We start from the raw sequence: 116,631 nt of genomic DNA on the forward strand, positions 1-116,631 counted from the left end.
GAAACACCAATCCTGATCAAGGGCTCCCCCCCTGTTCTCTAAGTGCCCACTACCCAGAAAGATACATTATCTATTTGCCAGGTTCTCTGCATCGATGAGATTCTTAACCCACGAAAGCTATCATCTCTTTCGTAACATTTTACTTGAGGGGGCACAAATAATACACTTTTATACTCTTAATGAATAAATTAACCGTAAACTAAGTTACTAAGGAGCCGTATTGTAAAGTGTTACCTCAAGAGTAACTGTGTGACAACGTTCAGCTTCTGACATCCTGCGTCCTGGAGATCACTGGGAAGCCCAAGGCTGCATGCCAGCTGCTGCCCGGCGCCATGACGCCTTACAGTGTGGTTCTACAGTTAACGTGGTACTAACTCAGTTACTACTCAAGTGCAAACCTCGAACAAATATAGTTTGTGGTTAATTAATACATTAAGTAAGAGTTAGTTCATGATTAGCAGCATGATATACTATTTGTTGTTTCAGTCTCTTCTACAGACTCCTTACTGTTAATACATTTAGACTAGTCTCATCTTTTGCCATTTCCTCCTTAATCTACGGTGTGAATTTGTCACTCTGAGCGTCCACAGGACGCTGGGGGAGTATTGTAGATCAGGGCTAACCAACTCACGGTCCTCAAGGGCCGAACCCTGCTGGTTTTCCAGCCTTCCTTCACCTGTGAGCCAGGTGTGAAGCCTCTGACCAATCAGAATCAGTAATTATTAAACTAACTATCCGGGAGAACTGAAAACAAGGCCTGGACTTGGAATCAAGGGCCTGAATTGAATAGCCCTGGTGTAGATGTTAGTGTCAATTCCCGCCCAACCCCTCCAGTAACAGCAGAGCTGATGCCTGCATAACTTCACGGACTTAACCAAGCCTTAAGTATTTGTAACTCAGCTGGAGGCTGAGACCCCCCCCACCTCGACCTCTTATTGGCTTCTGCCAAGTATCTGCAGGAAGAAGCCAATCAAGGTAAAGAAGTCCATTCCTGGAGCAATCCAAGCTGGTCCGAAACCAGGTGCCTCTCAGAATGCCATGCGTGATGATGACAGACAGGGTGAAGAAGGTATGGTCCGATGGGCACTTCCTGTTTGCTTGAGTGATGAAGTGGTTTATTGTGCCTGACGAAGACGGATGGAAGATTTAAACTTGCGGTCTGGGAACAAATTGATGATTTGTATACCAATACATCTAGGTATGGGTTAATAAGCCTGTTAGTCAAGGCGATTACACTCCAGTGGCCACCCTGTCCTCACAAAACCCAACGAGAGGCATAAATTGTGCATTTTCCCCGTACAGCCTTGCGCAGAGAACCCAGGACACCAAGGCGATCGCATATCTTTCATGAACGGAAGCGAGAGCCTGAAGGGAGATGTTTTGACGGCACTCCTGGGAATGAGCCGATTTGCAGCATGTGCCGACTTGTAAATGGATCAATCTCACAGGGATAATAATAAAATAAATGCATCTGATTTGTGGAGCTGTTTATTCTTGGTCCTCCATCCCCGTAGGGGGCGACAAATTACACTCGGAGCTCATCTGTAAATGGTTGCATTTTCCTATATAATTAAAATGTGAAATCAGAAAAGGCACTTTAAACTCATCAGTGGGCTGAAAGGTAGCAGACAACAAGAAGAAAAACTTTACAGCACGAATGAACTGAACCCACACATGAATATACACACCGTGATGCATGTGTGCATTGACACGGGTGCAATATTAGCAAAGAAGACACGTTTACTGAATGCTACTGGCGCATTACGCACTATGCAGCCTGTCCAGCTGTCAAGCCACATGCCTGATTATGATTTTTATGCTTTCATAGGCTGCACTGTGTCTATCATGTCCAAATCTCCGACGCCCCCAATGTGGAGAGGAATCAGACCGTCAAAAGTCCGTCACAGTCCCGTGCCTTCGGCTCCGATGGGTGGTAAGTTTCCTCACGAGGACGTTTAAGCAGCACCGATGGACCGTCTCGCCTGTCAGACCGCCTCTTCCTCATGGGGGCTGCTCATTCACGCCAGCTGGCCATCCCCATTTTCGGGGAAAAAAAATAGCCTGGCCTGTAAATGTGAAGAACATCAAGACAGCCTTGAGACGACAAGGCTGAGAGTGGGAATTAAACGATGTTTCATCAGCGATGGGTTGGACCACGGCTTTAGTCCACTGGGTCGAGACAGGAGACATGGCAGGCACAGTGACTGTGGGCATGAACTCGGATTTCAGCTCGGTTGCATGGTGGAATGATCTTTGGGAACCCGGTGCTTCTCCACACTTTGAAATGACAGGCAGTCCAGCAGCAAGGTAAGCCCAGCCTCAGGAGCCACGTAGGGGGGGGGGGGGGTGACTCTGGCCACCCTTCCATTGAGCCATGCTACACTAACCTCTTTTTTCTGTGGGGAAAAAACCCACAAATGACAAAGAACAGCAATCTTGGGAACTAGGAGGACAGAGAGACAGACATGTAGCCCCCAATATTTAATCTGGAGTCATTAATCCCACCCAATAAATAGACCTTTGAATCTAAATTATTAAGATGTATCCCCCCCCAATATCAAGCTCCCTCCTACTCCGTTGCTTACCCCCCCAAAGCCAATGCTTTTACTAATGAAATATTAATGATTAAATGTATGTTCTGTATCTATAAATCATTTGTCTGGTCCTGCTGCTGTAGCCCTACAGCAAGGCCCACCCACACAATACGCCACACAGCACAAGAGCATTTTTATGATCAACTGCACGAACAACCCAGTAATGAATGTGACAATGAATATACTGTTGTTAATATTTAATTGCGGATCCTAAACAACCACGTATAATATAGTTTCTGTACATTACTGCTGACATTAACTTGACCAGAAGTTTTAGCCGAACGCTTTATTCTGGTAGGAAGTGAGTAAAAGCAAAACAACTTCCTCCAGAATTTCGTTCTACTATGACAGGTTTGATATATGTGTAAATTCGAGGTCCTCGCTCCCCTCACACACAGAAAAGTGCTTCGTGCTCCGGCCCGGAACAGCACTGCCCTCGTGCCAGAGGCCGCTGTTTCAGGAGGCCGTTAGCATTAAAGCACGCATTTATAAAGAGCCATTGTGCCATTTCTGTTGCGGATACCTAAAATAGGGAAAGTGGTTAGAGGTACTGCTTTGTTTGCTGTGCCGCCAGCAAACCGCTGGGGTCCGCTGCCCCATGGACAGGCTGAGATGCTGATCAAAAACAGTGAGCAGCGGCAAGACAAAACCCATCAACATGTGTTTTTTATGACAGGTCTTGTCCCCCATAGGATAGAAAACCACAGTTTAACATGCTTTTGTAGCATATTTCCTACTTCCCAACAGCCTGTTGTATCACCCTAAGGCCCCAAATTAGGGTTAGGATTAGCAAACCTAGGCTATGTTTAGGATTAGATAAAGTATGGCATTTTCAGGTATCAAAACGTGTTTTTATGACAGTTCTGCTCCCCCATAGGATAGGAAACCACAGTTTAGCATGCTTTAGTAGCATATTTCCTACTTTTCAACAGCCTGATGTATCACTTCAAGGTCCCAATTTAGGATTAGGGTTAGCAAACTGAGGCTAGGGGTAAGGGTTAGAAAAAGTATGGCATTTTCAGGTATCAGGCATTAGAAGCAGCATATAGCCAGCATCCATTAGCATAGCAGTGTTGGCTAAAGTTTTCCTAAAGTTTGCTGTTCGACTGAAAGAGCCCGAGGGAGGAGGGATCCGGGACAGGGATCGATGTGGCAGTGAAATACTGTACGGAGAGGACTATCGGGTCCCTTTGTGCCACAGTGAGGCTGACACTGGGGCCAGACAGCAAATCTTTACCTGAATTAATACCACAGGGCAAAGGGGTTTCTGATCACGGGTCAAAATCCCCCAGAGCTTGGGCAATTGGAATCACAGCCGGAGAGATTGATCAGGCCGTTAAAAATGAATTACATAGGAGACGTATCCATTTACAAATGAGCTCCAAATGTAATTTGTCGCCTCCTACAGGGAAGGAGGACCAAGAATAAATGACTCCACAGATCAGATTCAGTTTTGCCTCGTTTCCACCAATGCAGTGCCAATGCTGGTGCAGAACTTTTTCCCGATCCGGAACTGGTTCTGCACATTTCTACTGCAAAAAACAGGGCCTAGGCCAGACAAAAATGACTCCAGTACAGCACCACAGAAAAGCGGGATGGGCTATCGGGTCCAAATCTTCCACATACCCAGAAAATTCAATCCATAACCCATATAGTTTAGGCTAATATCACTGGCGCGTGCAGTGAAACAGCTAGCCAGCTTATTCGCGGAATTACGTTACATCTGTTTTTTATTCAGTGAAAAACGAAAGATCAATCAGCTGGCCAGATTTAATAATAAAAGTATAAATATATCACAGGTTGAGTAAAGAAAATACCATGGAGTGCGAGTGGCAAATAGATCATGAGGCGGACAGCAAGGTTCAGTCATTAGCAGACTCTTTTATTGCGCGACCCTTAAAAGGACAGCAGTAAAACAGTGAGCAAGAATTAACTAATAGACACAGATGGGAGCCTTTAGAGAGACGAAAGTGGATACAGGCAATAGAGACAGAGAGCAAGGAGTCATACTCTAAAAAACCTTATTTTCAGCTTATAAAAACTTAAAATTCAAAAAGAAGCATGAACCAGCCCAACACCAGAACCAGAACCAGCCCCGGCTCCCTGTCGGTGGAAACAAGGCATTTAATGCCAGAGTCCAGATACTGGCACTTGGAGGATGTTTGTGCTTTGGTACGAGAAGTGGCAGTAACTTTTGGTACGAGAAGTGGCAGTGACTTTTGGTACGAGAAGTGGCAGTGACTTTTGGTACGAGAAGTGGCAGTGACTTTTGGTACGAGAAGTGGCAGTGACTTTTGGTACGAGAAGTGGCAGTTGCTGAAGAATCTGGATGAACTGCCTACAAGCAGCAGGAACAGATGGCCGACTGGCTAAATTTACAAAAGGAAGGTTGGTCTCACACCACAATTTAAATGCAAACTCGGGAGTGACTGTCTGGGGTGTTAAACGGCCATCTCATCCCTCATTAACCAAATGCTGTGATTGACGGTCGACTTCAATGTATCATTGTCAAAAATTTTCCAGGCCCCATAGCCTCATTTTAAACCTTCATTTTTAAATTTTGAGTTAAATAATAGGAGATATAGCAGACATAGCAGAATATGAAGTTGAATGGATGTATTAAAGTTACAAGCATCACGCACCTCATATTTTCCCAGAAATGTCTGGTTAGTGTGACCTGTGCCCATTGAATTCAGTCTTATCGTCATGAGATTCCATCCCAAATTGTGTTTTTTGCAACTAAATGTCAACGGCCCTTTTCAGCTTATAGAAGAGGCGAGATCAATGCATCTGATTGGTTGGTCCTGCCTACTCTAGTTGCTTGGACCTACCCCCTGATTGGTTATCTCTCTGAACCAATCATTTTTCATTGTGCCATCAGGACATTTTTGTCTAAGTAAAACTCCCATGAGCTGTAAAATCAGAGACTGCCTGGATGAGGTGCCTGGTAGGCAGAGGCATTACATGTTTTCTGGGCATCCTGGCAGAGCCGCTGCCTGGCAGTAACTGGCACACGGGCCATGTAGGTGATGTGGGCCAAAACAGATGCCAGGCAGTAAATATGCCACTCAGGGCCACCAGACTTACCTCAGCTGTTCGAGCTGGTCTGCCCAGCCCATCAATGGCGCTACCACATCAAGGCACAGGTCCAGGGTGTCCTCAGGACTACGTCCATCAAGCTGTGGAAGGTGGCTCGGGCACCATGCAGAACAAAGAGGAGGAATGTGTGTTGGTAGTGCCAATCGGCTGGGGTCAGCAACACTTGACAGTAGCCCTTGGTAAACTGGAGATGAAGGTTGACATGATAGACCCTCTCGGTACGCCATCTTACCGGCTGGCTGACTGGGTAGGAGAGCAGCCTGATCTTCTGCTCCACCACACAAGGTCCCAGCCCTGCCAGATGGTGAAAAATATGTATATGGAGGTGGGTATTAAGACTATGATGAAGTCATGGTGTTGGGCCAGTTGGTTGGTAGAGGTGTTGCTGGGCTTGCTGGACCTGCTCCACGTGTAGCTGGATGACAGGTGTTACAATCTGGCTCAGAATCGTAACAAAAAGGAAAAAAGAAAAGAAAAGAAAAAAATCCAAGGGAGGATAGGGGACCCAAGATTACCAGACAATTAAAGAATTTAATGAAAAAAAAAAGATTCTATACAACATATATATAATGAAATGAATATATATAAGAAAATCAAATACAAAATAAAACCATAACTAAAGCAAAACAACTGGCAACGTGCAACAGGCGCCTGAGCACGAGCCCCTATTTCCCCGCAAAGCCTCACCTATTTAGAAAGGAGCAAATCAGCTACAGCCTTAACGAGCATCAGGCGTAACCGGCTCGCAGGTATAGCAGCAGCGCTCAGGCATGACAATGTGAATTGCCGACACTAGATGACAATCAGTCCACAGCCCACACTCAAGGCCGTCACACAGGCATCCCTTTATGGATCTGACAAGTAGAGCATTGCGCTAACAACAAAATGGTTGTGGTTTCAAATCCTAGAGAGCACACATTAATTGTAACCATTCCCTCTACTGTAACTTGGATAGAAGCATCAAATAAATGAATAAAATGTAATCAGCACCTGGAGACAAGAAAAAAATTAATAAATATATATATATATATATATAGAGCGGCGGAAAAAATTAAGAGACCACTTTATATTTTTAAACAAACCTGCATTTTTAAATCCTGGCTTAAACGTGGTACAGCTGGCAGAGGCTACGCTGAGCAGCAGATCGCTTCCAGGTTCGAAGTTGATATAAGCAGTACACAAGAGCACGGTGAAGCAGGAGACAACGGGATTGACTAGAAGCCAGGCAGGTAGAGAGTGGAGGCGACTTTCTAATGGTCGGTAACTTTCTAACCGGTAACTTATCCGACAGTTTCTCATAAATCGCAGGAAGACATCAAGTGACCTTCTGAAAGAATGGGAAACATTAAGTGCAGGTGTGAAGTGCACTGCTAGGGCAGTTAGTATCAGGCTCCTAGAAGCAGGACTGAAGTCCCACAAAGCAAGGAAGAAGCCCTTCATTAATGAGAAGCAGGGAAGAGCCAGGCTGGAGTTTGCAAAAAAACGTATTATTCCCATGAACTGAAAAATGTGTGAAACAAAAAATTGTGCTGTAGTCTCAATTTTTTCCCGTAGCTGTATGTGTTTGTATATGATAATTATATTTAACCTTCCTGTGGTGTTGGGGTTGGCACGGACTCGTTCGTAAGTTTAAAATGCATAAAAGCACCACATAAATTTGTGTACTGCATCAGGAACCTCTATTTAAACAAAATAAATAAATTAATTAAAAAATTTCACGAGGCAAGGCATGCCCAGGCGTGTAAGGCAAGATAAGACCAATTCAGTTTATTTATTTAATTCACTTGAGGCTTATTTTACCATTATTTTTTTATTGAAAACGAGAGGTATGCTGTCAAAAGAAAGGTCCAGAAAGCCACACCAAAAATATTAAACCAATCTTTTCATAGATAAGGAAGCCTAACAAGGTAACCAAGAGGTAAGAAACAAATTGGATGGTAAATAATTGTTTTGAGGGTATTTTATGGCTGATTTAAGACACGGGTCGGCACTGACCCGTCTAACATAAGAGATAGGAACAGAAAGGAGGAAGGTTGAAGCTAATAACATGAATCATTTCTGTTTTCTTTGTTAGTTTGCCTTAACTGGTGCTGACTACCAGTCGTCCAGCCCCCCGACCCTCTAATGCCCTCCTCCCGTGGCAGCCTTCGCACTCTCATTGTTGTTAAATCAGTAAGTTTTGTTTATTTTCCCCTCATTTTGAAAATATCTGAAATCCCGTGGCATCAATTAACCCGGGAGCATCTGCTGACAGTGGCTTGGACTTGTAGCCTAACACTTGGTGGGGGGAGGGGCCGGAAGATACCAGGTGGCCTATGCATGACAGGTGGGAGGGGGTGCCTGCCGGGCGTCTCGGGAGGGGGTAGTTGGGAGCGCCGCACGCCGTAATTCACTCCACCTGTTCCCTAATCCCACCTATTTGCATCAGTATGTGCAGGCTCACTTTTTGCCAGTAAATCGGAACCGGAGCCACATATTGCCAGGAAAGTGAGGAGTTCACTTTCAGAAGTGTCCTGAAATGGCACTTTTTTGTTGTTGTTTTTAACCAACGCTCTTTCGTTCCGTATTGCAGTCGATCTCCCATCCAGGTGTGAAAATAAGACTCTCCTCCGTTACGAATTCACACGGTTCTCTTTTCTGAGCACCACCACCGTCTTTATTTCAGTATTTATCTCAGCAAATTGACTAAAAACTGAAATGTTACTTCAGAACAACCCTGCAGTGCTCTTAAAACCCTCCAGTCCCCATAGAATTTGCAGCAGTCATATTTTTCTTCACCCTCAGGGGAAATATTTCATAGGCAATGAGGAAAAGGAAATTAGTCAGGAGAAACTGCGTCCCCATAAAATTCATAAACATGTTTCGCACATCGACGAATCGGAAACATTTCAGCTGTACGTATTTCTGCTCCTGCATGGTCTACACATTTTTATTTTAATTGGAAAGCCTTTCATGAAAGGAATGAAATAAAAAAAGGAACCATTCATTTGTTTCCCGATAAAAGGCGGAGAAAATCTCGCCCTTCCTGCTGCATCCTTGCGCCTGTACTAAGGATCTTTTTAATTACGTTTAATTGTTTTTTCCATCTCTAATGGAGAGGCTGCCATGAAGGGAACGACATTGCTTAGGGGCTGGGAGACCATGGCAGTTGTTGGGAGTCCCAAGACGATGAGTTAGGTTCTGAATAGGTCCGATGGGAACTCTGGAAGTCCTATGAAGGTGACCCACATGCCCTGATCTTGTTAGGGGGAGATGCGACGTCGCTGTGTCTCAGACACTCATCCCGCGTGTTAGGGGGCAGAACCTGGACCGTGCTGGGAGCCAGAGCATGGATTCTGGGCTCCTTATCTGCTGATGCTGCCAACACACCCAGATGACCCCGGCAAACCTTCCACATTAAACCTTGGATGCCGTTAAATACCAGCAGCTGTGTCCGCAGATTCCTCCGATAGCTGAGCGACTCCCCCGCAGTTCTTTGTTCCAGCATTGCTCCCCTTCGCATTTTCTGTTCGCTCTCTGCCTTTAAGTTTCTGCTGATGTTGAAGGGCGGCCCGGCTTTCGCAAGCTTTGAAACGTGCCTCGTAGGCACACAAAATGTGACACGTGATGTTAAGCTTCACGATGTCCGGCAGGTGTGGCTCGATGTGGACGGGGAAGAGTTCTGTATTCCACACACACATTTATATTCATATCTTTGTGGGGACCGTTAATTCATTTTTATGACCATAACCCTAATCCCAACAATGACAACCTTAACCCCTACTCTGCCCTAATATTAACCATAAGTAAACAAACAAAATACACGATTTTCGGCATTTAAAATTTTTTAATCTGCAGTCACAGATTTTTATAAAACTGTGTTTCCCCTTGTGGGGACCAAAAAAACGCTCCCCACAACATCAAAATAACAGGTTTTTATTACATTGTGGGGACATTTGGTCCCCATAATGTAATATATACATACTACATACACGCACACACACACACACCCTCTTCGAGGGCAGTTTCATTGTTCTTCAAATGCTGTTCCTTACTTACTGTGTCCCATTGTGCGGGACCCACACTCACTGGCAATAAATCACACCCCACATCGAGAACTAAGGGCACCGTGGTGTTTCTGCACACCCCCCCCCCTCTGGGTTTGCATGGCCACCCCTTCCCCTGCCCCCACTCCGGGTCATTGGCCTGGCTCGCCCAACCGGAGCCATCGCTGACAGACTGACCCCAAGTCCCTCACGACTGGCCTGTTTTTCAGCGAGAGAAAGGCCCCGGGTGATAGCTGATGAATGGACAGGGGCCCGTCTGAGCACATCTGAATCTTACATCGCTCACTGGCAGAGTCTCGCTGTTTCCTGTATTTTTCAGCGGTGGCTGCATTCGGCTGACAGGCTTATTTTAAGAGGCTCTCAGACTTGGAAAAAAAACCATACTAAGCCTCCTTCCCCATGCCAGGCATGAATTGACCATGAATCTGACCGAGATACTGATTCATGCAGCAATAAAGGGCATCCGTTCGTCAGGTGCCAAGGAACTGGCGGGCAACGGGGAACCAGCCCAGTAACTCAGGGCGTCGGTCCTTCCGTGGCGATCCAGGATGGGTGCGAGCCCACGTCCGGCTTCTCCGCCTCAGTGGAGCCGTGACAGACTTCAGCACCAAGGACAGAGCTTCGAACGTCCAAAAAGAAGACGGATGTTCTGTTGCGGGAGAGAGGAGGTCGCCCACGGCGGCGGCGGCACCGTCGATCCCTCAGTGGTGTCATTTCCGACAGCGCCATTGCGCCGGTGGAAACCCCAAGACTGCCTCTGAGGCAGAACTGAATGGCACACGGATGCGGCAGATCCGTCTCGCTCGTCTCCGGTCAAAGACGCGTCCAGGAGGTGTCTCTCTCACTCCGGCAGTCGTGAAGGTGCATCCGGACCTGTCTGTTTACTCTGGTGTGGGGCGAGGCACGTACAGGCAGAGTGATGGTTATATAAGTGCCATGTGAAGGGTAATGAGACTGGCAGCGCCTCTCCGGGACCGTCAGCGGTCTCATTACCTTACAGACGGCCTCCTTACTTATCGAGTGCCCCTGGACATGCAGAGATGGGGGCGTTTAAAAAAGTGGAAATGGAGCTCAACATACAAGACTGACTCACGGGAAACAAATCGGTCCCTAACTCTCAGCGGGGGCTCCTGGGTAACGAGAGGAGGCTTAGATTCTGTTGAGGGGGCGAGAGGATGGCATCACACCCATGTCTTAAAGAATGTTTTTTTGGAAACAGTCAGCTGGTGTCCACCATAGCGTGTAAATCTACTTATCTATTTCTCTGAAGGTTGAAAACCTACTCTTGCTGTGTTGACTGGGGCACTGTCCATCATCACTTCAGGTTTCCCATTGATGGCATTATCTGTGATTCTCATCACATGATGTGGGGGTGGGCGGAGTTTATCTGAGTGAGAAAACAGAAAAGATTGCAGTCTCAGTGCTTGGGGTTCGGCAAGGGTTCTCAGTGTGGTGTTTTTAAAACAAGGGCAGGGGACTCCTTGTGGGGACACATCCGTTCGTGGTCATGCAGCATCCCGTAAACGCGCCAGGGTCCGCCGGGCCTGACAGTACCGCGCGTGTGCTGCAATGTCGCGGTAACATTCAGTTCCTGGGATCAGAGAGATGTTTAGCCATGCTGGTGAGCAGAGAGCGGTGCGGGCAGAAAGCCCTAAGACGACACCAAAACCATCAAAGCACATCTCTACTTCTGATTAGTCATTTTTCTGGCATTCGTTTTGTAACCGATATAATTTTGAGTCTATTTTGCAGAGCGAGGGTTTCGTTTGTGGAATGTCAGGCGGGCTGCCGGTTGTGACCCCCCCTTGACAAAAGCAGTCATAGCACAACAAGACAAGCTGGTGATTTCAGTGTGTCGAGCGTGCTATACCTCACAGTGTGCAGTGCAGTCCCCCCCCCATCCCCCCCAGGAGGCTGGCAACACTCTCCTACTGTCAGATTTGCAGCGAGGCCTTTGGATATCTGACTGCTCTGTCTTTTCACAAGTCTAACAGTTTACAACAAAACATGAAACAACATCACATTCACTCATAACTAACTTCTTTTTTCATGTGATTGTCTGGTTTTTAATTCAGTGCCAGCTGACTAGATGCAGCAGAACAGTTGGAAATTCCACAATCATGTTTACACTTTGCTTAGTTACATTTTAAATTGGATTTGGTATTAATTTTTTTTGTCCAATCAAAGCCAGTCCAGGAAACCCCTCCCCCTTCATGTCGCCTGACTAGCTGCTCATGGCAGCCTGCACAGTGTTTAAAATCCTGGAACTGGCCTTTACCCGCTGCCAGCTAGGTCAGCCACGTCACCCCCCACCACTGCCGCCGCCACCGCTGAGAATCCCACCCACATATCCTGACACTTGGCTGCCCTGTGTGGTGTGACCAAAGCTGACCAGTGGACCTCTTCCTGGCTGGTGTGTCGTGGTGGGGGAGGGAGTTGCATGCTGGGAAGCATGTGAGCACGGAAGGCATCGCCGACAGGAAGCCGCCCTGCCTCTGGCAGTCACTCCAGAACAGTCTCGTTTAAATTCAGGCGTCGCCAGTACCGTAAGGAGACCGTTCCATCCCTCTCCCAAAAAGCTTTTTAACTGACAAGACAGTTAATGCATCTACAAGAAAAATCCATCCACCAGCTGATCAATTACTGCTCAAGTTGTAAGCAAACAAATGTATCATCAGATGAATGATATCAATTGCGATTAATCTTGCATTACAATGAAGTAATTAATCGCTTTCCCAGGATGGCATAGGTCAGTACCGGCTTCTGGTATTTTCTGGACTGGCATTTCATGTGAAGGTTACAGATTTATTGTTTCTTTAATGTATTTCTTCGCGGAGAGTTGCCTGTCACCACAAAACCACACATTTGTTGACACATCGTAGATTTTCAAGTAATTATTATCGTGATTTGATAATTCTGCCTGGCGAAGGACACAGCAGCGCTTTTTAAACATCGCAGGTGTAGCGCCTGCTGGCCACATCGCATTACACCAGTAATTGGCTCACAAATTGCCTGTGTCATTTTGTGTCTTGACGGCACCTTAATCCACCCTCCAAGCCTGGGCGACGCTGAGCGAACAACTCACTGCCGTCGGGAAGCTAGTGTCATGAAAGACAGTGGATGAAAGTAGCTGAAAGCTATGCAGCCTACACAGTCATGCTGAACAGCCATTTTATCTCTAGGGCAGTGTTTTCCAATGCGATCCTCAGGGACCCACAGACAGTCCACGTTTTTGGGAGCAAAAATGTGGACTGTCTGGTAGGGAGCTTGGAGGGAGCAAAATCGTGGACTAGCTGTGAGTCCCTGAGGACTGAATTGGGAAACAGTGCTCAAGATTGAAGGTAATGGGCGGGGGAAGGGGGTGTGGCTACCATCCATCTAAGGAGTGATTCATGTGACTGTCCTGCTCCCCTTATTAGATATTGTCTTTCTCCATAAGTTTGTGCTGCTCGACTTAACTTAATAACATCGAAACCCAGCCCTCTCTGCAACCATAGACAAGACGCCTAAAAATCTGAGGTTGTTTAAGATGAAACCCATCCCCCCCCCCCTCCATAGGGCCGAGATGACTCCTCCAGAAAGCTGCTGTGTTTTCAGAGGGCACCTGGGTATGTAAAGCTTATTATAGGAGTCACACCTCTGCGGATGGATTTAAAGGTTGGACTCCAGACGGTGTGTTCCCCGTTTTGGTACTTCAGGGAGGTGACGAGAGGAAGGGTGAGGGCTGGGTAAAAGTGGGTCATCGACACCATGAATAGAGAAGCGTGTCGCTCTCTTTCTGGTACCTTCTTGAATTTTTCATGTGGGCATCATCAGCCTCCCTGGGTCCATTCAGCCGGATATCTGGAGTGGAGGTTCATAGCTCCCTAACATGAGTTTCTTCTCTCCATTATGGAGGTAGCTGAGCTTGGCATGCATTCCTTTGGGTCGTCATCCATGCCTGCTGAAGGAGAGTGACAAGCTTCTGTTTGTCTTCGGTTTGTCTTGGTCCACCATCTTCGCTGATTTCAATTCAATTCAATTCAATTCTTTTATTGTCATGTGTACAAGTACTAGTACCGTGTACAATGAAATGCTTGCTTGCATGTCCTTGGTTGCCATTTAGCTCTCTTAACAAGACCCAGAACTAATAACTTCTACTGTGAGTTACAATGTTTACCCTTTTAAATACCAGGATGTTTAACTTAAACATTTGCCTGGAATCGGCAAGCTTCCCCATCATGCCATCTTGATCGCTGACCCTCCTTCGGAGCCTACCTTCTCTCAGAAGACATCTATGGCACACATTGGGCACCAGGAGACATTGAGACAGTCTGCGGGTGTTGGGTGTCATTTTGGTTAGGGGAAGGTTAAAGGTCACTTGGTTTGAGTTCTGACTGCTGGTTCCAACACTGTGATTTTACCCCACAGCTTAGCAATCAAAAGCAGCACAAAAGTCCCCATCAGGGGTCAAGAAAACTAACCCTTCTATCTTTACTCATACAGAAAGCGTAGTCATTAGCCATTGTTCTTCTATATGAAAAACAGATTTATACCCTACTTGCCTGAATCTGGCTTATTCTTCGAGAGCAAGATGATATATGAAACTCTGAGGATCGCACATGGCACTAAATCTTTGGCAAACAGTGTGCAATTTTGTGTATAGACCATTTGAATGCAAATAAGCTCATTACCCATCTGTGTGCGCGAGATTCAGCACGAAATGGATGCTCTCATATCACGTGGCATCTTATTTAATGGCCTTACATGTACGTGTAGGTCTCACAAAACATGCAGGCATTTCTGTAATATACCCCCCACCCCACCAAGGGCGGGTGAAATATTTGCTGAAGGGGGAACGAACTGGAGAGGGGGGACTTGCAAAACAGAAAAATCAAGCGGGGGGTCCACAACTTTTCTTCCGCAGGTACTAATTAAGCAGAACGACATAGGTAATATTTTCACAGTTAGGTAGACTTGAGAGACAGTGAGATGATACACACTGTATCAGTGCCTGTTCCTTACCTCTAGGTAGACTTGAGAGACAGCGAGATGATACACACTGTATCAGTGCCTGCTCCTTACCTCTAGGTAGACTTGAGAGACAGCGAGATGATACACACTGTATCAGTGCCTGCTCCTTACCTCTAGGTAGACTTGAGAGACAGCGAGATGATACACACTGTATCAGTGCCTGCTCCTTACCTCTAGGTAGACTTGAGAGACAGTGAGATGATACACACTGTATCAGTGCCTGTTCCTTACCTCTAGGTAGACTTGAGAGACAGTGAGATGATACACACTGTATCAGTGCCTGCTCCTTACCTCTAGGTAGACTTGAGAGACAGCGAGATGATACACACTGTATCAGTGCCTGCTCCTTACCTCTAGGTAGACTTGAGAGACAGCGAGATGATACACACTGTATCAGTGCCTGCTCCTTACCTCTAGGTAGACTTGAGAGACAGTGAGATGATACACACTGTATCAGTGCCTGCTCCTTACCTCTAGGTAGACTTGAGAGACAGCGAGATGATACACACTGTATCAGTGCCTGCTCCTTAGGTTAATTGTGATTTTCTATGTCTTTGGTGGAAATAAGACATCTTACAATTTAGATTTTTTCAAATGTATTTTTATTTTTAATTTCGCAGCATGTCCTCTTTAGTGTACAACAGGAATAAATATGTTTCCTTACATCAGTGAAAAGACAGATGCAAAAACAAAATGTCCAGTGCAATGGACATAAATGAATGGGTGGCGTCTCAGGAGGATATAATAGGTTTTATATAACAATGTTTAGCTCAGGACTGATGCAGTTTTCACTGGCATTTTTTCTGTTTTGATATGAAAATGATAGCGAATTTAAGTGAAAAAAAATGTAAGCAATTTTGGTTTAGATATAAGAAACTTAAGATATAAGCAAATCAAAGGTTTTCAATGCGATTTGGGTGAATGAAGCCCGATTGGCTGGAATGCAGAGCAGTGAGACAGGAGGCGGTGAAAGATCCAGTTAAGCGATGGCTTACAGCCCAGTCTTCTGTTATGGATCAATCCCAGTTATGACATTCTGAGAAAGCATTATGGGATGCCGGGGCGTATAGCGTGTCTGCTGTCTCGGCGTCGACCCTGAAGTGTCAGTTCTGCAAACAATCCTGCTTGATGGGCTCGCAACTGCCCTCCCCCCCCCGTGCCGACTGACAAAGCGGGGAACAGACTTCAGGATGGGAGAGAGATGGAACTGAGGAGTGAAGTGGGAGATCAGAGGTAGTCGGGGGTGGGGAGGGGGGTCGCTGACAGAGGAGCTGGTCATCTTGTCTATGCGCTATGGCCCCCGGACCATATCTAAAAAACAGGGGGGGCATGAAGTGCATTCATTCTTATTTTGTGAAACTCAAATAGTGCCTTTTTAAAAAAAAAAATTAAAACAGTAATATAATTTATTGACAAAAGTTGCATCAATTTGCATTGAATTGTAGGTATTTATTTCGTAATGGTTCAGCATTGCATCATTAAGGATGCTCCAAAAGTGCCCCCCCCTCCCCACAGTTCCACGCTGTGCATGTTTGGCTGCTCAGAATTCCACGTGGGTGTGGGTCCATGTGAGAATGTGTGTGATACTGGGGATGGAATGAATGTGTGGGTGGTTGTTCTGGCTGTACGTGTGTGTGATGAGGGTAGTGTGTACGTGCCTCGGTGTGTGTGTGTGAGGGTGGGCGGATAAGGGGACCTTGTGAGGACACAGCAACAACGGCAGGAATGGTGCTGGCCTAGGCCGGCCTTCATTAATGAGGCATCAACAAGGGCGGGGCCACATGGGCACTGACCCCAGCTGAAGGCTGATTGGTCCCCATTGTGCTACCTCCCTGTCACTCAGTGATTCAAGACATACAGTATAATTGGCTAATGATAAGGCTGGCCTATCTGTATGAATCACTTCCCCTCTATAGGGTGACCACCTAATTCATGTCAGTAGGGACACCATGAGCTACAACAGGGTTATTTCAATCATTTCAATTAAAAGGACCCCGATTTCACTTAAGCATTGAGTTCTTGCTGTGTGCTGATTGGTCAGTCTCCTATAATCATGCATGTGTCAGTAATGTTAATGTGAAACAGCTGGATGAGTCTTTGAATCAAGGAAACAAACCAGTAAAAGCACAAGAAGAATTATTTAGAACTAGAAGAACTAATTAGTCAAGGAGCCTTTCAGTTTTAAAGTATGACATGAATTAGGTGGTCACCCTACATCTCTAATGTCCCCCATTAAAAAATTCTAGATTCGGACCTGGAGGACAGGAAGAATTTCGGTGCAGCACTCGGACCAACAAAACCGTTAACGTTTTGTTGACTAGCTGATTAACTCCTAATGGAGATGCTCAATCACCAGCTTCTGAAAATCCTCCCACTTCCAATGCAGTGAAATGGCATGAAGACACCATCATTATCCCTCTCTTCAGCTGCGGAAACTCATTTTGTTAAGAAATGAGAGACTCAAATGCATATAAATAACATCTGGTAGTCAGACTAGCTAATTAAGCGATTTTTACAAAAAAAAAAAAAAAAAAAGAACATCAGTCAAGAATGTGTCACTTTGATTGGTAACCGCCCCTTTCAGGCTATTAAAAATCAATTACAGCCTCCATTAGAACAGAAAAATTTCTCCACATTCAGCGGATGGATCAGTAGGTAAATTCCAAAATGTGCCAGAAGGAAAAAAAATGGAGGAATAATGGATGAAAGCTACAGTTACAGGAACAGTTACGTAGAGGGTCAAGTGGTGACAGGAAAGAAGCACCACCCACACACAACCAATCCAGCAGCACGTGGAAAGGTTTTGCTCAATGGGCTGTGGAGTTCCGCTGCCAGGGAGCCCCTGACGGACGGTGAGATTTAACGAGAAACTCTTCTTAATCAGGGGCACGTAACGACACCTCAGATCGACCGGGTCCGACAGGGGAGTCGCTGATTGATGAAAAAACGGACATTGTCCGTCGCAGATTGATGGCGGGAGGACAGGAAACTGTAGCACCGCAGCAGAGCTTCTGGCTGACTGCAGGCGGCCTTGTTGTTGTTTTTTTTGTTTGTTTTCTGAGTCTAGCTGACGAAAGCGCCAGGCGATTTGTCTCGCCGCAGCCCAAGGATGCTGAAGCATCCGCCGCCTTTTGCTGTCAAATCTGTCTCCCACCTCCTCCTATCTCCCATTCCTCAGATATTCCACACAGGCATCTGGAAATACCACAGAGCCTGTGCCTCTGTATCTCTCCCACTCCCACCCCCCCTTCTCGAAAGTCCCACCTGACACCCCTTTTCACTTTGAGCCTGAGAATGTGTCCTCGAGACCAGCCTCAAAAAGACGGGCGGGAGCCTTCCCGGGAAAATAAAACTGCCTATGCACGTTTCTCTCTCTCCCCCCCCCCCTTTTGTTTGAAAAGATTTACAAGAGAGCGATACTGAATGCCACATCCCTATATCCGCAGGCAACGCACTCATGAAGAGGGATATCGACGGAGCTAACTTTAAATGGAGTTTCAACTGAAGCTCTCTAAACTCCAACCAAACGAAAACACAGAACAGAAGAGTCTGAAGACAGACATACTGACATCTGCCCCCCCCCACTACGCGAATGTAGTGCATTATATATCTTTATATACATTTAGTGCATGGTTTCCAAAGTTTTTAGCCCACAACGCCCAAAATAACATTGACAAACATTTACAATCCCTATTCTGCGGGGGAGGGGGAAGAGAATCCGTTTAGTATATTTCACCGTTGTGGGGGGGAGGGGGGCTGCCTCGGTATATTTCATTGACTAGAGTTTTTTTTAATTTCCTCGACATACTCTGGAAATCATTTCGCAAGCAACCCCCCCCCCCCCCCCAGTGTCTTTGGGAAACCCCCGATTTCAGGGCCAGGGTGGAGCAGTGTGTCAGCACCCAGAACCGAGGACAGCTCCCGGGAACTCCGCCAGCGCAGGACGATTCCTGTTGGGGAAAACTGTCGCAGTGAGACACAACTGCATTCGACTGGTGCTAAAAGCTTCACCGTGGAGGAGAGCACTGAAACTGCGTGGGGGGGGGGTGTAGGGCCAGAGCCGGCGGGTCACCAGGCAACACCAGGAACTGCCAGTGCGAGTGTGGTACAGGCGCTGCCTTTCAGTCTGCGTGAGAGATTTGGGGTTTCCCGTCTTGGAGATCAGGCAGCTGCCAGGCACTCCTAAATTGGGTCCTAATACCCTTCAAACGGACACTAAATAAACAGACGCACCTCAGGCAACTATGTACCCTTCCCGTTTATTTGTCAATCATCCTATAGGCAACCCTTCACCCCCCCCCCCCCCCCCAGGTTGATACGGATACATTATTTGGTGCTGAGATGACACCCTCTGCCCCCCACCCCCTCTTGACAGCCGTGGGAGCGTTCCATAATGGCATCAGTTTCAACTGGGCTTCTCCTATTCATCTTCCTCCCTGACAACAGTCCACAGTTCATTAAACAGAGAATACAAGCCCCTGTGTGCCATTACCAAGGCTTACAGAGAGAGAGAGACGATTAATGTCACATTAGGCTAGCGAGATTCCTAGGCTTGGTGGTTTAAAGCAGGCGTGGGGCAATGGGACTGGCTTCAAACTCACACTGCATTGTCTGATACCAGTGTGGCTCAGTGGGCCAAGCCTTTGTGCCTGGGATCAGAAGGCTGCTGGTTTGAGCCCCTGTCTCAGCAGAGTAGTCACATGTCCATGGGCCCCTTAGAGGGGCCTTTAACCCCCAACTCCAGTTAACAAAGTATCTCAATTCTACACTGCACACCTAAGGCTAAGCTGCACAGCCACATGCTCCAGGCTGAATTTGTACAGGATGGCATGTAGCTTCAAACTGCTCTTCATACAGCTGTGTCAAGCCATAAATCCAGCCAACACAGGACTGTATCAAACCCTAGACTGAATTTCCACAGGACAGTACAGAGGCACACACTGATTTCAAGCCACCACTGAAATGGGTCTTACACCTCAAGTACGAGTCCAAACAGGCTGCAGTAATGTAATAAACTAAGTGCAACCCCTGGAAATCTATTAAAAAAACATTTGTACTGTAACTTGAATATCTGATCCCCATTTTAATGTTACCGATGGATTAAGGTGACCTAATTCAACAAATAACACTGAAAAAAAATGCACCGTGCAATTTTTTATTCAACAGAAATCAACAGAAATGCAATTTCCGGGGATGGATAATGAAAATGCCTGCCCTGGATTTACGGCCTCATAAAGCGATTGCTTTGGTTGCACAAAAAGCAGGTACAAAAGCTTAGCAGATCATTGGAGGGTAGCTTGGAGAATCCAGCATCACACAAAGATGAAAAACGCAGGTCTATTTTGGTCTTAACCTTATTGGTGTGTGGTAACACGCCAAGTTGAGATCGATAGAAACCTCAGAGGCCCTTGGAAGAAAGACAGTTGATGCCTCAACAAAGCAATTTCAAAGGAATTTTAAGTCAATCGTTCCACAGAACAATGGATTATCATTTCTGAGACGGCCATCAGAAAGAGACAAGCATGGCTCACGTAGGTGATTAGGAAGGAAGAAGCCTCTGCTCTCAAAATAGACCACAAATGTGTGACTGAAATTTTTGCGAGGGATCACTCGAGTGTAAGACAAAGTGCCAGATGTCATGTTTGGCACGAACCAAAAACGCATTCAAAGAGAAGGGCTTCATACCACCTGTTAAACATGGAGATGGAAAGGCTGTGGGTTGGGCATACTCTTCTGTTTAAGTACCCTGGTGACTCTCTATCAGAAACTCTTCTGTTAAAGGACCTTGAGTGACTCTCTATCACATACTCTTCTGTTTAAGTACCCGGGTGACTCTCTATCACATACTCTTCTGTTTAAGTACCCTGGTGACTCTCTATCACATACTCTTCTGTTTAAGTACCCTGGTGACTCTCTATCAGAAACTCTTCTGTTTAAGGACCTTGAGTGACTCTCTATCACATACTCTTCTGTTTAAGTACCCTGGTGACTCTATCACATACTCTTCTGTTTAAGTACCCTGGTGACTCTCTATCACATACTCTTCTGTTTAAGGACCCGGGTGCGGGGGGTGGGGGGGTTCTGCCCCCGCGGGGTGGGTGGCGCGCTGGGGGGGGATCGGGGGGTGGGGCCTCTGGGTTCCGCCTGGGCCGCTGCGCTGGGGTGCGTGGGTTTGGGGGCGTGGGCTCTATCTGCTGGGGCCGCTGCTCCGGCTCCCGGGCGGGTGGTCGCCCGCATGCTGGGGGGCCTGGTCTGCCCGGGCCCGTTGCCTGGTGGGGACGGGTCGTTGTCTGCCGTTGGCGATTCCGGCGCGGGGCCCTCGGGCGCTGTGGGGTGGTTTGGGGGGGGCGGTGGGGGGAGCCTCTGCCTCGCCTGGGGGGGGGCCTGGGGTGGCCGGGGGGCGGGGGTCACCCCGCCTGGCTGGTCCGGCTCCCCGTTTGCCGGGGGGGTCTGGGGTTGTCCCGTCCTTGGCCGCTAGCTGGGGTCTCATCGGGCGTGGTGGGGTGGGTCTCTCCCGGTCTGCGCCTGGGGGGGGGGGGGCGTTCCCTGCTGCTGGGCTGCCTGTGCCGCCCCTGAACACCTCGGTTGGCCGTCCCTGCCGGCTGTGCGGGGTCAGGGATGGGGACTAATCGGGGCCAGTCGGGGATCTGGCCCCGGTGCCGGGGGGGGCCCACTCCTGGCACGCCCTTATTGCTCCCCTGGGTCCAACACCACATTTCACACAACACTAGGGCCTTGAGGGGCGGTGGGGAGGTGCGCCGAGACACTGCCCCTCAATTTTTACTTACATGTTAGACACCACATGACACTAGGGCTGAGGAGGTGGGTTGAGGCAGGTGGGGCTCTGCCGTCTGCCAGCGGTGGGGTGCCCATGCCTCAACTGCTCGCCCACTTTTTGCACCTTAGTCATATACGCAGTCCATATTACATTAGGGCCTTGGGGGTGCGGGGAGGGGGATGGGGGACTCTGCCATCTGCCAGTGGTGGGGCCCTCATACCCGAACTGCACCCACTAATTTTAATGCATAGTAGACATAAACACACAACTCTCTCACACATGTACATGCACACTTCACACCAACATGGGTCAGGGAGGGGATGGGGGCTGAGGGGCCCCCCCTAACTCTCTGTCTCTGGCCCTGTGCTGGTGGGGTGGCCCGCCGGGGGGAAGACCCATCATGGGGGGGTTCGGGTGGCCCTGGCGGGTACGGGCGGCCTCCTCTCTTGGGCCGCGGGCCGGGTGGTGCTTGGCTCTGCTGCGCCGTGGTGGGGCCCTGGCGGGCGGTCCGGGGAATCTTGGGACGCTCTGGGCCCTGCTAGGCGGATTGGGGGGTTCGGTCTGGGCTGGGCGGGGTGTCTGCCGCTCCCCGGTCGCCGCGGGTCCGCTCCCGGGTGGGGCTCTTTGTATGGGCCCCCCTTGGATCATCCTGCAGTGTTGGGGGGGAGGCGTGCCGGGTCGCTGCGGTGGGCGGCGGCCCGTCCTCCCGGGGGACGGGCTGGGGGGGCTGGGGCTCCCCCGGTGTGTGGGGGGCCGTCCGCCGGGGGGTGGGGGGGGTGGTCCCGGTGGGTGGGGCCCTTCGGCCCTGGACCCGCCTGCCCCGGTGGGGTGGTTGCGGGTGGGGCTGGGGGGCTCGCCGCCCGTCCTCCCTCTGCGGGCCTCCCTGTGCGGGGGTTGGCGCCCCCTTAGTCCCTCGCGGGCTCCCTCTCGGGTTGGGCGGGTGGTTGTCTCTGGGATGCGTGGCTGTGGGCCCTTGTGCCGGGGGGGCAGTAGGGTGGCTTCGGTTGCCTGGTTCTCCTGCCTTCGCCTTGGGCCTGGGGGGGGGGGGGGTGCTGCCGCCTCCCCTGACGGCATTAAATGCCAGCACATCCAATGACAAATCAGGTCACACCTACACTTGCACATGCATACAAGACTGGTTGAGCGATCAATATCATTATTATTATTACTTTTTAGGGTATGTTATAGATTTAGGAATTGAAATATACATATATAACGGTACGATTACGTGTGTGTATGCTACATATATATAATACCGATTTGTATTAATTATTATTAGTATCACTGATGTTGTTATAATTCTTGTTGTTTGATGAGTGTTATGTTTCTTATGGTTGTTTGTATTCTGTATTCCCCTATACTTCATCTTTTTTCCATCCCGCCTACATTATTAGTGTTATTATTTCTGTATACCTTTTTTTTTTTTTTTCTTTTCTCTCTCCCCCTCTCCCCATGGTGATTGATGTCTGTTATTGTTACGCTGTTGTTTTTGTACCCCCCCTGTTTTTCTCCTTTTCCACGGTACTGGTGAGTTCGGAGCGGCCACAATCTTTACTCTTGAATGTAATGTAAAATAAAGTTGTCCTCCGAAGAGGGGGGGTGGTGGTGGGCAATAAAAAAAAAAAAAAAAAAAAAAAAAAAAAAAAAATTCATACCACCTGTTAAACATGGAGATGGAAAGGCTGTGGGTTGGGCATACTCTTCTGTTTAAGTACCCTGGTGACTCTCTATCAGAAACTCTTCTGTTTAAGTACCCTGGTGACTCTCTATCAGAAACTCTTCTGTTAAAGGACCTTGAGTGACTCTCTATCACATACTCTTCTGTTTAAGTACCCGGGTGACTCTCTATCACATACTCTTCTGTTTAAGTACCCTGGTGACTCTCTATCACATACTCTTCTGTTTAAGTACCCTGGTGACTCTCTATCACATACTCTTCTGTTTAAGTACCCTGGTGACTCTCTATCAGAAACTCTTCTGTTTAAGGACCTTGAGTGACTCTCTATCAGAAACTCATCTGTTTAAGGACCTTGAGTGACTCTCTATCACATACTCTTCTGTTTAAGGACCTTGAGTGACTCTCTATCACATACTCTTCTGTTTAAGTACCCTGGTGACTCTCTATCACATACTCTTCTGTTTAAGTACCCTGGTGACTCTCTATCACATACTCTTCTGTTTAAGTACCCTGGTGACTCTCTATCAGAAACTCTTCTGTTAAAGGACCTTGAGTGACTCTCTATCACATACTCTTCTGTTTAAGGACCCGGGTGACTCTCTATCACATACTCTTCTGTTTAAGTACCCTGGTGACTCTCTATCACATACTCTTCTGTTTAAGGACCTTGAGTGACTCTCTATCAGAAACTCTTCTGTTTAAGGACCTTGAGTGACTCTCTATTACATACTCTTCTTTTTAAGGGCCTTGAGTGACTCTCTATCACATACTATTCTGTTTAAGGACCTTGAGTGACTCTCTATCACATACTCTTCTGTTTAAGTACCCTGGTGACTCTCTATCACATACTCTTCTGTTTAAGTACCCTGGTGACTCTCTATCAGAAACTCTTCTGTTAAAGGACCTTGAGTGACTCTCTATTACATACTCTTCTTTTTAAGGGCCTTGAGTGACTCTCTATCACATACTATTCTGTTTAAGGACCTTGAGTGACTCTCTATCACATACTCTTCTTTTTAAGGACCCGGGTGACTCTCTATCACATACTCTTCTGTGTAAGGACCTGGGTGACTCTCTATCACATACTCTTCTGTTTAAGGACCTGGGTGACTCTCTATCACATACTCTTCTGTTTAAGGACCTTGAGTGACTCTCTATCACATACTCTTCTGTGTAAGGACCTTGAGTGACTCTCTATCACATACTCTTCTGTGTAAGGACCCGGGTGACTCTCTATCACATACTCTTCTGTTTAAGGACCTGGGTGACTCTCTATCACATACTCTTCTGTTTAAGGACCTTGAGTGACTCTCTATCACATACTCTTCTGTTTAAGGACCTGGGTGACTCTCTATCACATACTCTTCTGTGTAAGGACCTGGGTGACTCTCTATCACATACTCTTCTGTTTAAGGACCTTGAGTGACTCTCTATCACATACTCTTCTGTGTAAGGACCTTGAGTGACTCTCTATCACATACTCTTCTGTGTAAGGACCTGGGTGACTCTCTATCACATACTCTTCTGTGTAAGGACCTGGGTGACTCTCTATCACATACTCTTCTGTGTAAGGACCTTGAGTGACTCTCTATCACATACTCTTCTGTGTAAGGACCTTGAGTGACTCTCTATCACATACTCTTCTGTTTAAGGACCTTGAGTGACTCTCTATCACATACTCTTCTGTGTAAGGACCTTGAGTGACTCTCTATCACATACTCTTCTGTGTAAGGACCCGGGTGACTCTCTATCACATACTCTTCTGTTTAAGGACCTGGGTGACTATCACATACTCTTCTGTTTAAGGACCTTGAGTGACTCTCTATCACATACTCTTCTGTTTAAGGACCTGGGTGACTCTCTATCACATACTCTTCTGTGTAAGGACCTGGGTGACTCTCTATCACATACTCTTCTGTTTAAGGACCTTGAGTGACTCTCTATCACATACTCTTCTGTGTAAGGACCTTGAGTGACTCTCTATCACATACTCTTCTGTGTAAGGACCTGGGTGACTCTCTATCACATACTCTTCTGTGTAAGGACCTGGGTGACTCTCTATCACATACTCTTCTTTTTAAGGACCTTGAGTGACTCTCTATCACATAATCCTCTGTTTAAGGACCTGGGCGACTCTCTACCACATACCCTTCATTTAAAAACCTTGTGTGGCTTTTTATTACATACCCTTCTGTTTAATTAAGGACATGTGTGACTCTCTATGACATACTATTCTGCTTAAGGGCCCCGGCGAATATCACTTACCATGAATTCCAAAACGTATCAGAGACCAGAATGTGAAACCTTCTGTCGCTAAACTGAACCAAAGATATGATCTCTCAAAGAGACAGCACTCTGAAGTGAATCCACAGCAGACTGAGAGAAGAGATGGAGATGTTGATTGGCTGAGGCGAAGGCGAGACTTAAAACCTTTTGAGGTGGATGGGTGCCTGAAGCTGGCTGTAGACTCAAAGAAGCCCTCAAGCGTCAAAGAGTTGAACTGGTTCCATGTGGAGAAGTGGTCCAAAACCCCTCCCTGCTAGTTACTATAAGAGATTGATAGTTTGTTATGAGAAACATATAGTCACTTTTCTCAATGGTGGAAACACAATGTATTAGGGCAGGGGTGCAGTAACGTTTTATATTATTTTTAAATCACAATACTTTTAATAACAGCACTGGAATAAGTGTAAGATATTGAAACTTCAATATTCAAACTTCCTCTTGCTTTGGAACTGGTCACAGGAAGCCTGGGGGGGGGGGGGGGGGCATGGATGGGATGCCATCAGAGGGCACACACCTAATCTGTCAGCACGGGAAATTCACCCCCACCCCTGGGGGCTAAGTCACTGTGCTGTCTACATCAGGCCGTCATTAGTGAAATGAACAAAGAAATGTTGCATTTGCACAAGTACAGATACTTAGGATTTGTGTGGTTTTTATTAAGGCTATTTATCTGACACCCCTGGTGCATTTGTGGGGTGGGGGGCTTGCTCAAGGACCTTCTAGACCCAGGTCCTTAAACAGAAGTCGTGGAGATGTGAGTATCCCGCTGAGGATGGGATTTGAGTTGGCGACTTTCCAATCACAGGCACAGAGGCCTAACCTGCATGTGCAGATATTCAGAAAAGACAGAGGAGCATTTCTGCAGCTACCAAATTCACACTGTAAAGCCTTATCCTGTCGAATTCGGTTTCTGCGCGACACAGCAAGTTTTGCATGTCTGAGGGTGACAACGGGAAGGCCGCTTAGAAAACAAACCACAGTCCCCTCTCAGGGACTCGGGATGGCCCCCCTCCTCGGCGCTGGCTGCCGGCAACTGAACATGAACAGCAGCTGACCTGTCATAAGCACTGCCAAGCCATCGTGTTTCAGGTGCATGTTCAGCGTGTACGTTGGCAGGGAGGGGGCCAACCCTGAATGGGGCATGTCTCTCACAGGACCGCTTACGCCTCATGCGCAGACATTCCCACTCGGACGCCCGGATGGATTTCCCAGCTCTGTCGGCTCTTCCTGGAAGCTCTCGCCTTATGTCCTGTGTGTGAAACAGGTGAGGAGGACGAGCCATCCAGGTAACCTTGACGACCATGACGTCACTTTGGGCTTCAGTGGCAATGAGTGCTGAGGTGATGAGGGGTGAGAAACAATCTTGGCGAGGGAGGGGGCTCCTTCTTCTTTCCTTTAAAACTCTTTTGTTTAAAAATGCTTGCACTACACCTATTTACAGGCAAAAGAGATTTGTTCCCTAAGTCTGTCTTATTTTTATTTTTATTACTATTATTATTATTATTATACACTAATAATAAATATGTACGGTATTGTACTGTACCATGAACCGACGAACTGCTGAAGCCACACAATGTTTTCACGTTACCAAGTAGCGCTTGAGTTCTTTATTACAAACCATTCTATAGAACCTGAATTTTTCATATAATTGATTTACTGTCCATTCGTAAGTGTGAGGTGTGAGCAAGTCGGATGTTCTTCAGCAGAGGTGGCAATTTCAGGTCCAGAAAGTACAAATCCAGATCCATGATTTGCTTTCAACCAACCAGTTGAGCATAAAGAGTCACAGAGTACTCAACTGGTTGGTTGAAAGTAAATCATGGTCTGGATTTTTACTTTCTGGACCTGAAATTGCCACCTCTGTTCTTCAGATCCTTACTGCAACCAGCATCAACTGATTCCACGGCAAATCTTATTTTGATTCATTCTCTTCCCTTGGGTCATTTGCGTGAGAAACCTGTTTAAGTGGCAGGTCCCTCACTGAAGACATGCGTCTGCTGGTGTCACGAAGAGCCAGTCGGGGGCGGGGGTGGGGGGCTTCATATGCCATCTTGCAGTAGGAAGAGAAAGTACTTTTATGTTCTATTTTCTGCAAGCTAAAAATTAGGTCACTCAACGCAAAGGCAAGTCTTGTTGCTTTGACTCATTGTCCCTTTGTGAGAAATCGCCTTTGAAAAACTCCCAGAACACGCTGTTGGATCTAAAAAAAAAAAAACACATTCGCCGTAGGGTTTTAGACCAGCCTCCGTCTCTGTCTAGTTGTACATATCAATATGAAATCTTAATAATTCTCATCTGCTCACTTATATTTCAGTTTCACTCTCTGTTTTTTAACCATCTGGGTTAAGAATGAACCAGATGAAATTTCGTGAGAAAGGTTATGTCTGGTGTTTCTCCTGAGGATTTTTCAGCGGAATTGTTTTAACACGGGTATAATTAGGGTCCATGCTGTAAATATACAATCGGCAGATGAGGCAGCTCAGATGGGAGGCATGCTCTGGTACACGCTGCGTGATGAGGCTATTGCGGGTAAACGACCCGCCAGGACCGGCCAAATTAACATGATGGCACCGAAATCATACACAAGCATGCTATCAAAGACTGGCTTATTTTTGGAGATCTAAACAACAAAGTCAGTCTCCACCCACAACAAGCTAAAAAAAAGATATCACATGCTATGGCAACCCTCTACAAACCAATGGCATTCAAGCAGACACCATGCAGTTATGTCACCTGCAGAAGATATCCTATCAGGAAAGCCTTCACAGCTGCCCCTGCTTCCTCTGAACACCAGGATTCTGCAGGGTGACTAATTCCTAAACATGGGTATGGAAGAATTCCATATTCTACCTTGTTTCAGAATATAATAATAATAATAATATGCCTGGAAACAGAAATTGATAGACAATTGATCTCAATACAGTCATATGTCCTCTGTTCAATAATCCTAGTGAGGCTTGTAACACGAAATTGACTAATTATCAACATAATTGCTGAGCAGAGAGAATTATATTTTCATAGATAAAACCTAGAGCACTATAATAGGGCCAATTTCACACTCCATACCTATGGGTCTCAGCAAAGTCATTTACAGGAAATGGCAAGTGGACTTTGGCAAAGAAACAAAGATTCAGAGCTGGCTGGCTGAAATAAAGACCAAAGATAATAAAATTGTTCAGACACGTACATGCATATGAATGAATGCGATCTTTTTTCCCTATTGCAAAGAAAAGATATTATTAGGGAATAAATTAGGCAATGAGGCCATAAGCGGCGATCATGTGGTCGTGATGGTTCGTTGAACTCCTCATTTTTCTCTCATGCATTACACTAGCTTCCTGTTCTGCTGACCAAATGTTGAATATCGTGAGTCACATACTCATTACTACAAATATTACGTTATGAAGGGAGTGGAGTTTATGCGTGTTTTTCCTTTATTATTCACTTTCCGTCGCTAGCAAGGGGCTTAATTTGTGATCATGCATATGCATGCAATCAGCATGGATCCGGAAAAGGGAGTGAATGAGACATGGAAATTTCTAGAACCACCCGAGAATAGTGCACGACACGTATTGGTGGTTGTGGTGGTGGGGGGTGTGAATAACGAGGTGTGCGGGGGAAAACATTTGTGCTCCACATTTTTAGGGGAAACTCAATTATCTCGCCAGACATCAAATTTAAATGCACACGGTGGATTGTATGTGTCTGAATTGTTAATAAAACACTTAGCAGCTTCTTTTACCTTCTGATGCGTCATCTTCCTTTCCCTCAGGGTAGCGTAGTTTAGCGTTGAGCTTTACACTCATTTTCTTTCGCTTCTCTCTTTCAGCTTTTCCCCCGGTGCATTCTGGTTAACAATTAAGTTTACGTGTCCATAATAACACGTCATAAATCATATTACTGTGATTTGTAGGTCATAACATAATACATACAATATTTTACCTGCAGCTACAACAGGGATACATAACGAAATTGCTAAGACCTTATTACCTTCTGAGCTTTTCTTTCTTTTTAATTACAGATAATTGCATTATTCTTTGGTAATTCCTTTAGCCGATGTAATTATAACCATGTCTCGCTGGATAAGTTGGTTATTGTGATATAAAAAAAAAACAATCTTGCACAATTATTGCCATATTATGCTTTATGTTGGGTTTTGACCTGATTCATAGATGTGGGTGTAGGACATTTTTTCCATGCTTGCAAAGCGAAGAACCTTTAAATTCTCATAGCTGGGACACAGAGATGACCCAGCCCTCTTAAGGAATGTGAGGGCATCCCTCTACAGTCCACGCAACTCAAATATTTGCATAAATTCACTGTCTCATGCCAGACTCAGTTTCTGGGTCCAGTAGTCACCTCCAGTCCCATTCTATTTCTGCAATTTCCTCCAAATACGGTCCATAGTTCTTTTTTATCTTTAGAGAGGTCTTCTTCTGGTTGCCAGGGAGAGGCTGGACATGGCAACGGTGCCAGGTTTGACTAATGATTTTTGTTGTCGCTCTCATTAGGCGGGGGGTGGCACACAGTATTTGTGTAAGTATTTCAGGCCAGGTGATTGGGGAAAGCAGAGGAAGGCTTCTTCGAAGAAATGGTGCTAGAACATTCTCTAATGTTTCTTGAAGCATGCTGACCGCAAACATTTAAAGAAAGGAATATCCCCGTCTGTCGTCGAAAATGGCAGATACTCTAGGTTAAATGTGAGCTTTTCAAAGCAGGTTTCCAATGAGGCACCCTGCTGGTCCCCAAAGCTGGCCATTGGGAGAGCACATAACTGGTGACATGGTGAAAATAACATTTTAGACATGAATAACCCTAACTCCGCCCTCCCCCCCCCTCCTCAAATGAAACACCCTGTCTGATCCAATACATCACGGCTTGTAAGAAACACCAGCAAAGGTATTCGGCCTTTGTAAAGAAGACCAAGACCTAGACCTAGACCTAGACGTGGCTTGTTTTATGCTTATCTTTCTCAAGAGCTTCACCGTTGGCTTTGCTTTCCCACATCCTGAATTCACCCTCAAGGTGGCTCTGGCACTGATTCACTCCTGTTCGACCTGCCCACCCCCCCCCCCCCCCCGATCCAAAGCTCAGTGAGGGGGGTCACTCGATCAAACAGACGAGATAACATGCGCTTACACTCGTGTGCTAGGCGCTGCGAGAAAAAAACAGGCACTTACAAAAAAAACAAAAAAAAAAACAGTGTTTTCCAGGGAACAATGTAACCATTGATTTTTCCAAGCTGCTTTTCTTTTGGAAAATTATGATCAGCCTTTATGCACTGCCATATTGTAAAATCGCTCATCGAGTAAAAAAAGACTATTCACAGATGCTACTCAAAATTTAAAAAGAAAAAACAGGCAGATGGAGAAAACTTCAAACATAAAGAATCCCTGAAAATAAACAAGAAAATCATTATTTCCAAGTCAAAGAATTCATAAACAAAACATCCTTCAAAAGAACATGCCACACGAACAAAGAAAACTAAGACACATGATTGGTTCAAAGACTGATGCAAAAATATAAAAGAAATTTTTAAAAGCAAAAGAACATGGCTTTCATTTAATAAGATCATACGTCATAGGTGATGACTATTAACAATGCAACTCCTATTCTGCAGTACTAAAATGTTAAATAGGCAGAAGGGTAAATAATTTTCTGATGGTTTTATAAAGTAAAATAATAGCTTATTAGAACAATCTAGTTTGATTAGCAAGTACTAACATTGGAAAAAGCATTTATTTTACAGCTGTTTCCGGGCAAACTGTCTGAAGTCTTCTGAGAATTAAATTCAGTTCCTTTAATTAAGGAACATCATACAGAAAACCAGTGCCAAAGGCTGTTTTCAAGAAATATTAAATTAGGACAAAATGTTCTGTATACAAAGATGCAGGTTAATTGTACTGAACCCTGAGAGGTCATGTTTAGAAAATGTTAACATACTTAAAAAATGACTACAGTATGCAATGGTGCAGCATGCACACTAAAATGGAGTCTGATTTCCTAGAACGCATTTTTTTTTCTAAATGCAAAATAGGTACGTAGGAAACGGATACTCGACGAGAGTGCTGGGATTAAAGAAAATGAACCATCCACGCACTTAGCGCCGCTGATGAAACGGGTGCGGCGGAGCGAGACCGCGAGAAAAGGTGAGCTGAGTGACTGAAGCAGCATTGCAGCAAGGTTGAAAGGCATGAGCAGTAGCGGCGATGTCGCAGCAGCGAGTGATGCAACAGGCGCATGAGAAGACACACTCTGCGAAGGGGAGTAAACTACACCTCCCCACGCCTGGGGAACCGGTCCCGACCCAGCAGATGACGGAAGAGGGAGGATGTCGGAGAGGCCTGAAACGACAGCAGGCCCTCCCCGGCGACGGCGGGTGGGGACACGTTCAAATGAGAGGATCAAAAACCAGCCCTGATAGCGACAAACCGATCTGTCTCCTCTAGGTGACCCTCTCTCTGAGGTCGTTTGGGAAAAAAAAACTGAACAGTGCACTCATCCGACGGATATCAATTCCTATGGCACGGATCGATGGTTCGCAAAGATTAGCACAACGATCCGCCATTTCTCTGAATCGGTGTCTCTCTTACCGGCCATTTGCTGGGCTTTAAGCACCAGGTTCAGGTGGGGGTGGGGGGGGGGAGGGTGTTAGAAAACACCGACGGCGACCATCTGCTTCACCGTGGCTTTCGCGACACCGATTTCCCCGGTGGACTTCAGAGCACATTAGGACGGTCTGGGTATGATGCCTTATCTGGATATGCCTTATGCTGTGACAGATAAGGACGCTCGGTGGAAAAAACACAACACGATAGAAAACGGTCTCAAATGAGTGCACATTTTTCCTTATTATCTGAAGCAATACCATTGTTTAACAGGAATCTGGATATTTGTACCACGTCTTATATAAATCACTTCCCCATAGCGCCTGTTTGCAAAGACTGTCGACTGCAGTTTTCAAAAGAGAAAGAGAAATTCCAGTAACATTAACATCCAGTATGAATGGAGTTGGAGATTTATTATGTACTCACTGGTTATCTACAAACACTGGGAAACCATTTATACTGAACGCTACATCAGGCGGGACGTTGGCATAAACTCATAGAATCTTCTGCCGCTCCCAAGAACTGCTCTGCTGTTTGACCTCAAAATATGTAATTCCTCCAGATCTCCGTTACCCAGCTCGACAATTTTAGACCGAAGTGAAACTGAAGGCGTCTTTATTCTTCTGCTGAACAAAACAGCCTGCAGATCTGTACGACTCGAGGCTCTTTGGGCTTTGGAGCTGCCTCTCTCCAGAAAAACATAGATGCAAAAGTGTTTTCATGGTTTATAGAGCAGCTAGAGAGTGAGGGCACTAGCCCGTCGGTGCATTCCCAGCTTTACCCGGGGATTAAATGACGCTTTTCCCACAAAGCCTTGTTTTTGTGTATCGAGTCGTTATCACGGCAAACACACATATAATCCGATCACCCTGCCGCAAATTCAAGCAAGTTAGCAGTGTTAATTAATATCTAACCAGACTGATAATTACGCAAACGGAGATTAATAAGCAGCATGCTTTCTTTGCTAGCCCCGAATTTGATTTCACCCTGGCTGAGTTCCTGTTGTCACTTTGTCAAATTTACATTCAATTATGAGGCGAGGTGCATTTCCTTCGTCAGGCTTTGGAAAGTAGTGGCCGCTCTCATCATGGACAGGAAACAGCACACGGCCCTAACCTCTCCGTACCTGCATCCTAACAAGCATTATAATTAGTGTTAATTATAATATGCAAATTTGCATGAGGTGTTAAAAAATAAGCAAACTTAGTGGGAGGGAGAAGGATCAAATATTATCCTTAATATTGTCCAAGTGTGTCGTCTGTCCCCCCCCCCTTGTTTTGGCGTGTAAATGACATGATGGAATGCAAACAGATGGCGGTGTGCTCTCGGTCACGTGTTCACTCGGCCAGGCTTCGTCGCTGACTGCTCTGAGGCACCTGGCTGTTCAGCATGCATGGGAGTCAGCTCATCAGACTTAGATATTTTCCAGAGCCCCTCACACCTCATTTGCAGGGCCAGCGCTCTGGGGACTCTGGAGGCAAATACTGTCGCTCGTCACAATTAAGTACCATTGTCCATCAAGGGGGAGGGGCTGGAAGGTGAGCGAAATCGAAGCTGGTGCGAGTTCCGCGGCCTGTTCTCCAACCCTCGGCCCTCATGCTTTAGAGACGTCGCCCGTGTCCATGGCAACAGCCCACCGGACCCAAATGATGACACGGCCAGCCGTTAAGTCAAGGGGAAAGGCAATCTCACTCGTTGCGGCTTGACAGCATTGACCAGCCTTGGGGCCTCCCAGCAAACATATCCCAGGCATGTTCAGTGTGGGCGCAGCTTGAATCAGAAGGGATTTGCTCCCGTCACCGACACTTTGGCATGTCATGAAAGATGTGCCACTGAAGTTTAATTACCATCTGCGCTTACTTGACAGGCTGGGGAAGATGTAAGTCAGATGGCAAGTCACTTTGATTAACAACTGTGGGAAAATGAGCTCAATATTGCATCATCCATCCATCCATCCATCCATTTTCTGAAACCACTTGTCCTATTCAGGTTCGCGGAGGATCCGGAGCCGATCCCAGACCCTATAGGCGCAAGGCAGGGAACAACCAAGGATGGGGCGCCAACCCATCGCAGAAATTGCATCATTTGAGGTTAATAATTTTAAGTTACTATACCATATATGGTTATTTGGTAGCTAGCTAAATGTTTTTGACTTGATTCCGGCCATTTTCCATTTGATTTATGGGCAAAAGTTCATTAGCTATTATGTGCATATATCTTGAAGACACTTGACCATGATGAAATTCCCTGTTGAACCTAAAGAAACCTCTAACCGGCCTAAATATTATACTGAACTGAAAGGACAGACCTCTGAATGGCCAAGGACTGCATGGTGAGTCACTCTAAGGAGATGGCAGAACAAAGTGAGACTCTACCATGTAAACACCACTGAGGAACTGAGAGACAAAGCAGGACCATTTTGTAATATATTGAGAAGCTTTTATCTTAACGAGAAATGTCAATAGGAACTGCTTTTGCCCACTTGAAGCGCCCATCTCACCTTCCCCAGCCCAATGGGGGGCCCTCCGTCAGCTGACTGGCCAGCTCATGGCACAAACAGCACTTTCTACATCGTAGTTGAGGGATACTGCGCAGGCTAGTGGTCATGGGGGGGGTGGACACATGAGTTTGCCTCGATGCTTCAAATGCAGGGCCTAAATGATGATAATAATCTAGTGACGTCAAATGAACAACACTGCTCACAACCCTCGTCCTGGGTAATTGCCTCGGGAAGATGCTCAGAAGTTAAGTATGTTGTCTTTACGGATTCTTTCTGCAAGCATGCTGAAGCCTTTTACGCCATGCAGAACCTGACTCGTGACGCTGCTCTCTCAGATTAGCACCTTTGGTGTTTCTGTAGCTCTCTGATCAGTGTTGTGTGGATCTTCGTCCTTGGTGTCCCCCACACCTGTCTTTGGAAAGTGCCGGGAATCACACTGGGATTGGACAGTTCAGATGCCTGGCAGCCATAGGTCACTCCAGCGTTTGGATTCACCATGCCCTGGCCGACCTGCAGCCCACGGGACTGGGAAACCCCGCCAGCTATCTGATGGATGACAGAGACCTCGGTTGTGTCAGATTGAAAAAGACCTGGTCTCTGTTTGCCGGGTTTGTCTGTAGAACATGGCGAGCACGCTGTCACAGAGCCCAAAAAGCTGGCACCAACAGTAGGCTACTCCCGGCTAGACAGACAGCTGTTTCCCAGTTTTCTCAGCGCTCCTCGGGCTTCGATGAAGGAGGAGCCGTCAAATGGATGATGGCGGACTTGGATGCATTGTCGTCGAACGCGGCCAAATTGTGAAGACACGGTGCCAGGCACAGAAGAAGCTTTGGTGCGGCAGAACGGAGAAGCCATATGCTGGAAGGCGTGTTTGCGCTTGGCCTTTCATGCTAATTTCCTACCTTTGGCTTTTTTTGGAATTCAACAGGGAAAAGGAAGGAACCGTACTACCCGAATTATTAATGAGGCATCTGCTGTCCTTAATGGCTGAAACTCTTCCTATAGCACCGAAGGAGATACAGGAAGCAGTGCTTATCATTTCAGGCTCCTCTCCACCGTACATCATTTTAACTACCGTTAGCATCACATCCGGCCCAAGGAAAGATTGTGCTAATTAGACTGTGCCCTTGTGAAGGGAAATGAGAGGAGCGGAGTTAGGGCTGGGGGCCGGGCTTAGCTAGGGGGGTGAGGAGGGTGGACGGCTTTGGTAAGTGCCCAAATTTAAGAGGAACACCTTGTTTCCGTGGCTGAGGGAAGGAGAGTGCCAAAGGAAGGCTGGAATTACAGGCAGACTGACTCCTTAAGGCGTCTCTTTTGGGAACATCAGATTTGTCACGATCAGCTCCGAACGATCCTCGTGTGTGCCACGCCCCCTCATTACCTCATGTCGACTCCTGATTGTTCCCACCTATGTCTAGTTAATTCCAACCTGTCCTGTGTACTTAGTCCGCGTCCGAGTCCAGTCCTGTCAGATCTGTCATTGACGTTAGCATTGTTGTGTTGCCCTGTCTGTAGTCGTCCGCCCTGTTTACCCCTATTAAACCCCGTTTGCCCATCTGACTGGCTCCTGTCGCCTTTCTGCCCGTCCACCGACCACGTTGCGTGACAAGATTCACTGTCTTTTTTTTTTTTTTAACCATCAGTGCCTTTTTATAAAATAAAATTTAACTGAAAATCAAATGTGGAAGTTCAGCTATTTCAGTGTGAAATCAATAAACTGCAGAGCAAATCCAAAAAACATGAAGAAATTCTTAAACTTACCTATCCATCAATCTTCAAAAAGATGCTTGTGGGAGTTTTACTTACACAAAAATGTTCTGAGGGCAGAACGAAAAATGATTAGTTCAGAGAGATAACCAATGAGATTGTAGAGAAGGCAGGATCAGACATCTGATTGGTTGGTCCCGTTTCCTCTAGTTGCTCGAACCCACCTGTTCTGCCCTCTGAACATTTTTGTGCAAGTACAACTCCCTTGAGGCAAAAAATATCTCTCCATGAATCCTGATAGTGACAAACTAGAGCCTCTCCCACAATGCACAGCGAATCGTACATCATAGACAGGAAGTCAGGACAACACACTAACACGTGCTCGCTAACAATCACAATGTGAAAGAAGACAGCTATTCATCTGGAAGGCACGTCTTCGCCTTGTGAATGATGTGGTTCTTGGAGCAGAATCATGCAAACATTATAATCCACAATGAAAACTGTTAACAAACAAAGCCAATAGAGCTCAGATTATGGGGTCTTTGATTCTGAGAGTGATTTTGATCCACGGAACCGAGTAGCAAACTCCTTCACAATGCTTCCTGTGGAGCAGATACAGCAGGTAAACCTTGACTTTGATTGGGCAGTGCACTCCCGACATCTAAGCCCTGTTAAGGAGATCGGGACGGGTTCCATCTATGTCCGCATTCACACCCGGCACCGAATCTAAGTCGGTCACATTTGAGGAGGATCTCAGACCAGGAAGAGGCCTCGTTCTCCCACATGACATGGCTAGAAGAGGACACCGGTCGGAAGAGGAGCACAGGGAGTGAATGTGATTCACACCATGTTCCTGCAAAGCCACCAGTAATAGAGAGCCAAGGACCCCCCCCCCCCCGCCCCGTTTACAGCAGGAAAGGAGAGGGGCACAGGGGGGGACTCAACTGAGCTGATGGAGAACCGCCAGGTGGATGGGGAGCCAGTGGCCTCACAATACCCAGGACAGTGTGCTCATGCTCCAGAGGGAGTGACAGGCGGACGGCGGCGAAGCTAAGGTGTGTGAGAAATAGTGTGAAATCCATCTGCTGATTTACCTGGGGGCTCCGGAGGCTCGGCACAGCTCAGGAAGAACACAGCTTCCTACCCAGCAACAGCCAGCAATGCCACTGTGGGCCTGGTTGGTGGCGCAGTGAGCATTTCTTAGGCGTTTTTGCTGTTGTTCCACCTGCAATGACAGGATGCAAATAGTTCATTCATATCCACTGCATAAGTGGTTGTCTGTAGCTCATTTAGTTAGGAAACCTTTGGGTTTAAATCCCATAGCCAGTGGGGTAATCATATCATAGCCCTTAAGTCCAGCTGTTCCAGGGGCGCTGACTGAGCTTATCTCACACCTGTATGTGTGTGTCTGAATCCCTCAAGAAGAACAAGGTAAGAGAAGCAAAAAGCGCCCTATGAGGATCAATCAATCAATCTTTATTCTATATGAACCATATACGGAAACATAAAAACCTCGTGCCCTTTGAACAACGTGCACACTGTGACGTAATTCCCACTGATTTGCTGGCCGTTAATTATGCATGTTGGAGACGTCTTTGGAAAACGGGACTTAAGCGAGCGGTAATGTGTACGCTTGCGATGTAATTTACAGGTAGGCTGTCACTCCGTCTGTTACCTTAGTATGTTCACCACGTGGGATACATGTAGGGACCGCGGGGCTGGTGAAAGACGGTCTGTTACCGGGCAAAGGAGGATCTGTTGTTTGCGGGAAGAATGACATTAATCTTGTTAGCTTGATTTTCTCTTTTTCTTACTTTAAACCATGAAAAGGCACACACTGCATTTCAGGTCATAGACTGACCTGGGTTTATGAGACAAAAAAAAAACTCTACTTAAGGAATGAACTACTTCTTACATTTTCTTACAATATGGGAACATTTTCTTCCCTGTTGTCTCTCTGTGCAGTTGGCAAGTTTCTTTTGGATTTCGAACGCTGGCCGCTAGAGCCCTCCTGGTGATGCGTTTGGGGTCGCGACCGTCAGCTCTACGTCCGCTCGAGAGGACGCTGCAGATACCGTGACCACCCAGGGCTGGTAAACTTTACAGCGTGAACGGGCACAAAGGAAGCGAGATGACCTTTTGCGTCTTGTTCTGCAGCCTGAAGGACCACTCCTGTGACAGATTTATAGCTTAAGAAAAATAACTATTTGATACCATAACAGCGCTAGAAGGACGTCGACTGTAACACTGTGTTTAAAAAAGAAGCGGGAGGGGGGAAAAAACGCAGCTACCTGTAATATCCGTGTAACTGCGGTCTCTTTTCACACCCGATCGGACAGGAAAGCAAATTATCCGAAGACGGCCGTGAATTATACTTAGGTCGAGCCTCTTTTTGAGCTCAAATGCCGGCGCATTTGATTAACATTGTATTAGGCAGCGGGCCAAGTCGCTTATCTCAATGGGCGAATTTTAGAGGAAATTTGAAAACGAACCAGGGGGAACCAGGATGTGGGGCAGGGCAGGCAGAACAGGGACGGGTGGGGGGAGCCCAGAGCCTGTTCGGTCGATGCGACTTGACAGGGCTTTTTGGGTGGCTCGCCCAATCATTCTGGCTAATTTACCCTGCCGATCGAATCCCGCCGCTTTAAATCACTTAGTTTTCACTTTGGACACGGAGGCCGACAGACCCAATCTATCTCAGAGGCTCGGCCACTGCGGCACACTTTCAAAAGTAACCTCTAATGCTCCTTTTAATTTCAATTCATATATATTTCCTGAAATTTGTGCCTCATTTGCATTTTCCAGCTGGGCTTCGTATTCAATGGTGTGTGTGGCTTTCCGGGCTGTTTAGCTCGTTTTCGAACGTAATCTGGAGCTCGGCGCCATGCAATAAATCTTTCTCTCGCCATCTGAAAAGTGCAGAAACAGCCACGACCTCAGGTGTGAATTACGCCCGAAGCAATACATCAGGGGAATAACTCCACATTATTGAACCTTAAGGTCTTTTAAGACTATATTCTTGCATTTAGAAGCCCTGATTGGTTGGTTTCAGTTTCCCAGCACGTCTGACCCGAAAGGCTCGCTTTCATTCGTTATTCGGAACGGGTCAATAATTTGTCAAAGGACTGAAACCGTGAAGTATTGTGGCCATTATACTGATTTATCTCCAGAGCAGGGAACCCAGTTCAGAAAGCCGTGGTTGTAAGAGGTCTGTCTTTCTGTCCCTTAAATGGAAATAAAAGACCACATTTGAAAAATAACGGGATTCGTAAAACATTCACCTGGGTTTGTCCTTGTGTGCCCCCACCTTCTACAAAACATGAAGATATGACTACTAGGTGGTAGTCATGGGGGGCGGTTTCAAAAAGCTTCCAAGACATTCTGATGGAAAAACTCGATCATTTAAAAAAAGGTTTTAGTATATTAGCAACATGAAATGCTAATAGGCCTAGCAGTTTTCATATATCTATACATTTTAAATTGTACTTGAAAATAATACAGTTTAGGCAGCTTCTTATTTTGTGTGAAACCACCAAGACATTAACATTCATTATGTGTGAATAGGCATAACTAATAATAATTATTATTATAATACAAGAATGTAAATGTGGATCCGAGAATACTGATATAGCTTACGGTATTTACAGTAGTTTTTTTTAATTGCCACAATCTTCTAATTTGTTCGTTAATTAGCGCAACGTTCAGAAAATTAAATTGATCTACAAATAAAATTTACAGGTAAAATTCCTTCTTATTAATGCGGTCTAAAAAGAATTCATTCGCAGCGAAATGCCATTTTTGAATAAATTTGTATACACATTATTCACACTGCAGTGCTTAGGCAAGAGAAAGAAAACATTTCCATATCTCTATATTAATTCGTCCACATACACAAATGTGCTCCCGCAAGCTGAGAATAATAGTGAGCTTTATATAAAATACATTAAGTTTTACATTAGAGTGAGCAACGCGGCAGTGAGCGATGAGGAAGGAAGCTTGCTGAAGGTCGCACCAGGGAAATGGCATTTGCAGACAGCTTTTTCGTGTTTAATAAAAATGAATAGAGATCAGCAGCGTATGCATTGGCGCTCCGTGCGGTTTACGGGCGGATGGAGGAACGCCGCCAGTACGGAGATACCAGCACGAGAAGTAATTGGTCCCATCTTACCGGATGAGCCGGTTAGGTCGCATTTACACCGAGCCGGTCCGAGCGCCGCCGCGCTAGACACCGGGGACTGTCCGAACAGGCGGGGAATTGGAAAACTGGGTACAAACAGAATAATGAGCCCCTCCCGTGTTGAACTTTGCTACAGTAATGTCACAGTGTCACCACTATTAAAGGCTGCATTTTTTTTCTCCCATTGCGTTTCGCCATACTTGCGCTGGGACATAGTCCTATTTTAAAAATGGGATTACTTCCAGTGTCGTCATGTACCGTGTGGAATAAGATACCGGACTGAAGGCTGTGGGACGTAACGTTAAGTGCGGCTGTCACCTTAACAGCCTATCCTCGGACTGTAAGGATATTCAGCACGACCTAAAATTAAAATCATATGCTTCATATAAATGTCATGGTTTGCTAGCTGTAGTTCTGATATTGAGCATTGTTTCTCACATTAAAGACCAAATGAAAGTGAAAATGTTACTTTTAAGCACTCAAGCGTACTGTTTATTTACACTGTAAATCTAGAGCAGTGCTTCTGGTTTCGGTAATCGGCTCAGCCTTGTACTGGTGCGCCCATCTAGAGGTGCATGCTCTCACAGGCAGGCCATCCAGGGCATGGTGCGAACTGTGTAGGGTTTTTAAATGTCACAAATAACTGTATGTCTGCTTGGCTTTCTCTGCTCTATATGAGTCACCCCTGTTATATTAAACTCCTGCTTTGCTACCAGGTTTCAGGAGTCTCGTACCATCTGGTATGTCCTGTCCTGAACATGTCATTTGTAACTAGGACTGACTTCCTAAAAATTCTCCTGCACAAAAGAATAAAAAACCTCAGTGTAATTTTTAGGCAGAATAGAGGTAAATAAAACACCGTCCTAATATGGCTGAGTGTCACGCCCTGCATGCCTTTTTCCCCCGTGTTCCCCGTGGTGTGGCGCTAATGAGCCACACCTGTTCCTCGTTTAACCTGCCTCTCCTTTCAGCCTTCATGTGGATGATCCCCAGGTGCCTCTCGTCTGCTCCCTCATCTGTGGTGTATATAGTGCCTCCCAGTCCTTAGCTCCCTTGTCCAGTCATTGTATTGTGGTGTGTGTGCGCCTGCTGACTGACTCTGCTACCCCTCCGGTTGCCCTGTGCTCTGTTTCCCCACTGCTCTCCCAGCCTGGTTTTGACCCCTCGCGGTCTGTTTCCTTTTGCCTTTTGTGTTGTGTTTTGTTGAAATAAAGCCCCTTCCACTTTCCCCGACGCTTGCCTTCACCTCCCTCCTTTCCGAGTCATGACACTCAGCCTCAGTACTCCCCAGAGGTTCTGGTGTAATACATCTTGTCTTCTGGATCAGACCCTAAGTATTTACACATTTAGAAATTAGACCAATCATACACTGCATTGTTAATAGGCAGAAATGTGATCAAAAATATTTGCACACATGGATACTACTATCAGTAACTGTAGCTGGTCTTGGATGCAGAAGTTCCTTCCAATATCTAATTGGACCCCCAACCAACATCAATATATGTCCTGTGGATCTATTTAAAGAAGGCAAATAGTTTCTGTGATTTACTGTTTTAATTTCTTTTACGAATTTAAATGCTTCAGCTAGATCCCTCAAGCAACATTTTTATGGAGACTAAGAAGATTAAGTGCCTTGAATTTTCTCCGTAAGTTATTTCTATCAGGTGTGATTAGTGTGGCGACTCTTCAGTGCTTTAGACCTTCAGTAGCCTTCAGTAACCAGGGCCTGTACCCAAGATGTAGTCTAATTGTGACACTGGATTATTTTAGAGATTCCACTGCACTGTATCCTAGACAAGTGTTTCCCAACCCGCTCCTTGGGGACACCCAGACACTCCATGTTTTTGCTCCCTCCCAGATGCCTGCCAGACAGTCCAAATATTTGCTCCCTCCTAACTCCCGGTAGGAGCAAAAGTGTGGACTGTCTGGGGGTTGCTGAGGACTGGGTTTACAGAGTGTAAATAAAAGAGTTTGTGAAGTGTCCTGATATCCACTGTACATGATGTCTAGATCCTAGAAGATCCAACCACCACATATTCTCCCGGCGTAAATAAATGGCCTTAATAAAACCTTCCCACATAACTTCTGAAGTTCGTTCCAGCTCCATCTCTACCTTGATGGTTTGTGTTTTGGACATATCACTGGATGAAGAGAAAAAAGAAAACATCTTCAGTGGCCCACTCAATCTCTGCTGTAAGCTATCAAACAAAAAAACAGATGAGAGACTCTTCTGAGGATGACAGACTGTGTTTCAGTAGGCTGTTTGATGGGGACTCCACATATATGCACTGATGTGGAAAACCGTTAGAAGGATATATACATGCATATATACATATATATAAAAATATATACCGTGTATATATGATCACCTCCAAATCCCCTTGTGAAATCAGATTACAGTTGAACCATAACGTTTGGACATAACTGTGACGACTTGAGTAGTATACCAACATGTATGAAATCAGCAGTGAGATTAAGAAATTGTGAATTACCACCAACTTTCGACAAATTCATACCAGGACTTTGCTGTATGTAGTGTGGATGTTAGCTGAGTTGTTGTGGGGGCGGGGCTTTCTAAACCTGGTAAGAGGGAGTTGCAAGATTGAAAGCAGATATCTCTTCCAGGTGACCTTGGTCTGCAACAGTGTGCATGGTGTGACAATTGCATGTAGATTAAAGATAAAAACAGTTTGTGATGGCGGTGGATGTTTTGCTTAGGGATGGAAATGACACCTCTAGTGTCATGAACATAAGTAATAACATCTCTGTATGTTTGTCTGGTCTTCCCCAGTTCTTCCTCATACCTTCTTGCAGTTTCATAACCATAAACATATTCAGATATTCCACCAAAGCCACTTGCCTGGTACAGGATGGCAGCGTAGCTGCCATTTGATGAAATGTTAGCCGATTAATAAGACGGCCTGAGGGGCAGGTTGACAGCGGAACCCGGCGAAGTCCATGCAGAGGCCGTCACCCTGCTGCTCGGTCCGGGCTGCAGGGAGACACCGAAGCCTGCCTCATGAATGTATTGCTTAAATGGACGTAGGCTTTCGTGGAGTTGCAGACATCTGACATTTGCTTCCTCTTTATAGAAGTGGAGTAATTCTCGCCGCCGCCTTTTGAAGATGTCTCCGCATTGTTGCCTTCAGCAATTCCATTAATTCTTTCGTATGATTTGCCTTCCCTGCCTGACTGGTCACTTTTTGTGTGTGAGGTAACTGATTTCATACTCAAAGGGCTGGGGCGGACTGGCCATGGGGGTTTCAGGAATTTTCCCAGTGGGCTGATCTAGTGAGGGCTGCTTTTTCTTCCCCAACCCCCCTCCCATTATATAGGCTATACACTAGGGGTGCCCAACCTGCCCATCGATCTCGGCATGTTTCCAGGTCGATCGCAGGGAATGAATAATGGATTATAATTTTTTTCACTCTTGGCCAATGCTTTATTTCAGTGGTTGACACAAAAAACAAGAGGGTCCCCACGATTGGTGGCAAAATTTAGCAAGAGGACTGCCCCGCCCCCCCCCCCCCCCCCCAATTCCCAGACTGCTTTTTGTTGCCAGTCTGCCCCTGTTGGATGATATAACCTTCAGCTGACCTTTCTGTGCGTTTTCTGAAGCACCACAGCTTCAGAAGTTCAGGGGCAGATGTGTCAGACTGCAATGAGGGCTACCGTCTCTCCAGACGGAACATGAGTCACGTCCTGAGAGACTCACCCCTGACCTTTCACAAAGTCACCGGTCCTATGGGAAGATCATTGGCACGTCGCTTATAAGACACATGAGAGAGAGAGAAAGAGAGAGAGAGAGGGAGAATATCAAGAGATATGGAAAGAAGAATCAATATTCTTGGTGAAATTTTTGCACAATTTGTTCTTCTATAACAGTTTATTTTCTTGGTTTTGGGGGATTAGCTTGTTATTCTTCAGCTTGAGCTCGTGATTAATCGAGTCTGAATGAATTTATAGTTCTTTGCGAGAAGTAAGTTGGAAGAGATAAAAAGCAGAATAAAAATGTATCAAAACTTAAGCCTAATTAAAGAGCAATTCGGAATCAGATGATTTTTTTTTTTACTATCTGGATTTGACAGCTCTGCTTTCTCCTGGCCTTTATTCCACTCTCAGGTCTGAAACAATCATTGTAATTTTATGCTGGTGGAAATGTGGTTTTAATATTTAACACTGATTTAAATTTCATTTTTCATTTACATTAGATAGCTTAGATTTTTGCCTCTGCTTTAGGTACAGCTGCATTTAATTTATTTTCATATGTTTTACTAAAAATTGAGACCTTGAGGTCCTTAAATTAGCACGTAAGGTATATTTCATATATGCATTTATTCATGAAGCAAAGATCACCACTTACTTATCCGCTTGTGTACAGCTTTGGACAAAAGCATCTGCGAAATAAATAAATGCAAATATACCTTATTTTATGCCATTCACACTGCGCAAACACTTGACTCTGAGACATGGAAAAGTACCTTGTCCAATCAGATGAGAGCGTAAAGGTGAACAACTGCAATCACTCTTCCTGTGAAGCCTTATGGGAGAGGAGCCTAACAGATCCGTGAAAGGAGCAGAGAGCTCGTCCTCCTTGCCCCGTTGACGGTGTCACGCTCCCCTGCCTTTGTGTTAACGTCGATAATTACGCTGGGAGCCCCGCCGCACGCTGCCAGTTTAAGTACCTTTCGCACCAGGTAATGAGGTCATCTGTTATTTGCGTTTGCGCATTCGGAGTCGCTCGCGCTCACCGTCATGTGCGCTGCTGATTGGATTTAGTAACGGATCTGCCTGCAATTCATCCTCGTTAGTAAATCCAAACTGTTTTTACAACTTACAAAAAAATAAGCAGTCTGGCAATAATTAAATAAAAAAATACTCAAACTGCAAAATCTCGTGTTCGGTCAAGTCAAGCAAAACCAATCTTATTCCCAATGTTAAGTATCTCTCTTTGTATAACTGTGTAAATAGAAACCTCGTAATTGACTACCTAACGCAGTCATGTGGACAGAATTAAAACCCATTATTTTACATTCATTACATTCTACCTGGTGCTTCAGTAATAGTTGGAGGGAAATAAATTTGAACTAATTTTCTCTGTGCAGTATTTTCCCACGTTAATTCCCGTATTTAGAGTGGTATTTTTGGCCATTTTAATTTACCGTATTCCAACACTGTCGAGAAAAGATAATCAAAGAGGGAGAATATATATCCCTGGGGAACCCAGATCACCTTATCATTATAGGAAAAATATGTCCATTGGCTAAAATGATCAAACAGACCCAGTGAACTCAAAAACAGGTGTTTTGTAAAAATAAACATAGCAGGCAACTGCAAATATCTGCCACCAGTAGTGATCAACATCAATTTTAGGACAAGCCGTTTTAAATACCTGAGCACAAATATCTTTCTAAAGTGAGATGCTTCCATTTGCACTGAAATTCGTCAGTGGGCAATGAATTACTCCATGCCTCACCTACATCCTGGAGTAGTGAGTGAAGGCAGACATGTTTTTGTATTATCCTACGAAGGATAAAACTGCGTATATACAGTATAACCAAAGGAGTCAAACTTCCAGGATCGCTGCATAGGGTCTCCTAACTGATGGCTGAGCACAAATTGCACTCCGGAGAATGACAACGGTAACTGAGCTAAAAATACTTATACATAAAATAAAACGAGAGAATGTCCAGTTCTGGATGAGATGTTCCCAAGACGTCCTTTGAACAGAAGAGTGTCTAAAATACACAGGGGACCGAAGTGAAATCTTAGCTATTAGCTGGGGAACATTCAAACTTACGCTGCTAGGCGTATATAAAAAGCCTAGCTTGTACGCCGGTCTTCCGCTAGCAAAGCTAATTTCAGAAGAAACATTACCCTTAATGGTGATCAAACTCGGAAAGTTTACTAAATGTCCAGGAGATGGAAGGTGCGGTTTTTGTTTTTCTCTTAAGTAATTTTACAGCTTAATCTCAGAGTTATCATGGCGCTAATCAGACCCATTACTGATTTTCCTCGTTGTGATACAGTATCTGGGTAGTATGATATGGCACGATTTGTAGCATTTGAGACCTTAAAAAGCCTTGCTCTGTGTTGGTATGCGCATCCGATACCCTTTCCAGTGCGACGTGCAGGAAGGAACACAAATACCTTATCCTGATCGTGTAACCAAATTAAGTTTGGCTAATTGAGGCAATTAATCAATCAGTCAATTTGCAACATCCCAGAAATGTCGATATCGCACAGACCAGCAATGAAACGCTTGGACTGAACTGTCAGCTCATATGTAGAACCCAGAAATAAATATGAAGCCACTGACGCATGTTCGCTTGTTCATTGTCTCCAATAAATAAATAAAACAAATAAATAAATAAACGAGTAGAAGATGACTCAGAGCGATCCCACAGGGACTGCACAATTAGGCAAACGGGTCGAATCTGCCTTCCTCTTCCATGCGCACTGCCATAGCTAATGGCCTGCATTTGTAACCCAGATAATCTATAACCCGCTTCTCAAAAAATCAGGTTACGGACGTCAACAAAAAACCTAAACGAAAAGTATATATTTCAAAACAAAATCATGGCTAAAAAAAAACAAAAGAGATACATGATGATATATATATATATTTTTTTTTTCCCAAGGACACTGTGGTCAAAGCAGTGATTTGTTTTTTCAGCCAGGAAATGGGATACGGAAGCAACGTTACTGAAGCTCGGCCAAGACGACGTGGCAGCGTGGCGTGATCGCGACTTCAGAGACGCACTCCATTACAATTGCTAATGCTGCCTTTCATCACGGCTAATTAGTGCTTGTGTGAAGTGGGATTTTGTGCTCTTAGAAATACAAACAAAACAGGGGCTGGAAAATTTTTAGTTTTGATGCCTGTAATTAAAAGACACAAAAGACCAGTAGCACTCTAAGGCTTTCTCACTGCTATTAATTCTCCGGTGAATGCAATATGGATACCCAATACCTAACGCCAAAACCGCCCCCTATTATACATACTTAATATACTCCATCTCAAAGTACTAAAGTACATATACATGCATGAGAGATCGCATATGAGGTTGGCAGAATGTACCAATACACTGATATTACCCTATGAATGAAATGAAGCAGATGCGTTAAAGCATCGTTGACATTTAAAAAGTCTCTTGCCAGTGATGGAGCCACATCTCGTATCCATGTGCACACAACAAATATCTACTAGGCGACCCCATGCCTGCCGCATCACCCCCCCTTTCCCCCACCCCTTACAGATATCTGTCCTCCGAAAACGAGACACGAAGCAGCCCTCTGGCGCTATCAGGATCTGATCCCTCCTCCGGACCGATCGCTCATCCAAGAATCTGTCTTCCTGGATGATGAACGATTTCCGTGTTTATCCTCTCCTCCACACTGAGATTCAAAGTAAAAATAAAAAAAGAAAAAAAGTTACCAGAAGTCACGAGATGGCATCTAAGGCTCATCAATCTCCACTTAATTACACTTTGTAATGAACTTAGTAATTGCCCATTAAGATAATTATATTTTCAATGTTCATTTGGCTTATCAATGTCAGATTTTCAGTCGTCTCCTTGGGCCCATTTAAGCGTCTGTTAACGCCTCATCTTGTCCGTCCTGCTGCCTAATTAGAGCAAAAAATCTATAAATCGATACAGCAAATCAGATAGTCACAGTAGCCTCACAGATTAACAATTGTTAATGTTATTTTAAAGGCTTATCTCTCTTGGTAGAAGGCATGAGTGACGTGGGTAAGTAAGCCTTCGCTAACTTTTGTGCAGCTGCTTTACACCTGCTTTACTTTTCCCAGTGATTTTCATTACATCCATTAAAGAACTCAGATTTGAAGACTGGAGTCAGGAGAGACACCAGCCACAGAGCAGATAGCGGTGATTCCAGATTCCGCACAGAGAAGCTCCTTATGGCAGCTGAGGCCACCTGCTGTATGTTAGACCAGGCATGAGAAGTAAGTTGGAAGTTTAGTGGGAGGGCACCTCAAAAAGTTTGCAGTCATAAGACCCTTTTGTCAGGGACTTGTACAAAGATCTTGCTCTTCTGTATAAATCTTAGCATTTCATATAGATCCTTGCTGAATGTCATCCTCAAGGCGTTTTATCTACTGTTGGATTCTTCTTCTTCTTCATATTATTATTATTATTATTATTATTATGATTATTATTATTATTATCTACATTTAAAAGGTTTTTCCCATTAATGCGCCATGAATGTATAACTTTTTAACGTATAACTGTATAAATTTAGTTGCACATTACACGTTTTTTGATATAACTTGATTTAAGTTTTAAATATCAAAGAGAGCTGAGAAAGCTGCAGGGTTCTCTTTGGACTGCACATTTTGTGGTATGTACACCTTTTATCTTATTATAAGTGAAGGAGATGTTGAAATTGCTCATTATAATGCCTGTTGTTTGTCTGGTGACTGGATACCTCGTGTTGTAATTACCGAGAACAAAGGTATCTTAGACTTAGTGCGGTGAGGAAATCGCTGGAGATAGAGGTACCATCACAAACTTTAATATTTCACTGCAGTTGTTGCCTTATAGACTGAAGAAAAGAGACACAAGTTTAATTGCATTCAGTGTGTATTTGTCACTTCATCTTTTTGAAATGTTATTGTGGCTGTCCGGGTTTATATTCAGCTTGGATGTTCTGACCAATGGATTGGATCTTATTCCCAGAACTTCGCTTTGCAGTGCTGCACCCAGGCGGAGTGACCTCATTACACGTACCCCCCCCCGTGAGAGGCTGAATCTCAGATCACGCTTAGGCTGCCTTATCTACTGCCCTCACCCCCTCCCTCGGTGATCCCAAAATACCCCGCGAACAATTTCCACCCTAAGAAGCACCTATCCCTGTACATAGAGTGGTGTGATGTCACACACAAAAGCAATCTGTCTAGAATCAGTTGTAGAACTCTCAGAAACTGTTCTTCCCAAGACCAGACTTACATAAATTCGTTCTGCATCACATGATGTAAATTTGATGGACATTAAAGAAGTATTCTATTCTATTCTATTCTATTACTAACCTTTTTAATTCTGACTTTGTTTTCATCTTAACCCATGTGAAGAACAACCGCTAAGTGTGCCACTTATAATTTTCGGAGACGACGATTTCCGTCCACATCGATGCAACTACAGGAGGCAGGACCAACCAATCAGAAGTCATGGTCCCGCCTCCTCTAGTTGCTTGGACCCGGCTCCTCTGCAATCTGATTGGTTATCTCTCTGAACCAACCATTTTTCGTCCTGCCCTCAGAACATTTTTGTGTAAATAAAACCAGCAGGAAGAAATACCGTTTTAATAAACTCATTTCCCATGCGATCTTGCTTCCATTATTAAAAACACATGGAATGTGGAGAGGTGCACTTGTGGCAGGTGGGGGTAGGGGTGGGGGTATTATAGTAAATTGAGTTTCTGCGTGCAGGGACACAGTATGTCGGGACCCATCACGGCGTCGTATCTTAACGTCACGGCGACCGTGATGCCTGGGGAGGGACGGCAGCGGAATTACAGACGCCTAATGGATCCAGAAATGGAATTTACAGGGTCTCCGGATTTAATGGCACAGGCCCGTTTGTTTCTTGGCAGCCGATTCATCATGGACACAGCTGGGCCCAGAACTCCACAAATTCAGGGGTTTCATCCAAAAGCAGACGTTTGTTTTCTTCCGGATTTATTTATACACGTGACATTAAATGAAGGCCTTCAGTTTGGGTTGATTTATCCCTTTAAGAATCAAAGAACTGCTTTACATTCCTGAATAATTTTCTGATGGCAGCTTTCTTGGCACCGCGGAGCACAAGGAGAGAGTGTCTGTCGCTGCTGGATTTAAACTAGCACGCGGCACACAATATGACCTTGTCGTTTTCATCCTTTGATGAATGAATGCATTGAGCCGACTGAGGCCAGCTCTGCACTGCGCTCGTAACAAGCTGAATATTTTCCCATTTAGGCAAGGGATGAAAGACAAAATGAGGGATTTTCAGGTATATTTTCAGGAAGCATTAAGAAAAAGTACCCAATACCCAAGCCTTGTTCCCTCTGCTGCCTAAATTGGGGTCTGACGAAGGTATGCTGTTGGAAGATGGATGGATGGATTAAGATGAATTGATCATCCTGTAATCAGGGCTGTGTCACAATCCTTTGAATTTTCATACCTACGTTTTTCCCCATTGTGGATTTACTAGATGAGTTTTCATCATTCACAAATGCACCGTATCGGAGCAGCAGATGGATACAGTATTTCCACAGATGATTCTTGAGATCCTTGAGGTCGTGGGAGGAGCATAGTGATATACATAAACAAAGTCCACATAAACAAAGTCCATTCTAGCCTTCGGCTCCCTCATATAGAGATCCTGTTTACAACATCGGGACATAGTGCATCTTGGAGATCCGATAAGATTAAAGGGAATTCAATGAAAAAGAGGTTGTTGCCAATTTCCAGAACATCGCGATGTCCTGGACAGGGATAATTGGGTAGAAGCTGACTGAAGCAGGGCCGTTCATTAGCTGCTATCACCAGATACTGACGTTTTAGCTCTTCTTTGCTCCTGTCATATAAAGCTGCGTCTAACTACCATCGGTGAGGATTTTTCCTCCTGTCAGTAACAGAAACAGTCAAGCCTGAAAACTGGCACTGGCCTGATTTACGAAGGGCACCCATTGGAATCAGCAAATATATGAACAACATGCATGCATAGGCACACACAGAGATAGGCCTGCAAGGGTGTGTGTCTGTGTATATGTGGACATACACACACACACACAAATTATGGGGGGTGGAGGGGTTGTGACCCTCTAATAATCAAAACCAGCCAATACAACCCCTCGGACTCCCTTAAATGGGTGAAGACCTTAACCCCCCCAAAGCTTAGTCCAAAGTTATGTCCTTGTGTGTGTGTGTGTGTGTGTGTGTGTCTATACACAGCTGGTACCAACTGCCACTACAGGATAACTTTATGTCGCATCCCTCCCAGAGTGATGGCTTGACCCCTCCCTGTGACCTTTGCCGGCGGTCATAGGAAAGGGCCTGTTGTTATCATTCATCTCTGTCCTCCCGCATAGGAAGTCACAGCCAAAGAGCCCGACTGGCCAGAGAGATTCGATTCCCGTAGACCCCACTGATGGCAGCCCCACCCCACCCCAAACTCTCAGGAGCCCTGCACCACATATTTTATTCATAGGAGGGGAATAAAGATAAGTCTCACCCCTGAATAAAACATTGAAATAATTAATTCCTTTCTACTCTGCCATTAACATAAATGGAAATTTACATTCGTATCGGATTTTAATTAAAAACCTCTGTGATTTCAAGGGCATGACCAATTCCAGTGGATCTTACATAATGCCAGATACTGAAAAGATATATTTACAAAATTAGTAAAGACAGCTAAAATTTATGCTGTATTAGCATTATCTTTATACACTCCTATAAAAGCAAAAAAAGTATCTCAATAATATATAATAAGTATATTTTATCCCACGCTTTAACAAAATTATGGCATTTATTTTCTGTTCTAACACCTTTTGTTATATGAGAACAATTTGTAGCTTACAGGAATAAATGGGGAAAAGCTTGCTTTTCACGTACCTCTTGCCGACATAATTGCCCAGCCAAGCTAAATGCATCTAAACCAGCATCTGGCAGCACAAGACACACAAAAACGCCAAGAGAGGCAGCACCACCAAGAACACAGGGCACAGATACTGCGACACATTTGGTGCAGATCATCTCGGACACAAATACTGCGACACATTTGGTGCAAATCATCTCGGACTTTTCATAGTCTGGAAACATCTCCATGCCCTGATCTACCATAAACAGCAGTGCAGAGCAAAAATAAACAGCCCTTGTCTGCTTTGACAATTGGAAGTGTATAAAAGATAAACTGCTGTTTTTATCCATGATTTTTTAAACAAATTCTTTTTTGGAGTAAGAGTAAAGAAGAATGCACATAATAGTACAAACATTTATGTGGAGAAATCGTTTGATATACAGTACTTACCCCAGTTGGAAGAGTTCACACTTCGACTGAATGGCCGGGTGTTGATCTGTCTTCTTTCCCGCAAACAGCAAACCCTGAGTCCTGGAAATTTTTGCACCTCTGGGATGAGCAGGTTCTTGTGAACTGCTAAGATACAGATAAATGTCAGTCATGAACAGAGATAGGTATTTCAGGTCTAGAGAGTAAAAGTCCAGACTGGGATTTTGTTTCAACCAACCAGTTGAGTACTTTGAGTACTCAAAGACTGGATTGGGAAACACTGTCATAGAGCACATCCTCTCAGGTCATTTATTAGGTCACACAAATAAAACTAAATGCTCTTTGAGACGAACACCTGTCAACGTTGTGATTTGTATGTGGTGGAAAAAATGCTTTCAGCCATGTCTGGCGGTCATATGGTTCCAGATCATTACATTTTTGATCTATTCATCGATTCAACTCCCTCTGCTTCTCTATTTTACTCAAGCTGGGATGTTATTGATAACCTTCCCCGCTTCATACCCATCAAAATGCTCCCAAACTGTCAGGCACGGCCGTTATAGGCTGTTTCTGTCCAGAAGAATTAAGGACGGTCGTACTTTTTCCCTCTGATGGGCGACTCAGCTGGAAATTGTCTGCAAGGCCCAGCCATGGAGCTGCAACGGACATATTACAGCGAGGCATGCTGTCGTAATGTAGGACACTCAAGGGGTGATTAATCAGTCAACTGTACTTGACAAATCAGTCTTTCACTGTCCCAGAAAGAAAAGAGCCATGACTGATGGGCAAATTAAGCAAAGAACAAAAAACAACAGTGGTAAACAGCAGATGCAATAAGAGCGGGACAAAACCAGGCATTGTTCCTTGGTTAGATTCTCAGTAGGGCGCATGTGGGAGAAAAATGGTTTTTGTGGAGGTACCAGAGAAAATGTGTGATGCACCTCACCCGTGCGGAGATCCGGGTCTGTGGCGAGTACGGAGATCGCACTCAGCGCTGCCCAGCAGATTCCATGGCTCCCTGTGCCACCACGAGAAGAACCCGCCAGTTTGCATGGATGAACATCTGAAGACTGCGTCTCCATGTCCGTCATACGTTCAGCAATGCCAGGACCATAAGGATTTCTGTTCATGGGGAATGGTAATATCAGGAAATCAGAAGGCTGAGGAGGTTCTCTCTGGTTTCCTGCCAGGGGAGTGGGAACAGGTGGGGGGGTGGGAGTCTCAGTTCTGACTCTCAGATGAATCCAGCCCACAATTCACCTTCAATCACCCCGACTGCAACATCTCTGCTTTTCTTATCCGGGTAAACAAAGTAACCACTGAGAGAACCACACAATCAAAGCCCCAATGTGCACATTTTATTTGTTTTTATACTTTATTTTTAAGGACATAAAACATACACAAATATAACAGAACAAGCAGTTGGTCACTATATATACATTAAAAAATCCATCATTTATACAATGACAGGTGATGGAGTCATAAACACAATTCATTTTCCCCGGTACTTTAAATATTTATCAAACCTTAAATTTAAAGCGAAAGTGATTATCTTTCCATTGTGCAAATTTGACCACAACATCCTTCCCTAAGGCTCATGGGAGTTTTACTTACACAAAAATGTTCTGAGGGCAGAATGAAAAATGATTGGTTCAGAGAGATAACCAATCAGATTTCTTGGTCCCACCTTCTCTAGTTGCTTGAATCCACCTCCTTTACAATCTGATTGGTTATCTCTCTGAACCAATCATTTTTTGTTCTTGTGTAAGTTAAACTCCTACGAGCTTCTGAGACCCTCCAAAGTAAAAAACAACCTGTCCTATACCACTAGATACTTTCCCATATGTGCTATAAAACAGCTTCTGCTAGATTTATATTTAATGTTAAGTTTTTACACCATAATAGATGCACAAAGGGAAATACTGCATCTGTGAAGTATTGTTATGGTTCTACAATATTGAGTGTCCCCTCTTACAGTGTAAGTACATAAAAATGAACCACATTTTTTATTTATAATCCTGGAAACAAATTCTTTTTGGCGTAAGAGTAAAAATAAAGTGCATAATAGAACAAACATTTATATGGAGAAATTGTTTCATAAACTTTCCCCCAGCGGGAACCGTGAAGCGCCTCACACTTTAACTGAATGTTGATCTGTGTGGTTAGCCGCAAACATCAATTCCTTGCACTCCGCGTACATGCTGGGTGAGCAGGCTGTTGTGAACTGTGAAGACGCAGATGAATGTCCATCATTAAAGGGATCGGCAATAAAACAGAACGGCAAAGAAGCTGTGGTGCATTATAAGACAGAAATCGCTAATTCCAGCTAGCCGGTCAGTGCCGACTCTAGATTTTTAGGGGTCTTAGGCAAAGCTTTACTTGGGAGGCCCCCCCACCGAGGAAACTGATGATCATTTCACTTCCTCTTCAGGGACAATTGCTACATTTCTTCATTTATATTTTTATCAAATGTGTAAAAATTAGGGAAAGGTAAACAATGTGAAAGTGAAGCTACTGTATACTAGTTTGCTAAACATCAGTGGAATTTCGTGGAATCTAAGTTATGAACATTACTATATTTCTTCAAACAATTGACCAAGTTCAACAGTCATCCTCCCCTAACACTCTACATGCCACTGGTCTGGTCCATGCAGTTTTGGACCTGAGTCCCTTGAGCTCCAGTGTCCAGCTGTCTGAACTTAACCCAATGACTTTTAGCGTAAATACTAAAGAAACTATCGAAAACAAACTTGGCAGGTGACACAGTTCTTTGGAAAGGCAAAACACAGATGAATGAATGGAGGAAAGCTAAACAAGGACGCCGACAACCTGGGGACTTCAATTAATTCTCCTCCCGTCCTCACCCGCCGGCTGCGTGAACGTTAAGGATAACGGGATCGGTGCCAGCACGGGTTGCCGGATGCGCTTGACTGCTTCCTTTCTGCCCATTTGGAACGACATCCATCAGGCGCGGGTCACGGACAAACGCCCGCGTCGGCCCAACTGCGAGATCCTGTACATTTGCCAATCATTTGAACAGACGGGCACATGCCGCATCCCGTTATATAATAGCAAACACACCCCCCTCTTCAGTAAACACTACTGCTGTTACGAGTGCTTGAACCGTCTCATTACTTTCCTTTTTCATGTTTTTATTCAACATTATACATTTTTTTTCCCTCCCTTCGCCATCTGGGACCCTTGGAACCAAACGATTAGCATTGGCTGTGCTCTGCAAAGCAGCAAAGCGTGTGAGTGCATTTCGAAAGGGGTGAGGCTGGGGATGTTGATACGGCCTCCGTGGTGGTCTGAACATCGTCCTGGGGCGATCGTTGGGTGACGGTGTCTCCAGGCCAGCAACACGGGGTGAACAAACGCTGGCGTGCGTGGAAGCCAGCTGCGGCTTTGGGCAGCCGTCGGCGTGCCTGGCTGGCTGTTTAAAAAGCTACTGCTACAAAATCAAATCGCTGCTCCATCTGCCTCCTGATCCAAGGCCAATCAGGGATCAAGCTCCGATTAATAGGTGGCATAAACCGTCAGCGATGAGGCAGCGTGCCTCGGTCAAAGCCATTTATCTAGGCGGACGTAAACCCTACAGAGCGTATACGCCCCAGAGAGAAACTGACCTGCTGTATTATCACATGGGCGTCTAAAAGGACAGTTACAGTGATGGACTGCTCAACAGGCCTGTCTGTTTTTTCACCTGAAGCACACTTTTATCAGCTATTATGCCTGTTCCCTGTTGCTTGCCGAACCATGTAATTTATGGTCCTAGACCGCTAGGGTCACTGTCCCCCTTTCTGACACAGAGGGAAACATTTTATTTCAGGCAGGTCAGATGCAACACAGGTGGGTGCTTTGAGGTAAACAAAGGCAACAAAATCACACATCTGACTTGTATTCATAAACGATTGGCCACAACGAGATAAAAAGGGACACAGAGATGACCGGTTATGTCTGATTTTGAGGAGAGATATGAAAGGAAATACCGTCTTGCTATTGGGTGAGCATGAACCCGACTGTTTTTCATCTCATTTATGTTTTTTTTATTTTTTACCAAGACATATGACCCAATGACCCCAAAGAATGCATGATAATTTGGATTTCCACTGAACTGACCATGCTTATTAATATATTTGGAGCCCTGCATCCTGTGTGATAGCGTTCTCATAGTTTGTAGTTGTTATGCAATATCGATTTTCCCCCATTTCTGCTGTCTCTGGTTACAATAAAATGAACCAAACCCACTATATCATTAGTGAACAGGAAATCAAACAACACAAATCTAATTCAAGAAAACATTGGTAACAGACTCTTAACCAACCATTTTGGGGGGGGGTCCCCTTAGTCTGACCCCTTGAGCGTCTCCAGTAGAGTCTTCATAGCCAAGGGCGTTTGTTACGGTCTTTAGGAGTCGTGGCTCAGAGGAGCCCGTGTGACCCCCATTCATGCTCCAACCTGACGTTCTCCACTCAGTAACACACCTGCTGAGCTTTATGAACTCTCTAATAACTGGTGGATTCTCACACAACAGGCGACTATACTAACATCTAGAGACACATGTCTGGAACTGTACTATTGAATGGACCCCTACCCCATCTTCAGGCTTAGTGGGTAACAAATCCCATCCCTTCCTCCAAGATTTGGTGTCACCACTAATGGGATTATTATAGGATTTTTAAAAACAAATATGGAAGAGACGACTTTACAAATGTTCTTGAAATCCATTGCTGGCTTTGTTTCGAAATGAATTGCACCCTACACGTTTTCGTAATAACGCCGGATCAGTGCTCAGAGTTGTGTAATTCTATTCAGTCACACTGTTTTCTAATTGCTCAGGAAACGCAACCATCTTGTTCTGTAAGTATGTCCTGTATGTCTGTAAGTATTTTGGCTGCAGATTTATGCCTTTGCTATAGCCATAATGCTTACAGATACTTTTTCTGCTGCGTTTGCACTGAACAGACCCAATCCAGGGAGTACAGGGGGCAGTGAGCTACTCAGTGGGTTAGGATTCAGTGCCCATGGTTGGTCGCCAGTTAAAATCTCGTGGTTGGTGAGTGATGTCACTGCTGGGCCCTTGATCTAATCCTCTACCCCCTAAATGCTCCAGGGACTGTCTGACGTTTCTTTCTCAAATGAACATTGCTTTGGATAAAACCTTCTACTAAACAAAATTTAAACTTACCCCAGCCGTGTGCACAATGCTGCCAGAGTTAAGCTCCTGGCTCCGCGTGACAGTCTCACCATGGTAAGCGGATAGACAATGGAATGGATAGATGGATGAATTTGCCTTGAAAGTTCTCACTTGGTGTAATATTTCATCAGGCATGATGCTGGCCGAATTCAAGCCGACTAACAAGTGAATTAGCCAGCACTCTCAGCTTCGTGATGAATATTATTGCATCACTAACAAGAAACTTGTTAAGCATATGAAGTATACCCAACAGGATAATGACCTTAAAATCGCCTTCCAAAAGATTAGAACACAAATGGCCCTCTGGTAAATTAGAGGTATTGCATTTTGCCTGGAAAGGCAGCCAAGTTGAATTAAAAAAAACTAACTCTCTATGGTCAGCATACTTTTCCAATCTAATTGACAGTAATAAGGACAACCCTAGTTTTCTATTTTCCCTGAATTTTCCTCGATTTACTGAGCTAACTGGGAGTCCCACAGCAAATAATTACCAAACAGATGTATTACTGTAGGTGAAAGTGATGACTTCAGGAAAAGTCCAGAACAGGGATAAAATTCCAAGATAACGTCTGATATCGAATAAAATGATGTGATGTTTCTTCTAATATTACTGCCCGTGCACAAGAATCCACATCTAGAGCCATTTGCACTGTTTACACCAAATGAGTGGACACAAGTTCATCCACGCAGTTTCTTAATGTGAATACACGACGAAGCTAATGATGGAGACTCTCACTCCTGTTGACAAACCCCTACCAGACGTTATAAATAGACATTTTTCTCTGGATATTTTCCCAATTAACTTAACATGGGTGTAATTAAGACTCATCTTAAGAATCCTAGCCTGTTCCTGAGCTAATACACTCCATGCGTTGGCTCAGTGGTCTCTGCCAAGTCTCAGCACTCTGCTTCCAACAACGTCATCACTGGCTTAAATCCCGGCTATTGTCTTCCATCATTGCGATATTCCCCCCCCCCCCCCCCCCGCCAGTTGTAGATAGCTGAATTTTTTATGTATTCTTTCTACAGATACCACTTCTTAGTAGAGTTCTACTCAATTATGTTTTTCAAAATTTCCAGAGAACCATTTTCATTCTAACCCCCCCCCCCCCCCCCGCAATATTGCTGCTATGGCCGTTCTTGATTTTCCTCAGAAGTACATACAATCACACTGAATCACTTTGTGTTACATTGGCATGTAAAAATGTACTCTGCTAAATAAAATATTGATGATTGAATTGGTTGACAAAATGTCATGACCTAGACATATACAATTTATACATACGTATATTTATTACATATACTGATGTATATGTACTATACATCATCGATATTCAAGACGCCCACCCATCCATCTACAAACTACTTCTCTGGGTCAGGGTCACAAAGAATACTCAACACAGTTAATTAGAAAACAAAGAAAAAAGGTTTGCAGGCAACAATTTAGGACTATCCACAGAAACTCAAGGAATCCCATTAAAAACACTCCACATTTTTCAAAGGACATGCTGAACACAGGTAAATTAATTACACTTGTGTTCTCCCCCGTACTCTCAAATGATTAGTTCCTTTCAAAAGACAACTTGAGAAGCAATTCACTGAATATGTAGATAAAGCATTTCCTCCGAAAGGGAATACAATTATTAAAATTTATTGCCACAATTTGAGTTTGCTAGTGTAACAGATTTCATTGGATTACTATAATTACCTTATATCTGCATCTTTCAATTAATTATCTGAACTTGCAGTATACGCTCTGTGGTGTTTAATTGCTATGTGCATACGGCAGGTAAGACAAATTTCAATGGGAAAACTAAATGTGAATTAAAAGGCCATGTCCAGGAATTCCATACGTTGAAATATACAGGTATACCTGGACACCTATCTGCAGAACTGTATATAGTATACATACTGTATACATACTGACCTGTATGCATAGAGGGACAGACATGATTGTAGAGTACATAGACATACTGGCCTGTATGTACTGTACATAGACATAGGGACCTATATACAGAGGCCAAACCTGCATACAGACAGATATACTTATTTGTACTGCACAAAGAAATTAGATGCTCTGTTCATAAATGTGCTTGCTAGGTGCAAAAATGCAAGTTATCATTTTCACTGCAGTGCACATTACTGCAAGTCAGATTTAAAACTATTAAAAAGTCTTTTAGGACATATACAGTGCAGTGACATGTCACGCACCAAACAATGATTATGATTTCATTGTAGTAAGTGCACAGTGCACAGTGAAGACCTTTCCAGGTGATGAAACATGACAGGAATTAATGCAATATGTATTCATTGTGCCTTTCAGCATTTTATTGACTTTTTTCCATCTATGAGTAATAATTTACCCCAAGGCTGCATTTTGCAGGGAATTATTAGCCTGTAGGTCTGAATTTGAGAACCTAGTCTTGAAACACCTTCTCTCGCAGTTCTTGTTGTCGCATAACTGGTGCTTGAAATCAGTTGTTTTTTTTGTTGTTTTGTTGACTGTATTTCAGAAGACTGTGTCAGGGGAAGAGGTGTGGGGGGGGGGGTAATGCCACATCATGCACTCGTCCTGCTCCTCATTCTCACATCCCATATTGGTTCTGTCCTAGATTGCCCTTGATTGCTCCCTCCCAAGTGCTATTATCAATGCAAACATTCTGATCCAAAAATCACTGGAGTTGAGGGGATTTCCAGCAGTATACAGTAAGTGCTCAACATCACGCAGATAATAAACGGACAAAAAAATTCTGCAAGTTATGTCTGATCAGAGGAGCCTTGAACAGAAACAGTATTTTGTCAGAAGGCTGTAATTCAAACTGGTTTTCAAAGAGAGAATGGAAAGTCGGTCCCACTGGATCACGCCGAAGCCCAGTAAGGGGGTGAGAGTGCGTGTTCAGGCATTGGCACAGAGCACTCAGCACCTTTAAAGCCTCATCTGTTAGGGCCTTCTTGGGGTTCGTGTGAAAATCGACATTGGTTTTCCCGAACATGGGCACACTGGTTGGGCGGGATGAATGAAAATGAGCTCGCCAGGGGTCCAGAGCCCAGACTGACTAGGAGTACTGTTAGTCATGTCTCACGCTGACGTGCTACGCTTCAAGCGCTCTCTGAGACCGCTCATTAAAAAACATGACTGTTTCAGTTCTCTTTGCCCCCAACCTCCCAACCAAGCTTGGTATCCTGCTGTGGATCCTAACACTGGTGATTCAACCCAGCGATGCACCTCAGATCTCATCAACCACATGGCTGATTGCTTCTGATCTGGGCAGGGTTCCCACCATGAAGGTGCTGACAAGAGCTTCCCGATGTACAAATTGTCGGCAGACGGAAGACCTTGGCGATCCATAGGTGTTTTCACATTTTGTCTGCTGAACGTTTCTTCCCCACGAAGCTTGATTGGAAGACTTACGGAAGCTCTGAGAAACACAGATGTACTCAGGGATGGAGTGAGCGTTAAATCGGAGACTCTCCTGGGGGGACCTGATCATTGCTGATGGCTTCTAGGACTGGTTGCTACTGCTTTTCAACCTCAAGTTCAGAGTAATTCTTCTTCAGAGCTCCTTTGATTCCATGCTCTTGATTACCTGCCTTCACGATAGCCAGTGGGACTTCCTGTGTCTCTACAGGCCTCAAGGTCAGGAGGATTTATACAATCTGGGGACTCTGTCTACTCAGTGGAAATGGAATAGAATTGTAGCTGGGTAAAAATCACCCACAGAAGAGGGAACTGTACCCCACATGTTGCCCACAAAGATATATCTCATGACCACAATTCCAAGAGAGGGTTTAACTTTTTGTACTTCTGAAGCAATGAATGTCTGAACATATAATGTTGCCACAGAGACAAACAATGTAATTTTTTTTTTTTCTTAGCAGTGAAGTGTTGTTTCATGCCTGCTCTTTAAATCTGGAATACCCCACCATTCCGACTTACTGAAGAAATGTCTTTGGGGACATAGCTCTCATTACAGATCCAGACAAAGGAAAGATTGAGGTCTTTTTCTTTCTGGTTAATGGAACCAAACATCTTTTTGATTAGTGGGAATGTAACACTGCCTTTTCTTTGGGGGAAATCAAATGAGACTTCAAATGAAATGATATGCAATGAACATAAAAAAGAATATGGGGAAAAAAAAAACCAAGACGTGATTTTCACATATGTCTTGGAACACAATAAAAAAAATATACATGTGCATGTGCTTGGAATTCCGTTTTTATGCGAAAATGTAAAATGTACCAAGAGGCATATTGAAATTTGAGCTGGTGCGGCAGAAAGTAAATGAATAAAATAACCCACAAATGAAGGAGGAGTGCAAGTGTGCAAGAGTGCAAGTGGTGAGATGTGGTGAAGATACTCACCCGGCTGTGTATTAGAGGAGTATGCAGGGTTACCGGATGCTCTCTGAGATGTTCCTCATTAACATTTCTGACCCTCGCTGCAGGAGAAATAGAAACACCCAATTATAACTGTGGCAGAGCCCAAAACCAAGTAGTACCAGTTTACCACTGTATTGCCATTCCAGACGTGAATATAAAATATACAGAAAATATGCATGCTACAAAAAACATGAAGAGAAGCAGTACAGTTAGGTAGGTTTAAGCCAAAAATGTAAACAGGAACTATTTCACATAAAATGTATGTATAATCATCTGAGGAATTTGACGATTAATACGACGAGCATTTTTAATCTGACCCTGGTTTCTCAGCTGCCTCCATCATTATGGAGATGTCCTGATTGCAAATCCCATCTTTTAAAACATAATTTAAACATTAATGGCCATTAAGAGCAACACCTGGTATTTCGGATATAAACGGATATCAGGAAAGTGAAGCAGCTCTAAGAAGGAGGTAGAAATTAGCACAAATTGAAATGGCTGAACGTGACGCAGAAATGTATTAACTGGAGTGAATCATTTCATTAACCTTCAGAATGCCGCTCCTTAAATGCAGCTTTTATACACCTCATGCAGGAAGAAAAAGCGAGAGTGTGACACTGGTAATTATGGGGAAAAATGAGGGAGACGAGATTTAAATAAAAAAAAAGGCAATTACAGACAAAACACAGAGCAGATGAAGCCGCAAAATCTCTAACAAACAACAGCCTATTTAACAGTTTCTGGAGCAGTAACAAGGACGGTGTCCCCAAAGATAAGTGTACAATAAGCCAGCGGGGTCTGGCTTTGCCAGATTTAAAGCGCATTCATCTACACTTTATGTGAGGACATTAAAAAGGTGAATATTATTACAGATGAACCTTCATATTGATGCAGTTTTAAACAAAAACTTGCACAATAACCTTGGTACAAGTTTGTTATAACCTTTTGTATATGCAAATGCCTATGTGTTTGTATGTTGTAGTTTTTGGAAGCAAATCAAAAAGCATTTTGTATATTCAGGGTTTTTGTTTGCTGGATATATGTCTTTGCATATATTCTCTCTCTCTCTCCCTCCCCCCCCCCCCCCCCCCCATTAGGGCTGACCCACAATTCAAAGCACGTTGGAACCCCTCATTTCCTGTGCTCCGCCTGCATAGTCATGTGGCATCAACATCCTTCCTTGTGGAAGTAGACTGTGGCAATTATAGGATTTTTTTGGGAGCATGGGAGGGGCCAAAATTCATACAGAGGTGCCAATCTTATCGTTAGCCAATGATACATTTTGAATTGGTGAATGACAAGAAATAGGGCACTCTGGCGACCAATCAGCTTTCAGCTGGGGCCTGTACACCTGTGGCCCTGCCCCTGTATACACTCCAGGATGACTGGCGTGTCAAATGGATTAAAGTGGTACAGTTAGCTATCCTGGTGGTGGGCCCTGGGCTTCCTTGGGGGGAACAGGAAGGAGGCAGGAAGCACATCACCAATCCTTTTATGTACTGAGCTAATATGTTCATCCATTTGTTATTTCACAGTCCTATACTCTAAATTTACTCTTAAGTGCTAGAGTCATTTTTATAAGTATCTAAACCCAAACATAGCTTAAAATTCTAAATCAGTAGAAAAACAACCTTTTTAAAATAGCTGTCAGAAAAGCTTGTCTCGTGGTTATTTTCACTTCATGAAAGCCAGATCAGTAGGACTTTTACTCTGAGGAATTAATATTTGGTAAGGCTGAAAGATAAAGTCGGGAGACATTTTTAATTTAAAGCCTTATTGGTTAAGTGGCCCACACATCTCTGTGACATCATACATCTCTGTGACAGTCGCTCTCGTCGGAGACGGCTGACCCCGTGACGGCCTCTCTTTAGTCCGACAGAGCCTCTGCCGTGTGAGTGGAGTCCTGGGAATCGCCCCTCCCCTCAGACGTGGTGGGGGAGCCAATGGGACCCGGCGGCTTCCTCTCGAGGGAATAGTGGGTCCACCTGTGTGGCTCTGACATTCCCTTTTCGGGGGATCAATCATCCGCCGTTCTGTTTCTTAACGCAGCTTCGGATCATGTCAGTTCCGCGGTTCGTGAGGCCCGTCGCGGAACGGCAGAGAGGACACTCTCAGCTTCGGATCTCCCCTTCCCGTCAGCGTCTGAATTATTAAATTAAGCCGACTCTGCCCCCAAGCTGTCCTCATGGTCATTAATTATTAAAGTAAGCTTATTACGCTGCTAGGAGACGGGCCAGAGAGGGCCGCAATTAGCCTACCGCTACTGGGAAATCACCTCTCCCGACTTAAACTAGCTGCCACTTTGGTAGAGGTTTGCCTCAAAAAGCATGTGGATTTCCATCATCCTGACCCGTCGCTGCGGACACACCTTCACATCTGTCAGGTCAGTGAACATGCTGCTGGTGTCAGCCTGTGAATATAAGTCACCCCTCAGAGTACTGCTGGCGGCACTCTCCGAGAGTGATGACAGATGACCATCTACTGGAGTTTCCAGGACTGCAAGCTTCTTACCCACCTTTTTCCTGTTAACCCCCCTCTGTGCCATACTCTGTTCCATCCATCTTCCATACCCACTTGTCGTTTTCAGGGTTGTGGGGGGGTCCAGAGACTATCCCGGAAGCTATGGATGCAAGGCAAGGAATAACCCAGGACAGGGTGCCAACACACACACACACACACACATACACACACACAGACACACACACACACAATTTGATAACTCCAATCCACCCTAGTATGTTTTGAGCATGGACGTTGTTAGATCTAGTCTAGCCCTGAGAAGTTTAGTCCCGATCCTCCTTCGAAAAAACTTGAGGTAAACTTGACAAAGCCCCTGATCTTTTCAGTAGCTTCAAACTGCACTGGGTTTGGGACTGTAGGAGGGACACCACAGGACCCAGAGGAAACCCCACAATGACACGGGGAGAACAAACTCCACACACGTAGAGGCAGAGCGGAGACTTGAATCCTGGTGTCCAGATGTGAGGCAACATCTGCACCACCGTGCTTGCCTGCTGTGCTGATTTCTCAAAACGTTAATAGGTAAATGTGTTTCTGCGCTTTTGGAGTTTGAAACACTAAATGCTACAGTAACATCCCATCACAAAAAACACCAGTGCAGCATCTTATACAAGGACTTCAATGCTTAAGGTATGGAAAAAACTATATAAAACTATATATAAAAATTATGTAACAAAAAATATGTTAAGGGTTTGTTACAAGTTTAAGCAGCCAGTGGATTTGTATTATGTTCCAAGACTAAAAGAGACTGATAAGATTAATGGGATCATATGGTTATGGGAAACCATTCATAAGATGTACGTGTTTAAAACTTCATAATATGTTAAATGTAAAATGTAAATTATGTAAAAATTCATATTATGTTAAAAGAGTTAAAGATGGGTTTTAACATTAACTTTTAATTACTTCATTATTTGCATCATCCTTTATTGTTCAAAGTTGAACTGTGATTTTATTATCTGTGACCTGTAAAATGGTCTTGATCTGCGAGTCTGGGACAGATTCCTTTTGTCTCCACCCACATACCCAGGCAGATCGCGGTATTTTTCTCAAGAATAGATCACGATATTTTCCGCATTGGAGATCATTTGTGATCATTTCTCCCCATTTTAAGGTATGTCGACGGTATTTTGCACAGTCAAATGATTTATAATAATTTTCCAGTGTAAGTTAGTGTTTCGCGAAGGTGTACTGTATGTAGATTTCAGGTAAAATAAAGTTAAGCTTTACTGGGTATGTTATTTAATGTGCGTGTAAGCCCGTTTATTAGCGGGTTTCGCCCGCTATTCTGTGAACTTACATACGCACATACCTAAATGTGTTTTACTTGGTTGTTTTGAATGTTGTTCGTCTGGTAACTTGTATATGTTCTGTGAATTGTACAGTTGTTAATCTATTTATTAAACAATTAAGCCTAAGTGAGATTCTACATATGGTTGTAATTTAAATATGTTTACATAAGGTATTCCACTACAAACCATTCGTTTTGTGAATGTTTTGTGAATTATGTACGTGTTTGACAAAACATTCGCGTAAATGCTCTCACTACTAATATCGCTCTGTAATTTTATGATTATTTCTCCCCATTTTCATGGGTGTAGCACGTTACTCCAACATCTGTACTGAAACGTAAGGAGATGCTTGCCTTGCTTGTAAAATGTGTTTTTTAGAGGTTGTCTCCACTCACCTGAGGATTTTTCGATGCTGAAACAGGCACGCCTTATGTCATTGACGAACCTGCACTAGGGAATAACGAAATGAAAATGGGATGGGTACAAGCATATTCCACGCACGTCACTCACCCTGCGCACAGCCGGCCAGCGCCGCCCCCAACAGGCCGCCACGAGGATTGTTCCGCGTTGACCGGAAGCGACCTCACTGCGGCGGGAACGCACGTTTTACGGATCACCGGATGAGCGGCCACTCTCTGTCGGTCTTCAGAATCTCAGGGACTCCATTCGGTGCTGCAAATTTAGCCGAGGGCAAAGAAAAGGACAGGCAATCAGAAGCATTGTGGACGCTGGTCTAGACGCAGGGCAAATTTGGAGTGAAGAATAAAGATGGCTGGGATGGTACAGACACACACACGCACACACAGTTCACATATTCATATCTTTATGGGAAGCCTCCATTCATTTCTATGGGCATAAGCCTAATCCCAACAATAACAATCTTATCCCCTACCCAGCCCTAAGCTTAACCATCAGTAACAAAACAAAACAAGATGACTTTTGGCATTTTTAGCTTTTGATTGCAGTTGCAGATTTTTATAAGATTGAGGTCATCCTTGTCGGGCCCGAACAAATATCCCCACAATGTAATAATTACAAACAAACACACACACACACACACACACACCCCAGCTGAGGAACGAATTTGAATTTCCTGGAGAAATACAGGACTTGTCGGTTTTCTTGAGACGTGATTTTCTTGCCCTGTTTTGCATCTTGTTATGGATGGCAAAGAGAAAAAAATGATGAGGGGCATCAAAGCATTTTATCTGCAGGCACAGAAATGAGCGCGGGTGGGGATCTGTGCCCGGCCGAGAGCACCGCTGGTGTTTCTCTGTGCTCTTCCCATTAGTACCTTTTCACGGGAAGAGCACTCAGCAGTTGAAGGCAGCGCTGGAGCAGGCTGGGGGGGGGGGGGGGAGGAAGGAGGCTTTCAAGCCGGCGTTTCTCACCCAGAAAATGTCACTGTTCCACTTAGGAGAGTCACAGAGTGCACCGGCGGTGGCCCTCGATTTCCACGCCCCGTTGGAGGGTCGGATGCGGCGCATCAAAGTGCCTCGTGACCCATCCGCCTTCCTCGGACTGGCAGCATGCGACACGGCACCAGGCAGTCTTCCGGACTTCACGGTGGGCGTCCCAGGTGGGCTCCCCTCCCCTTTGTAAAACCCCAGGAATGACCCTCAGCAATTATCTCCTCGTTCGAATGGTTAAATGCTAACATGCAAGTCCCCTTTAACAGGTCTCACCTTATTTGCTTTTGTATTTAGTATAAGTGCCTTTATTTTTCAGTTGTATTGAGTGTAAGTTTTTTGCTTTTATTGTATGTCTTTATATTTTACCGTTTCGAGATTTTTTAAATCTTTGTTTGTGCTCTTCTGTTAACAAAGAGAACCCAGGGAAGGAGGGTTTTTTCCTTCCTATATAGGCTGTTTTGATGTCTCCCCTCTGCTGTCTTCTGGCTCGCCTTCTTTCCTTCTCTATAAATGATGTAATGATGGATATTGACACATGTGAAAGGCGCTATACAACAAAAGATGAATTGAATTGAATTGGAATTGACCACAGGTAAGAACTAGCCTTCCAGATCACTCTGGGACATTCACAGCAAAGTTATCAATACGTGCCACCCGCTATCAAGTAAACCAATAAACAAACAAGCAAGCAAACAAGCGAAGCGTGTCAACAGGCTGCCACGTCAGCGGGGACATAACAATGGTGACTGTAAACACCCGAGAAGACAAAAGCTTTTTACCCGGAGATCTGACACCCACAGAGAAAACAAGGGCAGTGCGCCCCCCCCCCCCGCACGCTCAAAGGGGAGACAAGAATTAACACTAATGAACATTAAATACACAAGCAAATGTCGACCGGGGGAAGTGCATGAAAGCAAATGGAAAGGGCAACAGAAAAAAGACCCACACATGCCCCTCACTCTCAGGTGAAAGACCTCAGCTGACATGATTCTTTATTGTCGAACTCTCCAAACCGCATACCTGACTCACTGGTGGCTGGGTTTGGCACGTGAAACCATGGCGACGGTTCAATCTTCTGGGCCCTTGGAAGTCCTGGAGAAGTCACGACTAGGATGAACTGGATTACCAGTTTGGATTGAACGATATGTGTTCCCTCAATGACACGCCAGCACGTGAAATGGTGTTTGTCTTCTGTTTGCAAGCCTAAATGAATAATGCATCGGCGCTAAATAAAACATCAACACCACAAGTGGGTAGATTTTAATTTTTGATGGCGATTACAAGTAGTGCATAATGAATGCCACCTCTGCGCCGTCCTCAGAGGAGAGGAAGGAAAACACGACGGCGAGCGGTCAGACGGGAGAAGCGTACTCCATGTACTGACAAAGTTTTTCAAGGGGAACAAAGCCATTTAGAAACAGCCCACCGCTTCAGGCAGCATTCATGGTAACCTACAGAGGTCCTTAGAGAATGTGTCAGAGGGGGAGCCTGCCATTAAATATGATATAAGCAGGTGGTAATTGGCGTGACAGTGTTATTCACGCATACTTCAGAGGTATGGTTAAGTCCTGCCAGAGCAAGTATCAAACAAGGGAATGCTCTACACAGATGTTCTGTGTTTGTATGGGTTTCCTTCAGGTACCCCTACACTCCAAAGCCATGCGGCGTCTCTAAACCAGCGTTTTTCAACCCTCTCCTCGGGAATCCCCAGATTGTCCACTTCTTTGCTCCCTCCAAGCTCCCAGTCAGAGACTGGTTTGAGAAATGCTACTTTTAACTGTGCATTATGTGTGATTCTGAATCTGCCTTGTGACAAACCGGCATCCAGTCCAGTGTGTATCCTTTCTTGTGACTAATTTTTCTGCAATAGGCTCCAGGCTGGCTGTGACCCTGTACTGATTAAATGGTTATGGGTGGTTGGATGGATGGATAAATGGAGACATTTAAATCCGTGGTCTTTGATCTAAACGTGCAGCAAGTCCATTAAAAATGCGTTAGAAGAAATATCTGCATGTCCCACTGTGTTTCTCATAGGTTGTGGAAATATTTTAAAACAACCAAAAAGCCAAAGCACTTCAAATGGCACTTCTAATTAGCAGTCTTATCCTTGTTTGACATTCAAATGGCATTTTATTTTTCTTCTCCCGAATCGCAGTGGCTTTAATTACAGCTTGTCAAACAAGAGACTGAAACCAAAAAACAGCACCTTTTAAATACCATCAGCAAATAAGTTAAAGTCGAGAGTCACTCCTGAGGCTTCGTCTTTATTAAGCAACTTGCAAGAATGTGGGAAAAGTTTCCTGCAGTTTTATAACAGTATAAAAAGGGACGCAGCGCTGCTACTGTGACATTATTCATGTCCACAGAACCCAAATTTAAAAATTAATGACAAAAAAAAACAAAACCCACAATGCTTGATTTCAGAATAATTAAAATGACTTCTATCAAGAGCAAATTTAATTGCACCATGTTTAAAATATTACTGCCATTTATAGATAAAGTTTTACCATATGAACGACAATAATTAGGAATCACTAGACCTGGTAGCAGAATATATTAATTTATATATTAAGGTATCATATCATTCTAAACGTTCTCTGATCTGTCCTGTGCTCAGTCATAGCCAGGCCACTTTCCATGACAAACCCTCCACAGCCTAAGTTCCTTCAAACCTTCTTCCCGTATAACAGTTTTTCTCAGCTCAGTCTTCAGGAGCCACAGTCTACATTTTTGCTCCTTCTTAGCTCCCAACACAGCTGTACCAGGTATTCTGTGTTGTCATTGTCATTCTGTGTTGGTTCAGTTATTCTATGTTCTTGATTGTTTGGCTTAGGTATTCGGCATTCTCAATCGTTTAGTTAAGGTATTTTGTGTTCTTCATTGTTTGGTCCAGGTATTCTATGTTCTTGATTGTTTGGTTCAGGTATTCTATGTTCTTGATTGGTTGGTTCAGGTATTCTATGTTCTTGATTGTTTGGTCCAGGTATTCTATGTACTCGATTGTTTAGTTCAGGTGTGCTGGGAGCTGGCAGGGAGCGAAAATGTCTGGGGCTCCCTGAGGACTGAGTTGAGAAACACTCCTGCATAGGAACGTTTGAACGAGCATGGAATCACTACTTACATAGTTATATTCAAACCAGTTCCAATTTTCGACTGCTGGAGACACAAAAGAAACAACCTTGATGGTTTGTCAAAGGATGACTGGGGGCTATGGCGGAATCACAAGCTATCTATGTCAGAAAAGAAAAATGATCATCGCGACAAGGATGGGAGAGATAATCCAAACTGATCTGAGTAGCTTGTGTTCTCTGACCACCTCTGTTCTTCCCGAATGACAAATGAGGCATAAACAGAGCGGCTGTCGGTGGGGGGAGGTTAGCTATAGTGCAGACTATGCCACACTCTCATGTTACAGGTGGCCAGGCATCAACGTGCCATTTTACATGATTTTGGATGATGCTGCTGGAGGGCTAACCCTGACCCAAGATTCCAAGAGGGGGTTTCTCTTATCTCTCCTTCAGGTCAGAGGATCTGTCTTCCACGAGAGCATCGTCGTCAGAGTCAGAACGAGTAGGGTGTCAGCTTTGGCGTTTAATCCCGGAGGATCAAAGAGGACCGCTCAAATTGAACTCCAAGCGCTAACCCCTCTAAGAAGATATCTTTAATTGAGGTGCTTTCAAAGCCATCCTGAGATTCTATTTGCTCTCTATGGCACCATTCCGAGCCAGGAGATGCCTGACTGCCCCACTCCTGGAGGTACCTAATGAACACATTTGGAGCAGAGTATAGAGGCTGGGAATGAAACCCTCAGACATACGTGCAGCCTCGAGGAAAGCCAGCAGGGAATTCTGGGATTTGGGATGGTCTGGAGGGGGGGGGGGGGTAACAAGATGTAGTTGATCCAGTTGAGTAGCTTGTCAGTAAAGGATATTCCACCACCATGTCCATACTCACCCCAGGTTGTACCGCACTCCACACAGAAAAGTTCATTTTGCCTCGGCAATCCGCGCCTCTCCACCGCACCCCAAGAGTCACACTCACTCTTATCCAGCTTCCCCTCATATCAAAGGAAGCTTAATGAATAATTAATCCCAGCCCACTTTGAAGCATCTATACAGGGAATGCGGAACGCAGCTCCGCTGAGCTACGATCAGGGGCCTCCAGCAGGAATCCCCCTTTGGACGAGGCTCTGAAGCAGCGATGTCTCAGAACCATCGTCCAGGAGCCACCTGCAGCTTCTGGCATTCTACCATCTGGCTGGACACGTGGAGGCTGGCAGCTCAGCCTTTGAAATCGGACCGTAACCCTGTCCAGACCTTTGATGCAGCAGGACCGTGCCTATCTAACAACCTGCTATTTGAGGGTTAATTTGTCAACAGGCTGCGCCAGAACGTCAGCTAACATCAACTGAAGTCCAAAGGTCAGCAACGCCATGGCAGCCTTAACCGACCCCGTTCTCCGCATTTTGACCATGAGTTGTCCTACCATAGTGCAGTGCTGAGCTACACAGCAGACAGTGGTATCATGAAGCCCCATGGTCCCCAGCATGGTCTAAATGCCAAATAAGCGTCTTCTGACGATTCTGCATGTCTCTTGGCCCAGATTTCAGCAGGATATGTCCAGGTCCTACTGGAGCTGTAATCCGAACCATAAGTTGGAGGTGGGGTGTCTTGGCCGGATGAGTCACCTGGGACAGCTCATCATTGGCTTCACATATGAGTGGGTTGTGACCCCCCCCCCCCTCCCCATCTCATCAAGGAGCTGGTAATTAGTGTTGATTTGCATAAATTATGGGTGACCGATAAATAGGACCCAAAATGGCCAACGCATTTGTTTGCTGGTGAAAAAAGCAGATGAAACAAGTTTCAGGTTGTGGTTCTACATTTCAGAGTTGAATTGTGGAAATTTTTCCAGCTGGGCTGCGGACAAAATGAGAATTATCTGAAGGGAGCCAGCTAATGGTCAGGAGCCTGAATTCAATAGGCTATACTGCCAAAGATTTGGGGAACAGTGACAGCCAATCCCCTCGTGCTGTGCCTCCCTCACAGGCCAAAACGTTTAAGGTGTCTGTCCCGCGTGTGGATAGAGGCGGGGTACGGGAGCTCGAGCGGGAGCCCCCCACTTTCTGACATTTACAAATCCATCGCAAAAAGGTCACCATCTTATTAGGGCCTTTTATTAACATGGAAGAAGAATGGGAGAGGAAATGTCATACCTTTTATCTATAATTTTATCTATTATTTAGAACCCTTTTCAACAGAGCACTTACAGCTGGATGCAAGGCTTGGCGCCTCCCCCACACGGCCCAGCGGTCCGTTTACAAAGACAGCAGCGTGGCACCCTGGGAAACTCAATAGTCCACCACTAATTAAGTACGAAGAAAACACATTAAGGGAGAACTTTCGGCTGATGGTGCATCGGCCCCTCAATCTGCAGCGAGGCTCACCGCTTGGAGCTCCAAGAGTCACACACGGACCGCGGCAGGTGGGCGCTGAGCAGCAGGTAGCTAAATTCAGGGGAAGCTACTGATGGGCGTCAAAATCACTTTAATTATTTTGCACACGTGAATAATAACAAGATACAAATAAAATACAGTGTCAGACAGAGAGAATGGCAGGCAGGCAGGCAAATGCATATTTTGAATACACAACAAAATACAAATAAAACACAAACAGCCAGCTAGCTAGCTCGGAATAACAACAGGAAGTGTTTTTGTCATGGCTGCACAGCTTCCAGGACTCCTGGTTAAATGGAGGCTGTTAGGTACACCTGCGGTGAGCCGGGGCAGCGCCCTGCGAGAATGCCTTAGCCGAAATGTCGCACTGCCCCCTAATTCCCCTCCACCGCTGCCACCGTGAGAGCCGGCCTCATTACAGCGGCAGTGCTCTGGTGCCGTCGCGTGGCCCTCCCAAGAGCTCCGGCACGGGCGCGGTAATCATGATTAAACCGCTGTCACACGCTCGGCCGGGCGTCGAGATTCCGTCAGGGCCTGCCCCCCCTCCCATCGCCGAGACACCGGCCCATCAACCCGGGCCCGGTAATCTGCCGCTAGCCGACATGGCGAAGAGTGGAATAATACACCACAGAAATGGAGCCGCGTAAACCACAGTCGAGAGGCAATTTTAACCCACAACAGATATTTAGACACATTTCGGTAGACATGGGGGCCAAGTAATTTCACACTGACCATTAACCATTTATCAGTTTCACCCATACCAGATAAGTCTGGACAAGATAAAGTTTTATTAAGATACGGGCCAATAGGAAACGTTTGAGGAAATCTATTGCTTAGGCAGACTTATTGACACCTATTATAACTCAGAATTTTAATACCGAAAACGCACACAAGTAGATAATCGCATTACCCGCTTTCATGCTGAATTGTCTTCAAAGAGGGAGTCGGAAATGAGCAAAGGGCTGAGACAGAAACAAAGAGGGAGAGAGGGAGAGGAAGAGAGGAGGAGAGAGAGTCAGCTTTATTATGCCAGGCCATGGCATTAAAATTCAGGCTTTCACACCAGCGCGATTCCGCCGCCGCGCCAAACAAACATTCTGCGGGGCCACAATGAGAGGAGGCGCGCGGACGTCAGACAGCAAACAGCTAGCGGCCGCGCGGGACACAGACGAATGTCAAGCCGCTTTGTTGTCACATGGATTTAACTTGACTGGTTAGTTTTTTTTTACTCCGTTTTTTTTTTCTTACCACTGACGAATGGAGGTAGGAAATGCAGCAGAAATACAGGCTGGAGTTTCATGTTCTGGGAGCAGGCAGGGAGCCATTTCCCGCTCAGTCTTTGGGGATCGTTGGCATCGATGTCTCAGCTCACTTCCCACAAAGGCGGTTAGGGTTAGGGTTAGGGTTAGGGTCCCGGTTGGTCCCGCCACCAAGGTGTTTCATCGCCAAGTTTGCTTGGGATTCATCTGTTTATCAGAGAATAAGGAGAATCTCTGGGAGATAGACCTATACGACCCAGACACCGTCTTTCCCAAAATTAACCAAATCCGGTAATTGAATGCGGTCACTCCCCCTGAGACACTCCGGAAATGTGTAACAATGTGTATACCACCCTTGCGGGAAATGTGTAACAATGTGTATACCACCCTTGCGGGAAATGTGTAACAATGTGTATACCACCCTTGCGGGAAATGTGTAACAATGTGTATACCACCCTTGCGGGAAATGTGTAACAATGTGTATACCACCCTTGCATTCTCACCCTGTTCGGATGGCTTTCTGTTTCTATCTTGGCAGAGTTATGATTCCAGACCCCCCCCCTTAGTTACTGGAGGTTTCACCACCCTATATGTGCTGCTACGGCCAAACCATAAGCGAATTAAGCAGCTGGTTAGGGCCCAGTGGCCACAAGCCCCCCCCCCCCCCATGTTGTGTGTTTTGCTGAGGGTGCTGTCAGCTGAGCTGCCCATTATCCTGCCTATATTACAAGAAATCTCCCCCATTCGGTTTTCCTTGGAGCTTCCCCCCCCCGGGAATTTCCATTGACCCCACAGGGCAGTACTATACCCCCACCAGCTATAGCCATCACAAGGTTTACAAAATTTCAAAGAGTTTAAAGGTATTGCATGATGCCTGGAATTATAATTAAGTATTTCCAAAATGCATAATTTCATATGAAACTCCACAGAGCATATATAAAAACTAATGTAATCCAGACAAAGGACCTGTTATTCACCTGTTAACATGAAGCTTGGGGGGCACCATGCATCTTCATGTCATAATCCCGCTTATCCGCGCGACTCCAGCGCGCAAACGTGGGGGTGCTGCAGATCGATGTGCCGCTGGTTGTGTCTGACCTTGGAGAGACGATTCAGAGGGGTGTGAAATTGTCCGCTTGGGGGAAGGGGCGGGCAAATTTGACTCTTTTCATGGAGACTGGAAAAGAGATTGCTTCTACTAAGAGATTTTGGTGATAGGAAACACTACCTTTTCCACTTTGCCCTCTTCAATGTGATAATGTTTGACTCATAATCAAAGCCTAATCTGCATCTAAACACCAGGAACTTTACACTGAATCTCTGGGATTATTGCAAAAAGGTCCTTGAAGGTGGCCAGGAAGGGAAGGTTCTGGGACAAGCCCCGCCCCCTTCTCACTCAACCTCAAATTAAGATACTCAGAAAGCTGCTTGTCATTGGTTAGCCATGGCAGTGGCTCTAGTTCAGGGGTCTCCAACTCCGGTTCTGGAGAGCTACTGTCCAGTAGGTTTTCTATCCTACCTGGCCTCTGGTGAGCCACACCTGTTCCTGTTATTTACCTGAGAAGCCAGGTAGGATAGAAAACCTACCGGACAGTAGCTCTGCACGGGGGGGGGTCACAACCCACTCATATGTGAAGCCAATGATGAGCTGTCCCAGGTGACTCATCCGGCCAAGACACCCCACCTCCAACTTATGGTTCGGATTACAGCTCCAGTAGGACCTGGACATATCCTGCTGAAATCTGGGCCAAGAGACATGCAGAATCGTCAGAAGAAGCTTATTTGGCATTTAGACCATGCTGGGGACCACGGGGCTTCATGATACCACTGTCTGCTGTGTAGCTCAGCACTGCACTATGGTAGAACAACTCATGGTCAAAATGCGGAGAACGGGGTCGGTGAAGGCTGCCATGGTGTTGCTGACCTTTGGACTTCAGTTGATGTTAGCTGACGTTCTGGCGCAGCCTGTTGACAAGTTGGAGACCCCAGCACTAGTTGAAGTCTGGGAAAATATCCATCAATTATGGCTATGGGAATGTGCTGGGAAGGTTCTTCAGTTTGCAACCTAACTTTGGGGGTCAATTCTCAGCTATCAACTTAAGGGGGGGGGGGGGGGGGGGTGGTTGAGGACTAGGAAGATCAGAGTGTCACTTTTAACTTACCTCTCAACAAGGAATTTTATTCACCCATGGACAATCATTTAAGAAAATCACATCAATTGCTAATTTAAAACAGGAAGATATTAGTACAGAGAAACGTTCATAATTTACAATTTTAGAGCTTACCTTATTAACACATGAAAAACAAGCACTGGAAAATGAAAAATATCCAGTTTTTCCAGTTGTCTTGCCATCCTTTCATTCACTGAGGACAACCAGAAACACAGAACAAGACCTGTGATCTAACCAAGTCACCTCCAGGACGCAGAGGAGCCTTGGCCTGGCTCGGGGGGAGCAGACCGGCTATATTCACAAGGTCCACAGAGGTGATTGGTGGACTCGCAGAGCACAGCGCCACCGAAAAAGTCTTTTGTGCGCTGTCAGCTCTCATTAGCATCACAGACGGGTCACTAGCAGTTTGGCAAACAGAAGTAAGAAAACTTTAAAGATAAGAGAGAGAAAATAAATAAATAAAACACGGTATCTGGTCTGTATCCTTCCTACCTCCTTCAGGATTTGTCACATTTGAACAGCCGTCATTTAAACAGAACGAGGGGAAAAGAGACGATAATGAATGCCTGGTAAATTCCTGGGGTTGCAGCCTTGCCCAGGTAGTTAGCTATGGTGCTCAGCAGAGATGGCGTGTCCAGGCTGCAGAGCAGGATGCTGCAGGACCATGGGAAATTGCAATGACAGACATTAACAACATGGACGCTCAGTCCCGGTCCTGAAGCCACCCTTTGTATATTTGCTTTAGCTACCATTTCAATTAATCAATTAGGTCCTAAGGCAAAGGATCTAATACTAGTTTCCAATAGTGTGTCTTATACACCTACACATTAAGTAATTTTAGAAGTATAACGTATTACCTTAACCTTACAAGGTTCATGTGAACATCTGAAGAAGTACATTATACTGATTATATCATGGAAACATTTCATTGATCATAATCACATTTGGCATCAAATTAGTACAGAGGACAAACTATTTTGGTAATACTTTCTATATATGCCATAACTATGACAATCTATGAACACATTCATAACATATTATAATGCATTCATATAGCATTATAAACATGGCTATAAATATTTATTGAAAGGCACAACACATCATAGCCATGTTTATAATGCATTATGACTGCCTTATGAAGCTCTCATCTATAATGCACTGTAGATACCTTCATATTGCAGTACAAAGCATTCTTAATTGTTATACTGACCATTATAATGCATAATGAAAGTACCCATAGTGCTTTATGGACGAGCCCCATTGAAGCTTATGAAGTATTATAATCAACACTATAATGGGTTATGACTGTCAGTATAAGATGATGTAATGCTTTATTAATTCTTATACCAACCGTTATAATGCTTTATAAAAGTATCTACAATTATTTCTTTCAGGGTGCATGCATACAACATATCTCCAAAAGAAAATATCTCACTTAAAAACATATTAACCAAATGATTTGACCCAGAATTCCACTGACATCCTGGTGAAGCATAACTGGTTTGCTTAAAATCATCATGAAGGAGGTTTGTTATGACAACAGATAAGAGCTGCATTGTATACCGGCATTACAAGAGAAGATAATACCTACAGGATCTTTTGTAAGTCTGGGTTCTTTTGTTTGTAAACTGTGCCACAACAAGTTTGTGTTACAAACACCATATAATAACTGATATACAATTTACATGTAAAATGATACTTATACATAAAACTGTATACAATTGAATTTGTAAACAGAATTCTGCAAACATAATGTAGTGTTTTTATTTAACGCGTCGAATCCACAGAATTTCTGAGTGCCAGCTAGATGAGGTGGTGAAAGCACTTCAGACGGAATGGTGTCTGTGCGCCCAGCACACTGGAGCGTGTCAGGATTAGCCACCATTTGTGTTCCTCCCTGTCGCCGGGCGACGCCATGCTTTGGGAACAATATTCAGAAACGGGGTTACCGTGCAACGTCCCACACGTACAAAAAAAAAAACGCCGGCTTGCCTGGGGGGAATGAAGCTCCGCCGTGTGGGCCTCGCCAAACAAGCAGCGGGGACCGGCCAAAAAAATGGAGGCCCCCACAGGGATGCCATTACCGTGGCCGCTTTTGTACAGCTCAGCTGCTGTAACGTTGGAGCGCGGGGGTGACAATGCCGCCATTCAGAGGCGGGGGCCGGGATAGCTGGTGTCGGCACTATGGAATCCTCAAAAGACACGATGGGGACATCTCTGGGATTTGCGCTAAAAGTCGTGACGCTCCCACCAGCCTTCCTCCCACTGATAAGGTCTCCCTCGCCTCATCGCTTTCACCGGCACATCCGTCATCTGCCGCTCGCCGCTCTCCCAGCGTGTCTGCGGCCAATGCCGACTCCTGCGTTCCCATGTCCCTCTCAATGAAAGCTGCTCTTTGTTGAAGGTCAGCCTCGCTCTTCGGTAACCAGGCGCCCGAGTCTTAACCGCTTCTGATCCAACGGAGGAACTTGGACAGAAACCAAAGCGGAGAGGGAGAAGCAGAAGAACCGACTGAATTCCATGGGTGACAGGGAGGACGAGCTGTGGAACTCCATGGACGCGGATGTGCGACCTGCAGCTCAACATGCCCATCAAACACACAGCCCAAGATCCTGGCTGAAACCCCAAATGAATTCAAATGAGCCCGAATGATTTGCCTCAGATGTGTTAACAACCATGCTCTCGCCGTGAGAACACCATTCATCACAACAGTCCCAGTCCATGGACACGTTTCTCAAAATCTCCGTAGTACTAGGATCATCACAGGAGGCAGTGAGTGGCTCAGCAGGCTCAGTCTCTGTGCCTGTGATCAAAAGATCGCCGGTTTGAGCCCCGGTCTTGGCAGAATAGTCACGTGTCCGTGGGCCCTTCAGCAAAGCCTTTAACCCCCAGCTCTAGAGGCGCTGCCCATTGGCTGACCCTATGCTGTGGGCCCCAAGCTACAGAGAGCAAGATGGGGGTCAGTGAAAAGAAGCATTCTTAGTGCATATGGCGAACAAAGCATGTCTGTTGTTGTTGTTGTGATCATAACTTCTGAGTAAGAGGATTCAATATGATGACTCTCGGACAAATAAGGTCTCTTGGCAAAGCCCCCAGTGTTGTAAGGTCCTAGCAATGCCCCTGGTAAGTGGTATTAGATGGAAAAATATACAATGCACTGCAGGTATAGCAAGAACCTAACAAGACTATTCAATCAAAAGACAAAGAGCATTCAGGGAACATGAGACCAGCAAGGGATATACAGTTGTGTAGACTAATAGAGCATTGGGGAGCCTGTTGTATAGAGCAATGATGCATTGTGCATCAGCGATGGGAAAGCATATCTGGATGCTCCAGAGATACTGATCCGAGTGCTGGACACCAGCCCAGGTAGCCAGCAGGAACTATTAAGACCCTGACCTTGTTGCTGGCACAGCCATAGACAGGAAGCTGTGACCTTAACGGGGCCTTTGTCGCCCTGGATGGTACTGGTCACGCACCAGCACATATGCAGTGTTAAGCACTTGCTAAGTCAGGAGGCCAAACCGGCTTTGCGTGCAGCTCTGATAAATACACTTGTATCCATGGCAGTTAGAATAGATGGTAGGAATTTATTTAAGTCAAGGACTCATTTGAACATCCAGTGGGAGGAGTGGATACCCAGAGCAAGATTTAGGCCTCTGGAGAGCAAGATGTAGTCCTCTGGTCATCTGTCTGCTATTCAGGCAGAGGCAGGAAAGTGACGATCTTGCAGGAAGACCCTCGTCATTGAATGCCAGACAGATAGGATAAAGCCACTGCTTTCTGCAGTACAGCTTCCTGAAATATAGATTCTAAAACCACGGGAGGGACGTTTACAACATGGCAAGGTGGAAACATGCAATTGTTATTTTTCACATTCAACATTATCTGAATCTTACAGCCATTTATGCCCTCGAGGACCGGACCCGATGTGGGAAAATTTGGGCAATGATTGAAGACCACGGTGAAAAGTTCCTTTGAGCATCAAAGACACTCCATTCATCTAGGTCTTCATCAGCCCTGTAGCACTGAGTAGTTAAGAGATTTCTCACACTTCAAGCGGCCCAGTAGGCGTCTTTGCCCGAGAGGCCGATGAAAACGGACCACATTGATGCACGCTGAACTCCAACAGAGGGTGACCGATCTGGCACGGGTATGGCAGGGCCAAGTGACTGAGGGGGTGTAAGGGTGTACCTAGAGCCTCTGAGTGCCATGCTAGCATCTCGCAGAACCAGGCGGTAGTTGGCGTTCTCCAAGGTGTCGTGTCATAACCATCAGTGAGCCGCCCCCACATATCCGAAAAATCCGCCTCGTTCTTTTCCTCCTGAAAATTGTTTCTTAAAGCTACTGCAACTCTTGGGGGGCCTTTCACACCAGCTTATGGCCATAGATGTAGATTTTGGGGGAGGTTGGGGGGGGGGACGGGGGACGTCCCCCCCAATGTTGATAATATCACATATAATGCCTGGTTTACAAAAAATAGGCATGATTAATATATCTCATTACATAATTGAAAGTTTTATAGATTTTATTTGGAGAACCCCTTATCCTCCGTTAGAACGGTTCATTCTCAGCTCCCTCTCCAGCAGGCAGACTCTCACTTCCAGACCCGTGAGTAAAGAGAAGATGAACATAGAGACTAGAGAACGCTGAGCGCAGAAGCCCGGTGCGGCTTTGTATGTAAACTTCACTCATTGAAGACCTTGTATCACATCCCACAGTTAATCAATAAAATGCTATGTGAAATGGTGGAATTTAATTGTCTCCTGTCGATTACGTTTCATAAAGATTATCTTATTTGATTGTGCAAACTGCAACTAGCGTGGTTAGTTAACAGCACAGCATAAATAGCAACGCTGCTAACACAGTGGTACGTGGCGTTTGTGTCAGTCACAATTCGCATCCCGCTGTGTTTGCTGTTACGGTATAAGAATGAGTAAGAAGCTGGTCAAAAAATGGGGCCAGACCTGGCATTTATTTGGAAAATGCCATAAAGTTAGTTACTCAGTCACCAGAAACTCAGAATCATTTAGTTCATAAACAGTGCTGGCTGAATGCCCCATTTATTACCAAGGAGGGACTCAGTAAATCTCCAATATTTACTCATATCTTCTAGTCGCTATTTTATGTGTGTTTTGTTTCTTTCTCGGAAAGTTAGGATGTGTTTATGAGAGAGACAGGGTGCAGCAGAGAGACAGGGGCATCACAGTTGACCCTGAGGTGAGGGAAATTTCCACAATGAATGCCCTCACAGTCTCGCAAATTGTGCATAATTTTAATAATTCCTGTGTAATTCTGCATACATAATGTGGGACTTAACGCACTTAAACTACCATATTAGTGAAGATAACAGTAAAATGGAAAGATAAATTTCACATTATATATTGTAACTATAACAGCAATAATTTATAAAGAAAAAAACAAACTGTATACAGTGCAACTACAGAATTGCCTTATAAGGCTATATGATGTCACACCTCTGACTCCGATATACCCGCCCCCTCAGCGTTAATAAAAAACCTTTTAGTGGGAAGGGTGGGAAGATACAGAGCAGGATGATTCTAGGGATGCTGTCCAGCTTAGAGACAAAAGCGTACGACGACAGTAAAAGCTGTCCATGTTTGCACAGGAAGTGGCTATCTGCAAGGCTAACCTAGACGACTGACGTAAAAAACAAATTCCTTCAAAATAAATACCGACACATGGTTCTCACACGTCCTTCTCAACCTCTCCGTCCAGTCAGTAGGTACCCGTGTCGCTCACTATCAGGCCGCACATAAACACCGGCACGCACACCATGCTGTGTTAAGCGAATTCCGCGACAGCCACGCGTTCTGCCCAAGACGACAGCGGCAACGTCGCCGGAATTCAAAGAGCGCCTCCAATTTGGCGGAGAGACGCGGCCGGGAAGCTCAGATGTTGAGATCGAAACGCATCACGCATGTTAAACAGCTCTTAAGGTGAAGTGCTTCAAATGGCGATAACAGCAGCTCTTACAAAGTATGGGGCAAGGCTTCATGGGGCATAGCTAGAGATTATAGACCCCCTGAAAAAATGTTACCTTGCCCCCCCACCCCACCAGGACTGTCAGTTTCAATCTGTGCCATGAATGAAAACACCACCCCCCAGGGTTCCGGATAATATAATCTGCTAGGAGAGAATACGAAAATACAAGACTAACCACGTATTTTTGGCTTTTTTTTGTTTTGCAATATGGGACGATACCACGATATATGGACTGGGTGGCACCCATTTGCCACCTATATCTTTCTGTATTCAAGGTCCCTTGTAAAGTGTTGGGCCCCTGGAATCTGCCAGGGTACCCCCGCCCCTAGGGCACGGGGATCCGTGTAAAGCGAGAGCTCTTTGCACATCGTGGCATTTCCCTTCAGCCGTCTTTGTGCGTGGCCCGGATGTCACAGCCACCCCTGGCAGCATCAGCGACAGGAGCACAAGCTTCTGAAACAGACACCTCCATAACGACGGGAGGAAGCCGGCCGGATCACCAAGGGTTACGGGCAGGTGGCCCATACAACCTTGGATACGGACAGGCTTGCCAAGATACCAGAGGATATGGCAAGTTCAAAAGGATTCAAGGGTGCCAGTGCTTTATTGTCATCTGAACAAGTACAAGTACAATGAAATGCTTGCTTACCAAACCTCACGAGCACTGAAGGGTGTGAAAATGACTCGCAGCCACGCCTTGGAGGCTTAGAGAGTTTTTTCTTTTTTAATTACTAGACTTAATTAGTGAGTAATGAGCAGCCAGTGAGGCTGCTTCTTCCTCACTAATTAGGCAGAATTTAGTGGAGAAACAACACACACATACAACAGCAAAGTTCTAGAATTACACATGCCAGTGATGGAACACGCCACAGAAGACACTGACCTTTGACCCCATGAAAGGTGGCAGGGTTCTGACCACGGGATGTGGACCGGCCGTCTCCAAGGGTACCATGTCTCTGTCACCATTATGGGGAGAGCTTCAGCACTCGCCTGGGAACACGAAAGCAATACAAAGTTAATTAACAGCTCTCTCACAAAATGGGCTGGATTTCTATCACTCAGAGACACAATAACAACAACAATAAAAAAAAACAATTCATGCATTATTATAATGTACACATTATAATCATTTATGTAATTAATGTTGCTAGACTGATTCACTGCTATAAATCAAAACAATAACCTTTTGGGATTCCATAAATGTTATTACGGCACACAATATTTATGCTTAAAATGGGATAATACTAAAAAAAGAACAGCATAAAAAAAAGTCAGAGGAATCCTTAGAGATCCAGTGACATATATGCAGACAGAACGCCATACAGACAGAGAAGACTGCACAAAGAGCAAATGTTTGGAAAGGCAGTTAATTTTATCCACAATAAAAATAGACACAAACTTATAAAGCCTTTATGCTGTCATAAAACTACAAAAAGATTTTGCTTTGACAGGCTGTACACCGTAAGCAATGTGACATACAGCCAATTATAAACGCCCACGCAGACTGGATATAAAAATACAAATAAACACTCATTTGCAAATCCATTCTTTATAATAATAATAATAATCAAATTTCATATGCCTCTACAACCTTGTACTTGATAAGCAGTTGGAAGATGCTATTATAAAATCAGATACATTTAGGTTAATAATTCTAAATCCACAAAGCTGTACAGGAAAAGCAGTCTGACGATGAATCCATGGTCCTGTATTGGATAATCGGTTGGACTATGGCCGGATAATTCCAAACATACAATACATTTAAAACAGGTTTACAAATGAATTGTTTTATTTAACAGATTTCACATTCTGATCATGGTTAAATACTCATCAATAACGGGAAAACTGTTATTGTGCAGAAAGTCTAAACTTAGTCGTTCAGTTGTCAAGAAGCTTGGTAATTGCGGATTTAAGACTTTGACACGTAATGATTTCCCATATCTGGAAAAAAAAAGAATACATTTTATCATGAATGCAATTTTTTTTTTTAACCTAGAATCATATTATTGTGTATCCACAGTAAGCAGAAACAAAAAATGCATTAACGAGCTGTAAACAGCACCGCCTGTCTGTCTCAGGGTACCATAACGGTAAGACAATGTGACTTTCAAACAGGCTTCACAGTCAGTGCAAAATCACATTAATGATCAATGTGGGGTGGAATTTCCTTTTAAACATCAAATAGAAACCAGAAACATAGCTAGAGATCAAGAGCAACAAGAGGAGATGCCAGAAGCACATATACACACCTAACTATGGTCTGTCATTTATTTATACGCTGTATGTATGACATCACACAGCGATCTCCGTGTATTTGCAGAAATGCAAGGCCAGCTATGTACTGACTAAGATCATGGTGCCCTGGAAGTAAAATCCCCTAGCTTGTGAGGCAACAATAACAAACACAGAATGCTGCACTTACATATCCTCCCTACAGTACGTTTCGTATGACGAGAAATTCGGTTTATTAATGGATGGCCTGGATACTGTAATTAGATCACGAAAACAGATATGTTAAGCATTAACTCAGGCATAATGGCTAATAAAGTCAGTGTGTGATTCCCGTGCGCATTCATCATGCATCGTTTTTAACCGTCTCACTATCATAACACCCTTCACTTGATAATATAAAATAGCCATAGGTATACCGTCCTTAATCAAGATGGGAATGGCTAATTGTTTTCCTAAGATTTGTACTGATTACGACAGTACCAGTTTGACAATTCAACGTAAGTACACCAATTACCAAGATTTAAACATCTAACATTTTAAAAGGTAATGCATAGACACAGCAATTTAAAGCCCTGAATGACCGAGGGGCTGCTATCAAATTAAACTGCACTATGTAACAATGGTCTTCATTTTGAAAAGGACACGCAAAATCACTCCGGCTGAATAGTAATCATTCACCACGCTGTGCCAAAGTTTTTAAATCGCCTTTCTTTGGCACTGGCAGCCTGCAGGCTAGCCTTGTGGAGTCGTTAATACCCTGCTAGCGTACCCTTAATGGCAGACAGATAATTACAACCAGACAGTCGTTTGCCCCATATAATAATATTCCAATTAACACATTTCATTTGATCTAATGCTTTCACTGAAAACTGCTCAAGTCATGCAAGTGCGCCCAAATCCATGACACTATATAGATATGTATATTTCTATATGTTTAATTTACGTTATATAGAATAGACTACATTGATCACGATTAAAGCGGTTGCATTTCACAAATTATTCATTCAATTAATGTATTATTGCGTCCCCGCCAAACTGCAGGTTAAAGCCAACTTACATCGCAGCACGTGGTCATACCTGGAACTATCTATATTCTTTGAAAAATGGGCAGAAAACTTGCGCGCCGACCTAAAAAATTATTGTGTTAGCAGCTGTCATTGTAAGACAAGGCAATGTTTCTCGGCGATCACTATGAGGGTTATTAATTAAATCACGCGCATATTCAGTGATGCCCAGTTACTTGTCTTTTGCATGGATAGGGGAATATCGCCCTTTCATATGTAGGTTTAAAAAACACAACGTAAAGGCGAATGTAACCAGCATTTACATCTGCGCACTGAATCTGAGCTCTGAATATTAATTAATTAAATAAATAACTAAATAAATAAATAGTCACGTTTTGACGCGCTCTGTGAACTGGTGTCAAAGGGAGACGCCAAAAACAGGCAGCGGACCCAGGAGCGCCTTCGGCTCAGAGCGCATGCGCGCAGAGCCCGATCGCCCGGCTTGAAAACAGCTGGGCTCTGAGGTCTGTGTACGGAGAGCAACGTGGGACTGCGAGGCGAGGGTACGTCGTGAGAACCGGGACGTGCGGATTATCGCTGATCGAAATAAGAGAATGAAAGGAGGGATTAGTGACACGCAGGGAGGAAGTCAGGCACGCAGAGCCGCATCTACAGACTGATGCTGCGAGATCACTGTACAAGTACTCGCACGATCGCGACTGATGCTGGATTTTTTTATGTCAAACTTATAATACACCGGTGGCTCACTTAGTTTATGGATTTGTACTTGTTTTTCTTTGTCAGATTATCCCTGCCGAACTGGTTTCCTGTTGGAAAGGTAAGGGTGAAATCATGCATTTTTGGAGAAGTTTAGAATTTAATTTAAAGTTTTGTTCATTCCGTGATCACGACAGGAATATCGCTGTATTCTTACTATTATTCTGTACACAGTCTTTGCATAGTCTTCAGATTATTTCCCTCGTGCCTTACCATTTTCAGATACGACGTAAGTGGCTGTTTGTGAAACGCAGCGCGTAGCCAGCATAGGAGGGGGTCCCGACAGTGTCACGGCAGAGTACATGCTAACAAGTGCAGGAAAAGCACGTATAATAATTACTGTTAGGTTATTAAAATCATGCACACGATAATGCTATGGCCTGTTGCCATGCACGGCCCATTCCTGTTATTGTCAGAGGGGACACTTTGCACACCATACATACGCATATCAGGTGGAAACAATTTAAAGGTAAAACTGCTGTCTCTATATAAATAAACTGGCCGATCCGACAACGATTCTATACTGAAGATTACCAACGCTGAAATCGTACATCTTTGTTTATGTTGCGCATTAAAATGATCTAGTTGAAAAAGACACAAAGCAAGTCAAGCTCAGCTATAAATAAACTACTTCTACTCCGCTTCCTCCCTTTAATCACCCTAACGTAATTTATAAGCGATTTTCACTGGTCTTATTTATTTACGGGTGACTTTTTGCGTGGCCATATTCCGAACAGACTCAGATGGCAGTAAAGAATACTGTATAGAAACGTAATGGGTCCGATTTCTCTGGAGCTTTTGATGTTAATCTGAAGAAAGGGGAATGGCTCGCTACATCTGAACGACAGTATTGGCGATTATATCTTGTGTTAATGTAAATGACCCCTAAGGCTGTCACGGTCCTGGTGGATGGGGGAGATTAACGCTACAGGTAGAACAATTAAGATGAGACCCCGCTCCCTCCCTTCCAAAAAAAAGTGATTCGAAATTAGAAAGTAAGATCAGTTTTTTTTCCAATTACAAACAGAAACGATACAGTAATGTATTCTCCCATAAATGTAGTGTTAGGGGGATTGCAGAAGCAGGAGTGGGATCGCTTTGCGGTGCCGTCTTGCCGGAAAGCAGCGCTTTAAACGGCCAAGCGCTCCCGAGGCGTTATAAACCCGGCGCTCATCAGCGACTTTTATCTTCACTTTAGCATCGCTGATTCTGTTACTTTTTTATGCCTCTGGAAAATGTCGAGTGCCGCGGTATTTCTAGCAGACTGTAAAAAGTAAATGCGCTAAAGTGGCTGAACAAAATTTGACATAAAACCGGTGGAGGACTATATGAGATACGTAAGCCTGGGAAAGACCCACATTTCCCGGTTTTAAGGAAAGCTTGTTTTTTTTTCTCACAGTAAAAATACTGCGTTTCTGCTGTAGGCCTATGTGTGTTAATAAAACCCAAATTAGTGCTTAAATGTTCTGCTTGAATGTTAGGATCATATTTATGTTCTTCTTCGATTCTTTTTCATGAAATTTACTTAGGCTAAACAGTCTTGGTGTTTTTAATCTGTCCTTACGCACCAAACCGAAAGCACCACTCCGTCTGTATGCTGATTATTGATTCGTGCTGTCTTTGGTTCGCTCAAAGTGGGTTGTGCGGTACATGCTGTGTTGAGAGTTAAGTCTGCTTCTTTGAAGCCCCGTTCAGGACTAGAGTTGGTTTGGGCGTTTCTCCTGGACCCAGCAATGCCCCCACCTGAACTGGGCCGTCTCGAGAAGGACATCTCTCATAGACTGTGTAGCTCTGCTCACACCTGTCTTGGAGATGTCCTGTATATTATTACTGGTACCAAGATGACACACATTTTCTCCCTATTTCGCTGTAACCTCGGGGTCTGAGGTGCCTAGATTCCTAAATCGGTCTTGGCCTCTCACAGTAAAATGCAGTTTCATAATCCCGAATATTATATAGGTCTTGTTGCCCCAGCAGAGATCATGAACTTGTCTGTACACGGACAAACGTGTCCGTGACAAAACATCTTGATTGAGGAAAAGAAATCGGTTGTAGGCTACGTTTTAAATGCCACGTACGTGGTAAAAATAGCATTTTGATGTCCGTCAGAATTCACCGAGGCGTCGACCCCTGATGCGCAGAGATTTTTCTGTCATGTCAAATCGAGTAGCTCTGGAACCACATCGCTGCAGTTTTTAAAGCCAAAAGCCGAAACGTAGGCCTACTACGGTAAAGAGGTGAACTCACCCATGTAGAACAAGGAGCATTCTTGCTCATTTGTGACTAATGCACTCGATGCTAACGCTTGTTAGAACCTCTTAAGTCGTTTCTCCTTCACGTTCATGTGCGCTAAGCATTCAGAGACAAGAATGTCACTATGCTGCTCACCAGGGCTGGCCGAGATCCTGCTTTCAGTCACAGATCAGGGATCATAATGCGTTAAGGTGGCTTTACTGTGGGATGCGTTCTGGCCGGAAGTCAAGCCGGGGTGACGGATACGTTTGGGATGGCGGGAGCATCTACAGAAACGGAGATGTGAGTTTGAAACGGCCTTCCTGCATGTCAGCAGAGTGGCTAAAATTCTCATCAGAATAAGTGATTAAAGTGAGATGGTAGAACGTAAATTTCTGCATTATCATGGTGGGAGAAAATAATTAAAAATGCATTTAATTTAATTTCAAAGCCTTGGAATAAGTGAATGAATTTAAATAGGAAAAGTAAGGATGGAAAAAAAAATTGGTCATGAGTCTGACGATGGTAGAAAACAAGTTTTCAAGAGAGTCAGAAAGCGCACTGATGATGGAAGGTTCCAGAAGGGTTTTCGGTAGTCGCATTTTTGGCCGTATTGATGTATTTGCAGGACTGCTGGCCCTCTGGAAGGTTCTGCAGCTCGAGGTTCTGCCAGAGACTGGTCACACAGTGAATGTGGGAAATGATTTGGTTTGATTTCTCAGCGATCAGAACACGGCAGCAGGTCCGAGAAGCACTCCAGAGGTGTGACAGAACAGACATCCAATCGTTTAAGCCTCACGCTGGGCATGCATGCGACCTCTCTCAACTCACTCAAACTCTACAAGTGAAAAAGAAAAAAAAAAGATGATACAAAAAAGTACTGGGGTTTTAGCTACTCTGGCAAAACTCCCCCGATGCATTTAAATGAAGTGATGAGATTTGGGGGTGGAGGAGAGAGAGAGAGAGAGAGAGAGAGAGAGAGAGAAAAAGGGAGGGGCCTATGAAATTCACAGATGTGGGGTTTATGTGTGCCAGATCTAGAGAATATGCATGCATGTGGACATGGTAATACTGTGCTTGTCCTGTAGGTGGTGCTCACAGCCCCCTGCCTTCTTTATTTGCCCCAGAAGGCCACCATGACGGAGTTCTGTGATGCCCAGCTCGCCCAGCTCGCCACGCCGGCTCCCCCTGCCTGCTTCCATTTTATTTTAGTGGTCAATAAAAGAGTGTGCAGGGGTTGGTGCTTTTGATCGTTTCGGCGGGCGTTTATCGACCAGTTTTTAGTTCTAGTGGCTTGTTTATGGCCGCGCCGTAAATCCGCGAATGTAAATGTGCCTGGAGAAATACAAAGTATAAATAACTAAAGACAGTCCATTTCCTAACAAAATTTTAATGCACCACTTAAAATATGTCCCTCCGCTCCTTCTCCGTGAGAGATCAGGCGCGCGGACACACCACCAGGTCGAGTGGGCCCATCGAAACAGCCTGTGGATGGGGCTGATGGGTAATCTGGTTCCGACGATCGCCACGCATTGGATTGAGCGACTCAAACACGGAACCTTAGTCTTAGTGTGTGGCCTTATTTATCCGTTTAGCCTGTTGCAAATTACCCACGATGTTGTATCCGCTAAGAGGGGCTTCTTTCAGCTGGGTATTTGGAACGGCGTAAGGATTTTACGCTGAAAGCTGGCAGATAAGCAGGGAAAAGCCACACAAGAAGCTCGGTTCCGTCTCGGCGTCGTTCTCGCTTTTGAAAAGAAGTTTAGTTTGAAATAAAGGAAAGGAACTGGAATGCATTCTTATGTAAATATCGGCTGCTCTTTTTAGCGCCACGGAGCTGGAAACTGAACAGGTCGGAGCGAAGTTCCCGTCTGAGTTCTTTAGCACAGGAAGAACCTCCAGCAACGACAAAAAAAACTGCTTTTTGGCCTTTAGCAAAATCTGATTAACATCAGCCCATGATAAATTTAGCTACAATAGGTTGCTAGTGAAGCATTTTGAATTTGAAGAGCTGTTTTTTTCTTTCGAGCTACAGATGCTCAAAAAACTATCCATTGGACTGTTTTGTGCCACAATGTTTCACTTGCTGCTTATTAATATTGATTCACTTTTACCTGCCATGTGAATCTCTAAAGGTAACACTCAGTGGTAAATCTGGAGCAAAATGTCTGTTTACCTCCCTAAAAAGGATTCTGAAGACATTGAAGAGTAAAAAATGGCAAATTTGTAGCTCTTTGTTACAGTTTTAACAGCGTAGCTGAAGCCGGGGGCTCTCATCCTGAATGCAGACTAATTTTAAGAGGCCTAATTCGGAAGGGAGGTGGAATACAAACACCCCCCCCCCCCATTCCAGCACCTGGCTGGTAGGAGCCTTCTTTGGTCTAAGTTCTGCCCCTTCTGTTTAAACGCTGGTGCTGAATCACCTCAAATGTTACAGTAGACAGATTGGGAGCGCGGCAGGTTGGCACGGTGCCCCGAACCCTGGCCCACGTGCCTCGTGGCACTCTGGGCTGCAGCACCAGCTGCACCTGCAGCGCCATGACATGGCGGAGGAGGTGGGGGTGGGTAGGGGCACCTTGGATGGGGAGGGCCGTAACAATGTCAGAAGCATCAGAGACTGTAGCAGCGAAAGGCTTCGCCGTGAAGCAGACGAGCCTCAGAGCGACGAACTGCCGTCAAGCAGATCTCAGCTTCAGCTTTAGGAAACGTCATTAAGGAGGAATGGTGTCTGATGAGGTCATTGTGCCAAATCTGTTCGCTCCTGCCATTTCTGCAATATCAACATCAACATTCCAGTTGGCGTCGGATCATGTGGACCTTGAACCTTGTAGGGTTAAGAGCAGAACATTAGCCAGTTAATTCATCAGTCCTTTAAAACTGGATTTCTGGCCGAGTGAATGGAGTCCTCATTCCTGGAGGGTCGTTTTCCTGTAAGATCCAGCTTCCCAAGGCAATCGAGGCGGCAGTGAGAGCTGGGAGAGCCACTCGAGTGGGCTTACAGAGAAAGGGATGAGAAAGTGGATTGTTGGTTGTGTGGTGAAAGAGAATGAGTACGGGGGGGGGGGAGACAGATCAAATATCAGCGTGCTGCCTGGCGTGGCCGGGGAATCAGAGGCAGAGGGAGGAGGATCGGACAGAGAGAGGGGGCTGAAGCGTAATCCCACATTTGCATTAGCAAACAAGTCTCGCCTAACCTTCTCAGGAAGAGATTTACAGAGTGTGCCCATGGAGCGCGGGGGGAGAGGGGAGTGGGGGGGGGGGGCAGAGAGGGTAGTACTCGATCAACGTAATCGAGCAGGGGGGTTAAACCTGCCTGCCAAACAGAGACCAACGGTGCTGTACACGGGGGGGCGGTTATTGGACAAGCGGACCCCAATCAGACAGACGTACGAGTTTGACTTCTCCTTTGTAAAAAAAAATTGATGCCACGCAGTACCCATCATCCACCTGGAGCACGCCATGGCTGTGTAACATAGTCTGTTCATGGCCACTGTTGGCCAGAGGAGAGATTTAATCACTGGAGTGACTATGGGATCCCCCCAACCCCCCGAGATCTTTGACAGAATTCGAACCCTGGCACCGACCCAACATACCCAAATAGCCACCCCAGGAAGACATCCTGGTACCGTCACTGGGTTTAATGGTGTTTGCATGAACACAGGATGGGTTAAGTGTGTTTCCTCCATGGTCCTGCCCCTCCCTGGACTGAAGCCCAGAACCTACCAGGCCCTTAACTTTAATGCCACCTGCCATCCCAGGCGGTGCCGATTGATGACAGAACCCACCACAGGGGCTGTCCAAGTAACGTGGCGGGATCCCTGAACATGGGCTAATTGCCGCAGTGCATGCTGGGGGATTCTGCGTGGGCCGGTATTCGCAAGGTTTCGAAAATCCTCACCTAACAAATGACAACAGTTTCGGACTAACAAGCTAAGGGGCCAGATCACCCTGCCTGAGTTTTATCTGCAGCTGTGTCACCCCAAGGTGGGTAAGGACTCTGTGTCCGTAATCAGTAGGTCGCTAGTTTGAATCCCGGGGCCAGCAGACTGATGCTGCCTTTGGGGTTTCTGAGCAAAGCCCTTAATCCCTGGTTACTCCAGGAGTGCAGGATAAATGGCAAACAAAGCATTATTTCCCTTTAAGCATTTACTCTTTAATACACCCTAGTGTTCCTGATAAAATAACTAAATTTACCATTTTAAGGTCTGTCAGCTGATGGCGTATGGCGATGATTCACAGCCCCCCCCCCCCTCCCCAGAACTTATGGACTGAGGGCATTCAGGAGGACAGCAGTGACCCTTTAACCCCCCCCCCCCCCACACACACACACACAGGTGAATCTGTGCATTTATTGCTAAAAACAGACAAAGGGAAGGCATTTTTTTTGGCCATGAGAGTTACCCTTCAGATAGAAATTTCGACAGCTGTCAATAGGACTGTTAATCGTCTCTTTACAGCTTCTCGACAAGATGCAGTATTTTCAAATCAGTTTTCTTTTCTTCAGTGCAGGTGGTCACCAAAGGCAGCATAATCGAGGAGAATGAGCAGAACACAAGATCCCCGATTGTCAGCCTGCATGGCAAAGGCACTGAGATGCTATCGGGGGGGGCGGGGGGGGGTTGCTGCTGTCATCACCCAGTATTCGCCATCAGTTTGACTGGCGCTCTGAGCCAAGTCACGGCGTTCCTGTGGATTTTAGCGCATCGTCAAGGTAGCAAAAAGTACAACAAGGACCGTCTGCCGTGCCTCAGAAAGCAGTTTTTAGGACAGAGGCACGGGATCCGCACCATAGCCAAGCTTGTAGCCTGTCGGACCACCTGGGTGTCTGCTGTCATTTTGTGTGTGTGTGTGTGTGTACAGAGCATGTGTGTGTGCGTGTTAAGGGGCACGGTAGCAGCTAACAAACAGTGCATCCGAATGGCTCTGATTGGCTGAGACTCGCAGGGGCACGCTAGCAGCTAACGGGGCTAAAACATTACAGGACTGATTGACATTCCTGGGCAGCCTCGCTTCCCCCTTTTTTTCCCTCTGGAATGGAAAGGACCGATGCCCCAAGGCATTGTGGGGGCCAAGGATGGCTGCCAAGGCAAGACCTGCAGGAAGGGGCTGGTGGGGGTGTGTGCAGGGAGGATTTGCACTTGCTGTTTGGTTAGACGCGGTTTATGTAGTGCAGTGCTCTGACAGGTGCGCGTCTGCCAAAGGGCTAATTACCTGTCCGGTAGATGCGAGTTTCCCACCGCAAGAGGGACGTCGTTGTGACAGGCTTCTGCTGAGAGAGCCCACCAATAGGCACGTTCCAGCTTCTAACAATCGTTATTAAAAAACAGTATTTATTACTCAATTGCAAATATGCCAGATGTCTGAATGGTGAGACGCTTTGTGTCTGACAGGCTAGATGTTTCGTGGATTCACTCCGTTACCCCCAAAGCTGGCATCCCTAGTTTGCCTCAAGTGAAAAATGCCCCCCTTCATCAGCCCCCCCCCCCCCCTCCTTATTTACCTTCTCAGAACATTAATTAGGTCAGGGCAATCTCCCCATATGGTCTGTGCAGGTGCTGCCCGTCTGGGTCCTCAAGGATTTCTAAGTTGGAATCCTATCGACTTTCGGTTGTTTTGTGTGTGTGTGTGTGTGTGTGTGTGTGTGTGTGGAGTTGTCCCACTCGCACCAGAGACCCTGTCCAAGATCACTGGTTGTAAAATGTGTGGATGATGCTAGTTAGTGTCCATTGTACAATATCCTGAGATGTTTCTCTCCATGGGTGGGTGTGTGTGTGTGTGTGTGTGTACTGGCAAATCAGGGCCCCGGATGTTGCTGACGGATGCAGTCCCGTGTGGCAATGAGCACACTTACTATTTCCGACTAGGTCATCTCAAACCCATCATTATGCAGAAGAAAGATGAAGCTCATCAGTTCAATGCAGCCCCCCCTCCCCGCCCACCCATCGCACTCTCCCCCAAAGACATGTAACATGAGATTACGGAACAAAAAATGAATCATTATGCAAACCCTTCTGGGTCTTACAAAGTGACACGGCAACATGTTTGCCACAACTTTCAGGGCGCAACTTGTTTGGGTGGCTTTTCTCCAAACCCTTTGGCCTTCCAGGGTGGTCACTGACGGCATGAACGAATTAATGAATGCCAGTGTCCCGTTATGCACAGGGGAGAAAGAGTCACGCTCAGCTGGGGGGGTGCCGCATGGGGGTTTTTCCACGTCGTAAGCAAGATTCAGTGGAACGAGAACTGGCTGGGCTGGGAGTTTTTATGCGCTCAGGAATTTCAATGTGTGGCTCAGCGGGTCAGCACACTGTGCCTGTGATTGGAAGGTCGCTGGTTCAAATTTGAGTGATTTCAGCATTGAACCCCTGAGCAAAGCCCCCACCCTCCAAATACTCCAAGGCCTACAGTATATGACCTTGCTCTCTCAACGTGAGAAAACGTTACAGCAAAACCTGTGAGTCTGAATTATCATCTGCAGCCTCACTTAGGAGAAGCTGAGGTTACGCCTGTATACCAACAGTCTCTCCTCAGACAGAAGCTGACACTCTGAGAAGGAACAATTTAAGTAGTATAAATTAGTGATTTGACGTACGCACACCTCTGGATCTTACACTGTTCATAGTTTTACGGGGCCGTGCGTTAAAGGCCGCTGTCGCTCCCACTTCCTGCTGGCCTCGTCCTCTGATGGAGCCCAAGCTCGTGGCTCGCCATGAAACTGGGCGAATTAAGAGGGATCAAGAAAGGTTTGTAATATGAGAATAAATTAGAGGTGGGATTATGGGAGCTTTAATTAAAACCCGGCTCTTTGGAGGGAGTGCGTGCCGAGGAAGCGATGGAACAAACAAGGACGCTGCCTCCGGCCGCCGTGATGCTGGTGTGGGGGTGGGGGTGGGGGGGACCTGGGCTGGAGGAGGTTCCCGCCCTAATAGAGACATACGACCGCGGCATACGGTTGCCTGGCCCCCTCATATTTCTTACCTGTCTTGGCTCCCTTCCGTTTTATTGCCTTGAATAAACCACCGGAGAGGGATGAGCCTGGCCTGAGACCTCACTGCATTCCCTCTGCTCCTCAGGGCCGCGGCAGAACGATGTCGCTGTGGAGGTCACTGCCAGCCAGGGGGCAGCGTGGCACTGCTTGCTTCAGCCTTGGTCCATCACCATGCTGGTGAGTCTGATCTCCCACCGTGGAATCTGGACCAGCCCTATTTAACCAGAAGGAGGCGGCGTGGATGTAGCTTAAACGGTATAACGAAGACGAAGCTCCATTATGGTGTGGATTTAGACTCCCCCCTGCCCGGGCCTTCCTGTTTTAAGCGAAGCTGTCCTATAAGGGGGCGTGGGGGTGTCAAGCAGAGAGGGGGATGGCTAAGCCCTTCTACAGGCTGCAGCGCTTCCTGCGACGGACGCAGCTGTTCCTGCTCTTCTTGGGCGTGGCCTACATCATGGCGGGCAGTGTGCTGCTGCTGCAGCGGAGCAGCCTGGTGCTGTCCCAGCGCGGGGGCGGCGCCCTGCCCCCCTTGCCCTCCCTGCCCTCACCGCCTCGGGCCCTGGAGGCCCCTGCCTCGAGGCCCTTCCTCAGAGCGCCCCCCGGAGTGGACGAGATGCCTGACGGCAGGCCCGGCCCACGCTGGCTCGCATCCCGGAACCTGGAGATCCGGCGCCTGCGGCGGCGCTGGTTCCACAGCCTCATGAGCGAACGGGACACCCCCAGGGTGGATCACAGCCCCATGCAGCGGAAGGTCCACCACAAAGGTCAGTGCAGGAGGACACCCTCCGCGCACTCCCCATTATTAACTTTCTGGTTTCCTGAGCTGAATACCTAAATTCCCACCCCCTACCACTGCTTTACAGGGCTGGTGAACAGCCGGGTCAGGAATTTACACCACAAGGCCACTGATTTAACGGAATGAGCAGCACTTAGATTCCCGTTAAGGTGAAGAGGGGGTCCCTTTTAATGAAACCCCGCTGACAGCACTTGAAATTGCAGTTATATATTTTTTTTTGCACAAGTGTTTTTCTAAATCACGCTCCCGTAAAATCGATTTCTGGGCAAAAACAGTCAGCGAGTGGGGGGAAGTATCACTCGGGTCCTTCGGCACATAACCGCTTAATCCCACTGAGAAGTGTCCAAGCGTGACGGGTCATGTTTTGTTTCCGTCTCGCCAACGTGCAGGAACCTACATCGGCTGTTTCCTGGACGACGCCAAGGGACGGGCCTTGAAGGGGGCCGTTTTTTACGACTTCCGGAAAATGACCAGCACCATGTGCCAAGATACCTGCTCAGAGAGGTACAGGGACCCCCAGCTACCTTAGGAAACCAGAAGCTCGTCTGGGGGGGGCGGGTGGGTGGGGGCTATCTGTATTCAGTACACGGTTTAAGAGCCTGTGTTTGGGAAGACGACACAGCATGCTCACACTACCACCAGGTGCTGGCGCTGCAGGGACAGCGCGGGGAAGTTTTGGAGGGGGGCCAGCCACCTCAGGAGCGAATGCCAGAACCCCCTTAGAGGGGCCCCGCAACCCTTCACCATGGCTGAGAGCCACCTGCTCAGGGGGCCCCTCCAGCATCTAGGGGGGAACTGCACAGGCAGCGGAGGGAAAGGGCTGCCCGTCTCGCTAATTAACCACCAGTGTCTCTCCAACAGGGACTTTATTTACAGACGTGCCGCAGTCGCGACACTGCAATGTTGACGCTCAGGGCTGTTTGGTTTACACTCCTGAAAAATGACTCAACTCCCCCCAGATGTCTGGATACAGAGGACTGAGAAAAAAGAAAAAACAAAAACAACAACAAGGCCGTATCAGCAGCGGACGGCAGATCTGTGTTTTCCTGCCTTTGTTTGCTGTTTGTACAAAGACACGTCGGGCGTGGAGAAGACCGTAGATTACCCCACTATGTTATTATTCCATTTGGCCAGTTCTGCTAGCAGAAAAAGTGATTTGAAATGATAGACTTTCACTCAGGGTTCAGGGAAGTGGACATGTCTGACAAGCGGTGCCATTTGCACGTGGAATGGTTGACCCCGAAACCTTTGGCTTTGGCGCTGTTATGGTAACAGAATGCTTGGGCATTCTGTGGTATTTTGGATATACCGCAGTGAAATCTATGGGGTCCCCCCCCAATTTGGCAAATTTCGTCGTGGGTCCCCCAATCTTATTGCCTCAATTTAATAATATTGGAATAGCGTTGCCTTTGAAGATACCATAAAAATACCCAGTCCCAGAGTATAATGTCTGGACACAATGGTGAAAGGCCCAAGCCTATCCAAAGTGGTCTTCTACTAAACACTATTTGTAATCATTTGCTTGTAATCATTCGCTTGTAAACATTCACTTTTTTGTCACGTATTTTGTCATATACTTGTCACATTTTTGCCGGGGGACAGGAGAAGCACGGCACTGATGGCCGCGTGAAAGATGCCGGCAGCTTCTGACGGAGGCAGGAACGTGTCCTCTGCCTCTCACACTTGGTCCAAGCTCTGTTCAGGGCTCCTGCCAGACGGCACCTAGGCTCCGCGATTAATGTAAATAATTAACGAGAGGAAGCAGTCTCGGGGAGGCGTTGCCATGGCAACGGTAACGATGCCACTCGTATTTTTTATTTTTTTGTTTTTGATCACTCTGGAGCAGGGGGCTAATTTGTGTGTTGTGGCATCCGGGTAAAAGATCTTGTCGCCTTTTGTCATGCACTAAAATGTGAGGGGAGAAAAGGTTTCGACCAGCAAAGAAAGGCATCCTGAGTAATCTCGGGGATGGCTAAGGTTCTAAGCACGACAATGAATGCAAGATGAAACCTCTTTCACTCGAGGGTGAGACGCACTTATTTTGATGTAGAGACAAGCAGCCTGCAGAGAAAAGGCTAATTGGAAAGGGGGAGGGGGGGCACACCGGCTCCAGGAGCTGGGCTGGCGGCCCGGAGAGGCCCAGGGCGCTGGCCACGGCGGACAGGCGGGTCAGCCAAGCATGGCTATGTGGTGACGAGGTGAGACGTGTACGTCCCTGCCCGACGATGGAGAGCTAGCCGGGTACTAACCTTTGGGGCCCTGTGTTGCCATGGAGATGGGAGGAGGTCACCCCCCCAGCTTTGGACGGATGTTACACCTGGGCCTTGGCTGCCACGCAAAACGTCAGCCAAGGGTGGCTGGCATATGTGCTCCGCTCTGACGCCAAGTCCTGGCACGCCACCCAGCACGGATGCTTTTTAAACGCAGCCGCACGCAGTGCATTATGGGAAGAGCACATATAGAGAGCGCCATCAAGCATGGTCAGCACTGGCCTGCATTGTGGTGTTCACGCCATCCGCCTGGTCGCCCCTCTCTTCTGCCGCAGTGGGTACCAGTTTGCTGGCCTGGAGTACGGGTCCGAGTGTTACTGTGGCAACCGCGTTGGCAGCTCCAGGGTACGAGAGGAAGACTGCAACCTGGACTGTAAAGGGGAGAGGGGCTCTCCCTGCGGAGGGGTGGGCCGCCTCTCCGTCTACAAGGTGGAGGAGATGCTTCCTGGACAGCGGCGATGTGAGTGGCTTAATTTCACTGTATTTCTAATTAAACTTCTAAAATTCCTATTCCATTTTATATTTCATTAGCCCACGTTTTTTGGACGTAATTTTTCCTCGACGAACTTCCAAGAGCCGCATCATTCAAAGCGTTTTCATGTTAATGCAAATTGCAGTGAGGTCACCACAGAGCGGATGAAAGGGCACCCAGTTGAAAGACGGGGTTTGTCGAGGCGCCTTCCGTAGCTGTAGACAGGGGCAGAGGTGGTGCTCAGTATATATCAGCAAATGGTGTCCTTCAAACAAACATGAGTGGGATTTCTCTGTATCGCCTAGTGTGCACCCCCCCCCCCCTACCTAATAATGGTGGGCCATTCCCCCCCCAGTCAGGAACGTGCGCTACAGAGGCTGCTTTGAAATGCCCAGTGATCCCACAGCGGCCTTCCTGTTCCACGCCACGCAGTGGAACCTGACACTGCAGTCCTGCATCGAGGCGTGCACTGACAAGGTGAGACCCCCCCCTCCCAGAAATGACAGCCGTGCCCCTTCACGGTTTCCTATTTTTCCAGGCTCCCGCATGTATGCCATCAATGACACCGCTGCTCACCCCGGGATTGGATACCGGCCCACGCTGACACTCCTGATGAGGATTCCTTTGTTTTTTGTTTCCTGGTGCTCCACAACACCCCGCTTAAATTTTAATGCAGCCCTAACCCGCATCAGTCCTCTTTGTAATCATTCCCACATTCTGGGGTCGTTCCCCATGCCTTTGACCTTGGATACCTGGGACGTGGTGTAGAACGAGGGCACGCCTCACCTTACTGTTTACTTAAACTTCGACAGAAGAATTCGCTTTATAGAGGGAAAAAAATTTAACAATATTGTGCACTTTAACTGTGGATTCAAGCCAGAATTTATTTATTTTTTGCCCCTGAAACATGAGGGGTGGGGGATGGGGATGAGGCAGGCAGTTCCAGAAATTTCCTGCATACTAATGGGAGCTAGTGCATTAACATTCCAGAAGTTTAGAAAGCTGTAATGAAGCACTGGTACGATCGCGAGGGAGGACTGGGGGACAAATGCGTTTTAAGAGCTGTGACGGCATTTTTAAAAAGGTCCCTGGATTAGGCGTGGGACCACCTGTGAGGTCCACACTGGGTAAATACAGAGCATTTCATTTAAGAAACCTGCCAACCACCGCAGCGTGGCCAGCTCACATCAGTAGTAATAAATTAATCACACTACGGCCCACAAATTATATATATATATTATTTCCCTGGGCTGTATTGTTTTTTTTTCGTAAACCTTGCCAGCCTGCTGCTACACGGGGGGGTTTTCAGAGTAACATTAGCACCTAGCAGTAAGCTAATAAATTTTAGATTAGATACTTGTTTCATATGCACATGTGGGATCCTGAGGGTTACACTAAAGAGGGGTCTCATTTTCCTACAGTATGGCAGTTTTGAAATGAAATGATTTGATCCACCTGGTAGCTCGTGGAAGGTCGTGGTCCTTCCTGTCGGCACAGAAGCGTTTTGGGCCGATTTAACATCCTGCACCGACCGTGGGTCTGAGCGGCGCTCAGGAAGGCCCCCCCTCAAGCTGGGCGGGGGGCAGTCACACCTGAATGACCATGAGAGGACCTGGCGAAGGTGGGAACACGTCCCCCAGAGCCACCGGGTGTTAGTACCAGTACCAGAACCAGTAACGAGTGCCGTGTGACATCACCAGGAGCTGCCGCTGGCCGTGCTCCGGAGGCCTGACTGCTACTGCGGCTTCGCCTCCCTCAGCTTCAGCCTGCAGTGCCCTGTCCCTGACCAGCACTGCACCCTGGCCAACACCAGCATGCCCCCGGCCCCCCCAGACAGCCGCTTTTTCCAGGTCTACCAGACCCCTGTGCAAGGTAGGCACCCCGGTGCTGCTTCTGGACCTACAGTGAACAGCTGTTTTTGTTATTGGAGGGTATTGGCCTGCTGTGCACTTAGGAGGCCTGCCCTTAGCATGCAGATTCCCTTGCACTGGCAGTCATTTGCACGTGAGGCTTGTATTTGTCGTAAGACGCCTTTGTCCTATGTTTCTTGCAAAACCGTAGTTTTTATTGTGTTTTTTAGTTTTGTGTCGGCCAAGCTGAACTGGTCAGCAAAGTTCAGGAGATGATTAGCGTCTACAGGGATGCCCACATGCAAACCCACGCGATAATGCTGGACTAGAAGACTAGCCTCTGAGGTGTTTATAACGTTTCGCCAATCACAGATTCCAGGTGCACCGAACGGGAGTTTCTGCCTGAAAAGTCCAGCAGATTGGTGGCTCTGTCCAGTTTCCCGGGGGCTGGAAACACGTGGGTTCGACACCTCATTGAGCTGGCCACCGGATTCTACACAGGCAGCTACTACTTTGACGGGACCTTGTACAACAAAGGTAACTGGCCAATGACACCCATAAATCAACAATTCCAGTTACCACAGACACAAGATGCACTTTATATGAACAGAACCACACCGCAAGCTGCAGCTGCAGGCTCACTGCTTATAATTCCTGGACAAATATCCTTCAACCAGGCCACCATGAAATACATGACATAGAACCTCCCTCCCACCAGGACCCTCTCCTGGACCCCCCAGGTGATGGTGATGCACCCTGAGATGACGGGCATGTGTAGTTGGTTTACTTGGTTTGGTCAAAAGTAAAAAAAAAACGCTCACCTCTTTAAGCATTGGTATGCTCCATCTTGGCCTTGTCCTAATTCTAATTTCCAGGAGATACCAAAAGATGGGGAGTTTATCTGGGTCACTGCAGCGTTAGTCTCTGCAAATTTTATGTCAGTCAAATCAGTTTGCTACAAACAGAGGAGTGATCATCGCGCTGTAATATAATAGCCTATTATTACATTATTAGCACATTCAAGCCAAAATGTTTTTTTATTTTTTTATTTTATTAAGGATGTGTTCATGCTTTTTCCCTACGGCTGAGCACACTAAGTGCACGAATTCCCTTGCTCTACAAAAAAGGCCCACCTTTATTAAATAAGGTGACTAGCTATGAGTCAGATATGTGTTTTTTGTGGGGGGAAAAAAGGAATTAAAAATAAGACAGTCTTCCCTCTGAAGAGAACATTCTGCGTGATCGGCTGCAGATGCAGGAACATGTAATTGACTTCCGATTTTAGCGTTGCAGCTTTTGAATCGCGCCACGTCCGCTTCCCCGGAATGGCGTAAGCAGCCGCCGGAATGCGAGAGGTGCTTTGATTGCATCCCGGGCCCCGTGCTGCCTTGTCCTAAAAGACACGCCCGATGGCACGGCCTGTGAAATGAAGGCCCGCCGTTGGCGTCCTCATTCGGATCGAAATGGCTTTTTCCAAACAGAAGGGTGCTGGGGAGGATCTGGATTCCGGTTGAATGGAAACGTCATTTGGTAATTGCCCCCATTTTGTTACTGTGGTAGAGACTGTCAAAACAGATTTGGTGGGTAAAACTCAAAATCCTGCATTTTTTTTTATAACTTGAAACTTCTCTGTACTTTAACCATTACCTTATTTAGCGCAAGCCAAGCAAAGCTGAACTGAGCCGTGCCGGTTGGTTATCAGTCTCCCCCTCCCCCCTCCCCCTCCATCTCTGCCGTAGGCTTCAAGGGCGAGAAGGACTACTGGAAGAGCGGGCGAACCATCTGCGTGAAGACCCACGAGAGCGGAAGGCGTGAGATCGAGATGTATGACGCGGCCATCCTGCTGATTCGGAACCCGTACCACTCACTGATGGCTGAGTTCAACCGCAAGTGTGCCGGCCACCTGGGCCACGCCTCTGAGCAGCACTGGAAGAGCAAAGGTACGGGGGGCAGTGATCCGGTCCTGACGCGGCCTTTACCCGACAGTGATCCGGTCCTGACGCTGCCGTTACCCGACAGTGATCCGGTCCATATACGGCCTTTACCCGACAGTGATCCGGTCCATATACGGCCTTTACCCGACAGTGATCCGGCCCTGACACGGCCTTTACACGACAGTGATCCGGTCCTGACACGGCCTTTACCCGACAGTGATCCGGTCCTGACACGGCCTTTACCTGACAGTGATCCGGTCCATATACGGCCTTTACCCGACAGTGATCCGGCCCTGACACGGCCTTTACCCGACAGTGATCCGGCCCTGACGCGGCCTTTACCCGACAGTGATCCGGCCCTGACGCGGCCTTTACCCGACAGTACAGCCTTTTCCTGCTTATGATCATGGTCTTGATGGCATCTCTGCTCCCACCTCACAGAGTGGCCGGAGTTTGTGGACAGCTACGCCTCCTGGTGGGCATCCCACGTGCTGGACTGGCTCCACTTCGGCCGCCGGCTGCTCGTGGTCCACTACGAGGGGCTGCGTGCAGCGCTGGTGCCACAACTGCGCTCCATCGCCGCCTTTCTGAACACCAGCGCCTCTGAGGAGCGCCTGCTCTGTGCCGAGAGCAACCAGGACGGGCACTTCAAGCGGCCAGGTGGCCGGCAGGCCGACTTCAACCCCTTCACCCCCGAGATGAAGCAGCTCATCGACGGATACATTAGCGCCGTTGACCAGGCGCTCAGGGAGGGCAACCACACCAGACTCCCCCAGGAGTACATGCCCAGGTGATGGGAGGCATTCCATTTTTGTGACAGTCTTCAGAACCACATTCCTATGGGCCGAGGTCCCAGGATGAACCCTGTTACTAAGGTGCACAGTGCCCAAAACCAGCTGGCCAGGGGATCCGAACCCGCAGAGCGCCGATTCCCACCATGGAATCAGAAGCGAACCTTACCTTTCCTAGGTCACCCTCTTTTTTTTTTTTTAATGACTCTCGGTTTCATCTTTATTTCCACTTCTCTCCCCTCACCTCCTCCTACTCCTTCTCCGCAAACCGCCCCCCCCCCCTCCTCCCCAGGATGTGGTAGCACGCCTCACAGCCCACGAGTGCAATCAAACGAAACGTCACGGAGACGACTTATGAAAGATTAAACCGGATATTCTCGGCCCGCCGTTCCCTGATTAAAACCCGCGGAGAGAATTCCGGATTGCTGGCTGGGATGGAATTTCATTTCCGCCACATTCTGCTTTTTTTTTTTCTGCGCGACTGAGCCTGAGTGAAAAATCACAACAGGGATGTAAAAATCGGACCGCTCCTAAACTGTCGTGGCAGCACTGACAGCTGTGTCCCTCTAGTAAAAGTAATAAAAAAGAAAAAATACATGCATTTTATATCTAATTTGTAGGTTTACAGGTTCCTGCTTTTCTGTGTAGCTTTGGAAATCACACCTGGGCTCACGTAGAGATGTAGCAGACCATCCAAAGGTAAACGCTGCCTCACAGCTTCTGTTACAGGGGCGGGGGGTCACTGACACGTGGAAGAACGGAATGCAGGGGGGGGGGGGGGGGGGGTTGGTCAGGGAGGTTCAGAGTGTGGTGGCAGACATGCAAGACTTCCTCTACATGGCAGGGGGGCAGGTGCAGTGTGCTGGACTAGGTAGGTTGGCACCCCCCCCCCCCCCTCCAATATAATAGAGGAGACAGCGAGAAAAGCACAGGCAAACACCGTCTCCCCACACGCCCCCCCCCCCCCCCCCGCCCCCAGAAATCCTCAAGGAGAGAGGTGCTGCACCACTAATCCGCACTGAGCCGATTAACGCGTCACCGGAGGTCCCCGATACATTGGGGCCCACTCCTCACGTCACATGATCCTTGGCAGAGTTCGAACGAGGTCAGAATGAGGGAAGGGGGTGATCAAAAAAACAAAAAGAAAAACAGAAGGCCTCTTTTTCATTGGTATAATTAGGAAACATGCGACGGTTGCAGTAATGCGTCGTAAGACGGCCCGGTTGCTGCATTCGCTTCTTTGTTGTTATTGTTTTGAATTTTGCCGCTTGAAGCTGTAGCAGACGGGGCCGGCGGGTCGACAGAATCTCTCTGCCTTTTGCCTGAGGACGTGGAAACCTTGCACAAAATAAATAAATAAATAACCAACAAACACTCCCCCCTGTGTCGCAAAGACTTATTCCGGAATCTAATTACCATTTTGTGAACGTGACGATGTTGGGAAACATTACCCCTTCCGTCTCACCTTCCGATCGGTTTAATTCATATGTAAATGTTGGACACGCTGCTGGACGGCGGACGCATCCAAATTACTTCTGGGGGGGGTGGGGGTTGTGCAATAACTTTGGCTTCGTTCTCCGCTTTTGCAATGGAATTATTTTCTTACGGCAATATGGAAGAGGCTGCAACAATAAAAGAAAAATAATCAAAAGAAAATTGGGTCTAAATACAATTCGTAATTACATTTTCCTCTGTAATTTAGTCCGGCAAAGTCTTCACGCTTTACCATTAACCTTCAGATAGATCAATTTGAGGGAAAAAAAGCGTCTTCTGGCATCATCTGGCATCATCTGGCATATTGTCGACGGTTTTCCTGCATACATGCGTGTATGTGTGTGTGTGTGTGTGTGTGTGTGTCCTGCATCTCCACATAAAAGAAGCCCATTTCATTTCCTGTGCTTAGATTAAATTGTTCTTTCCCATCCCAGGGACAGTCCCCTGCCCTAGGGAGTCACGGTCCGGAAGATTCTGCAGGATCTCTCTGTCTGAGGCGACCTTAAAGCCAGCACTGTCACGGTGTCCGTGGAGGGACGGGTATCGCCTGCGGTTCAGCCACCTCTGCAGCGATGGTTGCTTCTAAAAATAAACAAAATTAAAGGGGCCGCTCCCTGGAGTTTGACCTCTTAGCACTGTCAGTTACATAACGCGCCATATCAAGTACACTGTGTCTACGGTCTTCTGATCCTTTCCTTTAATCATCTGTCAATCTGTCTGTCTTACTGCGCTAGGATCTTATAGGGTAACAGTCTGGGAACATTAACGAGTGCTAATAAAACAATCGACCATGGATTTCTGCCTCACCCGTCAAGCCGTTAACGCTGTAACATTTAGATGGATGATTATATCCAAACAAGACTTGGGTCACTGATGTGGTAGGTCTTGGTGAGCCTACTCAAAATTTATAGCTCTCATTATCTCCTTCCAACTGCTGTTTTTTAGGCAAATAGCATCCTGCCAGATCCCCTGGTGGGGGGGGGGGGTCTACCTGTGTTCTTGGGGGAGGGGGTGGGGGGACAAGTATCTGCATGCTGGTGGGATCAGCGCGGTGGTTTTCACCGTTTCCATCATGGCCCTCAGGAATGTTCCAGATGCAGAGCTGCTTTCCCATACCCCTATGCCCCCCTCCCTCATGCATTCAGCCTACATATGCCCCCAGGCATCCGCCCCTCCTCACCTTCATCCCTGATGCCCCAACAGGCCGGATCCCTCACGTCCCCAGGCAGTACAAGCACACACAGCATATTTTTATGGCCCCACCGGACCTCCCCAGAATAACCCTCGATGGCATCCACACCGGTTCTGGAGATTTCAGTTCTTTGACGCACGCACACATTTTTGCAGAAGCTCTCCAGCATCCGCATGAAGGGCAGGCGTTGCCATGGGGCCTGGCTGACAGAGCTCCAGAGGAACCAAACAGAATACCTAATTCACATGCCTCCATTTGACTACAGCATGCTTTGTCCTACTAAAAACAGCAAAACATCTGCTCCAGATTTTGAGGTTACCCATAATCCTCTTGGTATAAGACCCCAATCAATATCAAGTCGAGTTGGCTCAAGACCTGGAAACATAAGTATTATAATTATTTGCCGTTCAGTACCTCATGGACAAACACCATGAAGGCAAACAATCCCATTTTGTAACTGCAGTGTCCAGCCACCGCCTGTCCAAATGAAAAATGCATTTCTGCTTATGGAAATTTCAGGCAACACTTGCCAATGCAAATCAGTGTAGGTCAATTGCTTTATTTATTTATTATTATTTTGTTCTTATTGGTAATGAAAAATCCTGATTAATATTGTTGAAAAGTTGAATATATGCCTTCATTTAAAAAAAAAAAAAAGCCCCCAGTGAATTTGAGGGTAAATTTGCTTGATCGTCCTTTTTTGAGACTATCCAGGTACAGGGCAAAGTCAGTAACCAACATTGGAATATTAATAGACATGATCCCTAAGACCCTGAAGCCCAGCTACAGATTATTAAGAGCTGTTCAGAAATATTTGTGACCCAGTCCAATTTAAAAAAAACATGCACACATAATCCATTCACCTTGTCAACCCTCAGCACTTATCCAATTCAAGGTCGAAATGAGCCTGGAGCTTATCTCAGGAAACGCAGTGACTGAACGTGAGGACAAACTGCCTTGGACGTCAGTCCCTCACAGACAGGACTGCTATAAAAATACTGCAGTAACTATTGGAGGATTGTTCATCACCCAATAAATCATCTGTTTACTGACAATGAGGCCATGATATTTGGGGCATTTCGGAATAACCAGCTGACTACTGAGGTGAAACATCTACTGTATTAATGCCCCCTTCACTCTTCTGATTAGTTCCAGGTCCTGGATGAATAAGAAACCAGCTATGACTGAATTACAGAAACGGTTGATTTCTTCACTGCGGCTGTTTAAAAGGCTTTTATGCAAATGTGTCTTAAATGTTATGATAATAGGGATCAGGCCTTGTATCCTTTATATCGCTCGGAATTATTCCCACTGTTGCCTCCTTTGCTCATTTCCATCATTAGATGCATGATCTCCTGGAGATTTCTGAAGGAACCCTGCTACTTCACCCTTGAGGGAGGCACGGAGCGGGGAAGCAGCACAGGAGCCAGGGAATCGGGTGAACGAGCGATTTAATTAGAAAACAGCAAGGAACACGATACACCATAAAAGGATGGACGTTAATGACCGGACTGGGGAAACAAACTTGAACACGGACTTAAATACACTGGACTAATCAACAACAACAAGAAACAGCTGATAAGACGGGGATTCCACACGAGGTAGATGAGGGGGCGTGGCACACGGGAGGAGTGGATGAGCGGGGCATGACACCGCTAACACATTGAGCCGTAAGAGTGGCTTAAAGATGCGCTTCTACAGCCTGAAGGATTGACGGGATGTAAGCGAACAGAGTGAGCGAAGACGCGAGGCTAGTTCATACACCCTCCCATTACAGCTGTTCGCAGATCGCCGATTCCACTTGTGGTGAACCGCGTGGTTTGGCACTAATCCTGAATGACAGGTTCATGTCATCGAGAGTGTAAGCATAGAGAAATCACAACACAGAAACAATGACTTTTTCCCTTCCACTTGTATTTTCAATATATAGATTAAAACTGTCTTCAGCAGGTCCATCTTTTTTTCCAAGCATTTGTATCCCAGGAGAATACCCAACACCAATCCCCTATAATTTGTCTTGAGAGAGAATTAATCCAACTTCATTAACATAGAGGGATGTCTGTTCATCGATTGGCTCACCTCAATATCTGGCTCCAGTCCAATGAGGCAGTACCTTAAGCATTACTGTTTGTTTTATGCGTTTAAAACCCTCCCCCCAACCCCTTAAAGGCAGGATCTCCCATAGGCAGACAGGATCTCCCACAGGGCCGGCGATTCATATCCTCAGAGCGCCAAGGCTTTTCGGACGATGCCGGTGACCTACTCCTGACAGCCTAGCCGTCACAGGGGTTTTCATCTGAGGCTGCAGCTGTCACCTCCCAAGACAGCAATAGGAAGGTCAGGCCAGGTGAAGCAAGACCTCCCCGTGACACGTGACATAGGGAGGCTCCTCGGTACCGTGAACAATGCTTCGGTGCGAGGAGGCGTCGGTTTAATTAAGGAGTTACGTTCAATTAAGTGCTTAACTGGCGAGGTGAAGTGAAAAGCTGCGTATCGGCTGTCCCGGCGGGACGGGCCCAGGCGACAGCGTTCTCCGCACCATCTACAGCAAACCTGGAAAGAGTTACGAACAGCAAAGAGCCCCAATTACCTTGCGTTTCCCGCAGGGGCTGGAATCATCCTTCAGTGCAGATTCTGTCTGTGCAAATGACAGAGCTCTTGTGCCTCATGTCCTAGTCACCTTAAAGGGTTTCCTGCACAATCATCCACATGGTGTAACACAGGGGATCTTTATGAAAATGAGCAGTTCTTGACAGGAGTGTGTTTCAGCCTTTCAGTTGCCAGTCATTTTTTCTCTCTTTCTACGGAAAAGAATATTGTTAGTCAAATACGAAGCCATGCATACATAGGATGCGGAAAATGGGGGTAAAAATTTTCAGTCTGATGGATTATTCCAATTTAGCTGTCATCCAATCACGGATGAGAATCCACACGAACTGTTGAGTTCACGCCACGATGTGCACGGTGGGAGCTAGATGCGATAAGGTCGCATTTAGATGGGTGGGTGCGCGCACTCCTTTCAGAAAAAGCCCAGCTGTTAAGGTTGGTCTTGTTTCGCTGGCGTTCGTGTGATGGGGGCAGGCCAGCGTGCGCAATGAAAATGCAAGGCCACGCCGGCTCTCACTGGGGGGCTCCACCTTCTGTTCTGCAGTCCCCCCCCCCCCCCCAGCTATCATGTGGTCGTGGGTGGGACATGGAGATGAGGATCCCCACTATAAATGCCAGCTGGCAAGTCTTCAATACGTTGTCAAGACGGGGTGGGGGGGGCACATTGCACATCTGTCACTGAGGCGTCTCACGAACAGGTAGTTTTATCAGATATACTGATTTGATTCATAACTGTACAAACACACAGCTGTAACTACAGTGGCACACGGACAGGTGGGAGACGTGGGGGTGCCCATGTGGAGCCACACTGTCATGCGGGGGTACAGGTGGAGGGGGGGGGGCGGGTTTTCCGTGCCTCCTGGGCACACTCCACAAATGAAACCTCGTCTTCAAAGTCTCATTGAGGCCGACAGTATGCATACGGTAGTTGAGTTTAAATTTTCAGAGAGACTGTAATTACCTTGATGGACCACTGAAGTTCAGCGAGGCGGCACAGCAGGAAAAAATGGGAAAAAAGCAAATAATAAACTAAAATGCATGTTTAAGAGAACTCAGTCTACAACTCCAGAGCAATGAACACACTAACTCTTGGTTCAGAATTTGGATCAAAAGGCACAAACTCAAAACATTACTTATCACATGAGATTCAAAGCTGCATTGTCATGTTCACAGAATACAATGTACTAAGTACAATGAAACTCTTCCTTGCATGCCCTCCTTGCAGACTACAAAATGACAAAATGACGATGAATAGGAATAAGAACCGGTTTGGTCGTTCACTTAAATGAGTTTTTTTTCAGCAACACTTGCTTAAACCCAAGTTAAATCGATGTACATTTCATTATCATGGTCTCATCTGCCTCCTGGGTGATATGAAACCACTACGTTACCCACAAGCCACTAGACTACCCACAAGCCACTGCACTGCCCTGTATCATCTTATACAGCACATACATTTTGTATGTGTGTTTTTAATATGCCATTTATTGGAGGTGCACAGCAGCAGAAATATCTGTATCAGTATCTGTTCAACAAAGTTATCAGTGTCTGTATCTGTATTCAGATAGGACAGTGGAAGTGGGTGGTTCATACCTGGGCGTAGCTTTTTCCAAATAATAACACAAAACTTCGGGTAGAAAATATATCTGTTTACGACACATTATCTTTGTGTTTCCGAATAATGTGTTCATAGTCGGGTGCATCCCTACTGTATTCCGTAACAGTGACTAAGTTAACTGAAGAGCAACTAGTTTAAGGCTTGTTGTGGATATACACAGAATCTTTCGTTCTATAATACAGCTAGACGTAGCCTACACGTGCACCACCCAGGTTTAAGTAGTCATGGCCATTGCCCTTCACTCAACTCCCCCTGCCCCCCCACTTGAATATCCTACCCAACTACTGTGATCAGTCACCTGATGACTGAACCAAAAACGTCTTTAAGCAGAAACTGAACGGCCACCAGCTCAATACATTGACTAATAGGTACAAAGAAACACTGCAAAAAGAGCGAGTGGCCCAGAGCTGAAGAGCCTGTGTGGAGAACAAACACGACGACCGGGACGGTCCTTCAGCGTGGACCTTTCAATAATGTTTCATCAGTCTGGTACAGAGCATCTGGCTGACTAGAGAGGTGACAATGGGGTTAAAGAGAGATCTGTGATTACAGAGGAGCTACTTCAAGGGCATTCCTGACAGAGAGCGAGAGAGAGAGAGAGAGAGAGAGAAAGATGGTGAGATACACTTGGAAACACCAGCCTTGTCCTCTTGCCGCCGTCCTTCTCAGCCCAAGACAGACTACCAGCCTATGCAAGTCCCTGAGATACAGTTAGGGAATGAAACGTCTCCTGTGAGTCTGTGAAAAGCGACAGAACACAGTCTCTGTCAGTGTGATTAGACGTCTATACAATACCATGATAATCAAAATGCCATCGAAGCGTGAATGTTCAAAAGGACTTGTTTACATATTTTTAATTCTATTTTTGCTCCCCAAATGTTTAATTCTTTTAAGATACTCTATTTGTACCCCCTCCTTAAATGAGCCATGTATCAGAAAATACCCGCATAACTCAGTAAAAGCCATCTGGAAGCATGGCAGTGGGGGTTGGGTGAAAAATCCCTTTTGCACGAGCCACCCGCAGTCAAAGCGAATCTTTGATTTCCGGGAGTGACAGTTCAGTAATTAAAGTGGCACGCCAACGCGACGGAGGACGACGCCTTCTATTACGCTGTCGTCTGTGTGGTGCCACACACACAGTGTCAGACCATCTTGGAGGCGGCAAGGATATCGCTGCTGATAACATTTGCCTGCTGTGTCAGAGGGAGACGAGGCAGGAGCCCAGCGCCGCTGCATCCGGCTGAACCACCCTGCTACTCCGATAAGGCAGGTCAAGCTGGCCCTGCTGCCAAAAATAGGGGGAGAATCAAATTGCAGGCATAAACTGCTCTAAAAAAATAAGAAATTCTCCAAATACAGGGGGAGAAGTAGATGAATGGAACTGCTGGATGTGCAGAAAAAAAAAGAACCAAATAACTTTCATTGAGAAAAACACATTTTTTAAATTGTGGAGGCAACAAACAAGAACCGCATTAGCTTCCTGTGTAATAAATCTCTTTCTTGTTCCAATTATGCCAAGGAGTGTTTTCTCTGTGCTTAAGAAAAGCAAGCAGCAAGTTACACCAGGGAAGTAAACACTCAAGGAGCCGGGGAAACAGGCAGGTCAAATCATTATTTACTCCTCATTGATCGAGGAGCGAGATCCTTCCTGGCGTTCATTTCGCATGGATCCCACTTATTACCTACCCAGCATCCCCCAGGATGCACTGCTTCGAGTGGAATATTTATAACTTTAATTTTACTGTGTACTGTGTTCGTGGTCTTACCGTAAAACAGAACAAGGGACTCTGCAGCAAGGATTAAGACATCAAGTTTGGAGAAAACCTCTCTTTAGCTTTGGAAAAAAGCGGGTCTTTGTCCCTCTCTTCCTCATTATCGAGCACCCAAAACATCTTTTGTAGGGCAAATTCTGACCTTGTGTGTCTACTGATGAGGGTTTCGAAGCACATTAGTTTGATAAAATCCCATTTAAATAATGCTTATATTGATGATGATAAATAAAGACGATCTGGTATTGATCTGATATTGTTGTGGGAAATTTGAAACAGCCAATCAGACGGTTGGCCTATTGCAGAGCACGTAGCTCTGGGTAAGAACTCATCATTATCAAACATATGCCTCTATTACAGTGGCTCCAGTGGATTCTATTTGCCTCTGATAAATTAAATACCAACAGGTATCACCCATACCTTCATCCTCCTGGACCTCTCAACCACCACGTACAGTACAAAGACAGATGGAGCCAAAGTCGGACAGAAAGAGGAAGGACAAGCAAGAGAGAGAGAGAAGTGCCATCAGTTTCTTGGACACAGTTGATGAGACAGGAAGTGAGGCGGCCATGACTCATTCATCAGTGGGACATTTGTGGGGTGCGTTCCAGTGAGCCAGTGAGAACACACCGACTGGAATGCAGAGGAGTGACACCCCGTCCATCAGGCTCACTGGTGTGTTTTTCCCATTTTAAAAGGTTTTTTTTTTTAGCTACCTCATAACTGGATTCTTCTTTACATTCATCAGTGGTTTGTGTAAGCACCAAATTAAGTCTGCGTAAAAAAATAATAATGAAAAATGATGACACTATATACCAGGAGTCAGTGGGCATTTTTTGGATTCTCAGTTCATTACATTCTTTATCATACTGCTCAGACAAGACCTGGAACCAAGCACACGGAAGGTTCCCTGCAGCTCTCGCGGCTCTGTGCGGCACCAACGTGGAAACTTTGGACTGGGGAGGGAAGGACTCCCAGCAGAGGAGGCACCATGGCGTGGTAACACGAGGTGTTCCATTAGAGAGCCACCGGCTGCGCTCTATATGCAGGGAGCAGCAAAACTCAATATCACATTAATGTTTAGCACACAATACCAACCGCAAAAAAAAAAAAAATGAATCAATCTGCCGCACAGCTGACACAGCAATTCATTCTAAATAATATGCAGTGCTCGTAAAGCTGGAATTAGATGGTAAGGAAGTTATTATTATTCCTTTTTGGGGGGGGGGGGGTCCAGGTAAGACATTGCATTTCCGGGCAAGAAGATCGTAAAATAAATTGTCGTTTCGCATACCAGATCCTTCGTAGGTCTTAACAGTGATCCTGTCAGAGAAGAGGGTACGTTTTTATCTCTGTGCTCTGCCATGAATCACTGCGGTTTATGACAGAAACTCTATTCTCATCTCAAAAAAATATATATATATATATAAAAAATACGCAGTGAAAATGTCACACTCGACCTTGGGCCCTGGACCTCCCTCCGTGGTTGGTGGTTTAGAGAGGCTACCTCTGCAGGTGCGCCGTAATTACAGCTGCTGCACTTGCGGCCGGCCTCCACTAGGAGGCCGACCACACAGAGTCACCTCTACAGGGGTCTCTGATGCCGCCGTCTCATATACAGCGCAAATGTATGCAGCAAGATGGCAGAGAGGAGAACACCAGACTGTGCAAAACACAAGTCACAAAGTGACAACTCGTATTACTTTACAGACGCTCCCTGGGTTTGATGGTCCATGTTATGATATTTTGACTTTACTATGAGTATTCCAATTCCATTCTCCTTCTCACTTTCAGTACATTATTCAATAAATTACATTAGATATTCACTACTTTATGAATGAATAGGCTTTGTGTTACTGATTTTGCCCAAATGTAGGCTAATGGAAGTGTTCTAAGTATAGTTAAGGTAGGCTAGGCTAGGCTATGACGTTTAAGATAGGTGTACTGCATTAAAATACATTTCTGCTTTACAATAGATTTATCTGAACGTAACCATATCGTAATCCCAGGGGCATCTGTATTTTATATCCAATATAGCAAAATACAACAAAACTGAAACTATATGCAATGCGTACCGATGAAATAAATCAATACCATCCAAAAGACTAATTATTGTAAACATTGCTGTCAGAGTCCATTTTTGCCTTATTTTACAAAAGTGAAAGACACTTTTTTGTACCTCTAACACCTCTAAAGCTGTGGACCTCAGTCATCTCTGGCTCACATGGCTTCCCAAGGGTACCTGTGCTTCCCGTGCAAATGAACTGAGCCAAAAAAAGTTTAGCTAACTTCAGAGGAAGAGAAAGAAGCACGACGACAAGTGAACAACAAGGAATGTCTCCCTGTGCCTGAAACGAACACGGAGGGGCGTGAAAGCTTGACACTTTCATTAGTCAGTAATGGACAATTGCCTTGTCAGAAAATGAATGTCACAATCAAATAAATTACATTGTAATGTTCAGTTGTGTCCGGTTGCAGGTCTTCCAGTTCTACCAATTGTTGAAGAATTATCTGATCGCAATTATCTGATCGCAGTAGGTGTTTGGGGGTGGGGGTGAATTTGGAAGAGGGTTTAAGTACTGGAGAGCGGGACGGGTGGGGCATTCAGAAATGTTTGTCAACCAGCCCGTATGTGTTTTATTTCTTGAATATATACAGCTGTTTTAAGTATGATCGTGTTATAGATACACAAAACAATAATCATCTTCCAGTGGAGCTCCATTTCTTAAAATGCCATCGTCTCTATTGAGAGAAAGTGGAACAACCCCATGGAGATGCAGGATGGAGTTCACACAGGACACGGTCCTGCAAGGAGAAGCTCCCTCCTGTTCAACGTAAGAAAAAAAAAATCGATGTATCCTCGCTGAGGTTTGTGTTCCCCTTGTCATAGATTCAGCCGACGATGTCTGCAGACCCCCGCGCTGTATTATGTTTTAATGAGCTTCTAACCCAGGCAGTCTTACCGAGATCATCTCCGGTTCCTCTGTTTCCCATTAGGCGGGAGCAGGAAAATAGCACGGGGTGTACATGGCAAGGATGTGGGGGTGGAGGGGAGTAATTCATCAAGAGACCCCAGGGGAGAAGCGGCCACGGACGAGACACGACAAGCAGCGCGCGGCCAATATGTCGCAGCCCCCGAAACGTTAATATTTACTCCGAGGTGTAGAAGCAGATGAATCGGCGTGGCTGGGTCCCCTCGCGGCAGGAAGCAGCTGCTCCTCTCTCCTCGCGGCACCTCTTTGCGCATGACGCGCTTCACACGGGCAAACCGCCACCGGCACTTCAGAAGTTGTGAGCAGGACCAGAAAAAAAAATTAATTAAATTTAAAAAAAAAGGCACGATGTGTTTCATCTAGCAGCGCTGTTAAAAATAAATGCATCACAGCTATTTGAATTATTAACAATTAAATATTATACCATCCCTCTGTCTGAGACATTGGCATGCTAAATTATGTATTAAGCGCTTCAGCTACACTGTTGTCAAGCAGTGGGGCGCCCAGTCAGTGCCGGGGTAATGACTCTGGAACAGTGGCGCAGTCGGCAATCTGACTTCCTGTTGTCTGGCAGCTCATTGCCGCTGGAGGCAGGGAGGCAGGGTCTAGTAACATGATTCAGGGAGACGTAACCTGAGTCAACTGTCAGCCAGAGGCGCAGGGACAGGCGAAGCGAGGCGAGGCAGCCTGTGACCCCCGGCTGGGCCGATTACATAGTACATCGCAGCGACAAATCTGCTTTACTTGTGTATTCTGTTTTTCACAGTAAAGAGAAAATAAAGGAATTATGTTTACTAAACTAACTTTCTTGATATTAATTTACACTTCACAGTAAAATAAACATCATAAATTTTACCATGCTGGGGGAGGGGGGGGGCATGGAGTTTTTTGCTGAGGGCCCCCAGCGTCCCTATAATCGCCTCTGTTGTCAGCTATGTCTGGCCTATAAATCAATTACTCAATCAAATTGTATTTTTATTCGCTTGGTAGAAGCCATTTTACTGGCTGGTTTATCACAAGGCATACTACTGCGACTGATGGTAATTTGAAACTGGTGGGTTTAAAAATGCAAAAGAAATAAAAAAGTGTATGATAATGTTGTTTACTTTCAGATATAAATTACTTATATAAAAATAATTATACACACATAAATATATATAATATTTATTAATATTTATGCATGTGTGCATATATATATATACTATGCAAACTGTGCAAACGTCTTGGGCAGTCAAAAGAAATGTTTAAAGCTATTCATCTGGGTAGTTAGTTCACTTTGGCTTGAACAAAAACAATTTAGCACTAGAACATATTAAGAGTAACACAATAAAAGTTTTCTTCTGTTCTCCAAAAAGTTACCGATATCTTCTTGGGTGGCTACATGCCCCGCTTTGGTCCCCAATCCTCTCCTCAGGGGCCA

The 116,631-nt window shown here is 45.8% G+C and overlaps 1 protein-coding gene and 4 long non-coding RNA genes across 9 annotated transcripts; 2 read left to right on the plus strand and 3 right to left on the minus strand.

Moving 5' to 3' along the window:
• Positions 1 to 27,353: 27,353 nt before the first annotated feature.
• Positions 27,354 to 66,455, minus strand: LOC111856394 (uncharacterized). The gene is made up of 9 exons (XR_011983213.1): positions 66,400 to 66,455; positions 66,285 to 66,334; positions 64,593 to 64,697; positions 62,060 to 62,136; positions 53,447 to 53,622; positions 52,522 to 52,647; positions 37,404 to 37,534; positions 28,228 to 29,341; positions 27,354 to 27,694 (listed from the first exon to the last, which is right to left on the minus strand). It is a non-coding gene; the product is annotated as an uncharacterized lncRNA (long non-coding RNA).
• On the minus strand, positions 44,041 to 45,163 carry LOC111856398 (uncharacterized). The gene is made up of 3 exons (XR_002841126.2): positions 44,968 to 45,163; positions 44,850 to 44,883; positions 44,041 to 44,253 (listed from the first exon to the last, which is right to left on the minus strand). It is a non-coding gene; the product is annotated as an uncharacterized lncRNA (long non-coding RNA).
• Positions 63,961 to 71,626, plus strand: LOC111856396 (uncharacterized). 2 transcript variants are annotated; one of them, XR_011983215.1, is made up of 3 exons: positions 63,961 to 64,460; positions 67,307 to 67,468; positions 70,823 to 71,626. It is a non-coding gene; the product is annotated as an uncharacterized lncRNA (long non-coding RNA). The 2 variants fall into 2 exon arrangements; XR_002841123.2 differs by lacking the exon at positions 63,961 to 64,460 and adding an exon at positions 65,613 to 65,711.
• Positions 71,627 to 72,974: 1,348 nt separating this feature from the next.
• Positions 72,975 to 88,703, minus strand: LOC111856397 (uncharacterized). The gene is made up of 6 exons (XR_011983214.1): positions 88,594 to 88,703; positions 83,076 to 83,182; positions 76,679 to 76,840; positions 76,301 to 76,584; positions 74,993 to 75,113; positions 72,975 to 74,222 (listed from the first exon to the last, which is right to left on the minus strand). It is a non-coding gene; the product is annotated as an uncharacterized lncRNA (long non-coding RNA).
• On the plus strand, positions 85,862 to 104,318 carry LOC111856393 (sialate:O-sulfotransferase 1). Of its 4 annotated transcripts, none has more exons than XM_023836323.2 (10): positions 85,879 to 86,129; positions 86,233 to 86,266; positions 95,511 to 96,189; positions 96,611 to 96,725; positions 98,767 to 98,951; positions 99,319 to 99,440; positions 100,664 to 100,835; positions 101,186 to 101,350; positions 102,553 to 102,753; positions 103,189 to 104,318. In XM_023836323.2, the coding sequence occupies exons 3-10, from the start codon at positions 95,799 to 95,801 to the stop codon at positions 103,539 to 103,541; spliced, it is 1,704 nt and encodes a 567-aa protein (XP_023692091.2). In that variant the 5' UTR covers positions 85,879 to 86,129; positions 86,233 to 86,266; positions 95,511 to 95,798; the 3' UTR covers positions 103,542 to 104,318. The 4 variants fall into 4 exon arrangements, with proteins under 4 accessions (XP_023692092.2, XP_023692091.2, XP_072557225.1 ...); XM_072701124.1 differs by having other exon boundaries at positions 85,879 to 86,123; XM_023836322.2 differs by having other exon boundaries at positions 85,879 to 85,991.
• Positions 104,319 to 116,631: the final 12,313 nt, after the last annotated feature.

Source organism: Paramormyrops kingsleyae, chromosome 17 (genome assembly GCF_048594095.1).
Source record: "Paramormyrops kingsleyae isolate MSU_618 chromosome 17, PKINGS_0.4, whole genome shotgun sequence".
Classification (NCBI taxonomy): Eukaryota; Metazoa; Chordata; class Actinopteri; order Osteoglossiformes; family Mormyridae; genus Paramormyrops; species Paramormyrops kingsleyae.

Coding starts and splice junctions, on each gene's coding strand:
- LOC111856393 (XM_023836324.2), top strand. CDS start 95,799: ATGGCTAAGCCCTTCTACAGGCTGCAGCGCTTCCTGCGACGGACGCAG. Junction 96,190..96,610: donor GCGGAAGGTCCACCACAAAG/GTCAGTGCAGGA, acceptor GCCAACGTGCAG/GAACCTACATCGGCTGTTTC. Junction 101,351..102,552: donor CGGGACCTTGTACAACAAAG/GTAACTGGCCAA, acceptor TCTCTGCCGTAG/GCTTCAAGGGCGAGAAGGAC.